The sequence below is a fragment of the Capricornis sumatraensis genome, chromosome 10 (genome assembly GCF_032405125.1).
Source record: "Capricornis sumatraensis isolate serow.1 chromosome 10, serow.2, whole genome shotgun sequence".
Lineage (NCBI taxonomy): Eukaryota > Metazoa > Chordata > Mammalia > Artiodactyla > Bovidae > Capricornis > Capricornis sumatraensis.
The window spans coordinates 18,959,042-19,080,937 of NC_091078.1; the positions used below are offsets into that span (position 1 = coordinate 18,959,042).

General features: G+C 45.7%; 4 protein-coding genes and 1 pseudogene across 11 annotated transcripts; 3 read left to right on the forward strand and 2 right to left on the reverse strand.

The window, feature by feature from the left end:
- Positions 1-19,823: 19,823 nt before the first annotated feature.
- SAR1A (secretion associated Ras related GTPase 1A) lies at positions 19,824-31,811 on the forward strand. The gene is made up of 7 exons (XM_068981871.1): positions 19,824-19,922; positions 23,281-23,354; positions 23,476-23,595; positions 24,009-24,074; positions 26,529-26,632; positions 29,419-29,550; positions 30,598-31,811. Exons 2-7 carry the CDS (start codon positions 23,297-23,299, stop codon positions 30,712-30,714), a joined length of 597 nt encoding a protein of 198 aa, XP_068837972.1. The 5' UTR covers positions 19,824-19,922; positions 23,281-23,296; the 3' UTR covers positions 30,715-31,811.
- Positions 31,812-35,353: 3,542 nt separating this feature from the next.
- TYSND1 (trypsin like peroxisomal matrix peptidase 1) lies at positions 35,354-43,162 on the forward strand. Of its 3 annotated transcripts, none has more exons than XR_011145479.1 (4): positions 35,354-36,572; positions 38,536-38,666; positions 39,812-39,908; positions 42,348-42,364. XR_011145479.1 is itself a non-coding variant. In XM_068982519.1 (4 exons), the coding sequence occupies exons 1-4, from the start codon at positions 35,401-35,403 to the stop codon at positions 42,563-42,565; spliced, it is 1,707 nt and encodes a 568-aa protein (XP_068838620.1). In that variant the 5' UTR covers positions 35,354-35,400; the 3' UTR covers positions 42,566-43,162. The 3 variants fall into 3 exon arrangements, 2 of the variants coding, with proteins under 2 accessions (XP_068838620.1, XP_068838621.1); XM_068982519.1 differs by having other exon boundaries at positions 39,723-39,908; positions 42,348-43,162; XM_068982520.1 differs by lacking the exon at positions 39,812-39,908 and having other exon boundaries at positions 42,348-43,162.
- An 8,883-nt stretch (positions 43,163-52,045) lies between these two features.
- AIFM2 (AIF family member 2) lies at positions 52,046-69,391 on the forward strand. Of its 4 annotated transcripts, none has more exons than XM_068982400.1 (10): positions 52,046-52,112; positions 59,344-59,537; positions 59,895-60,010; positions 61,100-61,219; positions 61,919-62,011; positions 64,178-64,286; positions 65,358-65,510; positions 67,200-67,400; positions 67,713-67,887; positions 69,103-69,391. In XM_068982400.1, the coding sequence occupies exons 2-9, from the start codon at positions 59,360-59,362 to the stop codon at positions 67,862-67,864; spliced, it is 1,122 nt and encodes a 373-aa protein (XP_068838501.1). In that variant the 5' UTR covers positions 52,046-52,112; positions 59,344-59,359; the 3' UTR covers positions 67,865-67,887; positions 69,103-69,391. The 4 variants fall into 4 exon arrangements, with proteins under 4 accessions (XP_068838501.1, XP_068838504.1, XP_068838502.1 ...); XM_068982403.1 differs by having other exon boundaries at positions 69,169-69,391; XM_068982401.1 differs by having other exon boundaries at positions 52,065-52,112; positions 59,347-59,537.
- Positions 69,392-69,840: 449 nt separating this feature from the next.
- Positions 69,841-101,156, reverse strand: MACROH2A2 (macroH2A.2 histone). 3 transcript variants are annotated; one of them, XM_068982161.1, is made up of 8 exons: positions 100,985-101,156; positions 87,150-87,256; positions 85,711-85,881; positions 84,004-84,114; positions 82,521-82,620; positions 78,651-78,740; positions 71,810-71,984; positions 69,841-70,237 (listed from the first exon to the last, which is right to left on the reverse strand). In XM_068982161.1, exons 1-8 carry the CDS (start codon positions 101,154-101,156, stop codon positions 70,072-70,074), a joined length of 1,092 nt encoding a protein of 363 aa, XP_068838262.1. In that variant the 3' UTR covers positions 69,841-70,071. The 3 variants fall into 3 exon arrangements, with proteins under 3 accessions (XP_068838262.1, XP_068838261.1, XP_068838263.1); XM_068982160.1 differs by having other exon boundaries at positions 85,684-85,881; XM_068982162.1 differs by lacking the exons at positions 82,521-82,620; positions 84,004-84,114; positions 85,711-85,881; positions 87,150-87,256 and having other exon boundaries at positions 78,651-78,735; positions 100,980-101,156.
- Positions 96,286-96,680, reverse strand: LOC138087243 (HIG1 domain family member 1A, mitochondrial pseudogene; annotated as a pseudogene).
- Positions 101,157-121,896: the final 20,740 nt, after the last annotated feature.

Consider the following 121,896-nt stretch of genomic DNA (forward strand, 5'->3'; position numbering starts at 1 on the left):
TATATTGTCACCCTGCTTATTTAACTTACATGCAGAGTATATCATGAGAAACGCTGGGCTGGAAGATGCACAAGCTGGAATCAAGATTGCCGGGAGAAATATTAATAACCTCAGATATGCAGACGACACCACTCTTATGGCAGAAAGTGAAGAGGAACTAAAAAGTCTCTTGATGAAAGTGAAAGTGGAGAGTGAAAAAGTTGGCTTAAAGCTCAATATTCAGAAAATGAAGATCATGGCATCTGGTCCCATCACTTCATGGGAAATAGATGGGGAAACAGTGGAATAGTGTCAGACTTTATTTTTAGGGGCTCCAAAATCACTGCAGATAGTGACTGCAGCCATGAAATTAAAAGACGCTTACTCCTTGGAAGAAAAGTTATGACCCACCTAGAGAGCATATTGAAAAGCAGAGACGTTACTTTGTCGACTAAGGTCCGTCTAGTCAAGGCTATGATTTTTCCTGTGGTCATGTATGGATGTGAGAGTTGGACTGCGAAGAAAGCTGAGCACCAAAGAGTTGATGCTTTAGAACTGTGGTGTTGGAGAAGACTTTTGAGAGTCCCTAGGACTGCAAGGAGATCCAAGCAGTCCATTCTGAAGGAGATCAGCCCTGGGATTTCTTAGGAGGGAATGATGCTGAAGCTGAAACTCCAGTACTTTGGCCACCTCATGCGAAGAGTTGACTCATTGGAAAAGACTCTGATGCTGGGAGGGATTGGGGGCAGGAGGAGAAGGGGACGACAGAGGATGAGATGGCTGGATGGCATCACTGACTCGATCGACGTGAGTGAGTGAACTCTGGGAGTTGGTGACGGACAGGGAGGCCTGGCATCCTGTGATTCATGGGGTCGCAAAGAGTCGGACACGACTGAGCGACTGAACTGAACTGAATTGGCAGTCTAGTTGCAGCTTTAAGATGACTGCTTTAAAAGCTTGGTCAAGAGTCATCTCAGTATTGGCATCCATTGACTGTTTTCTCATTCAACTTGTGGTTTTCCTGGTTGTTGGTATGATGTGTGACTGTTAATAATATCTTAGGCATTTTGTCTATTATGTTAGGAGACGCTAGGACCCATTTAAATCTTTTATTTTTAGTAAGCATCACCCTATTTAAAGTTAGCACATGGGTCTTGGCCTTCTTTTGTGGACTGTGTTTTCAGTGGCAGTTTAATTTTCAGCAGCTTTGCAGTGTTATTTTGGTCAGCTTGGTTTATCTGCGGCCAGTAGGGCTTCTCTTGGTTCTTGCTGGTGGTGCCTGAGGAGGCTAAGTATCTACTGGTGAAGGAGCAGAGTCTTAGGCTCCAGGGATAAAGAAGCTTCCTGAACTGGTATACCCATTATGACTGGACTTCTCCCTCTGGCTCAGTCCACCCACCTACCTTGGTAACTCTTGGTAGAAAAGGGGAGTCTCAGGCCTTGTGGGGAAGGAGAGTGCCTCCCTGGTTGTTTATTTCCACCTGGGTTGCCGGTGACCCCCTTGCCAGGTGGTGGCATGCCCACCAGGGGGACCCCCATTCTCTACGGGTGTGGGCGGGGGTGTGAGCCTGTCTGGGCCACCTCTGTTGCGAGGTTGGGGTTTGAGCAGGGCTCTCCCCGTGTTGGGTGGTGGGACTGTATGTGCCTCCTCACTGCTGCTCTCTGGTCCTGGGCTCCCAAACCAGCAAGCCTTCTTAGCATCTTTCAGACGTCTTTGGTTGTGTCTCTCTATCTCCAGGGTTGTTAGGTGTGCTTAGCAGGAGAAGCAGGGAAAAAGAGGTCTATGCCTTCTCGTCTGGACCAGAATCAGAAACATCCACATTCAGACTTTAGTAGTATTTCCCTTATTCTTTTATAAGTTCTGTTGCTAAACGCTGCCTCAGTCATGTGGTTTCTGAAGTGATTTGTTAAGATAAAAACTGTTTTCTAATCAAAGACTGTACAAAGTAGGGGACTTCACAAGTATTGGTCCAATAAATAGGAAATCACCCACCCCAATTTTATGGGAAGGAAGGGACACAAGGGACAGAACATTAGTCGGAAGAAATGTCAACAACAGATCCCCTGTTATGAGTGCCTCTGTAGGATGCTTTCACTCCTCTGTTCAAGTAAGGAAATGTCAAATACCCTTGTACTTCCTTACTGGGGCTGCAATAACCAAGTACCACAAACTGGATGGGCTCAACGACAGAAATGTTTTGTCTTATTGTCTTATACCTGGAAGTCTGAGATCCAGGTATCTGCAGGCCTGGGCTCCCTGGGGAGGAGTTATCCCAGGCCTCTCCTTGCTTTTGGTAGTTCCTAGCTTGTGGCAGCATAACCTTAATCTTGACAAGGAATTCTCCCTCTCTGCTTATTTCCAAATTTCCCCTTCTATAAGAACATCAGGGGACTTCACTGGTGGGCCAGTGGTTAGGACTTGGTGCTTTTGATGCCATGGGCCCAAGTTCAATCCCTACTTGGGGAACTAAGATGCTGTAAGCTGCATGGCACACTAAAAAAAAAAAAAATTAGTCATATTGGGTTAGGTGCCCACTCGACTCCAGTATGACCACATCTGAACTAATTACACCTATCATGATCCTATTTCCAAAACAGGTCACATTCTGAGGACTGAGTGTTAAGAATTTGAAATATGAATTTTTGTGGGACAGAATAACCATAACAACTTCAGGCATCTGTAAAGTTCTTCATCACTGGTGCTGGATAAGGGTTATCTGCATACTAAAGCCTCAAAGAAAGCCTAACCCTTGGTGCCGCGGCCAGCACAAGCAAGAGTTGCACCTGCACAGGGAGAGAACGGAGCGTCCCCGCTAAGAAAAATAAGAGAGAGACAAAAGATGGGGTTGAGAGGATCAGACCACAATTGGCTGATGCCTTTCTTTATTAGGCTATAGTATTTATAGGATAATGTACGTGACTTAAGACATGTACAAGATTATTTTTTAACCTCAGGATACAATCACTAGACCCTTACCATTGTGTACAGAGTATACTAAGTAATCTATCTTCTATGACATGTTGCAAGACATCCTGACCTTAAGGGCTATAAAAATTCTTCAAGGGGGGCGGGACAGGGAGCTTAGGAACGTGCCTAAGGCTCTGCATACCTGCCGAGCAGCTCCCAAGACTTAACCCTTCACGGGCAGTCCCCCGCACCTTGGGACAACAGTCATTCTACAAACATTTCTTGAGCTTTGGTTTTGTGCCAGGCACTGTTTCAGATCCTATGGGGAAAGTGGTAATAAGCAGACTGGTGAGGTTGCGTGCATCGTCTGGATAGGCCCCCTGTGTTTGGCAATAACCAGATCTCAGTGGCTTAAGAAAACAATAGTTCATTCTTCACTCCTTGAAAAGTCGTCTCTGCCTCTGGGCAGCTGTCCTCCCTGTGACAGCTCGGCCATGGCCCACCCTGTTAACGTTTGCTTTCTCCTGATGGTCACCGTCACACACAGAGAGAAAGGGCTGGAGCCTCACACTGCTGATTAAATGCTCTGAAGCGACACACATCATAGATGTTCTTGGTCATTGGCTAATGCAAGCCTCATGGCCATGCCTAACCATGGAATAAAGTGTTACTATTTACATACAGTGGGAATGCAAATACTTTGAAACCTTCTTATACACAGGGGAGTACTCTTTTTTTTTTTTTTTGAGAAAAAAAGAGACTCAGAGAACCTAAGTAACTCACCCAAGGTCACTCAAATGGTATGACTTAATCCAGTTACCTGACTTTGAGATCAGGGGTTTTCCCACTATTTTACACTGTTCCTTGGTTTTCACCGTCGTTATTATGTATACCTATGACTGATTCATGCTAAGGTTTGACAGAAGACAATAAAATTCTATAAAGCAATTATCCGTCAATTAAAAAATAAATTTTTCAAAAAAGAAACAATGTGTACTTATTAATCCATAAGCTGATTATTTCCTTAATCATTTCTCTTTTGTTAAACTTTTTAGCTCTTTGTTATCGGTATCTTTAGGCATAACTTTTTTCCTTTGGGATTATTTTCTAAGGATAAATTTCCAGGGGTAGATTGTAAGCTCATGGAATACAGACATTTTTGTTCCTCTTCTTTTGTTTTCTGCAAGGCTTCTGCCAGTTTTCAATGCAACATATAGTTTCATTTTTCCCCCCATGGGCCTGGAAATCAAAAGGAGCAACTGTATTGCTGTGGCTAAAGGAGTTAGCTTATTTGAGCATTAGTATTCCCATCTCTAACATGGTGATATCACTATCATCACAGGGTGGCAGGAAATAGGTGAAGGACTTAGCCCAGCACCAGGGTCATAGTGGGGGCTTAGTGAAGACTGGTTGTTCATAACTGTACTCTAGAGAAGAGGGTGTGGAGAAAAGGGTATCCACCTACACTACTGGTGGAGCGTTTTTAAACTGGTACAACCACTATGGAAAACAGTATGGAGGTTTCTATAAAAACTAAAAATAGAATTACCATCAGTTCAGTCAGTCAGTTCAGTCGCTCAGTCGTGTCCGACTCTGCAACCCCATGAACCGCAGCACGCCAGGCCTCCCTGTCCATCACCAGCTCCCAGAGTTTACACAAACTCATGTCCATTGAGTCAGTGATGCCATCCAGCCATCTCATCCTCTGTTGCCCCCTTCTCCTCCTGCCCCCAATCCCTCCCAGCATCAGAGTCTTTTCTAATGAGTCAACTCTTCACATGAGGTAGCCAAAGTATTGGATTTTCAGCTTCAGCATCAGTCCTTCCAATGAACACCCAGGACTGATCTCCTTTAGGATGGATTGGTTGGATCTCCTTGCAGTCCAAGGGACTCTCAAGAGTCTTCTCTCAACACCACAGTTCAAAAGCATCAATTCTTCAGCGCTCAGCTTTCTTCACAGTCCAACTCTCACATCCATACATGACCACTGGAAAAACCATAGCCTTGACTAGATGGACCTTTGTGGGAAAGTAATGTTTCTGCTTCTTAATATGCTATCTGCTGCTGCTGCTGCTGCTAAGTCGCTTCAGTTGTGTCCAACTGTGCAACCCCATAGACAGCAGCCCACCAGGCTCCGTCATCCCTGGGATTCACCAGGCAAGAATACTGGAGTGGGTTGCCATTTCCTTCTCCAATGCATGAAAGTGAAAAGTGAAAGTGAAGTCTCTCTGTCTTGTCTGACTCTTTGCGGACCCCATGGACTGCAGCCTACCAGGCTCCTCCATCCGTGGGATTTTCCAGGCAAGAGTACTGGAGTGGGGTGCCGTTGCCTTCTCCAAATATGCTATCTAGGTTGGTCATAACTTTCCTTCCAAGGAGTAAGCGTCTTTTAATTTCATGGCTGCAGTGATTTTGGAGCCCAAAAAATAAAGTCGGACACTGTTACCACTGTTTCCCCATCTATTTGCCATGAAGTGATGGGACTGGATGCCATGATCTTCGTTTTCTGAATGTTGAGCTTTAAGCCAACTTTTTCGCTCTCCTCTTTCACTTTCATCAAGATGCTCTTTAGTTAGTTCTTCACTTTCTGCCATAAGGGTGGTGTCATCTGCATATCTGAAGTCATTGATATTTCTCCCAGCAATCTTGATTCCAGCTTGTGCTTCCTCCAGCCCAGCGTTTCTCATGATGTACTCTGCATATAAGCTAAATAAACAGGGTGACAATATCCAGCCTTGATGTACTCCTTTTCCTATTTGGAACCAGTCTGTCTCAACCATAGAAAAGAAGGAAATAATGTCAGCTGTAGAAACATAGATGGACCTAGAGATGATCATACTTAGTGAAGTAAATCAGACAAAGACAAATATATGATATCACTTACATGTGGAATCTTAAGTGATACAAATGAACTCACTTTAAACAGAAACACACTCTCAGAAAACAAGCTTGTGGTAACCAAAGGGGAAAGGTGAAGAGGAGGGATAAACTAGGAGATTGGGATTATCATGTACCCACTGTGTGTGTGCTTAGTCACTCAGTCGTGTCCGACTCTTTGTGCCCCTTTGGACTGTAACCTGCTAGGCTCCTCAGTCCATGGGATTCTCCAGGCAAGAATACTGGAGTGGACTGCCATGCCTCCTGCAGGGGATCTTCCAAACCCAGGGATCGAAACCATGTCTTTTGTGTCTCCTGCATTCCTGGTGGATTCTTTACCCACTTAGCCACTGGGGAAGCTCGTATACTCACTACTGTATATAAAATTGATAAAATAGATTATTTATATATATTAAACAGATAATCAGAACCTACTGTATAGTACAGGGAACTCTCAGTATTCTATAATAATGTATATGGGAAATCTGAAAAAGAATGGATACATGTATAACTGAATCACTTTGCTGTACATATGAAACACACAACACTGTAAATCAACTGTACTCCAATATAAAATAAAAATTTTGTTAAATATTGTACCCTCAGCAACACTGCATGATCAATGCATTTTTTTTTTCAGGTAAGGTAATCTGAAGCATTGGCCCAGTTAATATAAAGGGGCCAAATGAGACCTCTGATTGGAAATTCAAAGTTCATTTTCACCATCCCTGAGCCCATGCCTGCATACGCTGCACCTGTAATGGCAATTAAGTCCCATCTAATCAGTGTATTTGCTACGCACAGGTTATATTGTGCTTTTGCACAGAATGTTCTTTACATAGAGAACAGCTGCCCTCACTGCTTTTGGGCCAAAGGGAATTTGCCTTTATACTGACAAAGTGAAGGTGAAGTTGCTCAGTCATGTCCGACTGCGACCCCATGAACTGTAGCCTACCAGGCTCCCCAGTCCATGGAATTCTCCAGGCAAGAGTACCGGATTGGGTTGCCATTTCCTTCTCCATACACTGATAAGAAAGCTGTGCAAATTGCTTCATGATAGGAAGCATTTATTGAAGAGTTACTAAGTCGAGTCAACTGCCACAGAGTTTATTGGTCCCTCTGTCTCTGGGATCTTTCCTTTAGTTATTATAAAACCGTTAACAGAAAATATTCACCAGGAATAAGATTAAGCAATAAAAATCACAAGTGTATGTGGCAATCTGAATTTTTTAAAAAAAGCCTGAAAACAATTTGCAGTCTATCAAAATTTTAAATTTGTCTTTACCCTTTGAGTCACCAGTTCTGCTATAAGAATTCATGCTAGTTGACTAAGAATAGCCAATCAGGCATACAGCCTATGGCAGCTTTGTTTATTACAACGAAACCTGGAAAAAATATCCAGCAGTCCAGTTGAGGAATGGCCAAATATTCATGCCACGTAGCAGTCAATGACATCACTGCATGTGCTGATATAGAAAAGGCGTTCAAAAAAATCCAAGTGAAAGGAGAAGGTTGTAGTACTCAACAGCTGCTAGCTATAGCCTGGGGGCCAAATCCAGCCTGCTGGAGGTTTGGTAAAACATTTTACTGGAACACAGGCACACCCGCTCATTTATGAACTGCTGTGACTGACTTCTAGCTACAATGGAGAGAGAATTTAATTGTTGGGATAGAGACCATATGACTTGCAAAGTCAAAAATATTTACTGCTTGACCCTTTACCAAAAACTTTTGCCAATGTTTGCTCTATCCTATGATCTTCTTTGTGTTTTTTTTACATAGAAAGTATTGAGGGGGTGGTGAAAGAGATACGTTAATGGATCTGCTTGTATGGGTATAGACGATTTCTGGGGACAAACAGACAAAAATTAACCACAGCCAACAACTACTCTCTCAGGGAGTAGGCATGAGTTCTGTACGGAAGGAGTCAGGCCCAGGGAATTTCCTTCCACTTTGTAAGCTTCTAGGCTCTTTGGAATGCAAAGAGGCAAAATGGTTGTCTTATAAACAGCTATATAAGGAGGAGACCTTATAAACAGCTATGAAAAAAAGAGAAGCAAAAGGCAAAAGAGAAAAGGAAAGATATATCCATTTGAATGCAGAGTTCCAAAGAATAGCAAGGAGAGATAAAGCCTTCTTCAGAGATCAATGCAAAGAAATAGAGGAAAACAATAGAATGGGAAAGACTAGAGATCTCTTCAAGAAAATTAGAGATACCAAGGGAACTTTTCATGCAAAGATGGGCACAATAAAGGACAGAAATGGTATGGACCTAACAGAAGCAAAAGTTATTAAGAAGAGGTGGCAAGAATACACAGAACGACCATACAAAAAAGATCTTCACGACCCAGATAATCATGATGGTGTGATCACTCACACTCACCTAGAGCCAGACATCCTGGAATGTGAAGTCAAGTGGGCCTTAGGAAGCATCACTACGAACAAAGCTAGTGGAGGTGATAGAATTCCAGTTGAGCCATTTCAAATCCTAAAAGATGATGCTGTGAAAGTGCTGCACTCAGTATGCCAGCAAATTTGGAAAACTCAGCAGTGGCCACAGGACTGGAAAAGGTCAGTTTTCATTCCAATCCCAAAGAAAGGCAATGCCAAAGAATGCTCAAACTACTGCACAAATAATTGCACTCATCTCACATGCTATCAAAGTAATGCTCAAAATTCTCCAAGCCAGGCTTCAACAGTCCGTGAATTGTGAACTCCCAGATGTTCAAGCTGGATTTAGAAAAGGCAGAGGAACCAAGATCAAATTGCCAACATCTGCTGGATTATCGAAAAAGCAAGAGTGTTCCAGAAAAACATCTATTCCTGCTTTATTGACTATGCCAAAGCGTTTGACTGTGTGGATCACAACAAACTGTGAAAAATCCTGAAAGAGATGGGAATACCAGACCACCTGACCTGCCTCTTGAGAAATCTGTATGCAGGTCCAGAAGCAACAGTTAGAACTGGACATGGAACAACAGACTGGTTCCAAATCGGGAAAGGAATATGTCAAAGCTGTATATTGCCACCCTGCTTATTTAACTTATATGCAGAGTACATCATGAGAAATGCTGGACTGGATGAAGTACAAGCTAGAATCAAGATTTCTGGGAGAAATATCAATAAACCCAGATATGCAAATGACATCATCCTTATGGCAGAAAGCAAAAAAGAACTAAAGAGCCTCTTGATGAAAATGAAATCAGATAGTGAAAAAGTTGGCTTAAAGCTCAACATTCAGAAAACGAAGATCATGGCATCAGGTCCCATCACTTCATGGCAAACAGATGGGGAAACAATGGGAAACAGTGAGAGACTTTATTTTCTTGGGCTCCAAAATCACTGCAGATAGTGACTGGAGCCATGAAATTAAAAGATGCTTTCCCCTTGGAAGAAAAGTTATGACCAATCTAGACAGCTTATTAAAAAGCAGAGACATTACTTGGCCAACAAATGTCTGTCTAGTCAAAGCTTTGGTTTTTCCAGTAGTCATGTATGGAGAGGTGGACCATAAAGAAAGCTGAGCACCGAAGAATTGATGCTTTTGAACTGTGGTGTTGGAAAAAACTCTTGAGAGTCCCTTGGACTGCAAGGAGATCCAACCAGTCCATCCTAAAGGAAATCAGTCCTGAATATTCACTGGAAGGACTAATGTTGAAGCTGAAGCTCCAATACTTTGGCCACGTGATGCGAAGAGCTGACTCATTTGAAAAGACCTTGATGCTGGGAAAGATTGAAGGCAGGAGAAGAAGGCGATGACAGAGGATGAGATGTTGGGATGATATCACTGACACAATGGACATGTGTTTAAGTAAATTCCAGGAGTTGGTGATGGACTGGGAGGCCTGGCGTGCTGCAGTCCATGGGGTCACAGAGTCTGACACGACTGAGCGACTGAACTGAACTGAACTGATGCTCTTTGGTTTGTTTTTCTAAAAGCATGGATAAGATTTAATTTAAAGTTTTTTAAGAAAATCAAATAAAGTAGGAGGACACCAATGGACAGTGCTCAGCACAACTAGTGGCAAGGGGCTTCTAGTTATATATATATTAATAATATACATATATATTAATAATATATATATATGTATGTATTTTTCAGTTCAGTTGCTCAGTCGTGTCTGACTCTTTGCGACCCCATGAATCGCCGCAGGCCTCCCTGTCCATCACCATCTCCCGGAGTTCACTCAAACTTATCTCCATTGAGTTGGTGATGCCATTCAGCCATCTCATCCTCTGTCGTCCCCTCTTCCTCCCTCCCCAATCCCTCCCAGCATCAGAGTCTTTTCCAATGAGTCAATTCTTCTCATGAGGTGGCCAAAGTACTGGAGTTTCAGCTTTAGCATCATTCCTTCCAAAGAATACCCAGGGCTGATATCCTTTAGAATGGACTGGTTGGATCTCCTTGCAGTCCAAGGGACTCTCAAGAGTCTTCTCCAACACCACAGTTCTAAAGCATCTGAATAAGGACTGGGAGGGACTAGGCCCCAGAATCTGATTTTTAACCAGTTCCCCCGGTGATTCAAACATACCCCTATGTTTGAAACTAAAGCTCTAGTCATAAGTCTCAGAGATCAGGAAAAATTTCTCAAGGGGTTTTAGATCAGCATGAGATAACCCAGCAAACATCTACCACAGCAACAGCGGCAATGATGATAGCTCCCATTTGTGAACACTTCTTAAGTGTTCCGCCTGAGGCTATAGGCTCTATGTATTCATCTAGTGGGTATCCTTGTCCTGTTCCTGATCTTAGAGGAAATGCCAAATCACAAGTTGGAATCAAGACTGCCGAAAGAAATATCAACAACCTCAGATATGCAGATAATATCATTCTAATGGCAGAAGAGGAACTAAAGATACTCTTGATGAGGGTGAAAGAGGAGAGTGGAAAAGCTGGCTTAAAACTCAGCATTCAAAACCTAAGATCATGGCATCCAGTCCTATCACTTCACAGCAAATAGAAGGGGAAAAAGTGGAAACAGTTGCAGGTTTCATTTTTTTGGGCTCTAATATCACTGTGAACAGTGACTATAGCCATATAAAAGATGCTTGCTCTTTGGAAGGAAAGCTATGACAAAACTAGACAGTGTATTAAAAAGCAGAGATATCACTTTGCTGACAAAAGATCTGTGTAGTCAAAGCTATGGTTTTTCCAGAAGTCATGTACAGATGTGAGAGTTGGACTATAAAGAAGGCTGAATGCTGGAGAATTGATGCTTTTGAATTGTGGTGCTGGAGAAGACTTTTGAGTCCCTTGGACAGCGAGGAGATCAAATCAGTCAATCCTAAAGGAAATCAGTCCTGAATATTCATTGGAAGGACTGATGCTGAAGCTTCACTACTTTGGCCACGATGCGAAGGGCCAACTCATCGGAAGGGACTCTGATGCTGGGAAAGATTGAAGGCAAAAGGAAAAGGGGGTGACAGAGGATGAGATGGTTAGATAGCAACACTGACTCAATGGACGTGAATCTGAGCAAACTCCAGGAGATAATGAACAGGGGAGCCTGGTGTGCTGGTCTATGAGGGGGCAAAGAGTCAGACATGACTTAGTGACTAAAGAACAGTAGCAACTTAGCTTTTCACCATTGAATTTGATGTTGGCTGTAGGTTTACCATATATGGACTTCATTATGTTCAGGTTTGTTCACTCTATACCCATTTTGTTGAGAATTTTTATCATAAGTGGATGTTGACTTTTGTCAAAAGATTTGTCTGCATCTATTAAGATGATATGATTTTCATTCTGTAATTTGTTAATATGGTGTATCACACTGACTGATTTGTGGATATTGAACCATCCTACATCCCAGGGATAAATCCCATTTGATCATGGTGTACAGCCCTTTTAATATACTGTTGAGTTAATGTATTTTTAAATGTATTTTATTTTTTAAATTACACAAAATTTTTTTTCTGTTTATTTATTTTACTTTACAATATTGTATTGGTTTCACCATACATTGACTTGAATCCGCCATGGGTGTACATGTGTTCCCCATCCTGAACCCCCCTCCTACCTCCCTCCCCATCCCATCCCTCTGGGTCATCCCAGTGCACCGGCCCTGAGCACCCTGTATCATGCATCGAACCTGGACTGGCGATTCGTTTCACATGTGATAATATACATGTTTCAATGCCATTCTCCCACATCATCCCACCCTCGCCCTCTCCCACAGAGTCCGAAAGACTATTCCATACATTGTGTCTCTTTTGCTGTCTCACATACAGGGTTATTTACACAAATTTTTATATGTTAAGATTTCAAAAAAATGCAGATAAATTCCTCTATGCTTGCCGTCAATCTCACTCCCTTCTTAACGATTAACCATTATTATCAGTTCAGTATGAATCTTTCTTGATTTTTATGTTTTTACACACATATATCTGAATATAAATATACAATTTAGTATTTTTAAGTATGTATGGGATCATAGTTATTATATACATTTTGAAATTTCATATGATTTATGGATGCTGCTGCTGCTAAATCGCTTCAGTCGTGTCCGACTCTGTGTGATCCCATAGACGGCAGCCCACCAGGCTCCCCCGTCCCTGGGATTCTCCAGGCAAGAATACTGGAGTGGGTTGCCATTTCCTTCTCCATATGGATGCTACCTAATTCTTTTTCTATAATTTATTTACTTTTATTTCTGGTTGCACTGGGTCTTTGTAGTTTCGAGCAGGCTTTCTCTAGTTTCAGAGTGCTGGGACTACCCTCTAGTTGCAGTGTGAGGCTCTTAATTGCAACGTCTTCCCTTGCTGCAGAGCACAGGTTCTAGGTGGACTTCAGTAGTCCATATGAACATGGACTTCGGTAGTTGTGGCACGCAGACTCGGTAGTTGTAGCTCAGGGGCTTTAGAGTGCAGGCTCAATAATTGTGGTGCACAGGTTTAGTTCCTCCACGGCATGTGGAATCTTCCTGGGCCAGGTATCTAACCTAAGTCCCCTGCAGTGATAGGCGGATTCTTATCCAATGTACCACGAGGAAAGTCCTAGATGCTACCTAATTCTTTTAAACTGATGTAAAGGTAATACAGATGTATTGTTGAACACATTCTTAAGCATGCATGGCATGTTTGTGAAATCTAATGTGTTGTAGGTAGCTGGAATGCTGGTTACAAGTTGGAGAATAGAAGAAGGGCAGGCAAGAGAGGTAGGCAAGGACTGGGTAATGAAAGGACTTGCTAGAGACCCTGGACTTTAGGAGAAACTTGAGAGGCACCAACAGTTTTTACAGCTGGAAATGACTATTATCTCTGTAATGGGTACAAAATTCTAGGAATTCTACGAATCCTGGTGATCTGCAGTGCTGTTTGATAATATTTCCCCCTCCCTACCATACCCTTCTCATTAGGAAATGTCCAACCGTATTTACTGAATGCGTAACTCCTCCATAAATACTGACGTGGTCTTGGTATGGTATGTCATTTGGACATGTTCCGCAAGCATTTGCTGGGTGCCCCATGGGAGGCAGTGGAGGGGAGTACCAAGTTGTGTAGTGGTTTCCGAAGCAGGGTCCAAGGCTCTCTGGAGGTGTTCTCCAGTGGGGCCATTCAAAATCTAGGAGGTGATTTCCAAGTGCCACTAGACTCTAAGCCTCATGAGGTCAGGGGCTCTGTCTCTTTTGCTCCCCTCTGTATTTCTAGCACCTAGCACATATCTTTGCATATATCACGTACTTCATAAGTATTGAATGAATTAATCAAAAATATAAATTCTTTCATTGCTTCCTAAAGGGAAATACTTATGTATCAAGACAAGACCATAATTGGGCATTCACAAACTAAAATGTATATTTCTGGAGTTCGCTGAGAACAGTAACTTAATATCTTATTAAACCTAGTCAGTCACCATAGGATAGTTAATTTTTTAAAAAAAGGAAAAAAAGCTTCCATATTCAGGCTTTTTTCTTTTTCTTTTCTGCAGGTATGGAGGTGGTTGGAATTTTTGCAACGTAAGGAAGGAATCTTTATTTTGTTGTATCCTTAATGCTTCTTGGGGACCTCAACTAATGCTTTTTAATTAAAAACTACTATTAATTATTCTACTAATATTAAGATAGTATGTTGTGAGTGTTGAGTTAACTCTGTTAATATGAACAAGAGCAGGATTATCTGCTAAACCGGATCCTCCAAAGACAGAAACCAAGCCTGAAAAGGCCCCTGCAAAGAAGGGAGAAAAGGGACCCAAAAAGAAAGGGGGAAAAGCTGACAGTGGTGAGAAAGGGAAAAACCCTGAAAAAAATGGAAATGCCAAGTCAGACCAGACACAGAAAAGAAAGACGAAGGTGCTCGGGATACCAAGTGAAAGAAAAAAATGTTTTTTAAAATTGTGGTGTGTTGCGTTAGTCACTCAGTCATGCCCGACTCTTTGCGACCCCATGGACTGCAATCCACCAGGTTCCTATGTCCATGAGATTTTCCAGGCAAGGATACTGGAGTGGGTTGCCATTTCCTTCTCCGGGGGATCTTCCCAACCCAGGGATCGAACCTGGGTCTCCTGCACTGCAGGCAAAGTCTTTACTGACTGAGCTACAAGGGAAGCCCACATAACACGCATTTACCATCTTAGCCATTTTTAAGTGTTCTGTATAGTTTACCAGTGCTGAGTACATTCACAGTATTGTACAACAGATCTCCAGCATTCTTTTCATCTTGCAAAACTGAAACTATGTGTGTGCTAAGTCTCATCAGTTGTGTCTGATTCTTTGTGAACTTATGGACTGTAGTCCGCCAGGCTCCTCTGTCCACGGGATTCTTCAGGCAAGAATACTGGAGTGAATTTCCATTCCCTCCTCCAGGGGATCTTCCCGACCCAGGGATGGAACCCATGTCTCATGCATCGGCAGGAGTGCCACCATAACCCTTAAATAATTCCCCATTCTTGCCCCCTCCCAGGCCATGGTAACTACCCTTCTACCTTCTGTCTCTGCAAATCTGAGAATTCTAGTTCTCAGTACCTATGCTAGTACCCAGTATAAATGGAATCATATAGTATCTGTCTTTTTGTGACTGGCTTATTTCACTTAGCATGTCCCCAAAGTCCACTCATGTTGTAGCATTTGTCAGAATTTCCATCCTTTTTAAGGCTGAATAATATGACACTTTGTTTATCCATTTATCCACTGATGGACGCTTGGGCTGCTTCCACCTCTTAGCTGTTGCGAACACTATTGCTGGGAACATCAGTGTACAAATATTTCTTTGAGACTCTGTTTTCAATTTTGTAAGTTATATACTCAGAAGTGGAATGGTGGATCATATGGTAATTGTATTTCCTATATTTGAGCAAATCCCCTGTTGATTTCTACAGGGGCTGCACAATTATACATTCCCTCCAACAGTAAACATATTGGGAACATACAATTAGCTTAAGAATTAAGATTTCTTCCAAATTGTACTCTAGATTATGTTAAAGGGGAAACATTTAGAAATCTTAAGACTTTTACCTCCTCAAATTTTAGATTGATTGCTTTTCAGAATGATTTTTCTAGCATTATATGAACTCCTCTGGCTAATAAAAGGCTAAACATTTACATTTTTCTCAGGAGTTGAATGACTTTTTATGTATTAACACAGACGGTTTTCCAGTTTTTACCATTCTCAATGCTGGAAGGAATCACTAATTTTCATCATCCGTGCCCTTTTGGCTCCCTGGTCTCTCCCCTCCTTCATAGCCACATTTCAAATGGCACTGTCTAGTGTCACTGCCCCCTTTCTTCCCCTCCTGGCCTCCCCTTTGGTCACTCCAGTCCAGCATCCATCCCTGTTACTCCCCTGAAACTGCATGTATCAAGGTCATCTGTGGCCTCCATGCTGACAATTTCAGTAAGTGGTTAATTTTTATGTGTCGACTTGCCTGGACTAAAAAACACCTAGATAACTGGTGAAACATTATTTCTGGGTGTGTCTGTGTTTCTGGAAGACATTAGCATTTGATTCAGTATACAAAGTAAAGAGATGTCCCCTCACCACTGTCAATGGGCATCATCCATCTGCAGAAGGCTCAAATGGAACAGAAACACAAAGGAAGGGCAAAATCTCTCTCACTTCTTGAGCTGGAACATCTACCTTCCTGCTTTTGGGCATCAGAGTTCCTTGTTCCACAGCCTTCAGACTCCAAGACTTACACCAACAGCCCCCTGATTCTCAGGCCTTCACACTCAGACTGAATTATTTCACCAACTTTTTTGACTCTTCAGCCTGCAGACTGTGGGACTTCTTGGCTTCCATCACCAAATGAGCCTGCTCCTTAATAAATCTCCGCTTATACAGATCTATGTACCCTATTGGTTCTTTTTCTCTGGAGACTTCAGACTAACACAGGTGCATTTCAGTTTCTGAGTTCCTGTCGACCTAATGTTGAGCACACGTAGGGGAATAAGACTAGAATGAGGAGAATTACATAAAACTCAACAAAAACCCTCCATCTCCAGATCACTCACAATAAAGGCTAAGTCCTCACAGTGGCCTACAAGGCTCTAAAGGTCTGCCCCTATTGAGAGATAACTCTCCATGAATCTCTCATATTTCTGTACTTCTTGTAGCAGAGGTACTAGACGCCTTTATTTCAACTATCTTTTTTTTCAAAGATGTTTAGATAAAGAACAGCCTTGGAAAAGAGTCTCCATCTGGGCAGGGGATAGGTCTCCCTGCTGGCTAGTGTAATACTGACTCTATCTGGGTCAAAAGTCAGCCAAGTTTGCCTGCAGTCCACTATGAAAGACTGGGGTTCCCTAAGCTCTGGGTTCTTCAGCTGTGATGCAAACCCACTCTATGCTGCTCTGCATCACCCCCAGAGAACTTGGTGGGGGGCAAGTGCAACACATATCAACATGAAGCTCATGCTACTTGCTTTGGTTGAGGTAATAAAATCCTTGGTCTCTGCCCCAGGAGTCTCGTGTTTGCCAGTATCCACGGAAGTGTGCCTGGCTGACTCTTTAGGTGGTCTCAGAACCTTCCCAATTCTTAACCATCTGCCCCGCACTTTTATCACCTCATCTCCTGCTACTATTTCCCTTGACACCCTGCCTGGCTATGCTGGCCTCCCAGCTGTTCCTGGAACCTGCCATGCACACTCCTCTTTGGGGCCTCTGCACATGCTCTGCTGTTAGCCTGGAACATTTCACCCCCAGATGTCTTTCAGGTCCTCTCCAAATGGCATCTTGGTGGGGCCTTCTTTGACAATAGCTTCGCCACCAGTAAACAGGCTGACATTTGCCGACCTTAGTGAAAATGTTATCTCAGTCAGTTCAGTCGCTCAGTCTTGTCTGACTCTGTGACCCCATGGACTGCAGCACACCAGGCTTCCCTGTACATCACCAACTCCCAGAGTTTGTTCAAACTCATGTTCATCGAGTCAGTGATGCCATCCAATCATTTCATCCTCTGTCATCTCCTTCTTCTCCTGCCTTAAATCTTTTCCAGCATCAGGGTCTTTTCCAACGAGTCAGCTCTTTGCATCAGGTGGCCAAAGTATTGGAGCTTCAGCTTCAGCATTAGTCCTTCCAATGAATATTCAGGACTGATTTCCTTTAGGATGGACTGGTTGGATCTCCTTGCAGTCCAAGGGACTCTCAAGAGTCTTCTCCAACACCACAATTCAAAAGCATCCATTCTTCAGCACTCAGCTCTCTTTACGGTCCAACTCTCACATCCATACATGACTACTGGAAAAACCATAGCTTTGACTAGACAGACCTTTGTCAGCAAAGTAATGTTTCTCCTTTTTAAAACACTGTCTGGGTGGGTCATAGCTTTTTTCCCAAGGAGCAATCATCTTTTATTTTTGGCTGCAGCCACCATCTGCAGTGATTTTGGAGCCCAAGAAAATAGTCTCTCACTGTTTCCATTGTTTCTCCATCTATTTGCCATGAAGTGATGGGACTGGATGCCATGATCTTAGTCTTCTGAATGTTGAGTTTTAAGCCAGCTTTTTCACTCTCCTCTTTCACTTTCATCAAGCGGCTCTGTAGTTCCTCTTCATAGTCTGCCATAAGGGTGGTGTCATCTGCATATCTGAAGTTACTGATATTTCTCCCAGCAATCTTGATTCTAGCTTGTGCTTCTTCCAGCCCAACATTTGGTATGATGTACTTTGCATATAAGTTAAATAAATGGCATCTGAGTTTTAAATTTATTAACTTTTATTATTTTCTGTAACCTATATTTTTGTGTTTATTATGATTAACAGCCATTTACATTTCCTTCCCTGATAATCATCTGATTCTCTCCTTACCTATTTTTTTAACAAACCTTTTTCATATAAAATTTTTACTTGCCTATGATGTAATTACAGCTTTCCTGGTGGCTCAGTGGTAAAGAATCCACCTGCCAATGCAGGAGAAGCAGGTTTGATCCCTGGGTGAGGAAGATGCCCTGGAGAAGGAAATGGCAACCTACTCCAATATTCTTGGTGGGTAATACCATGGACAGAGGAGCCTGGCAGGCTATAGTGCCTGGGGTCACAAAAAAGTCAGACATGATTAGGTGACCAACAGTAACAACAACGATGAGATTACACGCATTTTTTTCTCAACTTATTATCAATCTTTTGAGTTTATGGTGTCATCATTACTGCTGTTTTGCCATACAAGGTATTTTAATTTTTCTGTGGTTGAATTTATCAATCTTTTATGGCTTCTGGATTTTCAGTCACAAATAGAAAGACCTTCTCTATTCCAGGAGAGTTGAGACTATAAAGAGTTGAGGCTATAAAGAAAGCTGAGCACAGAAGAATTGATGCTTTTGAACTGCGGTGTTGGAGAAGATTTGAGTGTCCCTTGGACTGCAAGGAGATCCAACCAGTCCATCCTAAAGAAAGTCAGTCCTGAATATTCATTGGAAGGACTGATGCTGAAGCTGAAACTCCAATACTTTGGCCACCTGATGTGAAGTGACTCATTGGAAAAGACCCTGATGCTGGGAAACATTGAAGGCGGGAGGAGAAGGGGATGAGAGAGGATGAGATGGCTGGATGGCATCACAGACGTGATGGACATGAGTTTGAGTAGGCTCCAGGAGTTGGTGATGGACAGGGAGGCCTGGTGTGCTGCAGTCCATGGGGTCACAACTGAACTAAACTGATAATGTTTGAATATCTGAGTGCTAGATTCCCCTCCACGTTCTTTTTCAGAGACTGTTTTCTGACTATTCTTGTTTATTTTTCCATTTGAATTTTAGGAACAGAGTAGTTTAATCTTATTTGTACTTTTATAAGAATTATGTTAAATTTGTAATTTTATTTACAGAAAATTGAGATCGTTATATTGCATCTTCTCATCCAAAGGCATCATTCATCTTTCCATATGACTCAATTTTCTTACCTGTAAGATGAGAGCAATAATACCAATCTCATAGGGCTGTCCTCATAATTAAATGGGGAAATGCAGGTGAATGACAGTGTAACAGGAACCAAAGTTTTGGTTTGGAAGTGCTTTGCCACTTCCTAGGGTATGAACTTGGGTTTGGTTACCAGAGTATTATGAACTTTGATTCTCTCATTTGTAAACTGGGGATAACAAGAGTACCGGCTTCACAGGGCTGTGACGAGGGTCAAATGAGATGAGGCGTGCAAAGTACTCAAGTGAACTGGAACGTTAAGTACTCAATGAGCATTAGCTGTTCTTCTAGAAAACAGGTTATCCCAGGGAACTGTGACATAACGCTGAAGCTTACGGAAATCCATCTTAGGTCGAGGGCTCTCAGGTCAACTCTTCCTTCCGAGAACCTACCTACCCGCTGGTCGCCACTTGTGACTTTCCCCGAGCGTCTAGAAAAACACGCACTCGTATCTGAAGCCGCGAGATTGAGCGCCTAGTTTCGCTGCTAGACTCCAGAACCCTACCCCACCCATTGGGCTGCAGCGTTGCCACGTCTCGCGTATCCCGAGCTCCCTACAAGAGGCTGAGGCCGCCCCCGAGCGACTCGTCACACCGAGGCCCGCCCCTCCGCGGCCCCAGTCGCTGGTAGGGCGGCACCGGATGGCCAAGCGCCGGGACGGTACGAGGGGGTGGGGACGAGCACGCGCCCGGAAGTTCCGGGGGGGGGTGTTACGTATATCCGGCGAGTAGCTGGCGGTCCCGGGTGCTGCTGGACTCTGTGCTCTGAGGGAGGGTCCAAGCCGCCTGCTGCCGCCGGAGGAACCCCTTGGGCCGTGAGTCAGGGGGCCCCGGCGAAGGCGGGAGCTGGGGCCGGAGGCGCGAAGGTGGCGGGCAGGGTGGGTCTGGGTGGAGGGCGGCGCAGGCGAGGTTGGGGGAGGAAGTGACACGCAGGCGGTTCTGTGGGGCCGCGGGGCTTGTTCTGGGCGGGGACGGGCCGGCTTGGCCGGGTCTGCTCGGTTCCCTGCCGGCCTCACGGGTATCGGGTCCATCCGCATTTCTTTCGGGGGTCTTGGCAGCTGTTGGGCAGGATACCAGTTTTCCTGTCTTTACTGTGCGTCCCGGTTTACGAATCGGCTTCACATCCCCTGTCTCGGATGATTCTCAGCCCTCGGTGGGGTGGATTGAAGTCCTTGATAATTATCCTTGTTTTTACAGAGAGTAAGGCCTGTAGAGGCATAGTGAATTGCTCAAGACCCCGCAGATAGCAAGAGTGACCGTTCGAACTAGATTTCTTGGCTCCTAGTCCAGGGCTGTCCCCACCCCCACTTCAGTCGTGTATTATCATTTGCTGTCCTGGGTTGAACCCCGTGTTTTCTTTGGCCTCCCCCCTTTTCCCTCTCTTCAGTGCATGGGAAAAAATCTCGGTTAGTGTTGTCCCTTGTTCTTGTCTTTTCTCTTTTATTTCGGTACATCTGTTTAGGTTGTGATGGGGCTTTACAGAGTTTTGCAGTGGAACTGACCTTTGACATTTACCCTGCCGCTAAGCAGAGTTTCCTAGCCAAAAGCCAGCTGCTTGCTATCCCACATCTGTCTGGAACAGTGTCTTAAAGTTGCTCGGAGCATATATAAATAACGAGTATGTGCAATATAAGTGATGCATAGGTTTTTTATTGACCGATCGTCAGTCCAGTGCTCTTTATTTATTTGAATCATCCATCCTTAAATTTGCAAATTTTAGGTACGTTGGCAGTGCTTTTGTTGGTAGTTAGAGCCCTTAAGCTAATTTGCCATAAGATGCCATAAGGTGGTAAAGTGGGTCAAGGCTAGAAAAGAAATAAAGTGCTAGTTACTTAACTTATGGTTTAAAAGTTGTGATGAGTTATAAGGATGAAAACATTGGATTATCATAGGTGTAATTGGTGGTTTAAAAAAGTTTTTTTTTTTAAGCAGTTTTGTGATTTGCATTGGAATTTTATGTGATATTAAAAGGAAGGACTTTGACTTTGGCATTAAAAGAGGAGGGTTTGAGTCTTTGCATTCTTACCTTTTCAGCTGAGCTCTCTTGGTTAAGCTAACTAATCTGGGACCATCAGCGCCCTCATCTTGTTAAATGAAGCCAGGGATCCCTACCTCCTAGGGTTAGTGTGAGGCTGAAATGAGATGTATGTACAGGCACCTTATAAACTGAAAAACTACTCACTGGAGGGTGCAAAGCCTAAGATCTCAAGGATGGAGGCACCATCAGAGCCATTTCCTCTTTGGGTAGCACTACTGTGAGGTTCTTTGGGTCCAGTAAGGGGTTTTATTATTTTTTAACATCACCTTCGTTTTGGAGGGAAGAATTATAGGATTTTCCAAACGGGGATATCAAGGGAAAATAAACTGGAAAGTTAAAGTAGTTCAGTTAATTATGAAACATTCCTTAAAATGAGATTTTCTGCCATTCTGTCACCTCCAGAGAATTTATCTAGTTGGGAGCACTTCTATAATGATGTGGTAAAACTTTACAAAATGTCTGTAAAGTACTGACTGCAAACCAGTGTAGTACAAATGAATATATGTGTTGGGTTTTAAAGTTGAAATCAGTGGGAGTGACCTTAATGAGACATGTTTTCTAAAGGTGAGACGTGCTTCTTCAAGTGGTAGAGAAAGGAAATAGGGAAGGATGACTGGTTTGGTAGGATTGCTGAGGAGAGGCACGTTGTTCTTTTACTTACCAACAGTGGAAACTTAGGCACAGGAACTTTGTAAGTGTATTTAAATCATTGGACTTCATACTAAATTTGGTTTTCCTACCAAAATATATTTTGATGTTGCTGAAGAAGGCAAAAAAATCCTTATTTAGTATCTTTGTATAAAAGCTTTTCCCTCAGTCTCCACCCCCACCCAAACTCCCAAGCTTCTTTTGACCCACCTATGGTAAGCCATAGCAGATAAGCACTAAGCAGTCCTGAAAGTTTTCAGGTCAGGCCCCAGGCCTGATAAAGAAAACCAAACCAAAAACAGTAATTGGATGAAAAAGAAAATTAACATATGCTGTCTCATTCTTTAAATGAATATAGGTAGGTTTTTGTAGCTAACCCTTTTACAGTAAACCTTTACTTTAAAAAAAAATATAAAACTTCAGGAAATTTGTTTGATAACAGTTGGCCACAACTAGTATAAAACCTTGGCGTTCAGGTGTTCTTGCTGTTGGAGAGCAGTGGAAGTGGGGGATCATTCTTTTTTCTGCACCAAATCTGAGGTGCTGAGGCAAAAATGCAGTGTGATCAGGAAATGCTGACTCTGAGAAAACGAAACACCCACCATTGGCTCTAGATTCTATTACTGTTACATTTAGAGGTCCGCTTGCTTATTCCCAGTATATGTATACCTTTTAGTAGCTTTGGGTCATCTTTTGTTTTGTCTAGCCTTATGGGAAACAGTAGAAAAAGTGATGTTAATATCAGTATTGAGGTATGTACTTGGGTAGGAGCCTACCTCTATGTCCTGAATGAATTTTCTTATTTTAAGAAAGTCCATATTTGTAAAATGGGTTAGGTGGGTCTTAATTATTCACATTATGATTGGACTCTCTTATCTCTTCATGGCTCTCCAACATAGTGCTGTCATCTTTTTCTAACTTGAGACATATCTATAAAAGAGGTTAAACAATACTGTTTAAGAAGAGATAGAATTGGTAAATGGAGCAGTGCAAATTGTGCCAGCTAGTAGGAGTTTAGCGAGGTTGTTTTTTAGAGTTGTTTACAAGAATGGGTTAATATGCTTTTCATTCAGGTTAATATGCCTTTTATTCTTGTTTTCTAGTTAGCACATCAGTGTGACATTTTGATCCAGATTATTGATGAGGGTGGTTTCCTAGAAGTTTTGCTAACTGGCAGACAGCTGTGGTGTATCTAGGGAATGTGAATGAGCAGGTGCCTGGAGAAGTGAATCATACAGTGAAAGGAAAGTGTATCTTTAACGCCTAGTCCTCTGTGTATCATAGATTGGAAACTGATAGAAAATCAGGAGTCTATGCAGATCTGAGTACCCCAGAGACTTCCCTCCAGGGTGCAAAATCCTTTGATTTTTAGATCCAAAAACATGGGGCTGTAACCACACATGAGGGCCAGCAAATGAGAGTTAACGTCTCTAGAAATGTACCAGCATTGAGAAGGCTGATGTCTGCTGCTTTCCTATTTTGTACAGGGAGTAAGCGTTAATAATGTCTTTCATCTTTGAGTGGATCTACAATGGCTTCAGCAGTGTGCTCCAGTTCCTAGGTAAAGCCATTTCCTTGAAATACACATTTCAAATGCTGCGCATTTCCTGAAACAATTTAAATATAGGTAGATTTTGCTGTGTAGAAGCTAATTATGCTATTATTATTATTTTCTTTTTAAGGACTCTACAAGAAATCTGGAAAACTTGTATTCTTGGGTTTGGACAATGCAGGCAAAACCACTCTTCTACACATGCTCAAAGATGACAGACTGGGCCAGCATGTTCCAACATTACATCCAAGTAGGTTTGAAAATACCTTTTGTTATTTGAGGATCAGTGTCAGGGTTGGAGGATGGATCTCCAATTGATGCAGTTCTTTTATTTACTGAAGCCAAAAGACTTGATAAAAAATTCTCTATAGGATACGCTCAAGTCAAATACCCATGAATCTAAAGACCTCTGGAACTTTGTCACTATCTGTTCTTACTAGTCCTGCCATGGGACACATCTCCCATATCTACTTCTAAGGAGTAGCAAACACTTTGGAGAAAAAGAGACTTGGCTTTTTAAAATAATTGAAGGGTATTTTCACCCTTGTATCCTTTTCTTCACAAAGTGAAAGCTTCATTAGGTTTTATGTTTGTATTGGATTATAATTTTGGTAGTTTGGCCTTGTTGGATGGAGAAGTTTATTTCCTTCCTTTATGTTTCAGCATCAGAAGAGCTGACAATTGCTGGAATGACTTTTACAACTTTTGATCTTGGTGGGCATGAACAAGGTAAGAGATGATTCAGTGGAAGGGTGATGGTGGCTTCTGGATCATTATGTTCCCCTTTTTCAAAGCAGAGTCTTTGAAATTGCTTTCTAATAACATGAATATTCCCTTACGTAATCATAATAATTGTCAAACCCAGAAAGTTTTATTTATCTACTCTATAGTGTATACTGCCTTTTTTGGTCATTTGTTCTGGTAAGCTCCTTTAAACATTTTTCCTCTCTTTTAAACAAGATCCAGTACAGTATCACATGTTGAATTTAGTCATGTCTCTTTTTTATCATTTATTCAGTGGAGTGTATGTAGGAAATTATTTGTAATTTTAAGTCATTTTAAATTTGTCAAGAGTTGCAAAGATAGTAGAGTGACTATTTCTGATGACTTTGATCTGAACTGATATTTTGTGTATTCTCCCCATTTGGGGCAGTTGGTGGAACATTTTCTTCTGCCTTGTTGTTCTCCTCAGTGCTTTGTGCCTTACTCAGCCTATGTCCACTTGGTTCCCAGATTCCTATCTGGTGTTTATGCAGAATTTGGGGCATCTTTATCTGATGGATGCCCACTTTATGTTTGGCATGACTTTATAGTCAGTGATTTCATTAACATTACACTTACTTTATTCATGTAATATTTATATCCTACAAAATCATATATGTAAAATCATCAGCACATAAAATACCTATACAGAAGTGATTGAAAGAACATGTACAGAAACATTAGCAATGGCTATGTATTGATGGAGGGCTGGTTTCTTTTTTTCCTATAATAAACTTGTATCGTTTTCATTCGGGTAGAGAACAGAGCATGGTATCTTTTCTGCTGCTTTCAGAAGTATCTGTAACCACTTACAGATTTAAATTCAGAGATAAAATAGTTGTAAGCTGAACTGAGACCATCTGGAGAATGCAGAAGGAGGAGGTGTTTTTAGATACCTGAATTGGGAATTGTATATTATTTGGTGTGATAAATTTAGCTTTCAGGTTTTGATAAGAGTAGAAAAGGAAATTAATTTATGTACAGATGGTCTCCAACTTAACAATGATTTAACTTAAGATTTTTGACTTTACGATAAAACAGCCTTTCGTCATGCTGGGCAGCTCCCTGGTCAGCCATGAGATCCCGAGAGTAAACAACTGATACACTTAAAATCATTCTGTGCCCATGCACCATGCTTTTTTTCATACAGTATTTCATACAATCATACAGTATTCAATGAATTACATGAGAGAGTCAACACATTATAAAATAGGCTTTGTATTAGATGATTTTGCCCAACTGTAAGCTGATATAAGTGTTCTGAGCACTTTTAAGGTAGGCTAGGTTAAGCTATATTTGGAAGGTTTATCAAATACATTTTGACTTAGGAGATTTTCAACTTACAATAGATTTATTGGGATATAACCCCATTATAAAGAAAGATTTGTCCATAGTTTTGTTTGAGGAAAATGTACTTAACAGAAACATTTTTTCCATAATAACCTTGCTACATTTTACACAAATTACTGAGATGCTGTCTATTTGGAGGGTTTTGTTTTGTTTTGTTTTTTGGTATAACTTAAAAATTTAACTTACAAAAGTAGTCCAGGATTAATGTAGCAAATTCAGTATATGATGAGTATACAAATCTGAAAGGTAAAAGTGAAATTTCCCCAACTTCTCCTTCCCAGTCCTGCTCTTCTGAGGTGACCACTGTTAAATGTCTGATGTAGAAGCGCTTCCTTAATCATCCCATAGAAATGAATAGGTTAGAAATTACAATACAGTTAAAGCACTGCTTCCCAGATCATTGTCACATCATGTTATAAACCAAAAATTGAAATTTATAAGGCACACTGGGTTAAATTAGGAGACTGAGGTAATTGGCCTGGAAACGTCAACCACCTGGCAAGCTCTGTCTCCCTGTGGGCTGAGTGGATGAAAGTGTCAGTACGCTTACAAATTGGTTAGTTAGGAACTAACTTGGGACTAGAGTTATATGGATAAATAATCTGCATCCTGATACTCTAACTCAGAAGTTGCAAACTAAAATGGCTCCAGGGTGAGGTAGGTCCTTTAAGTGAGTGAAATTGGAAATGAGACAGTAGGAAGTGGTGGAAACTTTGACAGACTGAAGATCTGAAGCCGCACGTAAAGGGGCAACCACCACTCAGTCCCGCTGATTATTATCCACCCAGTATATGTGGACTGATAGGCATGGGATTGCCAGATGCTGTACTTTTTGAGAAAATCAGGCAGAAAACCCTGATTTTAGTATTTAAATGAATCAGATTTAGTTCACGGACCATCAGTTTATTCGTCCTCTGTTTTGACTTAATACTGGCTAGGACTTGGAGAATCTGTACAGAGTTTAATGCTATTGAAACCTGGCCAGAATTTGCTTACTTCATAGACCAATGGGTTACTCATATTCAGCATGTATGTTTTTAAATTGAGGCAACTGCAAACTTTGTCTTTTAGCACGTCGGGTTTGGAAAAATTACCTCCCAGCAATTAATGGGATTGTCTTTCTGGTGGACTGTGCAGATCATCCTCGACTTATGGAATCCAAAGTTGAGCTTAACGTATGTTTATATTTTCTTTTTCTTTTCTTGGCCTCTGTTTCTTCTAAGAAATACAACTTAGTAGTGCCAGTACTTAATCATTCCAGGTAACATTTGGTAAAAGTCCTAGCTATAGGAAGAAAGTATTTTGAAATAAAAAACATTATTTTTCAATGTTCTGAGGAAACTTGGCTTGAACGCAAGTAAATTAACTTTGCTTAAATTTATCATAGGGTGATTCTATGTGCAGTTTGCTCAGGACATTCCGCAGTTAATGTCTGCTTTCCCAGCATAATTAATGTCTTTCCCTTTCATACATCACATATGTTCACTCTTTATGATGTGTTGGCATAGTGAAACCTTAAAGGAGATATTAGAGTTCTTTGCGTTTTTGAATCTGTGCTCTCAGGTTGTACCTGCCCAGCCTTTGGCACTGAGTGACTTCCCAGACCTTAACAGGCTGTTCTGTCTTCAGTTTTGGTCACATGCATTGTTTGATACTAACTAGGACTCGTGTCGGATTTTTTCCTTTGTCAACATTCCATTTTTCTTGTCTTGTTATTTCTGTACCGCCTTTGTAATCCATACTGTGTCACTCTGCCTCTTCTTTCTCTCTGATTTATAACTCTCTGCATTCTTGTTCCTGGCAGTTTGAACCTCTCTTCTGGTGTAAGTATGTTTGTTGAATCTGAAGCTGTAGTCTTAAGATCCTCCCCTTACTTGACCCCTTGGGACTCGTCATTCTCTCTCTCTGTAAACTCCCCTTTACATTCTTGGTTTTGGTGTTTTCTCTGGCTGATACTTCCCTGACTCTTGGCACAAGCACCCGTTCCCCTGCTTAGCCCTTAAATCTTGGTGCTCCCCAGGATCTGTACTTTTTCCCAGGCTGGTCCAGGCTTCTCTCATTCTTTCATCTGCAACCCATCATGCCAGTGACCCCCAAGTGGGTTTCTGTTATTTGACTGTCTCTTGAGCTCCAACTTCATACATAGTGCTACTTATTAGAAACTCTGCCTACCAGTTCTGTCCTCCCAGAATGGAACTATTCATCTTCCCCATCCTGTACCCGGACATGCAGTGAATTACTATAGATTTCACCACCACCTTGCCACATACTACTTGTCTTTGCCCTCCTTAATATTCTTGAGTAGATCTCTTACCAGTCTGGGGATAAAATCTACAGCTCTTTCGCATAGCACATAAGTTCTTTCATAATCTTTCTTCTGTTTATTTCTCCAGCTTTTCTGTTGCCTACCTTGAACTACATTCCAAACATAGTCAACAACTTGCCCTCTCTTGAATATCCAGAAGTAACTGTCTCTGCCTGGCACCTGACCCTTCCCCGCTTTTGCTCGCAGATTTCTAAATGTCCTTTAAGAGATCCCAGAATTTAGGTATGACTGTTTCTGAGACGCCTTCTTTGACCTCTCAGACTGTTAGACTCTCCAGCTTACCAGCATCTGTTGTTTTTACTGATTTTATTAGGTCTTTCCCACTGGAACTTAGATGTAGGGATCTTGTCTTATTTCTTTGTGAAACCCCCTTATCTAGTAAAGCCTTGGGCATATAATATGTATTTTGTTACTATTTAATGAATGAATAACATCCTTACTCTGATTTTGTATAACATTTATTGGTACTTGAGATGTTCATAGTAGGTTTCCCTTTATCCTTTTAATTCTGCCCTCTTTTCCTAGCTCTTCCTGTCAGTGAAATAGATTCCTAGGCTTGAAATCTTTGCCACCTTCAACTCCTGTGTTGTCTGTCTTATCATTTAGACATCAGTCTCTTCACTTCTTTCTCCAGAATGCTTGCTGCACTATTCAGTGTGTGCTGCTATCTTAGGCTAGATCATCATCCCTTACCTGAGCACCACAGATAGATACTATGAGAATTCATTGTGCTGGAAGTCTAGATTCTATCTAATAATTCCTGGATTCAGGGTCTATTGCAAGCTAACTTCTCAGACTGGCACCATAATATTTGTCATACCATCCCAACTCATTTACTCTGTCAAGACACATCAACATAAATGCTTTAATCCAGCCAGGGGATACTCCATATGGCTTTATGAACTCTTCCTACTGTAAAGCCATTGCTTATCTTCTTCATTGTTTGGGTTCTGCCTATCCAAACCCTGCCCCTCCTTCAGAGTCCAGTTTAGTTTCCACATCTTTGTTAAGACTTTGCTTAAGTCCATGTCACTGTTTTATTTTCCTGAATGTCTTTTAGTATTTGTATTCTCTTCCTATTCATTGTGACAGTTAATCATCCACTTGCCTTGCTTTATTGAGAGATGAGCATAGAGCGAGGATTTCTTGAGCCAGGGATGTGTCTTACCTTTCTTTTGTCTTCCTGTCATTGTTGGGGATAGTATGTTGCACACAGGGGGCATCTAGTGAATACTTGTGGTTTCCTGTAGTCGTCTTTGAGGCTCTGTAGCCAGAGCTTTGTTCTTCCTGGACAGTGCTCAATGGAGAGCTGAGGATGGTCTGTGGCTGAGTGATTTAGCTCAGAGTTAAGGTTCTGCTGCTTTACAGATAGACACAACTTTACATTATAATTGTTTTGAAGCTTTTGGGGAATCTAACTAATGTCAAGGTAATTTTTAGGGGCTTTTCGCCTGAAAATAAGGGTGTTATATAATGTCAGGATTAACTTTTAGTTAATCACTCAAGTGTAAATATGATCAGATTTTCACTCTGCATTTGGTACCTTGTAGACATGTGAAAGGCAAAATTATCTCCATTGTCTGGTGGGCTTTTATAGATTCCTCACCCAGCTCTTTTTTTAAATCTTGGCTTTAGGCTTTAATGACAGATGAGACAATATCCAACGTGCCAATCCTTATCTTGGGTAACAAAATTGACAGAACAGATGCAATCAGTGAAGAAAAACTCCGTGAGATATTTGGGCTTTATGGACAGACCACAGGAAAGGTAAGAGAAAAAATCTTCAGCAGATACATTATAAAGGCAGCTCACAGCTTTTGAAACATTCATGTTTTACAATCTAGATTTTACTTGTCTTTTAAAAGTAACTGGGTTTAACATTTATTTTTCTAGAGGTGATTTGTAGACTGTGAAGGCTGGAGCATGTTCTTTCTTTTCCTGTTTTCTAATGAGAGTTTTTCTCAGGTATTTGACGGAGTCTTTAGCTAGAAATTTTTTTGGACGGGAAATTTTAGGTTATGAAGAGTGCTCATTTATATCATTTTCTAAGCACTGAACTCAGAGTACTGGGTTATTCTCTGTGCTCCTGCTGAGAGAGGTGGGATACCCCCATTTGGAGATGAGGAAACTAAGAGTGATTGGTTCAGGTCTACACAGCAAGTCAGTGATAAAACCAGGAATAGAACCCAAATCTTCCAGATCAGTAGAATCTTGTTGCAGAAAATTATGCTTGTGAGAGAAAAATCCAGATAAGCTCTAGTTTATTGGAATCCTGGTCTCTTCCGCATAAAGTTTGGTATATTTAATTTTTAAAAATTTGCTTTTCTGGAATCTGTAACTTCCTGACTTTTTTTGCATGGTTCCTTAGTCTTGCCTCTTCTTGGTTATATAGTTCTTTCTAGAAATACTTTTTTTCATTAACTTAGTTTTCCATTTTACACACACTTGAATTTTTTATTTTCTTGACATAACCTGCCATTCGTATATATTTCTGAGTGCTTGTATTAATAAGAATGTTCTTATTTCTAAGAAATCCTGGACTTCTTTTGTCCGTAAGAGAACATGCTTTTCTTGGTTTGCTGCCATAGCTTTCCAGATGAACCAGTTGGTGTGTTCAAAGCAAAGGTGCTTCACAGTGAGAGAATCTGGGAGCAGGACTCTACTGAAAGCATGAACCCCAGTGGCCTTGACCACATTTCTGTAATTAATCCCTGCTCAGATTTGCTTCTGACGGATGGAGAAAGTGATTTTTGTCATCACCCTTGCAAGCTTTTCCACATGGAAATGCTAACATCTTGGTTTTGCCTCCCCTAGGGGAATGTGACCCTGAAGGAACTGAATGCCCGCCCCATGGAAGTGTTTATGTGCAGTGTGCTCAAGAGGCAAGGATACGGCGAGGGCTTCCGCTGGCTCTCCCAGTATATTGACTGATGTTTGGACAGTGAAAATAAAAGAGTTTTACTTCTCTGGACTGATCCTATTCACAGCTTCCTCATGAACTTTTCTAATAGAACAAGGAAAGCTCTCCGACCATGTCTGGCGTTGAGAAGCCAAGAGTCTCTGTCTGCTCTCTCATCGCCCAGTGGTGACATGTGCTCTTCTCCACACTGTTGGGAGGTAATGCACCCCGGGACTTGGAGGTGGCAGGATTTGTCGAGTAGAGCTGTGTGCCATCATGGGCCACCTGGAAAGAAAAACACGTCTCACCACTGTGGTTGATTTCAAAAGAAAGTGATTCTATTTTTTAAAGAAAGTGTTGTTAATGTAATTGGTGACCCTCCTCATAACTTTTTTTTTTAAGTTCACAATATACTTGGTCCAGAGTTTTCTTTTCTTTTTTTTTAATCTAGTGAATGGCATTTAAATATTTCATAAACTTATGCACAGATACACGTTGGAGTCCAAAGCTGAGTTAAGTGAACAGCAGGCTGGTGAGAGAGGCTCCCCCGTCTCCCTGACTGCCTTTAGTAGGTGGCACCACCCTGTGTGCAGAGCGCCAGAAAAAAGCAGAACTGCAGCCTCGCAGCCGAGGCTGCTTTCCACTGTGCTGGGCTCCGGTCATGTCTCCTCCCAGTATGGATAACAGATGGGTCACTGTGGAGGAGTTAGTTCTAGCGTGGGTTTTTGTTACTGTCTTTATTCAATAAATTACCAATTTCAGCCAGTCTTTACTTTTATGCAGTTTTAAACTTTCATTTCTTTCTGTAGCACCTTTTTCAGTTTCAGTTGTAAAAAGTGACTTTCGCCTCATGAAAGATTTGAGAACATCTCCCATGTCACACACTACAGGTGTGTCTCAGTCATTTTTGCAAATTCTAGGGGAAATTTTTTTCTCAATAGGAGAGTCACACAGGACAAAGTTACCAGCTTAAGGACTCTTAATTCTGTGAGTTGAGAAATTCGACGTCTGATATTGTAGCATTTGTTTGAATCTAGGAAAGATTTATTCCACTTGCAGAATTTGGTTTCTTTATTGGACTTCGTGAACTCTGTTTTTTTGTATTGGTTATCAATTTTTTTTTTTTTTTTTTTTGGTGTTAAAGGTTATCATCTGTAACTTTTCCAGATTTGGGGGGTGGGTGGGAGGTGTTATGAAATTGTCTTTCTCCAGGCCAGAAATAACCTGGGGAAATTCTAATCCAAGAACTGTGTGTTGAGCTGTTCCTTTTGAGCCAGCGTCACTTGTCAGTTAGCACCGGTATAAAAGCCTCTACGTCCACAGCGGTGTGATGAGGGTTATTTTTATAGCATTCCACTTCTCTAATGCCACGTGTGAAATTGGATTTTCATGATCTTAACCAATGTTTTACCCTTGTAGTAAAGGATGAAGGGATAAGAGATGGTCTTCATGTGGGAGGATATCTTCTTTAATGAAAAATTAGAGATATTTTTCTCAGAACTGAAAATTGTGATGTTGAGGCTTATTTGCAGAGGACTGAACTAAATTCAGTGGATTCTTGTTTTTAATGTGAGAGCATGGAAAGTGTGGATAACATATTCCTGGGGTGAGAGTATTTTTCTTTAGTTGGATTTCGCCTCGTTAGTCTTCAGTACTGACCTGTTGGGAAAGCATACTTTTCACGGCTAGGTACCAAATGCAGAGGCTCAATGAAGCATAAAGCTGGGAAGAGCAAGTCTTCATTTATTAGCAAGCATAGCTGGTTTGGAAAGGGGTTAAAGCCTTAAGTGAACAAATCTAGCTAATGGTGAATGAACTAGGTAGTTAACTTACATACTTTTGATTTCCTTTGGCTAAAGGTAACCCACACTTCTCTATCCAGAGATAGGAGAGGAGTGATTGCTTCAGTGTTAGTTTTCTTCTTCTTTTTTTTTTTTTCTATTTGTCCCTAGTCAATTTTTAGCAAGCTAGAAAACTATGGATTCTACACAGGGCAGCTCTTTGTGAAAGTGGTTTATTTTGGCCACCGGAGAAAGAGCTGGGATTGAAAAATCAAGTGGCGCCTGTCTGTTTCTTGCCCCACAGAAAACACAGTTCCTATGATAAAATAGAGGAAAGAAGCTGCTGTAAGGAGCTCAGCTCCTAACAGGATCAGAGCTTTGTACAGGAACTCCCATGAATTGAGACTTTTCATTCTGTTTTATCAGAGTGCGTATATGTCCTATTTCAGGAAAAATAAAACAGTCATTTACAGAAGAGAGTCAATCTGTATCTTAAGTGTTTTAATAAAAAGTTAAAACAAATTTGCTATCTTGCTCCTTTTTGGCATTGGCTTGTTCTGAGTATGAACATACAACAGATATGAGAGACAAAAATTTTGCTATGAGGGGATGCAGGCTGTGAGTGTGTGGAAAGACCAGGCCAATTTACACATTTCACTACAAGTAATACAAGCCTTGCAACAAATGGTGGTCCCAGGATTGGTTATTTCTGCAACAGGATGGACATGGCAGACTTTTTGTACAAAATCTCATATGTTAACACGCTAGTAGGGGCTGGATTCAGTTTAGCTGTGTTTCATCATTTGATATAAAATTGGAAAGATTCAGTTAAATGTTACATTTTGCAAAATAGGAAAAGTAATGAAACATGCTTGAGCATTTACTAGGCTTGTAGGAAGCTTTGATTTAAAAAAACCCAAATAAGGTTATAAAATTTAAGTACTGGGATAAAATAGAATGGGAAGCAAAATGCAGCAGGTTGTTTTTGACTGAGTATTAAATTACCGGAGACATCTTGAGCTTGAAACATACTGTGAAATGATGGCATGGGTTTTACATTTATATGAATTTATTTGTGCTACTTGAGTCAGATCAGAGCATGAAAATTAAAGGCTGAAGCAATGAGCCCAGCACTCAGGGGGTCAGGACCCTACTGTGATGTGTCGTAAATAGAGAAAAACCTGATGCAAACAGTTCATGCTGGAGGCTTGAGCATCACTCTAGAGAGAAAGAAACACTTTCTTAATTTCTGGGAAGTTGGATAGTCAGATTTTACTGTGATCAAGCCATCTTCTGTGTCACAGAACTAAAAGAAGACAGTACCTGCTATGGGAAAACTGATTTCAGTACTGCTTCATACTATAATGGATCATTTCCCTTTCTCAGGTTTGTGTGACTGGAAATATTGAACATTACCCTGTATTGTGTTGCAGATAAAACCAAGCGGCATTAATTTATTCAAAAATTGACTAGAAAGGTTATGTAATGTAGTAATTGAATGTTTTTCATTAATGCTGACATAAATATCTACTAAAATAATTCATTAAAATTAATGTGTACTTTAGTTGATAGTGTGATAAACAGACCTTCATAAAACGTCTAGCTTGTGGTGTCTGCTTCAGGGACATCCAAAACACACTTGTTCGTATTCCTCTGCCCTCAGGGTGACTTCATTGGAAAAGATCAGGGATGGCAAACTATAGCTTGTGCTCCTGATCTGGCCTGCTGCCTGTTGTATGACCTGTGAGGGGAAAAAAAGTGCAATTTTGTGACATGCTACAATGATAATTTGAACTCTTTGAATTAAATTTTATTGGAACACAGCCATCCCACTCCTTTAGCTTTTGCATGCTACAGCAGCAGAGCTTAGTATTTGAGACAGAGACTATATGGCTCACAAACCATGATCTATTTACACTATATGGCTCACAAACCATGATCTATTTACAAACCATGATCTATTTTACAGAAAAAGGAATCCCTAAACCATATAAATGTCATTATATGAAATGTGTATACTGCCAACTATAGGGTTGTGTAATTTAAAACTTTGACTTCGGCTACTGTTTATCCTGGGATTCCCTGGTGGCTCAGTGGTAAAGAATCTGCCTGCCAACGCAGGAGATGCAAGAGACCTGGGTGGGGAAGTAAAAGAATACCCATTCCAGTATTCTTGCCTGGGAAATCCCATGGAGAGAGGAGCCAAGCGGGCTACAGTCCATGGGTTCACAAAAAGTTGGACACTACTTAGCAGCTAAACAACAACTGTTTATCATAGTTTTGAAGGCCAATTTTATTTTGAGCAAATCCAGTTTCCATGAGATTGGTAGTGTGGCCTTTGGCATAACGAAAGACCCTCAAGTTGTATCTTATGAGCTCTATTATCTCCTAGTGGATTGCTGTAGGGTTTACTTACAAAATTTCAAAGTACAGAACGGCTTCTTTGCCCGTCTTATCGCAGGGATCAGAGGTCAGATGTCTCCTACACCTGGGCAGATACTGACAGGACCCGTTAGGGACTGGGCAAGTCTACGCACGTCAGCACATATTTGTATTCCCTTTCCTGCAGCTCAGTGAACAGAGACGAGACTAGGCTCCGAAAGACCAGCACGCCCTTATCTCCCGGTAAAAGCCATATTCCTGTCACTCTCCCGGGGCTCGTCCTCCGGTCCTACAGCTCCCGCTTACATTGCGCAGGTGACCTGAACGGTCTAGGCGGGGAAAGGCGGGGTCAGCCTCAGCAGCCAATCAGAACTCGGCCCCTTGCCCAGCCAATGGGGTTTAGCCAATCCGGCCTGACGAGGAAGCCCTGGGACAGTGCTTGCGCCTCTTGTTTCCAGCTTTGGGTGGCGCTACGTGGAGTCAGCTGGTTCCGGTCGTGGTCGTTGCTTGCTCGCTCCCTCTTCGGGAAGCCCTCGGTGTGCCGTCCCGGAGGCCATGGGGCGTCAGTGGGGGCCCGCCATGAGGGCAGCTGAGCAGGCGGGCTGCGTGGTGAGCGCCTCCCGGGCAGGGCAGCCCGAGGCAGGCTCGTGGAGCTGCAGCGGGGTGATCCTGAACCGTCGCCCGGGCCTGGTGCTGTGCCATGGGGGCATCTTCACCCCCTTCCTGCGGGCCGGCAGCGGGGCGCTGAGCGCTGCGAGCGCCGCCTTCCTGCCCGGCGACAGTTGCGGCGACGACCTGCGCCTGCACGTGCAGTGGGGCCCAACCGCCGCAAGTCCGGCAGGCCGCGCGGAGCGGGGTCGCCCGGGGTTGTGCACGCCCCATTGCGCCGGCCTGGAAACCGGCCCGCCCGCCCGGCCCCGCGGGCGGCCACTGCAGCCCCCGCGCCCCGCCGAACTTCTGCTGCTATTGAGCTGCCCAGCCTTCCGGAGCCACTTCGCGCACCTCTTCGGCGGCGACGAGGCCGAGCAGTGGCGCTTCGCAAACGCTGCACCGGATGATGAGATGTCGGAGGAGGAGGAGGAGGACCAGCTGAGAGCGTTGGGGTGGTTCGCGCTGCTTCGCGTGCGGCCGGAGACGGAGAAGGAGGCGGAGGAGCTAGGGCCGGTATTGGCCGTGGCGCCTCTCGGGGACGTGCCCAAGGGCGCACCGCTCCTGGCTTGCGGCTCCCCGTTCGGGGCCTTCTGCCCGGACATCTTTCTCAACACGCTCAGCCGCGGCGTGCTCAGCAACTCGGCCGGCCCGCTGCTGCTCACCGATGCCCGCTGCCTGCCAGGCACGGAGGGTGGAGGCGTGTTCGCGTCACGGCCCGCGGGGGCGTTGGTGGCGCTAGTGGCTGCACCCCTCTGCTGGAAGGCCCGCGAGTGGGTGGGCCTCACGCTGCTCTGCGCCGCCGCCCCACTGCTCAGCGTCGCCCGAGCCGCCCTCTACCGCCTTCACCCTGACACTGCCGCCCTGGCTGCCCTCCTACCGCCTGAAATGGGTGCCCCGTGGGGCCTGCCCCTCAGATACCGAGACCCCGGGCCCCCTTGGGCAGCTGCGGCCGTGCTGGTGGAGTGTGGTTCTGTCTGGGGCTCCGGAGTGGCCGTGGCGCCCCGTCTCGTGGTGACCTGCCGGCATGTGGCCCCTCGGGAAACGGCGAGGGTCCTGGTGCGCTCCACCACCTCCAAGTAAGGCCCGCAAGGTTGCCCGCACTCCACTTCCTCACCAGCTGTCAGGTCTAGATCCCAGGCCTCAGGTCATAATCCTGAGGACTATGGAGGCCTTCTGGTCTCCATGCCTTGGTGGTGCACTGTGTGTAGGGACCTGGGACCCTCCTCTCATCCTTGGTACTCAGAACCTCAGAGTAAGGAGTTCTTTGCCTCCTGGCAGAGGGTGAATGGGACTTGGGCAAGATGCCAAGCAACTCTGGAGGTCTGTGGCAGCGTTCAGCATCCCTGGCTAAGCATCACTGAGCTCCCACTCCCAGTCTGAATTCCTTCTGGGCAACTCCTGTCTTAGCCTTGCACCCACACACCAGAGGCCCTTGAATGGAGTCTTCCTAACCCTGTTCTCTTTCCCCTGAATGCCTAGTGAAATCCTGGGGGCCCAGGGTGCCACCCTCCTGGAGTAGGAGAGGAGCCTGTTACTCTTACTTGGTTTATCTCTTAGATCTTAACCAGAACATCCCTTCTGGATCAGAATGACAGATATGGGGTTCCACCTAATAAGAGTATTAGAGTGGGTCCCAGGCAAATAGGTATATTTTGAACAGTTGTGGGGTGGTCTTGGCCGCCAGTTTAGAACTTCAGACAGTCATTTGTCCCCTCTCTGCAAGGAAACCACTCTTGCTGTCATGTACTTTCACTTGCTCTTGACAGTGGAGTCGGCAGCCTTGGCTTCTTGGCTTGATTTTCTAGACTTTTCACTTGCTCTGACAGTGGAGTTGGCAGCCTTGGCTTCTTGGCTTGATTTTCTAATACATGTTCTTGCTGTTTCTTCTGTAATCCCAGGTGCTTTACCTGGGCCAAAGCAAAGCACTATAGCACCTTGGTGTTAATGCTTGTTGTTCTCCTGTACGTGGTCCAACCCAACTTCTCAGCCCAGATCTTCCCAAATGCCTCTACTGAACTTCCAAGGTTAACCCAACCTGGCTTTGCCATAGAAGTCCCCTCTGACAATCAACAGGATGGCCATGACTTTATAGGGAAGACTGATGCTGAGAATTTTCCTCTGTGTGTGGTCCCCAATTCCTCCCCCCTCCCACCATCCCCCACTCCAACATACTCTTGGTCCTAGGGAACCCACCAGGTCTCCTGGAAGCTACTCCTGCAGTGTGTGTAACAGGCAGCCATGCATAATCTTGGGCAATGTGCTTAATCTGTCTAAGCTGCTTTCCCAGGAATTGACATGTAAAGTCTTCTTACTGCCACATAGTAAGAGCTATAGAAGTGCTAGCATCTATATAAACACGGACCCAGAGGATGAAATTGTATCATGTCTGTCCCACTAAATGACAAGACTGTTGGTATCAAATGAGGCAGAAAAGGAAAACCCTGGGAAAATCAGCCCTGGCTCCTCCCGCTAACTGTGTGCTGGTGCTGCTGCTGTTGCTAAGTCGCTTCAGTCGTGTCTGACTCTGTGCGACCCCACAGACGGCAGCGCACCAGGCTCTTCCGTCCGTGGGATTTTTCAGGCAAGAGTACTGCAGTGGGGTGCCATTGCCTTCTCCCACTAACTGTGTGACTGTGAGATGTATTTACTCAATCTCTCTGGGCCTCAAAAGCACCATCTGAAATGGAGATAATACCAGTGTCTAGTTCATGGGACTGCTCTGAGGACTAAATGAACTGATGTCCATAGAACATTAACACCAGGCCTGGCCCACAGTGCTCCCTGGGGGCTGGGTGTCTGTGATCATGATAACGTGCAGGAACCTGTATAGAGAGGTACTCTGCACTTGTAAAGCATGTTTGGAAATTCCACAGAACAGCTAAGTGATGTGCCCAGAGTTGTTTGCGGGTGTGTTCCAGGGCTAACACCAAATCTTTTGAGTCCCAAGTTCATGATTTTTACTGTTACTCATTGTTTTGCTTCCTCCCAGTGCTAAAAGTTGGGAGAGCTAACCTGTCATTTGGTTTCTCTTGTGTCCAGGAGTGCCATAATCTGGGGACGCGTGGTGTTTGCCACCCAGGAGACGTCTCCCTATGACATAGCAGTTGTGAGCGTGGAGGAGGACCTAGATGGTGTCCCTGTCCCTGTGCCTGCTGAGCATTTCCATGAAGGTAATGAACAAAGGGTCCCTTTGGTCAGGAAAGGACCTTGGAAAGTCAGTGTTGGGTACATCAAGCCTACAGATCAGGGGCCAGCTCCTCAGGTCAGCTTCCTCCTCACCCCTGCTGGAGTCAAGCTGGCACCTTGTTGCATCCTGGTTACAGTGCTTTGGCTGGGGTTGCTCTTAGAGGCCTCCTTGCTGTGCTCAGCATGCCTGCTGTGCTCAGCATGCCCGCTGTGTTCAGCATGCCCGCAGTGCTCAGCATGCCCGCAGTGCTGGGGCGGGGCGGGTGAGGGGGGCAGGTGGAATTCTCCACGAAAGGTAAAGCATGTCTTTTTCCTGAGGCCCCGCAGCAGTGTGGTGTGGAGGTGCTGAACCTTGAGGACTCCTTTTAACACTACAGGCTGGTCTGTGAGGCTCCAGTGGCATGATCTGAGTAAAAGGCCTTGTGATGCTGCCACAGAAGTACCAGATGTTTTGGTTTGTGGATGTGATTTGTTATAATGTAACAAGGATTATGAGCTCACTGCTTTGGCATCTCTTCTGCCACTTACTAGGCCTGTATCCTTGGACAGCCAACTTAATATTCTTTGTCTTGGTTTCCACATTTGCAAAATGGGGATAATGCTACTTACTCCTAGGTCTTGTGCGGACTGGCTGAAATATTGCCTGTAAAGCACTTGGTGAAGGAAGGTGGTGCCATTTTGTAGTCATTGTCAGCGTTTTATTTTCACCAATAGACTTTTTAGTCCCAGGAGTTGGGTGTTAATTCCACAAACATGTACTGAGCCCCTGGCTAGATGCTAGGAATCCTAAAAAGTGACTACCCAGTCCAGAAGGGGAATGAGGGCTGAAGAGAAGTGATGGAGCAGTGGAGGTTCTGACCTCTTTCTGTAGGGGCCTGGGGAAAGTTCTCACGGAGGAAACAGGCATCTGAGCAGAAGCTAGAAAGGCAGACAGGGTTTGGAAATTTGGAGAGGACCAGTGGGGAGGGGGCTTGGCGAGTGTATGAGTCCTGCCAGATGGAGGAGGCTCCCCAGCTTAACCCTCCTTCCTTCCCTGGCAGGCGAGGCTGTCAGTGTAGTGGGCTTCGGTGTCTTCGGCCAGGCTTGCGGGCCCTCAGTGACCTCAGGCATCCTGTCGGCTGTGGTGCAGGTGGATGACACACCGGTGATGCTGCAGACCACGTGTGCCGTGCATGGTGGCTCCAGCGGGGGACCTCTCTTCTCTGCCTGCTCCGGGGACCTCCTGGGTAACCAGCTCCTTGGCCCTCTTCCAGCCTTCCCCTGGCCAGAGCCTCAGTCCCACCCACGAGTGCTCAGTGGCCAGCCCTGGGAGCCGCCCTCTGTCTGGAAAGATGATGGGCCTTATGCCCAGGGGTAATTAGCTAAGGTTTTTGGACTGTTGTGCTTCTGAGGTCAGAGAGGATGGATGCTGGGCTTGGAGGGAAGAGATCTGAGTTCTAGTCCTTTCTCTGCCACTAAGGCACTCCACGACCTTAGGTAAGTCACTTAATATCGTTTGATCTGTGAAACTCAGTAGTTGGATGAGTCCAAGGGTCACAAACTCAAAAGCCCAACCTACCAGTTGGGCAGGTAAAGTGAATGAGTGAATGAATGAGTGAGTGAGTGAATATCTTCAGTGAGTGGAGGGCAAAGGAGAAACGGGGTGAACACCACTCAACTCTAGCACATTCTTGCCTCATTACAAAGATATGTGGGCCTAACACTGGCTGACTTTACAGTTTTTCACAAGGAAGTGTGAACTCTTTTTTTTTTTAAATAAATATGTGTTTCTTAAATCTTTCAATTTAAAAATTTTGTTAACTCAAGTTTTTTTTTTTTTTTTAATCTGTTTAAAAAAAAAGCCAACCATGAGTCCATATGGATACCTCCACCTACAGTCCAGCACACAGGGTTGATGCAAGCCTTCCCCTTCCCTTATTTCTGACTGAGAAACATTGCCTTTCTGTGGCTAGCTGCAGTAGATTTATTTATTTCTTCAACTGCAGTGTACAAAAGAAGTACTTTCAAAATTCCTAACCACATCCCTGTGAGAAACAGATTTACCAACTAGAAGACAATATTTGAGTGAGTACCGTTCTTTAGCCTTAAAGTGTCCAGTCAAAAGGCTGTTTTCCAAAGTTTCTTGGATTAGCTCCTTCCCCTTCAGAATGGTTATGTGATTCATTTGAAATACAGTTGGGTACATTCATCCTAGTCTGCATTCCATCTTTCTCCCATATACTGGTTGACCTTCTAAAAGATGTATAGAGATAAGTGGATACAGAGATAAGTATAAATGTGTGTACGCATGAGTTTGCGTGTGTGTATATGTGTATACATATGTCTCTTATCTCGGTCTGCTGAGAGAGGCTCAAAGCCAGTGACATTCCAGTGGCAATGAGCATGCCGCAAGTCCAGATCTTGGTTTCTGAGAGTCATTCTCTAAGAAAAAGAACCAGGAACTGACTGATTCCAGGGCTGCTTTGTGGTGCTGGAAAGGAAGGAAACTCTAAGAAAAACCAAATGATGAGCATGTCAAATGTTGGAAAACCCAAGAGCTGATGTGAAGGAGCTCCTGTGGGAACAATTTGAACCACAAAACAAATAGCAGTAGTATTGCATTGTGACCCAAGAAAAGAATGAATACTCCTGAGTCTATACTAATATAAGTTAATATTGAATGGATTTAAAAATGGAGCCAAAGGATAGCTTTCCCTTATGGAAGAATTTCTGTTAATAAATGTTGGAGAAATGAAGCTCAGTAGTTGTAGCACATGGGCCTAGTTACCCCATAGCATAGGGGATCTTCCCAGACCAGGGATTGAACTGGTGTCCCTTGTATTGTAAGCCAGATTTTTAACCACTGGACTACCAGGCACGCCTATCACCTCAGTCTTAATCGTGAGAAAACATCAGGTCAACCTAAATTGAGGGACATTCTACGGAATAACTGACCTGTACTCTTCAAAGTGTCAAGGCTGTGAAAGATAAAGACTGGAAGTGACTCAGATAGGAGGAGACCTAGGAGACATGATGACTAAATGCCACGTGGGATCCTGGATCAGAAAAAGAGCATTAGTGCAAACCCTGGTCCATCCAAGTGAGTTCTGTACTTTAGTTAATAGCATTTCACGAAGCTTAATTTCTTGGTTTTGATCAATGTGGTGTGTTGACATAAGGAAAAGCTGGGTGCCGAATGTACAGGAACTCTGTACTATTTGGGCAAGACTGCTGTAAGCCTAAAATTTTCTTCAAAAAATTCATACACATGCACTGAGCCAGCCACCCAAAACTTATGTGTGAGTCTGATGCATTTATTCATTCACTCAACAAGTACGTGTGGAGGTCTTGCTATGCCAGGCACTCTTCCAGGTCCTGGGGAGATTATGAATAAAACACAGCAGCCCGGCCCTCATGGAGCTGAAAGATAACAGAAGTTGGAGAGAAAAATAACAAAATAAGTGAGACATAGTGTGTCAGATAGTGTTAGGGAGAAAGTAGCGCCAGGAAGGAGGGCTTGGGCGTGAGGGGCCTATGTCGATACGTGAAGCCTGGTGTCTGTCACTACGAGGAGTATTCAGCACCCCCGCCCCCCACAGGCCTAGGGCCTCCAGGATAGAGGTGGGTCTCCCTCCCTTCCCTGAGTCTTTGCTCATACCCTCTTTTCTTCTCTGTCTTCTGAACAGGCATCGTCGCCAGCAACACCCGGGATAATAACACAGGGGCCACATACCCCCACCTGAACTTCAGCATCCCCATCACGGTGCTCCAGCCGGCCCTGCAGCAGTACAGCCAGACAGGCGACTTGGGTGGCTTCCGCCAGCTAGACCGCGCCTCCGAGCCAGTGAGGGTGGTGTGGCGGCTGCAGCGGTCCCCAGCAGAGGCCCTGCGGAGCAAGCTCTGAAGCTGTGTCACCCCTCTGCGGGGGAGAACAGCCCTTTGATGACGTGGGGAGGGCTGATGCTGGCGGCCTCATGATCCAGACGGGACCCACCAGAGCCCAGTTGCCTCCCCTTGACTACCCACCTTGCTCAGCTCTGGAGTCTGGACCAAACTTCTCTTTAGCCTCTGGGTACCTCTTACTGGGCAGGCCATTTGGAGGTGCTTTCTCTCTCTGCCCCCTGACAGTAGACTCAGCTCTGCTCTTTCCCTTCTGGCGAGGTCAGGACAGCCGTACAACAGCCCTGTCCTGACAGAGATGCTGGCTGTAAGACAGGCCCAGTCCTGGTCTCGAGTCTGTCCCCTGTCATCTGATGATCGCTGGCCACCTGGAACAGCATCTTCCCTGGGGCCTTGGCTCCTCTCTGCCCTTGGTCAGAATGGGGCTGACAGAGCACGGGGGCTTCCTCGGAAAACCTCAGCAGAGGGGCTCTGCTCTGAAGACCAGAGGTGCAAGAAAAAGCATCGTCCTGTTCCGTGGACCAGCAGTGGCATCCCTGGAAGCCAGGACTCCTGGCTTTTCGTATGTCAGGTGCCCTGACCTCTGGGGCACTCAGACACAGTGCCTTAGTTTTCCAGCCTGTGAAATGGGCCTCAGGGATATGGGGTGGGGTGGGTTGGAGGGGTGGAATGTGTCTTGCTGGGCTATCTGGTTGGGGTTCAGGAATAAACAGGACCTCCAAAGGATGGGTCCTTATATGTCAGATTCTTTTTTCTTTCTTTGTTTCAAGAGTTGAATGGGGAATAGGAAAGCTCCAGGCACAGAAGTACACACTTTCTGTCCTGTTGTCTCAGTGGGGTTTGATCTCACAGGACACTCTTGTGTCAGACTCGACCTAGTAGCTGGTTGTAGTGCCAGTCAGCCCTGGGTGGGCTTGTAGGCCTGGGTCAGTAGTGGTCTTGGCCTGGTAGCAGGTGTTTACAAGGTGCCTCACTGTGCCAGGCCTGGGGATGGACAGGAGTTGGGGAGTTCAAAGGTGAACAAGGCCACGGTGGCCCCTAGGAGCTAAGACCAACCCCTGAAGTCAGGAACATGTATTGCATGCCCAGGGCCTTGTGTGCACCAGCCTTCAAGAAATAATTGTTAAATCATTGACAGATTGAATGCAATTTGGGAACAACTGGGACAAGAGTGAAATGGGGTGGGGCTCTAATCTAAGCAGAGAGAATTGCTCTGAGTACTTTGTTTCAATATCTATTTGTTGAGTGCCAGCTCTGGGCAACCACAGAACACTCTGGAGACAGTGATTCTCCTCTGTGTGGATTAGGAAAGGGGCCAGAGGGCAAATGTTTTAATAGCTCGAATGAACGCCTGCAGTGAATTAACGGGTGGCGAAGGAGGGCTGGGGTCTGACTTGGCTGTGAGTGGGAGGGGAGAGGATTCATTCCAGCATGTGTGGGTGCCAAGGAGCTCAGGCTGTGCTGGGGAAACGGGTGTGTGCCCCTCACCCTGCCCCGATTGGTGGAGCAAGCAGGGCCTCTCTGCCCTGTTCAGATGGAAGACCGTGTCCAAGGGCCCCAAGGATGGAGGATCAAGCAAGGATTCATCCACGTGACTCATGAGTTGAACCCTGAAGGGAGACTAAGTGTTTACCAGATGGGCTGGAAACAGGGAGGGTGTCCAGGTTGAAGGCAGCAGGGGCTGGGACAAGGAATTGTGGAACTACACATTTGTCTTGCCAGGTTTAGTGGAGAAAAGATTGGTACGGAGGCTAGAGAACCAGTGACGATGGGCTTGGTGAGGGGAAGACGGCCGAGGCAGGCCTGGTGGGTGTGGAGAAGCTCCAGAGTCACACAGGAAGTGAGCTTGATTGGATGTGGGGCAATGCGGAGAGAGAAGAGGGGTCAAGCGGTGCTGGGTCTCTGGCCAGGATGGTGATGAGCGGCTGGCAAGTGTAGGGACAAGATGTTTCCCTGGGGTGTCTGTGGGACCTCAAGTGGAGAGCAGAGCCGGCTGTTGAGTAAGTCCCATGAGTTAGGATAATGCAGGAAAAGGTCCCCTCTCCCCCAGCTCAGTGGCTAAAGACAATAGAAGTTTGTTCATTGCTCACAGAAAGTCCAAAGTCGTGCACCCGACCAGGAAAGTTGGGGGGGGGGGTGGTGGTGGCTGTCATGCATTCGGGGTTAAGGGACCAGAACTCCTTCCCTTCTACAGCTCTTATCCCTGGGCCTGGGACCTCAGACCCTAGCAGGTCTTCTGTATCCTGCTGTGGGTGGGGCAAGAGAGAGTGGAGAAGATATTATGGCTTCTTTTTGTAAAAAATTATTTTTTATTTTGAAACAGTTTCAGACTTAGAGAAAAGTAGCGAGAATCCCGACACACCCTTCCCCCAGACACCCCTTACCGCCTGTGCCAAACACCTCAGTGATGTTCTCCATGACAAAAAGACCTCATCTGGGACCATGAATGGTACCCACTTGCCCTGGCTCTCTCCCCACCTTGACGTGGAGCAGCTCCTAGTCTTTCCTTGAGTTTGATGCCCTTGACCTTCCTGAAGTCATTCTGTAGAATGTGTCTTAGTGTGGGTTTGTCCATACTTCCACATGATTAGATTCAGGATGTACATCTTTGGGATATTACATTAGTGATGTCTTCTCATCGTCTCCTACTGGGTGTCACACGATCTTTGTCAAATAACAGATGATAATATCGATCCTTTGACGAAGATGATGCCTGCTAGGTTTTTCCACTATAAATTTTCTTTTTTGTTTGTAATTAATAGGTATTTGTGTGGAAATATTTGAAGACTGTGTAAAAATACTGTTCCCCACCCAGTTTCATCTACTATGCTTATCACACACTGATGTCCCTTGACTAAATAACTTTAATGTTTGCCAAATGGTAATCTTTTGTTTTCATTTTTCTTCCTGCATTTATTCATGGGCATTCTGTTGAAGTGAAAGCTTTCCCTTCTCTCTGTTTAACTATGTTTGTGTGGAATCATGGATTTGTATTTTAACCAGTGGATTATAATCTATTATTGTCATTATTTTGATGCTCAAATTGTCCCTATTGGCTGGTGGGAACTCCTTCAAACTAACTTCTGTGTTCTTTTGGCCTCTCCTCCTCATTTTTTTAAAAAATTAATTTAGTTGGCTGTGCCAGGTCTCACTTGTGGCACATGAACACTTAGTTGTGGCATGTGGGATCTAGTTCCCCGACCAGGGATTAATCCTCAGCCCCCTGCTGGGAGCAAGGAGTCTTAACCATTGGACCACCAAGGAAGTCCCCTCCCCGTCATTCTTTGAGAACTTCCTTCAAACCGTACTGTTCTAGACTTACCTTGTACTTTCCCTGGAATCAGTCACTTCTCTGGGGTCCTTTTTCATTAGAGAATGGTATACAGAAACAAATATCTAGGTACTGGGTGTGCTGCTCACTCGGGTGTTGCTGCTTCCAGGCCCTCTCAGCAGACAGAACTTAGACCTGCATTTGTTTCTGTCTCTATATATTGTAAGTCACGGGTTAAGACCGACAGTTGCAGTTTGAAACTACAAGCTCAATACCACAAGGTTCATTCTAGCTGTCCCCTTTTCATATTGGTACCTCCCTCCTTTCAGTGAGAAACACAGCTCCGTTATCCTCAATATATTAACTTGTTTGTTCCACCCCCTGCATGTAGCCAATCTTCTGACCCCATCAGGCTGTCCCTGCCTCTCTGCTCTGATGCTGCTCTTAAACAGGCCTCCATTACTGCTTTGCACAAGCCTGCCTCGTGATTTTTTTACTTCATTAGTAAAAAGGGAAGAAAGTCACCCTTGCTTCTTAACTGCTTCAGCCCAGAAGTGACATTATAATCGTTCCTGCCCACATTCCTTCCATGAGAATCTGGCCCCAGCCAGCAGCGACGTGGTGTGGGGGAGATTGACAGATGCTCCTCGGCAGGCCCCCTGTGCCATGGAAGGGGAGAACGACCTTTGTGGAGAGCTGGCTGGCTCTGCCAAGCTGGGTCTTGTTTCAGTGCTGCTTTAGGAGCAAAGACTCACTCGTATTACCAAAATAAAAGTCAGTTTGCTGTTAGATGCTCCTGCACAGGTGCTGGAAAGTAGCTTGGCCTGGGGAAGCTCTAGGGCCCTCTTGGCATGAGTGATGACTCAGCATCCCTCTCTGCTTTGCTTCCTCTCCTGTGGCCTTCTGGGCACTGAGTCTCTCCTCCTGTGTTAGTACAATTTGGTCTTTCTGGCCCTTCTCTCCATGACCTTTTACCTCTAGATTTCCTTGTCACGTGCCCCATTATCAGATTTCCTCAATAAATGTCCAAGAGAGCAAATATCTGCTTGAGCCCGTCATTTTCTCATGCCTTGCTACATCTGGGAGCAGGTGCAGTGAAGAGCCTGGGGCTGCCAGTGTTTAAGAGCAGGAACCTGCAGGAGCCTGAGAAAGGACAAGCAGTAGCACAGAAGTAAGCCAGGGGGGCTAAGACCTCGGTCAGCAGGGCAGACACCAGGATCTGTTTTCCTCTCTTCTTTCCGCCCATACACTGGACGGCATCTCCTGGCCATCCCCATGGTCAGGTGTGTCCATGAGTTCCAAAGCACAGAAGGGAGGTACCCCACTTCCAGGCCCTGCCTTTTCTGTGCCCTTACCCCCACCCGCTGGGAGTGGAGACATCCCTTAAAAGACACCTTGGCAGCCAGTTGGTGAAGACAGCCCCTTTAGCTGGTCCTTGGATGATGGTGTGGAGTGGGCAGCCGCATTAACTAGTCCACTGGCCTGGTACTGAAGCCCAGGCAAGTAATGCACTTCTGTTGTATTTGAGCCATTAGACTTGGGGGGGGGGGAAGGGGTCTGCTTGTCACAGTAGTAGAATCTAGCTTCATGAATATAGCCTTCCCCTAGCTGTGAGCACTCTGCCAAACCACATTTCAAGAGAGAGAAGAAACTGGAGGATTCCCCCCATTGTTTGAGGGTTGTGAATTTCACTAAAACTCACCAGGTTCTTCAGATAAAGTTAAGAGTTGTCCCTTCCTCAAATGGGAATACCGCTTCTGTTTCTCTGGGCCCTTGAGTTGATCCCAGTACGATGGCGCTCCTCCCAGCCCTGGGAGCTAGCAGTAGAGACACCTGTTGCTGTCATGGAATGTATGCCTTCAGGCCTTCCTGAGAGCCAGCAGTGTGTCCTCCTCTTAGGTTCTGGGATATTAGACAACCTGCCTGATGTTCCTACTATTATTATTATTTTTTTAATTCAAGGTTCCCATCTTTCACTTTTTCTAACTATTTTGCCAGTGCTATGCAACATGCGGGATCTCAGTTCCCGGATCAGGGATTGAATCCGCGTCCGTGGCATTGGGACAATCTTAACCACTGGGCTGCCAGGGAAGTCCCCCTACTAATCATTAAGGTTCCATAGAACTACCGATGTTAGGGCATCTGAATTGTTCTGGCACCTGGAACAATTCTGGCATCTCCGGCACCTGGAAATTCAAAGACAAAAGTCCCTTGTTAGGCAAGGAGCCGCAATTTTCATCGCCAAAGATATGTACACTGTTGAGTGGAAAGAGAGGAGTGATGTGGGGACAAGAAGGTTCCACTGGGACCCCCTCCCCTCTCTTGAATCAAGGTGTTCCCTGGTTGCCAAGAAGGTGTTGAATGACAGTGACACTTTCCCTAGTTTTCCTGGTGTGGGTCAGGTCCTTGGAGACAGGCCATACCAGCTCTGCAAGCCACGCCCCAAGCCCAGCATGGACCACTGCATGCCTCTCTCTCCTCCCTCCCAGCTCCAGGTTTGTGCTGCAATTTTAATAAGTCCTTTCCTTGTACCCTGCCAATTGGAATCCACTTCACCTGTATCGGTCCAGTCCTTCCACGAAACTCTCCTTGACCTTCCCAAGCCCCAGGGCTGTGTCCTTGCCCCGGGCAGGCCGTTTCCCACAGTGCCGGGGTGTGTGCCCAGTGCACTTCTGATACCTGTGTGACTCACCATTGAGTCTCTCCTATGCCTGCTCAGTGACCTCTGGCTCCCTTAGCGATGATGCCCTGGTTTTAAGGTCAAGACCCAGCTCCTCTCCTTTACTAACTGTGTGATTTTGCTGATTTATTAGCTTGAGTTTCAGTTTCCTCATCTGTGAAGTGGAGATGAATAAGACTTACCTTGGAGGACCCACATGTAAAGTAAATTTGAGAAGCTATTCAAAGCATTTAGTTTGTGTTCAACAAATATTAGTTACTATGTTTCTAGGAGTACTGGTAGGGTTGTTTCATCAGATATGAATCATTCTGGTTGTCAGGGGCCAGATGGAGGCAGGAGTGGAGAGGGACTGCTCATTGAGTATGGGGTTTCTTTCTGGAGTGATGCAAATATCCTGGGCTTCCCTGGTGGCTCAGACAGTAAAGAATCCACCTGCAGTGCAGGAGACGTGGGTTCGATCCCTGGGTCAGGAATATCCCCTGGAGAAGGGCATGGCAACCCACTCCAGTATTCTTGCCTGGAGAATCCCATGGACAGCTATGGGTCCTTGGGGTCACAAAGAGTCAGACACGAGTGAGCAACTAACATTTTGGGCTTCCCTTATAGCTCAGTAGGTAAAGAATCTGCCTGTAATGCAGGAGACCCGGGTTTGATTCCTAGGTTTGGAAGATCCCCTGGAGAAGGAAATGGCAACCCACTCCAGTATTCCTGCCTGGAGAATTCCATGGACAGAGGAACCTGGCAGGCCTCAGTCCATGGGGTCACCAGGAGTCAGACATGACTTAGCAACTAAACGATGGAATATCCTGGAGTTAGATAATGGTGAGGATTGCATAGCCTTCACCCCATTGTTTTACCTTTTAAAAGTGAATTTTATGGTATGTGAATTATATCTTAATTAAAAAAAATCATTTAAGCAGGGACTTCCCTGGCAGTCTAGAGGTTAAGAATTTGCCTTGCAATGCAGGGGACTTGGGTTCAATTCCTGGTTGGGGAACTAAGATCCTACATATACCTCAGAGAAACTAAGCCTGTGCACCAGAACTACTGAGCATGAGTTCCATAACTAAAGAGTGTGTGCACCACAGCAAAAGATCCCACAGGCCACAACTAAGCCCTAGTGTAGCCAAATAAAGAAATAATTTTTTAATCATTTAAGCAAACATTAGTGAACTCTGAGGAAACCAAGGGCTGGGGTCAGTGCCAGATGCTGGGGACTCAAAGTCCAGCAAAGCCAGGTCTCTGCCCCAAAGAGCTAGTCAATGGTGGTTGTTATCCTCAGTGTCAGAGTTTAACAAGCCCCACCCCCGGACACCCCACTTTCCTCTAGCTCTTCCCAGGTGGTGCTAGTGGTAAAGAACCTGCCCGCCAATGTAGGAGACACAAGGGACATGGGTTTGATCCCTGGGTCAGGAAGATGCCCTGGAGTAGGAAATGGCAGTCCACTCCAGTATTCTTGCCTGGAGAATCCCCTTGGACAGAGGAGCCTGGCAGGCTACAGTCCATTGGGTTGAAAAGAGTTGGGCATGACTGTGTGCGTGCCTCCCCCAACACACACACATACACACACACACACACACACACCATGTTACTCTAGGGATTTCAGGAGGACTACGAGGAGATACAAGCTATTTGGAAGTTTGCAAAGCCCAGGACATCAAAGCCAACTCGGGGCTCTCTGATGCATCCCTGAGAGGCAGGGGTGGGATAGGCAGGGCTTATGAGCTCTCTGTACCCCACACTCTGGCACAGTTGCTCTTCTGTGACCTCAAGGCCTGAGAGAAGGAGGTGCAGACTCCCATGCCTCTGACTGTGTTCTTTTCTTCAGCTCATGTTCTCACTGGGCAGGGTGCCAGCTGGATGGGAGGAGATGGGAGGATTCCAAAGGACCAGCAGATACAGCCTGGAGGTGTATAGGCTAATGATGAGCATGGGATGTTCATGGCAGGATGCCAGCTCCTCCTCCACCTTGAGATGATTCTGGGTACCAGCATCTTCTAGATGGAATCGCTCACAACACTCCCTACACCAGGGGTATTGAAAACAAGACCTCTGACCACAGCTTTTGGAAAAGGTACAGAAATGCTTACTTCTAGCATAAACAGTCATGAAAACCAAGGCAATAAAGGGCACTATTCAAAAGAGCACCGGGCTGGGAGAGAGGAAGCTGCCAATGTTCTGCGTCATAGCCTTGGGCAACCTAATTTCCTTATATCAAAGAGCTGTAATAAACAGCCGCTCTGTACTCTGCTGCTGCGTGCCAGGCAACATACTAACACACTTCACACAAATGATCTCACTGAACCTTTTCTTTATTTTTTTTTTCCCATCAACTTTTCTACAACGCTTCGTGTTTGTGTTAATATTTGCATTGAATAGATGAAGATGGCTTTGCTGTTCTGCTAAGTTGTGTCTGACTCTTGGCGACCCCGTGGACTGTGGCCTGCCAGGCTCTACTGTCTGTGGGATTCTCCGGGCAGGAACACTGGAGTGGGTTGCCATTTCCTTCTCCAGAAAATGGCTTATCTGTCACCAGATTGGCTTGATCCTACCTCCAGTTTACATCAGTATATTTCTTGACAGAGTCCAACCGCCGCCTTCTTTCCCCTGGACTCTCCTCCTCCTAGTTCCCCGAGTTTCAGGCAGCCCTCCATTCCCCCATCTTTTCACCTTCCAACTTGACTCAGACCTCACTCTTCTGCTTAAAACCCAGCAGTGGGACGTCCCCGGTGGTCCAACGGTTAGGTCTCCACGCTTCCACTGCAGGGGCATGGGTTTGATCCCTGGTTAGGGAACTAACATCCCTCATGCTGTGACCAAAAATAAACCAAAACCAAAACCAAAAAAAAAAAACCCAAACAACAAACCCAACAAACAAACCCAGCAGGGGCTCCCCATTGCCCTGGACAGTCTTCACCAGGGCCTGGAGGCTGGTGCCATCCTGCCACGCTGGGCTGCTCTGTCCCCAGCCTCTCCTGCAATGCCCGCATTGTCAGTTCTTTGCCTCCTCTCTGCCCAGGGCTAACTTATCCTTGGAGAGAGGCCTTGGCACCCTTCTTTTGCCCCCAGTCTTTCTTACTGCAATTAGTTATATATATATATATATTTTTTTTTTTTTTTTTTTCCTGGTAGTGTAGTATCTTTTCCCAGACTATCAACCTCGAGGAAAGCAGAAACCATACCTTGTCTTGTTCTACATTTTACAACCCCTCGCCCCAACCCCGCGAGCCTAGCACAATACCAGACATGGATTAAGTGCTCAGCTTGTTACCTAAGCGAGGGCAGAAGGCTGGTGATCCGCGCCGCCGAGGTCCCACAGCCCGCGTCGGAGCCCCGCGCTCCAAGGAACGGCGACTGGTAGGGGGTCCCGCAGGGGAGCCGGGCCGGCGCAGCGCGGGCGGCTTCGGCCGCAGGGGTCAAGGACACACGGTTGAGGCGGTTGATTCCTGGGCGGCTGCAGTTCCCTGGGGTGCCGCCAGGGGCACAGCCCAGGCTGGAGGGCGGACGCGCCGAGTCACGCCGGCCCGGGCGGGGCCTCGGGCCGGGCGGCGACAACGGGAGCTGCTGGCGGGAGCGGGAGCGGCAAGGGGCCGCTGGCAGGTGAGGGGCACACCGGGCGGGCTCTCCGGGACCCCCGCGGCTGCTGGGCCCCAAGTTGCCCGGAACAGCGTCGGGGGCCGGGGCGCCCGATGTGGCCTTGGGAGGAGAGGGCGATCTGTATGGGAAGCGGGGTTCAGGCCTGCACCGCCCCCCAGGTCCCGCAAAAGTCAAGGAGGAAGTTTGCTCCAGCGAGGATGGAGCAAAGTTGCCTGTCACCTCGTTCACGCCCAACCTTGGAGATCCGTGCTAAGTCTTCCCAAGGAAGACAGACACCTTCCCCCGACCCCCATCCCGGGAGGGCTCCGAGGGTCGCGGCTAGACGGTGGAAGCCGCCGTGGGCGGACTGAAGCCGGTGTCACAAGGCGGGAGCAAAGCCTCAGGGTCAGGAGGAAAATGCGGGGGTTACCCAGGCTCCAGGGTGCACTGGGAGGTCCGCTCCTCCACGGAGCTCCAGCTTTCCCGGAAACTAAGGCCAGAGGTGACTCAAGTAACTCAGGATTTGCCAGCGGGATCCAGAAATTCCTGATCCAGCAGGAGTTGCTTTTGGTGCCTGATGTCTGGGATTTTTTGTTTCAAAGCACCCATGAAATATACCCTGTCTTTCCCCTCTGGTTACACTCTCTCTGCCCCTTGATTGTACCATGACATTGAGAGAGGCAAGGGGCTTGGGAGTTGATGGTGCCACAGCAGGGCAGGCACAGGGCAGAGGTTCAGACTTGGTTTGGGAAGGGGCTTCCACGTGTTCCAGCTCTGCACCTTGTGTTCAAAATATGTAAACGTGTTAAAACATCAAGGAGGCCTCCTTGGGTATGTACGTGCCCCAAGCTCTCAGAGGCCTCCAAGGAGTGCAGTCAGTAACCTGCATTTGGAGGGTCCATTTCAGAGCGGGAGGTGAGACCCAGCTGGATGGGCCTTTGCTCAGGACTATCCATCAGGTAAGTGAGGGGCTGGGCAGAGCAGGTATGCTCCAGGGCCAGCCTGATCTCTATGTCTGGTGGTGAAATGAGGAAGCCAGGGTCCAGGCACAGACTGTGGGGATGTTAGGGGAACCACAAAGTGATTGGCTCCCTGGAGATTGTACAAGTTGTGTGGCCTGGGTTTTGGCACCAGAGGCTATATGACACATGAAGGAACCGGTCTGTCCAAAAATGCCCTCTCCTGGGACATGAAACGACAACCCCTTTTTCAGACTTTGAGTCCCTTTTGGAAACTGGTCTTTTGGGGTTTTGTTCTGCATATGTTTCCTGAGGAGCTGGCTGTGGAGTGCCTACTCTCAGCCCGGGCCCTGGTGTCCAGCGAGGGAGGCCATTCACCCCTTTGCCTTCCCCTGTGGGGAGGGGTATGTTTATGGTGTTTTGAGTCACTCTCTAGGCCCTTTCAGATCTTCCCCGGTGGCTCAGTGGTAAAGAGTCCACCTGCAATGCAGGAGACGCAGGTTCGATCCCTGGGTCAGGATGGTCCCCTGGAGAAGGAAATGGCAACCCACTCCAGTGTTATTGCCTGGAGAACTCCTTGGACAGAGGAGCTTGGCAGGCTATAGTCCATGGAGTCGCAAAGAGTCAGACATGACTTAAGCAACTTAGCATGCATGCACACACGCACGCTAGGCCCTCTCAGGCACGCTCAGCCACTCTGGAAATGGCTGTGGAATCTACCTTGGGCATAACCAGTGAACTCTAGAAAGTGGTAGGTTTTATTTGTAATCTCTATGAAACAATTCTCGGGTGATAGCCACCCTTTGATCAGAGCCCACATGGTCCCCGCTGTATGTCTTCTGAGACGTGACCTCTTCACAGCTTTGGCCTAAATGTAACTTGCTTGTTTTTCAGTTGATTTCTAAAAGCCCTTTGTTTTATTAGAGAAGAGTCCCGTTGGGATCAGGCTGAGTGTCCTTGGCAGAGGAAACAGGATTTACCGAGAAAATCTGAGTGTAAGCCACATTGTGCGTGTGTTTGGGAAGGGGCAAAGATGGCATTACTTAGGAGTTGCTGGACAGTTAGGATTTGTTCTCTTGGACCTTCTTTTATGCTGACATTTCTGCATCTGGGAGGATTCAGTTAAGATCCTCTGTGCTCATTCTCTTGGCTTGATGATCAGTAAAATCAGATGGTGAGTTTGCAGTTCCTCGAAAAGTGAAGTCTAGAGTTACCATGGGACCCAGCAATTCCACTCACAGGTATATACTCAAGAGAATTTTTTTGTTCATGCAAAGAGTTATACATTCATAGCAGCATTATTCACTTTAGCCAAAAGGGGGAAACAACCCAGATGTCCGTCAGTGGACCAAAGGATAAACACGGCGTGCTATCTCCATACAATAGAATATTATTACTCAGCCATAAAAAAAAATGAAATACTGATACAAGTAACAGCTTGGATGAATATTGAAAATATCATGCTAGGCAAAAGAAACCAGAAGCAAAAGGTATGGAGTAGGAACATCTATAGTGACAGAAAGATTAATGATTGCAGGGGTTGGAGGGAGGAAGGAATGAGAAACGAACACTAATGGATATGGAGTCTTTTTTAGGGGAGTAGTGATGAACATGTCCTGGTGGTGATGGTTGTACAACTTTACGAATGTACTAGAATCCACTGGGTTTTACACTCTAAGATAGTGAATTTCATAATATATGAAAAACATCTCACTGCACCGGATGGCTAACGGAATCTTGGTTCCCTGACCAGGGATTGAATCTGGGCCCTCGGCAGTGAAAGTGCAGAGTCCTACCACTGGACTGCTGGAGAAATCCCCCAAATATCTCAATTTAGAAAATTAGGTGGTAGGAGGCCTGCTCTGTCTTTAAAACTTTATTATTTCTGTAAAGTGGCATACTCACTTAAACATATTCAAACAATACCAAAAAAGAGGGGAAAAGCTCAAAGAAGAAAGTAAAAACATCATCTGGCAAGCACTATTAGCATTTAGGTTTAGAGTGCAGATGTCAAACTACTGAGGATTAATCTTGGGCAAATTCCTGAAGTTCTTGCCAAAATGAAGAGGAACCCCCACTACTGAATGCAAAGATGTTGCTGAAAGCTCCGTGGATGCCCGCTGTTGTCATCATTACATGCATGTGTGTAGGTGTAGTTAGGTACCTGTGCTTGGTGGTCCACAAATGAGATCTGGCTCTATGTGCTGTTCTGTTGTCTAACTTTTTCATGGACAAGCCTTTTTTTTTTTTTTTAAGACTTTATGATGTTTTTAGCGTAGTCATAGGTTCACAGAAAAACTGAATGGAAGGCACAGAAATTTTCAATACGCCCTCTGTCCGACACACGCATAGCCTCTTCCATTATTGACATCACTCACCAGAATGCTCCGTTTGTCACATTTGATGAATCTACATTGACATAATCACCCACAGACCATAGTTTATGTTATGGTTCTCTCTTGGTCTTGTATAATCTGTGGGTGCAAATGAATCATGAACAAGCTTTTCATGTAAAAAATCTTCCACTATAAAATTGCCTCCAGAATATTCCACCGTATGGGTGTATAATAACTAGCCTATAATCTCCCATTGGTGGAGGTTTCCACTGATTGATGGAGTTGCCCATTGGTTCAGGCTGTTTGCCCAGCACTGCTACTACGTTAGAACCTACAGTTCAACATCACCAACTGCACACTTGCTTTCTGAGCACCTACAGGGTGTGTGCCTGGGAGTGCAGATCCGTGGCTTAAGCCAAGGGTTTAGGTGTCTGGAGAAGTAGATCACGGCTGATCAGAGGGGAGTCCAGGGCCCAGGTGAGAATTGGCATTGGATGAGCCAAGGGAGAGGAGGGTATCCAAGAGTGTTGGGCAAGGGAGGCTGCCGAGGAGAAAGGGTGGAATGGGCTGGAGCGCCGCCAGGCCCCCTGTCCGCAAGTGGGTGTGTCAGGGGTCAGTGGAGGAGAGAGAAGGGCAGATTCCAGGAGAGGGGCCTCAGGCAGCTTGTGGCTAAGAAATGCCTCCTTTCCCCAACCCGGCTATGGCAGCCCTTCCTGGGCCTGGGTATGTGCTTAGGCCCCACTCTGCACCTGGACAACTAGAGAATCAGTTCAACTAGGGCTGTGCCTAGTTGGGTGAGGCCAGGGTTTGCCCTCTGGGGAACCGGTTAATGATCCCCGGGGCACTGAGGGAGCAGGAGTTCAACTCATTTGACTAACCCACTGCACGTCCAGCCTGTGCTGGGCTCACGGGGCTTTCTTCCCCGTGAGAGCCTCAGGGCAGCCTGTAGGTCCAGACACTGGCCTGACATGACAGTCCTCTGTGCGTGCTGGCCCCTGTCACCTGCTTTCCTGGCTGCCCAAACCTGTTCCTTGAACCCTTCACACCCCCTCCCCTCCTGCCACTGAAGCTATTTCCTCTGTGATGAAGGCCCCTGGCTCCAGCTGTTTTTCAAGGCTCCACCTCAAGCTTCCCTGGGTGGCCCATGGTGGTCCCCTCTCCCCAACAAGCTGGTAGCTTCTTAGTCCTATGACCCCCTGGCTTTGGAAGCGGAGCTCTCTGGGTGGTTCTCTGACCTCTTCACTGGCTGCTGGCCCCAAGGGCAGGCTGGCACAGAGGGGAGCCATGTTGAAGGGGGCAGGTGAAATGTACCCCTTCCATAGCCTGCCTGACCACCTGCCACATTCCCAGGCCCTGTTCAGCTCCTGGTGTCTGCTTCTGTCCCTGGCTGGTCCCTGGGGTCCTCTTGGGTCCTGGCCCAGTTGGCAGATTCAGCCTGATGAACACTCCTGGGGCTATATCTGGACAACCTTTCTGAGGGCCTGGGACCATGAAGGTGACAATACCTATTGGGGGGCTTGTTTTGGTCCCAGCCCTGTCAGTTTCTCACTTGTAAAACTGATTCATGTTGACATATGGCAGAGGCCAATAAAATATTGTAAAGCAACTCAGTTCAGTTCAGTCACTCAGTTGTGTCTGACTCTTTGCAACCCTATGAACTTCAACATGCCAGGCCTCCCTGTCCATCACCAACTCCCGCAGTTTACCCACATTCATGTCCATTGAGTCAGTGATGCCATCCAACCACCTCATCCTCTGTCATCCCCTTCTCCTCCTGCCCTCAATCTTTCCCAGAATCAGGGTCTTTTCAAATGAGTCAGCTCTTTGCATCAGGTGGCCAAAGTATTGGAGTTTCAGCTTTAGCATCAGTCCTTCCAATGAACACCCAGGACTGATCTCCTTTAGGATGGACTGGTTGGATCTCCTTGCAGTCCAAGGGACCCTCAAGAGTCTTCTCCAACACCACAGTTCAAAAGCATCAATTCTTCAGTGCTCAGCTTTCTTCACAGTCCAACTCTCACATCCATACATGACTACTGGAAAAACCATAGCCTTGACTAGATAGATGGACCTTTGTTAGCAAAGTAATGTCTCTGCTTTTTAATATGCTGTCTAGATTAGTCATAACTTTCCTTCCAAGGAGTAAGCGTCTTTTAATTTCATGGCTGCAATCACCATCTGCAGTGATTTTGGAGCCCCCCAAATTAAAGTCAGCCACTGTTTCCACTGTTTCCCCATCTATTTGCCATGAAGTGATGGGACCAGATGCCATGATCTTTGTTTTCTGAATGTTGAGCTTTAAGCCAACTTTTTCACTCTCCTCTTTCACTTTCATCAAGAGGCTCTTTGGTTCTTTGCTTTCTCCCATAAGGGTGGTGTCATCTGCATATCTGAGGTTATTGATATTTCTCTTCCAATAAAAAAGTCATAATTAAAAAGAATGGTAGAATGCATAAGTTTCAACACATTGGGGACCATTTAGTCAATGAAAGGCAAAGTTAAAAATTCCCTCCAATCTCCAATGCCAGATCTGCCCTCCCTCACCCAGGTTTTTACTTCCCCAGAAGAGAAATTAGTGTGTATTTGAATACCAATGGCAACAGTGCCTGGAGGTCCAACCTTAAGCTGCCCCCATAAGTGTGAGAAGATCTGGGGACCACTGTGTCTTGGAAAGCTACTGTTCAAGGACATTGCGGGCTGGCCCCTCCCATTACAGAGCGTAAATGAAGGCCCAGAGAGGGGAGGTGTTGTACCCCAGACCACACTGATGATGCAGGGCAGAGTGGTGGCCTTCCAGTTGCCTGCAGTGCTGCCTGAGGGTACAAGGTGGGCCGGAACGTGCTTCTGCATTGCTTTTTGGCAGCTTGCTGTCTGTCTGCTTCCTCCCCGCTCCTCCTTGCTGTGCTCATGCGTGTGTGTGTGAGCCTGGGCCACACCTGGCCTGCAGACCTGGCCCTCTTTCCTTGTAGATGCTCTCTTTGATTGCAGGTCCCCTTTCCTGGACATCAAGCAGGACCTTGCATCACCTGCCGCTCTCCCTGGAGCCCTCATGATCAGCGCTTCTCCAGCCTCTTTCTCACCTGCAGACTTCCTTCCTGGTCCTTAACCAGCACTGTTTCTTCTCTCAGCAGAGCTTCCTTCTTGCCCCCTCTTTCCTGGGGGATGTCACCCAGCAGTCCCTTTGCACCTCCTCTGCTCCAGCAGCCCCCTCCTCCTGACCCCATTGTCATAGCCTCACACCGCAGCCTATTTTATAGGCTGGTTGTCTTACCGGCTAACTGATCTCCTTAGACCTGGGGCTGAAGCTGGTGGCCTGTGAGCTGGGTGGAATCTGGTCACTGTCTGCTTAGTGCGCTCCTTAAAGAATTCTGTTTGTTCTTTTAACGTGGCCTCTGCTCCCCAGCTCCCCAGAGGCACACCCACTGTTCCTTGGTACTGTGCACCCACCCAGCTTCCCACATCATCATCCACTGGCCCTTTGAGTTTGAAATCCTCCCTTTAAAAGGGCTAAGCCTTATCTTTCTGTCTGTCTCTGACTATGGCATCCACAGCACAGAACACATCAAAGAGCAAGAGGTTCATTAATTTATATTATTGACTGAGTGAATATATTAATGAGTGAAAATAAGTGCAAAATAGTTGTTTAATGTGTGCAAAAAAATAATAATCATGGTTGTAGGTGCACAGAATGTTTCTGGAAAGATTCATATAAACTTGGTAACAGTAGATGCCTTGGAGAAGGGAACTGGGGGGCTGGGGGGATGAGATGGAATTAGAATACCCCTTGTTCCTTTGGAATTTAATTCAAATTTTACAAAAGTTGGAGTTTCATTGAAAGGTGATTGCATGCTTTCAGAAAATCAAGTCTTGGCATTTGAGGCCATTTTTGCTGTGGGCCCACCTCTGCCTTCTCAACCTTGAGCCCCCCTGAATCTGATGTGGTCTTTCCTCCTATCCCAGTAGTGCCTGGTCCGAGATGGGGTCCCAGGTCTCGATGGACGCGGGAGCCGTGCATGTTGTGATTGTGGGCGGGGGCTTTGGTGGCATCGCTGCCGCCAGCCAGCTGCAGGCACTGAACATCCCTTTTGTACTGGTGGACATGAAGGACTCCTTCCACCACAACGTGGCAGCCCTCCGGGCCTCCGTGGAGAGTGGTAAGGGGCCCCTCTCTGGGGCTTTCTTTGTGACAGTGGCCTATTCACCACTGTGGGTCAGAGGGTGGTTTTCTCCCTTTACGGCAAGGTGCCTAAATTCCACCATTGACAAGTTCTGGGGAATCCTAAGTCCCTGCCCTTAAGCAGCTACCACATGAAGGCCCCAGAAGTCAGAGTGTGAGCTTCCTTAAGGACCTAGGGCTCAGACTGGGTACTCTAGGGTGTAGTGGCTACCCAGGGGTCGTTTAACCAGTGGTGTCACTGTTGGCATGCAGCTCAGGACGGGTTCTGAATTATTCTGGCCTCCTGTGGGCAGCCCAGCTTTATACTGCAACCTCCTTTCTATCCATTCCCCAGGGTTTGCCAAAAAGACATTCATTTCCTACTCGGTGACCTTCAAGGAAAACTTCAGGCAGGGCCTGGTGGTCGAGATAGACCTGAAGAATCAGACGGTGCTGCTGGAGGATGGCCAGGTGAGTCCAGTGGGGCTGGCTGTTCTCAGCTGACTTCAGGAGGCCCCAGGGATGTGGCTGCTGGTGGGAGGATACCTGGGCTGGTCTCCTCAGGGACGAGGCGCCCCCATCCCTTCCCTGTGCCTGGAAGATAGCAGATGCCTCCTGAGCCGAGGCCAGACCCCAGCGGCCACAGGAGTGGTGCAGACATTTTTGGAGCCCTCCCTGTATGCCAGGCACTGTCTGAAGCCTCGTGTGTTCTCCTTTAATGCCCACTGTGACCCTGGGAGGGAGGTGCACCCCAACCCTCCACCAGCATGTAGACCCAGTTTTTTTTCGCCCAGCCCAGAGGCCCCCTCGCTGTCTGGAATCAAGGGGTAGGTGCCACGATCCCACATCACCCGGTGGGGGAGGGGTGCAGAGGTCTTCCTCCTGGAATTAGTGCTCCTCAGACCCAGCACCCAGTCTGGCGTAAGTTCAGCGTTTGGTGGATCCCCAAGGGACCAGAAATCTGTCAGTGAGCCGCCACCTGCCCACCCACTGGAGGATCCCCTCCAGCCTGGCCCTCTGCTCTAGTCAAAGCTAAGTGGGGGTTGGACAAAGGGGCTCCAATTCCTGTCTTTAATGAGTGCGTGGTTTCTTGTGAATTAGTCCTCCTTGAATCAATTTTAAGACTATAGAACCTCTGCTTGGCATGATGATAGAAAACGTCCTTATCCTGTAGTTTTGGGTCCCTGAGGGCATCTCAGGCCTCCATGGGGGAGTGGCGAGCTGAGTGGGATACAGATCCTCCATCTCCCTCCCATCAGAGCAGCTCTGCCTTTGTTAATTTTATATCTGTAACATCTTACGGAAAAACCCGAGTGAATGAACTTTTTGGCCAGCCCAAGGGATTTTCTTCTCTTTTTTTTTTTCTTCTTTTGGCCAGGATGGGGGAAGTTTCTTCTAGAATAAATGTAGTAATAGGGAGATTCTAGACTAACTCCACATTGGAAGCTAGAATCCTACTTATTCCCCAGAAATAGTTTTTTGCCTGGTGGAGCCTGGGGTTGGATGCAGAAGGCCAGGCTCTACCCTCACCTTTTTATTTTTTTCCCTTGCTCCTCCCAGGCCCTACCCTTTTCACATCTCATCCTGGCCACGGGCAGCACTGGGCTCTTCCCGGGCAAGTTTAACCAGGTTTCCAGCCAGCAGATGGCCATCCAGGCCTATGAGAACATGGTGACGCAGGTGAGCTGCCCACTGCCAGGGGCGGGGATTGAGGACAGAGCTGGGGTGGGTGCCCATGAGAGTGAAACAGCTGCGGGACACCTGGGGCTGCAGCAGGGAGCTGCCAGGAGGTGTCTGGGGTTGCAGAGATGCAGAGTTCCCAGAAAGAGGCTCCTGGGAGAAGACCTTTGGACCTGTCATGAAGTTTGGACATGGGCATCTAGACCTGCTCATGTAGCTATTGGCTCCTGTTTGTACAGGGCATATGTTTTACAGAGCGGGCTTGGATCCATGCTCTTGGTTCTCATGGGGATCCTGAGAGGTGGGTGGAATGGGTCTGTCCCCACTGAATAGATGAGGCATGGGGACCTGGAGAAGGTCATGCAGCCGTGTGACTGAGGTCAGGCATTTCCTTCTCTGCAAAGCCACTGAGAGGCCTGGGGAACTTCTCACATAGTCATGAGCAGACGTTAGACTTGAAGTTAAGAACCTAGCCTGTGAACTCAGGCAGATCCGCTCATCTGCAAGGTGGGCAGGTAGTGAGAGCTTAGTAAGAAATGCAGGGAGACACCCAGCAAGAGCCTGATCCCCAGGAAGGTTATTTGGACCCTGAGCTTGGGAAGGGTTCTCTATGCTTCCTTGGTCAAGGTACCCACTTCCTAGTCTGGGCCCAGAGGTGGGGTGGACTTGAGGGTGTGCTTACATTTCCTGCTTCTCCAGGTCCAGCGCTCACAGTCCATTGTGGTGGTGGGAGGAGGCTCTGCAGGAGTGGAGATGGCAGCAGAGATTAAAACAGAATACCCCGAGAAAGAGGTAGGCCAGTGACCTTGGGTTTGAACTCCCCACAGTGGGCTTCTTTTTTGTCTAATGAACCTCAGAATTTGCTCAGGGCCTGGGAAGGGAGTCCCATTAACATAAAGTGGGAGCATGTGTTTTCCCATCTTCTGCTCTCTGTACTGGGGCCCCCCTAAAGTCCCATTCTGCTGGGAATTCTTCCTGGAGAGCTAGGGTGTGCCCTCATTCAGTGAGGGGTTCTGCCCTCTAGGCCAACTCGGAGGATCAAGCCCAGGGGAAAAACATTACAAAAGGTTAACTCCTGTGTGCCCTGCAGCAATTTCTCCTTTGTGATAGAAACTTTGATTACCTCTTTTTGCTGACAACCAGCTTGATCAAAGATTCCCTCATTGGTGTCTTGTCTGGGTAAGAGACGAATTTCCCTGGTGGCTCAGATGGTAAAGAATCTGCCTGCAATGCAATGCAGCAGACCTGGGTTTGATCCCTGGGTCAGGAAGATCCCCTGGAGGAGGAAACGGCAACCCACTCCAGTATTCTTGCCTGGAGAATCCCATGGACAGAGGAGACTGGTGGGCTATAGTCCATAGGGTTGCAAAAGAGTGAGACATGACTGAGCGACCAACACTTACACTTTTTCTGGATAAGAGACAGTAGTCTTCTCCCTGGACAGATAGGGGGACCCTGCAGCGCACCCCTCACAGCCCCTGCTGGGGAAGGACTGGCCAGCACTGCTTTCTTGTCTGCGAGAGGGTGGCCCTGCTCCTGTTGGTCTTGCTGGCATCTTGGAGACAAACGGAGCAGGCTATAAACGCTCAGCCTAGGGCTGAGTGATGCTCACCAATTATGGATCCATGAGGCGAGAGCTTGCCTGTAGCTGATGCCAGATCAGCTTCTGGGAGCCACGTGGAGCCTGTGGCTGGTTCTTTTTCCCTAGAGAAAGGCAGGTTGGTTTTGAAAAGAGAGATCAATATAGGCTAATTTAATTATATGGCTATTCTCTGATGATTTATTGGAAATTATTATGAGTGACTGATGTAGAAGTTGATTAATTTTGATTTATGGGGTAGAGACTGGTCTGAAGTAGTAAATAACTCAGTGTAATTCTTGTATGTTTATAATTAGTAGACAGGTAAGAGTAATAGTAGTGACCCTTTATTGAGGAGTCAGTATGTGCTGAGTTGGGGCTTCCCAGGTGGCTCAGCAGTAAAGAACCCACCTGCCAACGCAGGAGATGCGGGTTCAATCCTTGGGTCAGGAAGATCCTTTTGAGGCAGAAATGACAACCTGCTCCAGTGTTCTTGTCTGGGAAATCCCATGGACAGAGGAGCCTGGTGGGCTACAGTCCATAGGGACCCAAAGAGATATGACTTGAGTACGCACGTACATGTACTGAGCTCTGTACTTTCTGCTTAGCCATTTCATCATTACAAAATTCCTCTGAGTGGGACTGTCCACCTTACGAAGTCTTTGGGAGGTGTCTGAGTGGATATCTGAGATGGGATTTCAACCCAGGCAGTCCGATTTCAAAGTCCAAGCTCTGAACATCTCTACAGGCTGCCTTCCACTTCACTGCACTGACCCAGGCAGCAAATAGACATGCCTGGAAGCACCAATTTTAGAACCAGCTTTGGTGTAAATGTCAGCCTGATTTACAGGGTGTCAATGGCTTACATAGACACTGTGTAAGTGTCCAAGGATGCTTGAAAACAATTTTCCACATGTCTCTCGGTGAGGTATGTGTCAAGAAGCATTGGCACATCTGAAAGAATTCTAGTCTGGGAGATATGGGTTCCAGCCCAGCTCACCATTAACTGGTCTGAAAGTGAAAGTGTTAGTCGCTCAGTTGTGTCCAACTCTGTGCGACCCCATGGAATGTAGCCCGCCAGGCTCTTCTGTCCATGGAATTTTCCAGGCAAGAATACTGGACTGGGTAGCCATTTCCTTCTCCAGGGGACCTTCCTGACCCAGAGATCAAACCCGGGTCTCCTGCATAGCAAGCGGATTCTTTACTGTCTTATAACTGATCTGCCAGTGGGCCACTTACTTCTCTGGGGCCTCAGATTCCTCACCTGTAAACTGGAAGTTGGGAGGAGGTGGGGGAGAAGTGCTGCTATGTTTTCGGGCCTCTTTGTGTGAGTGGGAGACTCAGTGTTTTTTCTCTGCCCTGTGGTTCTTTGCCCCCAGGTCACTCTTATTCACTCCCAGATGGCTCTCGCAGACACAGAGCTCCTGCCCTGTGTCCGGCAGGAAGTGAAGGAGATCCTGCTCCGGAAAGGCGTGCAGCTGCTGCTGAGTATGTGCAAGGCCCCTCCTGCCCGGTCCCTCTCCCCGGCAGAGACTTGGTCTCTGCCCACAGTCTGAGTGAGGGTGGCTGCGCTCAGCCCAGGCTCTCTGTTCAGTGCCCATTTAGCCCATTGTTCTCCTGAAGGTGTGTCTGGGCAGGTCCTGACAGACTTCTGTGTTGTGGAGGCAGCACCGTCCTGGATGTTGCTTTGGATGGAGTACAGGTGGGACCCATTTGTTGAATGGTTTAAAAATCACGTAAAATATTCTACCTGAATTATGATATCTCTTTGGTGGAGAGAAGAGGTGTTTTTGGTTTGTATTTTGAGGGTGGTGGGACTTCCCTGTGACTCAGATGGTAAAGAATCTAGACCCCGGTTTAATCCCTGGGTCGGGAAGATCCCCTCGAGAAGGGAACAGCAACCCACTCCAGTATTCTTGCCTGGAGAATTCTATGGACAGAGGAAGTCTGGCCGGCTACAGTCCATGGGGTCGCAAAGAGTCAGACACAACTAAGAGACTAACACTTTCACTTTTTGAGGGTGGTGAAGAGCATGGCTTTTGTCCAGAGCAGGAGGGAAGAGATCTGCCCAGCATATTAGGGTGGGGCTCTTGTTCTGGGGGTGTGATCCCCCCAGTTCCCTCCCTGACCCTCTCACCTTTTGCTGGGAGGGTGAGGTGTCTGCTCCATGAGAGCCCTCCCGGCTCCTGGGCTTCATGGAAGTGGCTGTACAGCCCTCCTCCAGGCAGCAAGGACAGTGGACCCCTCGACTTCCCTTGTCCCTGATAGGGAAAAGCCTGGAGGGCTCGTCCTGCCTGGCTGGGCTAGTGGAGTGCACATTCAGGGAGGTGGTTTCCTCAAATAACCTTTTGGAGAACCTGTTGGGAAACTCAACCTCACTTCCGCAAGTTGCTTCTTGGAACCTGCCTCCCCTTGGGTCCCTTGGGACCAGATGTCCTGCTGTTGCTTCTCAGGGCTGCAGAGCACACTGGTGTCTGGCTGTTAGGCCAGCCCTGGCTTGGGCCTTGGAGACACACCTGCCCAGCACCAGCCTCCTGGTCAATGAGTCTCCCCTGACAGGTGAGCGGGTGAGCAACCTGGAGGCGCTGCCTGTCAATGAGCATTGTGAGTGCATCAAGGTGCAGACAGACAAAGGCACGGAGGTGGACGCCAACCTGGTGATTGTCTGCAACGGTATCAAGATCAACAGTGCGGCCTACCGCAGCGCGTTTGGTAAGTGGGAGGCTGAGTGGAGGGCCCTTCTGCAGGGTACCTCTTCTCTCTCCAGCCCCTGGGGAAGGTCCTGCAGGACTCTGCCTCAGGAATCGGCGCTCTGCCCCCCACCCCCACCCTGTCTCAACAGCTCATTTGGTGTCTTCTGAATGGTGACATCAAACTTCAAGTTTGGGTCCACTCCTGCTGCGCTTCCCTAGGCTGTTTTGATGGTGACTTAGTTCAAGGCGAAGGCAATGGCACCCCACTCCATTACTCTTGCCTGGCAAATCCCATGGGCGGAGCAGCCTGGCAGGCTGCAGTCCATGGGGTCGCTAGGAGTCGGACACGACTGAGCGACTTCACTTTCACTTTTCACTTTCATGCATTGGAGAAGGAAATGGCACCCCACTCCAGTGTTCTTGCCTGGAGAATCCCAGGGATGGGGGAGCCTGGTGGGCTGCCATCTCTGGGGTTGCACAGAGTCGGACTCGACTGAAGCGACTTAGCAGCAGCAGCCCAGTGACCGGACTCTTCCAAAACTGGATCCCGCGCCCCTAGTGGTGAGAGATGGAAACAGGTTTCAGAGAGAAAGATTTGCTGTTACTTTTCCCTGCTTTTTCTACTTTTCTCTGTGCTTCCCTTGTAGCTCAGTCAGTAAAGAATCTACCTGCAGTGCAGGAGACCTGGGCTCGATCCCTGGGTTGAGAAGATCCCCTGGAGAAGGAATGGCAACCCACTCCAGTATCCTTGCCTGGAAAATCTCATGGACAGAGGAGCCTGGTGGGCTGTAGTCCATCGGGTCCCAAAGAGTTGGGCACGACTGAGCGACTAACACTTATTTACTTTTCTCTGCAGATGCAGGGGAAATTCCAGGGTCAGGCCTTTCTCTGTCCATAGGTGCTGCTCTCTCAAAATCCTGACTCAGGCATTTGACCACTTGAGCTTGGAACAATCTTGAGGAACGGGGGCGATAATGAAACCTCTTGTTCTTAAAGCTCAGCGTTGACTTATTGAACTAAAATGGAGATGAGGGAGCTGGACCCATGGCTCCATCTGTGAGCTGGAGACTCAGTGGTTTCTTCTCAGGCTCTACTGTGGGCGTGTCCCCAGGTGCCCATCATATGCTCCCCAGTACCTTTCCTAGATAAGAAGCTCCTGTTGTGTGTCTAGCAGAAAAGAATGATCCAATCCCAGAAAGAAACTAGTCCTGGGTATTTGGGGGTGGGATCAAGGGCTTAAAATGTACAGAGATCCCAGGACTTAACACCTAATGGTCCTAATGTTATATTTCCAAAGGTAAATTGTTTAAAATCCCTTATAAAGAAACAGCTATCATTTATTAAAGCCCTGCAGTTATTTAAAAAATCTGATCCTCATTCAGAAGGAAATCCAAGACTTGCCTAGGTTGTGACTTAATCATCAAGTGAATTCTTGTTAATCGTGGTAACTTATAAAGACTCAAGTGCTTTGTAAGAAGTGACCCTTTCCGATATTTCTGACCAGTTTCCACCCTAGAATTGTAACCTCACCTTTGCATGAAGCATTCTGAGGTGGAGAGGTCAGACAGAAATAAACCAGGAAGGAGACTTGCCTCTTGAGGATGTGCCTTTAGAGGGTGGCTGGACCAGCACCACTGCCAGTCCTCACTGCGGTTCAGGTGGCCATAGCAGCTCAGGATCTTGGTTTCGGGCTGGTTCTTCCTGGCAGGTGATCGGCTGGCCGGCAACGGTGCTCTGAGAGTAAACGAGTACCTCCAGGTGGAAGGTTACAGCCACATCTATGCCATCGGAGACTGCGCCGACGTGAGGGAGCCCAAGATGGCCTATCACGCCGGTCTCCACGCCAACGTCGCCGTGGCCAACATTGTCAACTCCATGAAACAGAGGCCCCTCAAAACCTACAAGCCAGGTCAGGAAGCCCCACATGCGGCACAGTCTTAAGAGAGTTTGGGTTAGATGCGGAGAAGCCTTTGTGGACTTTAGGAAGCCTGAACGCTAGAACGCTCTGAAAGTTAGGGATAGGAACCCGCCCCCACAACCCCAACCCCAACCCCAACCCAGAGCTCTAGGAAGGTATGTTGGGGACTTGGCCACCTTCCTGAAGGCCGTATGCATTTCCCCGCCCCGACACTGAAGGCCCCGGGAAGGGTTTGTGCCCAGGGAGTTGCAGGCCCGTGGACAGGGCAGGATTCTAGATTGGGTGCGTGTTTCTGCTCCACAGGGTCACTGACGTTCCTCCTGGCCATGGGGAGAAATGACGGCGTGGGCCAGATCAGTGGCTTCTATGTGGGGCGGCTTATGGTTCGGCTGGCCAAGAGCCGGGACCTGTTGGTCTCCACGAGCTGGAAAACCATGAAACAGTCTCCACCCTGATGGGGAATCCAGGCGAGAGACAGGTACCACCGCCGCCTGGGGATCAGATTTCTTGACAGATGGTACCCACTTGACAAATGGCTCTTTTCCTGGAGTAAGATGTCAGTGCCGACCAGACACACAATTTATAGAAAACCAGAAACTGGGCTAGGGAGAGGGATGTTAATGTTAAAACAGACACCCCTAAGGGACTCGTTCTGGGTTTGCAAAGGTGTTGCACTCATGCTGGCTGAAGGGTTCACTTGTTCCTGGGAAGGGCATGGCCTGCCTTTACCCCAGCCTCCTCTTGGGTGTGTGTGTATGCGTGCGGTATGTGGCATTCAGAGCTCTGAGTAGGGGAGAGAGCTCCCTCTCCTGGTGGCAGGAAGCATCTCCCTGTCTCTAAGGGCAGGAAAGAGGGCCTGCACAAAACCAGCTAAGGAAAGGGGGCTGGGATAGAGGGATGGCCTGCATCCCAACCTCTCCCATCACATGGGGCCTGGGGAAGCCTGTACATCCTGCAACACTCAGATTAATAGGAGCCTGATTTTTCAACTGTTAGTCCATATCATTTTTATTCTTCATGAAACAAGTATTTCTATTTTTAGATCCTGATTATATACCATAGGTTGTATTTAAGAAGCATTAGATGAAATTTCCCTCCTGGTTAGTCCATTCTACCAGAGAGCGAGTTTTTATAGACCTAAAGGGTTAAGACAGAAGCCTGGTCTGCCAGCCGCTGGGGGTGTTTAAGGAAAGGCAACCAAGCTAATGTGACCATTTTCATGGGTTGCAATCTGGCTAACATTCAGGGAATAGGTTGGGGTTCAGCAGGGGAACCCCTGCATGCTTCCAGGCTAGCATCATGGGCAAATTTGTGACAAATCTCTAGCTGATGCTGGGGTAGGAGTACCCTGTGGGAACCCTGTGGTTTTGTTCCTCTGATTTCCTGACCAACCCCAATGTCACTTATCTGGAGGCTCAGCCTTGTGGCAATAATGCCTGCCACCAATGATGTTAAGATAAAAAAAAATAAAAAGTTGACTCCTCTGTTAGAGAGAGGACTTCTAATCAGGACAAGCCTATTTGGGACCACAAGCCTAAGGCGGAAGTGGCTGATGAGTTCATCTGAATAAATTCAGGCCCTGCCCTGGCCCACCCTGTCTCTCCCTGCCTACTTTTAACGGTAACCTCTGGGTACCTGGCCAGAATTCTTAGGATACCAGCCTCACTGGGGTCTTGTGGTCTATCCTGTCTAGGCTGTGGCCCAAGTCTGTTCCATGCTGTTGCCCATGCCTTAGAGAGACTGTGCCTCTCTCCCAAAGGATGGCCACCCCATGGAGGCTTCACCCAGGCCTCCATTCCTGCAGACCACAACCAACCAGGCTCCCTTCCTGCAAGCGGGACCTGCTGCCTGAGAAACACAAGCCATTGCGTGCCGTCTGCCCTGGGGCCTGGCATGGTGGGAGCCTCTGTCCTGTAGGGACAGGCCCTGTTCTACTTATCACATTCTAGAAGTGTCCATCCACGGGGACACAGTTCTCCAAACTGAGGACAACGTTGCAATAAAAGAATATATTGTAAGAAAGACACTGGATCTTTTATTTTTTTTTTCCTTTCATTTTCTTTAAAAAAAACCAAAACAAAACAAAGCCTGAAGCAAAATCTTTTTAAGAGAAGTTACAGATATTATAGGGTTAAAGGTGGGGGCACTAAAACAGAAAAGAAAAGCACCAGTGAGATGCCTTTCTAATTTTCTTCTCTCCCATCACTGAATACAGACAGCCAACAAAGCCCAAGTCACTTTTTTTTTCCGCCCTCTTCCCTTGCAAAAAAAGGAGAAACAGAAGATTTTAAGAATTTTGAAAGGATTTTGTGTGTGTGTAAAAGTCAATGCTAAAAATCTAAACAAAGTCTGTGTTTTTTTTAAAAAAGTTCTAAAACAACAGGAAGAAAACACATAGAAAGAAAACCCTGGTGGAGACCTGGTTAATTACGGACTGAGGCTCTTTTTTAACGAGAATATAAAATAATGGAAATGCAGAGGGCTCTTCCCGTGGGCAGGGCCTGCTCCTGCAGCTCCTGCTACCCGCTTCCCTTTCAGCTGCCCTCCGCTCCCCTGCCGTCACCCTTCCTCTCTCCTTTTAAAGATAAAACCCCGCTCCTGTGACTCTGATCCTCCTGCTTCCCGTTGGTGAGTGTGGTGGCCGCCTGTGGGCGCAGGGCGGCTACTTGGCATCAAGCTTGGCCATCTCCTGTACGTAGATGCCGATGCTCTCGCTGTCGAAGAGGAGGAAGTAGACGTTCTTCAGCGAGGATGCACTTGAGTCATCAAAGTGGGCCGAGATGGCTTTGAGGGTCACCTGGGCTGCCGTCTGTTTGGGGAAGCAGTTTCTGTGCCAAAGGGAAAGAGGAGCCAATGTCACTTTAGTCCTGGGGCCCATGAAGGAACTCTGCCCTCAGCCTGGGGTGGGGGCAACGTGGTTCCTTCTTATCTTGGCACCAGGCCCTTGTTCCTGTCACTCAAGGTCTTACTGTGTGCAGGGGGGTCCACACACAATCTCTTTTGACCCCAGGAGAGGGACAGCTTGGGAAGGAGATGGGCAAGGTCCTTGTAAAGTCCCCACTTCACAAGTGCCACACTGGCTCAGAGAGGCACCATGGTTTTAGGGCTGGCTGGTGAGGAGCCCCGTGTTTGAATCTATGTGGCCTGACTCAAGTCCGGCTTAGCTTTAAAAAATACCAACTCAGTATTTAAAATACCTGATCTTGCAGAGAGCCTGTATAGTTTTTATTAGCTCACTCAAAACTGGTTTCCATGCTAAACGGATTATTTATTAAAGGGCACAAATGTATGCTCAAAAGAAGCACATCTTCATTAATTCCTGTTTCATGCATTTCACCTTCCTCTCACTAACCCATGTGGATGTGCCAATGTAATTTCAGCAGTGATGATTCTGGGCAGGGCCCCAAGCCCCAGGATGCCACAGGAGAGCTGTCTGCCAGGGACCCAACCATCGTGGTGACACTCTGGCCCCTCTTGGGTGGGTCTGGGATGGGCTGGCCTGATAAGAATTCTTCTTGGTCAGCTGTCATGTCCCAGCCCAGAACATCCTGGCACGTGGTCGCAGTTGTATGCAGAGAATTCCATTCAAAGCGTCTCCAGGCCAGCCTATGGAGACCCAGCACTGCCCACTTAGGTTGGGATAGAATTGTGGCAGGAAGCTAAGCCTCATTCCTTCCCTCTCTGCCTTCTGGTATGACTCAGCCGTCACATCTTCAGACTGTAAATCATCTTCGCTATGGAGGACTCTCAAGAGAGAGGCTGTTCAAAATTAAAGCAATAACTCCCTCTGGCTGTGAGTGGAAGGGGAGAGGCCATGCTACATGTGAGGACAGACAGCCTCATTATTTGCCTGAAATATTGCTCCCGTGCCCAGTTGGGGTCTGTGGCAGAGACAGCAATCATTTCTCCAAACCCTGAAAGCAACCCTTGCTGAGGACCTTTCACTTCTCCAGCCTCAGCCGCAGGGCTTGCCCAACCCCAGAGCAGCATGGGATTCCCCTGGGGACTCTGAGATTTGTATCCTAACTCTGTGGGCTCCGGGCTGCTGGTCGGTGGACCACGCTTTGAGAAGCAAGCGCCTTCGAGCCTGGTGTTTCCCATTCTGTGTTCTAGACAGGGACAGCTGGTGGGCATGTGGCCTTTGAACCCGGCTCTCAAAAAGGAACGCCTCCTGTTCCTCCTGGAGGCTACCTTTCTCTGTGTGTTTCGAACGATGGAAACTGGGTTTCTATACTCTGTCGCCTGGTCAAAGAGCTTGGCTGCCACCAGCACTCCTTGGTTACATCCTCTGGGATGGCCAAGCTGGATGTGACCAAGTGGGGGCGCAGCTGGTTCCCAGGGAGAAGGCTGGATGGACTGACCCAGCATCCCTGCCGCCCGCCCAGAAGAGAACATCTTACCTGCCGCTGGGGAAGGGCGGGAACGCCACCGACTTCAGCTTCTTGTCCTCTGCTGCCGAGAGGCAATTTTTGATGGTCTCTTCAAGCTGCTCTTCGCATTTGTCGGAGCCCCACTGAGGAATGTGACAGTGGATGACAAACTTGGCTGCGAGTCCGCTCGACTGGCTGACGGCAGCTGCGACATGAGAGAGAGATGCTGCAGGTCATTTCTTATGTCTCCACGCTAAGCCAGGGGGTTAGGCTGAACCTCCTGCGTCCTCCTCGGGAGAGGAAGAGCCGTGGCAGAATTGCTTTTGACAGTTGGCACAAGTTTCGGGTACACAGTGGAAACAGATGTGACAGTATGCCGCAGACGTTCACATGGTCTGCCTTCTGGCCTCCTAATCAAAGGTGTGGGGCTTCCCAGGTAGTATGTGTGCAGTGGTAGAGAATCTGCCTGCCAATGCAGGAGACGTGGGTTCGATCCCTAAGTTGGGGAGCTCCTCTGGAGGAGGAAACGGCAACCTACTCCAGTACTCTTGCCTGGAAAATCCCATGGACAGAGGAGCCTGGCGGACTACAGTCCATGGGGCCACAAAGAGTTGTACATGAGTGAGCACACATGTGCACACACACAATCAAAGGTACACAGTGGACTCGTCTCTGACTCCTGGAACCTGTGAATGATAACTTATGTGGAAAAAGCGACTTTGCAGATGTGATTAAGCGAAGGACAGTGAGATGGGAAGGTTATCTTGGACTATCCAGCTGAGCCCTAAATGTATCATACAGGTTCTGATAAGAGGGAGGCAGAGAGGTCAAAGGTAGGCGAAGGCACTGTGACAGAGGAGCAGGGGTGGGAGTGATGTGTCCAGGGGTCAAGGAATGCAGGAGGCCGGAAGCTGGAGCGGGCTTCCCAGGTGGCGAGAGTGGTAAAGAGCCTGCCTGCCAATAAATGCCGGTTCGATTCCTGTGTTAGGTAGATCCCCTGGAGGAGGGCAAGGCAACCCACTCCAGTACTCTTGCCTGGAGAATCCCATGGACAGAGGAGCCTGCCGGGCTACAGTCCATAGAGTCACAAAGAGTCGGACATGACTGAAATAACTTAGCACAAACAGAAGCTGGAACAGGCAAGGAACAGCTGCTTTAAGAAGGAACCAGCCCTGCCAGCACCTTGATTTTAGTTTCTTAAGACTCACTGCGGCCTTCTGATGTCCAGAGCGCTAAGACAATACATTTGTGTTGTTCGATGCTACCAAGTTCGTGCTAATTTGTGCAGGCCTGTGATAGTTTCTAGTGATAGGAGACTAATACAATGGCTTTTAAAAACTGACAAGCCCTCTCGTCTCTCCCCATCTGAGGTCCTGACTTGGTAGGTCTGATGCAGGCCTTGTGCTTGGTGATTTGAGGACCCTCCCTAAGTTGAGACCCACTCTACTAGGTTGTACACCTCCTTGGACAGGGACTGTCTTTTGATCATCCCTGTATACCTGAGAAGCCTGCAGCGAGCAGGTGTTCACAATAGGTTGTGGAGTTAAATCACGGCCGCTTGGTCTCGTAATTTCAGTTCATACTCCCTATTTTTACTTTTTACTCCCCCAAACCTCTTTATTGTCAGAAGCAGAGCTGATAGTGAGGAGTTCTAGGTAAGTCCTTGTGGCCATTGATCTCCAAAGGAGCGGTTGGGTCTGATCCACTGGCCACTCTCTGGCCCCTTGGAGGCGTCGGTGGCTGCAGCCACCTGCTGCTTGCCTCTAAGCCACCCACCTTGTGGAGCTGGGGCTCTGTGCCACTCAAGGAACCAAATTTAGCAGAGGCCCCCCCACCCTCCTGCAGTGGCCAGGCTCTGGGAGACCGGGGGACTTAGAGCAGGTCACGCTGCTATGGCAGCATTTCTTACAAATATATGTCTGCCGCATTCCAGAGCAGCATGTGGGGTTGATTTAAAAGACTTATTTGGAAGGTATGACGCCCACCCAGTACACGAGCTGTGTTTCCTCGTGATGTCCATCCACCGTGCTGAAGAGGCTATACCTGCACAGGCCAGGGTGGGTGGCGACAAATGCAAGGGGCGTCCCCTGCCTGTCGGCTACAGCTGTGAACGCCCTGCCTTCCCAGTGCCCAGGCTGGTGCCAAGCGTCTGATTAGTGACTGAGTGAGTTAAGGAATCGATATAAATACTGAGGCAGCAGTGGGCATGACTGGTTGACTCTCCGACCATGTACATTTGTACACCAGAAGCAGAATGTTCCCACTGGCCTTGTGGTTCAAGGGAACCCAGTATCGTGGGGATTGGCACTGCCTGCTTGGGGCAACTTCCCTGAGGCCCTCACTGTTCTTATACACTGGGGAGATTTCAGCTCCTTACAAACCAGGTTGATTTATTTTATATATGTTTAAAATATGATCATGTTACCAGCTGAATGATACTCTTTTTAATGTTAAAAGTCATTTTAAATAAGAGAAATGTACCCCTAGTGGTAGTGTTAAGTGAAACAAGAAATGTGTTAAGTTAATCAAGAAAAAATGGCGTGCCTTCTCATCCCCTCTGACACTCTCTATTTACACTAGGTTTCTTTTTTTGCTGTTGTTGTTTCTTTCTTTGGTGTTTTTGGTCCATGCTACATGGTATGTGGGATCTTAGTTCCCCCACCAGGGATTGGACCCAGGCTCCCTGCAGTGGGGATCGTCAGGGAAGTCCCTACACTAGATTTTGAAGGAAGTCCATGGTAGCAGGTCAGCCTAAAACAAAGCATTTCCATGGCAACTGGAAATGGAAACCCCCGCTTGTAGTTGTAACGATTTAGTGTTCTCTAGAGGCGCCAAGGTGAAGGTCAAGTGATCTTGGGGCTCGGGACCCTGATATTTGGTAGAAACATCTACTAATACTCTTTATGTGATGTGATGTCCCCTGGTGAGTCACCTTCACTTGGTGGGGACCATGCTCTGAGATGGTAGAGTGGCTGCAAGGAGCCTCTACAACCTTCCTTCAGGGGAGCCCAGCACCTTTTCAGAGTCACCACCGTCAAGTGGACGGCAGGGCGGCCCCTTGTCCTGCTGGGAGGCTGCGGCTGCGGCCGATCCTTGGTCTCCACGGCCCTGTGCAGCAGCCCCTCCTTCTCCTGTCCACCCAGGCCTAGTGTTCTCTCTGCTGCCACTTGGCCCTGGCTCCTACAAACCATTTTTGTCCTCAGTTTTCATCAGCTGCTTACCAGTGACCTTGCTGGAGCCCCAGGTCCAACAGGTGCCCATCAGAGTCATCGCTCGCGCCCAAAGTCAGTTCCCCTTTCTCTGTCTCTGCCGCTGGCACCACCTGTTGGCTTCCTCTGACTTGCCTCACTCCAGGCCCGTCTGCTTCACTTTCACCACCATGTCCCACCCCTCTCCCATCCAGCTTCCCGGCTGGAATCTGGATGCACTTATAATCGCTGTGGGCTTGGACCAAGATGAGTTCTTCCACAGGGAAGTTGCATTTGCTTCTGTGTCATCTGGGGACTCTACCATACCCAGGTCACGTCCCACCAGCCTTCCCAATTGAGGTTTTGGGGCCACAGTGCAAATCCACAGGCGTACCAGCATGTGGTTCAAATTCCCTAGTGAGGCTTTTCCCCATTGGTCTACCCAATGCCAAGGTCAAGACAGGTACTGGCTGCCCTTTCTGCATGGTGGGTCCATGTTTTGCTTTCTGTTAAACTGAAGGTGCCCAGGCTTTGTGTGGGGTCTCCTACTGGACACTCCATCTTGGAAATGTATTCCTTCTTACAATAAGGACATATCTTACAAGTGATGGTGTTTTGAAACTGAATGAAAAAAAAAAAAAAGGTCTAATTTAAACCCTGATGAACTATCTCCCCTTTTGCAGATGCACCCACACAAAATCCTTCTTCCCAGGGAGATAACTGCTGTTTGGCCCCGGGGCATGAATACTTGGCCCTAACAGAGGGATCTGCTTTCTTAGCTCATGCTTGTTTCCTGCAGCTCTCTCAGTCCTTCTGGATTCATTTCTGTTTCTCCCTGTGAGGCTTCTGCGGTCCTTTCAGCAAGAGTCTGTGGACCCCTGACTCTCAACTTTTGCTATCTGAAACTCTGCACCTTTTACCCTCCCTGTTGACTAATAACAAATAACATGTGACCTTCTTAGTGCACAGTCCTCCCCCTTGGTGCTTTGAAGACACTTCTGTCTCCAAGCATCTTTTGTTGCTGACAGGTCTGCTGGCAGGAGAACCATCTTTACAAATGCCCTGCCTTTCCATGGGCTGCTTTTCAGGTTTCTCTGGATTTTTTTTTGGAAAAGCCACCATGATAGGCCAGGTTTTGGATTTATTTTGATTTTTTAAATATACTCAATGTTTTCAACCTGAGGACTCAAGGGTTTCATTCTGGAAAATTCTCAGTCAGGACCTTTTTTAAATTGAGGTATAGCTGATTTATAAAATACTAGTTTCAGGTGTGCAACATAGTCCTTCAGGATTTTTATAGATTATACTTCATTTAACGTTATGATAAAATACTGGCTATATTAGCTGCATTCCCTGTGCTGAACAATATATCCTTGTAGTTTCTTTATTCCACACATAGTAGTTTGTAACTCTTCATCTTTTTATTAATTATTATTATTAATTTTCTAAACTTTTTGGCCCATGATACAAGATCTTAGTTCCCTGACCAGAGACTGAAGCTGTGATCTTGCAGTGGAAGCATGGGGTCTTAACCACTAGACTGCTTGGGAAGTCCCTTCATCCTTTTACGTTCTGCTTCTCTACCTATTTCCTGCCTCTGGAACTCTTTAGCAGCATGTTGGAGGCTCTCGTTTTATGTAGAGAAGCTATTTTTCTCTCCTTCCCATCCTATCAGGCAGTTTGCAGGTGCTTCCCCAAGACCCCCAGTTAGGATCCTCTCTTACACGGACGATTCAGGGCTGTCTCTGGGTTATACAAGAGATGGGGTAGATGCAGGCACTCGGCTGATGGGTGACCTGGCCCTGGGCTTGGGTGAGGGGCCCTCTGCACCCTTCTGCTACTCTAGAAAATGGACTTCACACAAGCCAGAGCCCGAGGTGTCGGTCAGAACCTTGGCTTCCTGTAAGGGCTGAGATTTCATCCAGCCCCTTCTCTCAGCAGGGAACCTGGCTCGCGTCCCTTCCAAGTGTGAGGTGACTCTAGTTCCCTCAGCAGGTGGCCTCCTGATTTCTCTGCGTATTACCAGAACTGCAGCCCAGCTCCCACGTCCCCTCACTGTTGCTGCTTGCAGCTCTCCTATCTCTGTCTACATGGATGCTTATGTTTTATGTCAGCATGCCACTGTCTTAAAATTTTTTTTTAATTTTTATTTATTTTCGGCTGTGCTGGGTCTTCGCTGCTATGTGAGGGCTTTCTCTAGTTGTGGCAAGCAAGGGCTGCTCTTCATTGTGGTGCACGTGACTCTCCTTGCAGTGGCTTCTCTGTTGCAGTGCACAAGCTCAACAGCTATAACACAAGGGCTTAGTTGCTCCACGGCATGTGGGATCCTTCCGGACCAGGGACTGAACCCATGCCTCTTGCACTGAAGGCAGATTCTTAGCCACTGGACTACTAGGGAAGTCCAATGTCTTAAAATTTTAAAAAGGAAATTCTATCTATCATCGTATGATGAGTGGTATGTGCAGACTGTAAAGTGAGGACATGCGTGCTTTCTTGATCAGTAGCCCTGTAAGTTTTCTTGCAATCCAATCTGATCGTGACATTCCCCAGCTTCTATTTTCAAAAGCACCTCTCTTAGTCTATATGGAGTCAAATCCAGATCATTAGCACAGTCCGAGGGCCAGGCCCATCTCCGGCTGCTGTTCATCTCCTCCCTGCCGGCTCCTGACCTTGCCTTCTCACACTGTGTCCCTACTGCCCACAGTGTCCTTGCCCCCACATAGATCTCGCATCCTCACTGGCACTTCCCCAACTCCCCAAGCAGAGTGTGTGGCTCCCTCTCTGTGCCCCACTTATGTGTCTGTCTCACCTTCTTGACTGTCTAGTGCTGGAGGACAGGAGTGGGTTTTCTTTGTCCTTGGAGCCCCCGCCCCAGGGCAGCACTTGGCACCAACTAGATGTCCCTGGAGGCAGGTGTGAACATGGATCTGAAGTCAGACCCACTTGTCAAAAAGTTACCTTTGAAAGTAAGTGTTCAAACAAACAAAAACCTGTGCACAGGTGTTCAGAGGAACTCTATTCACAGAAGTCAAAGGTGGAAATAACCCAAGTGATGAATGGATAAACAAATGAAATAGTATTCAGCCCTAAAAAGGAACGAAGCACTGATACCAGTTACAGTATGGATGAGCCTCCAAACATTTTAAGTGAAAGAAGCCAGACACAAAAGATCACATATTATACGATTCAATTTATATAAAATATCCAGAAGAGGCAAATCTATAGAGGGAGAAAGCAGACTGGTGGATGTCAGGGGCTGGGGGAGGGACGTGACTACTCAACCCATGTGGAGTTGCTACAGAAGGTGGTAAAAAGTTCTGGGAACCAGGTAGCGGTGACAGAGAAGCAGCGCTGAGTATACTTAATGCCACTGCACCGCACAGGTTTAAAGGTCACAATGGTAAACTTTGTCATGCATTTTCTGCACACACAGAAAGTTACCCAGCCATTCTAGACCGGTTTTGGGTGAGCTGATGATGCCAATTGGCCTGAACTATCCAGACACTTTATAGACCCCATGGTGTATGAAATGATCTATGTGGGCCTGCTCAAATTATCTGAGAGATGCTAAAAACACCTTCCTGACTGATTGTGGCCTGTTTTGCTCTGTGAACTGAATGTGTGTGAAGCATGTCCTGCTAGAGGGGAAGGTGGCTGGGGACGTGACCCAATTCCACACTTACCTTCAGCTACTTCCAAAGGGCCCTGGGACTTGCGAAGCTCCTTTACTGTTTCCAAGAACTCCTTGCCCCCAGCCTTTTCCAAGGCCTTACCTGTGAAGGACAATAGCGGAAAGCCATTGTGGTTGCCCTTTTCAAAGCCATTAATTTACACTGGTTAACAGTTTTACTACGTCTTAAAAAAGTGCTTAGAAAGTAGTAATCAACTTTCACAATTAAATCCTGGTTACCGGGCTTCCCTGGTGGTCCAGCACTTAAGAATCTGCCTGCCAAAGCAGGGGACAAGGGTTCAATCCCTGGTCCGGGAAGACCCCACAAGCTGCGTGACAACTAAACCCATGAGCCGCAACTACTGAGCCGGTGCTCCAGAGCTGGTGAGCTGTAACTACTGAAGCCCACGTGTCTGGAACCTGTGCTCTGTGACAAGAGAGACACTGCAGTGAGACCTCTGTGTGCCCCAGCTAGAGCGCAGCCGCCACTCTCTGCAACTAGAGAAAGCAACATGCAGCAACAAAGACCTAGAACAGCCAAAAGTAAATAACCAAACCTCAAAAATTAAAAAATTAAATCCTGGTTGCCAGTGATCACTGGCGGCAGGGGTCCCTGTGCTTCTATCCAACAGTACTTAGATGCTAGCAAACTCTTTTTTTTTTAATAATTATTTAATTTTTTATTTCACTTACTATTGCTTCTAATGTATCATAGGAATTATTTCCCCAAAATGTTAATCACAGCTGGATTGAAAGAATATTTCCAAAATACAGTAATGTTGTTTCCAACTGTACCACACTATAAGTCTCCTGGAGAGTCAAAGGGGTTTGCTTTTGTGGAATGTGAAATGAGCACAAGGAGCAGAAGCTATTGAGGCAGGTCTAGGCCCTTCAGTCAGAATAGGGAAGAGGCAAAGAAGCTGCTCTGAAGATGCAGAATGCCTCGCTCCCAAATTAGAAATTTTAAAAATGGCCCAGAAAGACAACAATAAAAAAGAAGCCTCAGAAGTTTGCGAAGAGGGAATTTCGTGGTGGTCCCGTGGTTAGGGCTTGGCACTTTCACTGCCGGAGCCCGTGGTGTGGCAAAAAAAAAAACAACAAAACAAAAACACAAAACCAAAAGTATTCTGCGAAAACAAAAGTATTTATAACTTTAAGGTTTAGGGTTAGATAAATAAGGTTTTCTTTTTTTTCAACTTATGTCTTTATTTCTTAACTTGATATTTTATTTAGAAGAAGAAGTCTCCACTGTAGAGGAAAAGGATACTGGAGATATAAAAGACTGATCCCTCTTGAGAGCAAAAAGGAAGCATAAGAAAAACCAGGAGAGGCATAAAATGGGAGAAGTTATACTAGTATGAGTGCTATCAGAGTAAGTCAGTGGTACAAGTTATATTGTTGGCTATCGCCACAAACTCTTCAAAGGACCTTTTTAGAGGTTGATTTGTTCATAAAGCAGTCTCAATGACATGAACTCTTAATGATCTTTTTAAAAAATTAAGGACTCAGAACCTCCACTGGGTTTGGGATCTGACCTTGAGTTTTTGTTTCAATTCTAGTGTTTTTTTCTATTCTACTATCACCCACTACTTAAAAATAGAGCTATCTTTATTGTTTTCCTGATATAAAAATGCAAATACTGTAGAAATGAAAAAGAAGGTAAAACTTTAAAAAATAAACTTATTTTATTTGTGAGAAGCTGCTGCTGGTGCTGCTGCTGCTGCCGCCAAGTCGCTTCAGCTGTGTCCGATTCTGTGTGACCCCATAGATGGCAGCCCACCAGGCTCCGCCGTCCCTGGGATTCTCCAGACAAGAACACTGGAGTGGGTTGCCATTTCCTTCTCCAATACATGAAAGTGAAAAGTGAAAGTGAAGTCGCTCAGTCGTGTTCGACTCTTTGTGACCCCATGGACTGCAGCTCACCAGGCTCCTCCATCCATGGGATTTTCCAAGCAAGAATACTGGAGTAGGGTGCCATTGCCTTCTTCGTGTGAGAAACTAGGACACAGTTAAGTGTTAATCGCCCTGTTGTGTCTGATTCTTTGTGACACCATGGACAGTAGCCCACCAGGCTCCTTGGTTCATGGAATTCTCCCGGCAAGAATCTTGGAGTGGGGTTGCCATTTCCTTCTCCAGGGGATCTTCCCGACTCAGGGATCAAACCAGGGTCTCCTGATTGCAGGGAGATTCTTTACCAACTGAGCCACTGCTGCTGCTGCTGCTGCTGCTGCTGCTAAGTCACTTCAGTCGTGTCTGACTCTGTGTGACCCCATAGATGGCAGCCCACCAGGCTCCGCCGTCCCTGGGATTCTCCAGGCAAGAACACTGGAGTGGGTTGCCATTTCCTTCTCCAATGCATGAAAGTGAAAAGTGAAAGTGAAGTCGCTCAGTCGTGTCCTAGGACACACTTAAGGCAGAGCTCCAGATTAAAACCACTAGGGGGAGGCTTTCCAAACGCAGTGAGTTGAGGGCAGTTGGTAGAGCCTGGGCTGGGTTTGAGGCATGGAGGAGTTGTCACCATCTCTATGTGCAAGAGAAACCCTGTTTCTCTGTAATACGAGTTTTTGTTGTTTGTTTTTTGTGTTTTCTCCCACCCAGTGCTATCATATCTCCATTTCAGCAAAGCAAGTGGCCTCTGATGCCAAGGGGGACACACAGGTGAGCCCGGCAGCCTGGGGCCCCTGGTGCTGCCCTTCAGGGCTGAGCTACTAGTATCCACCCCAAATCACCTACCTCAGGAGCAAGTCCTGTATCCCAGGAACAAAACCTTTTCTTTACTCATTTCTGTCTTGTAAAAATGGGTGAGATGGTGACCATTTAGTTGCCATCTTATTATTTCTAGTGTCTGGAAGCTTACCTTCCTAGGTTCCTCCACTAGCCTGGTCCCACTGGTGGGACAGGGGGCAATCCACTGGTGAAATAATTCAGTGTATACCCTTACAGACAGCCTAACTTGTTCCAGATGTCAATTTCCTTTTTACCAGTGGTGTTCTCAATACTGCAGCTTAAAACACATGTACAGGTTTACCCAAAACAAGCACAACAATACTTAGAGTAACACTGCTCATTATAGCCCATGTTGGAACGGCCCCAGTGCCACCAGGGGTACATTGGATCAACAAACTGTTATATTCCTACAACGGAACACTGAACAGAAAGACAATGAATGAACTACAACCAGGCTCAACAACATCCGTAGGTTTCACAAAGCTGAGCTAAAGGCGCCAGACACAAAAGGAGACGTACTGCACGACTTCTATAAAATCTAAAACAGATGAGGCCCCTCTATGCTATTAGAAGACAGGATAGTGGTAGGGACTTCCCTGGTGGCCCAATGGTTGAGACTCTGTGCTTCCACTGTAGGGGGCGTGGGTTCAGTCCCTGGTGGGGGAACTAAGATTCTGCATGCTGTACAGAGCAGCCACAAACAAACAAATAAACAAAAAAACAGGACATCATAGTGGTTACCCTCGGAGAAAATGGTCCTGGGATGAGGGATGAAGGGGCCTTGTGGGGTGCTGGCAAGGTTCTGCTTCATGATCATGATGCTGGTCACACAGTTTTATTCATCAAGCTGTGCACTAATGATCTGTTTTTGTATGACACTTCAATAAAAATTTCAAAAATATATGCATATTAAAAAAATTAGTTTTTTGATCCCTGGGTCAAACCTGGGTCTCCTGCATTGCAGGCAGGTTCTTTACTATCTGAGGCCCCAGGGAAGTCCCAATACTTCAATGCTGTTCAGTTAAACACAACGGCAGAGTTTGATTGACAGGGTCCACCAAGCAGAGGCTCTCCAGCTGACAGAGACCAGCCTCACGAGAACTTGCCAGAACAGTAGCTATTCTAAGGCACTTCTCCTGAAGTCTCGGAACCTTACCTATATCTTCCTTGAGGTCAATTTCGGCTGTGGTCGGGTGGACGATGCCCTCCACTCTCATGGAGCCAATATGGCTGATGTCACTCTGGGTCAAGGACAGCTGCATTGGGAAGAGAAGATGGAGAATTGGGCGAGGTAAGTCCTACGGAAGACCTTCACATCTGTGCGTTCTTTCACTGACTGCCAACAGAAACGGCTCTACGTGGAACAACCATCTCAAGTTTCCCTGGTGTGTGGTTTTCAGTAGGCTCTTTTGAGCTCAATGGATTTGATATTCACCCTGAGGTTAGCAACACACAACAAATCTGCCTCCTCTTCCAGGAACAGGAATGGGATCTCCCTTCCTTTTCTTCTCCCTATAAATTATGTCCTCATTTCTCTTCTGGGTGGTCTTGGTGTTTGACGTTGTAGTTTCTGAGTAGCTTCAGTTCCCAGCATTCTTTTCAGAGCAGCACAGACCTCTGGGGACAGGGACGCAAAGCCAACCACTTCTGCGGGAGGGAAGTGATGGGTTCCGGGATTCTGACCTGCCTGTGTATGGCCACCTTGTCTTTTGGGGACCCTGGAACCACACTTGTGAAATGCTGCCCTAGGGGCGTGAACTGAGTGGAATGGAAACCATTCTCCATCATCTTCCCACCTGAGCAAGAACTTCTTGCTCCCCTATTTAAGTGAGAGAAAGTGAATCATCTCATAACCACGGACAGCCCCTAGAGCGGACATAACTTCCACTCTTTGCTCCCCTGCTTTCATCAGTGATAAATTAGTAACCTGCCACTTTGATGCGCTTCTCAAAACATGCTCTTGCCAATGGCTTCAAAAGAGGTTCTACCACTGTCAGGCTGCAAACATTCGCTACCTGAGATATGATTAACTGACTCTTTCCACACGTGTCTTATTGCAGCCCCAGTTGACTTAGTAGATAAATTGTCTGTTATGCTTGTGGGAATGAATTATCTGCATGTTTGGCGGGGGCTGCTGTTGTGCTGCTGAAAACTGTTGAAATGTATAACCCAGTTTGTTTTCTTTCTGAAGCCTAGAAAGGCAAGCAGACTGAATTATTGGCAAATAATTCACTTCTAACACCAGGGATATTCAGGGAACATATCTTTCTATTTTCTTTTCATGATAAATTACATCACACCATGTAAAGCAGGCCTTCCAAAGGCTGGTTGAGAAAGTTAGCCCTGGATTTGTTTCTGGTGAGCACAGGAATAGCTGGGACATGGGAAGCAGAAAGATACTAACCAGAAAGATCCACTGGCTGACCAACGTCAGCATAAACAATTCTCAGCACGAAAGAGCTTGTTTATCCTCAAAATGAAGACACTGCCATAGCTTTTTAATTTAAAAATGAATACAAGACCAGAGTGAAAGTTATATCAGGGAAGGAATGGATGAAGGTGGCATCATTGCCTGTAAGCAGTAGGTTATAAAAATGCAGTAGTGCTTTATGGCAGCACATTACAACTTTCTTTATTACCTTCTGCCCTAGCACAAGGCTCTTAGAAGACAGGATAGTGAATCCATCCCCTGGCCCGTCTTCAGAGGTGGAATTTGAAGTCCCTTCTTTATCGCTGTCCTTTGGTTTGGACTGTTGGTAGAAACCAGAAGGACAGATGAGAAATCATCCAGAAAAAGCCCAAAGTGGCTTTTAAGTCTTTCCCTTGGCAACCACCCCGTTGGATATAAAAGGAAGTGGTCAGGTGTTAGGTTCTACTGTTTTTGATGGAGGGAAGCAAGGGATACCAATCTGGGGGAAAAAGGATACTACAAAAAATAAAGTGTATTTAAGGGATTCTTCAGAGAAGGCAATGGCACCCCACTCCAGTACTCTTGCCTGGAAAATCCCATGGATGGAGGAGCCTGGTGGGCTGCAGTCCATGGAGTCTCAAAGAGTCAGACATGACTGAGTGAATTCACTTTCACTTTTCACTTTCATGCATTGGAGAAGGAAATGGCACCCACTCCAGTGTTCTTGCCTGGAGAATCCCAGGGACGGCGGAGCCTGGTGGGCTGCCATCTATGGGGTCGCACAGAGTCGGACATGACTGAAGCGACTTAGCAGCAGCAGCAGCAAGGGATTCTTACGCACCCACAGTCCTTACTCAAACCTGGACACAGGTATGTTATTCTTGCTCTTTTCAACACCTGCACCTTATGGAGGCTGGGGTCATTCATAGTACACTGTCCAATTTCCCTTCTCCCCAGGACTCCCTGGGACACAGCGGCCGAGAAATGAACTCTTTTGTCATCTTTTTAGTCATCACAGAGGTCTGAGGAATGAAAACTTGAAACCCCCAGAGCAGTGCTGTCCAACAGAACTTCCTTCCCTCGTGGAAATGTTCGACCTTTGTGCTGCTTGGTACTGTCAAGCATGTGAATTGCGGCTGGAGGAACTGAGTTTTATTTCATTTTAATTAATTTAAATTCAAATTTAAATAGCCAAATGTCGCTAGTAGTTGCTGTACTGGGCAGCATATGAAAAATATGACTCCACAAATGGCATCTCTGAGTTAAAGCTACGTAGCATATCAGGTTATCCAAACACCTGAAATGCCAGTGGCTGAACTTGGATGACTCTCTGTGGAAGGCTAGAGCTGTGTCAGCATGCCACATGGGGGGAGGTGGGAGGTAGCGTTCCAGGCCAGCATCTCTCACCGAAGATTTTGGTGGGGGCAGTGAAAGGGGTCCGGAAACGTGAAAACCACCATGTTTTGGGGTTGGAAATCTCTAGTAGACCCTGCATGATTATCTGAGCTGGTCTCAAAGACTCTTTATTTATTTATTTATTTTAAAGATTTTTTGGATGCAGCTAATTTTTAAATTCTTTATTGAATTTGTCACAGTATTGCTTCTGCTTTTATGGTTTGATTTTTTGGCTTCCAGGCATGTGGGATCTTAGCTTCCCGGCCAGGGATGGGTCGAACCCACAGGCCCCTGCAGTGGAAGGCGAAGTCCTAACCACTGGGCTGCCAAGAAGTCCCCTCTTTATTCTTTTTCGCAGACATTCCTATCATTTCCTCCCCCCACCCACCCACGGTACCAAACTGAGGCAAGTCCCCAGTCCTTTGGAGATGCTGGCAACATCCTCCTCTTTGGATGGTTCAACTTCCCTCCTGTTCTGTGAGTGTCTGGGGCTCACAGGTGCCACTAGGCTTACCTTTTTGGATGTCCGTGGTTTGGCAGCCTTCGATTTCTTTCCCCCCTTCTTTCCTGACGTGGCCTTCCTTCCTCTTTTCTCTGGGGGAGGGGAGAGGATGGTTTCTGACTTGCCTTTGGTCCCTCGCTTTTTGGCCAGCAGTTCAGGGTGGATTCTGGGCAGGACGCCTCCGCTGGCGATGGTGACTCCTTTTAGCAGCTGAAGAGAGACGATGTGTGAGCTCAGACAGCAAAGAGCATGTTGGTTCTGGATTAAAAATGATTCTAACTGTTGGCAAAGAAAGTGTTAAATCTGGTCTCTGCTTTCCAAAGAAACTGCAGGATACACGAGATTTAACTGGTTTTCCCTGTCTCACGGGTAGGGCTTTTCTCTGTAGGTATCAAGGCAATCCACAATTTGGCATAGAAAAAAAAAAACAAGCAAAGTGAAATGAAAGCGTAGACAGGGTGGAACCAGGGATGTTGCCCAGAGCTCAGAAATTCCAGACATAACAGAGGATAAAGAGCTTCAGATGTAGGAGCACAGCTTGACAAAGTGGGGTTCAAAGGTTAATGCAAGGGCTAGACTCAGTTAACAACCTTCCTCACTCCTTTGATCATGCATTCCATCAGTAAAATATGTTTGGCCATGCACCTCCCAATGGATATCTGTTTACTCTAACTAATCGACATGAACTGCTACACTAATACATTTTGCACATTCTATAGCAGTGCCACTCCAAGTGTGGTCTGCAACCAGGGCCCGTCCATAAGCTATTATTACCCATCTGTGGCAAAGGCGGTACAGAAATCACGAGGAAGCGTCTAATAAGTTGATAGAGTTATTGTTTATCTACTGGATCTAGTAACAACAAAATTGTAGCTGGTAGTTTGTATATTTTTGTCTTTTGATTTTTCTAGTAATTACTTTTTATTTTATTTTTGGAAATTATCAGTTCATGTTGGATTGGAAATAGGAACTGATTCTTAGCCACAAACAGGTTGAAAAAACAAGACCAGAAAACAAATATAAATGAAAGTTCTTATACTATCTACCTGCTACCTCGCACATCTTCTGTGGGGGGAATGAAGGCGGGAATTTACTTGATTTTGGAAACAGTTTTAAAGTATAAAGGGTTAGTTTTGATAACAGAAAGAAGGACACTTCTGCCCTCATCAGAATAAATCATCAACAAAGACTGGGTGAGGAAACTGTAAAGAGAAGAACACGTGTGTACCGCACCTCCCCCAGCAACACACAGAGCTTGGTTTTACAGAGGAAGCGAAGCTCTGGCAAGATTCAGAATATATAATGGAGTCTATTCCAGAGACAATTTTATTTTGGATCTCAGTCCTATACTATCTGAATGTTTCAGTGTAGATGTAACTGGGCACTACAGCAGGAAGTCTTTCTAACCAGCTGGGTCCACAAGCAGTAATGTGTTTGGCAAATCCATTTGGTGGCTGGTGTCAATGCTTCAGACGTACCTGGTTGAGCTCCTCGTCATTGGCAACAGCCAGCAGGATGTGTCTTGGGGCTATCCGGGCCTTCTTGTTGTCCCTTGCTGCATTCCCAGCCAATTCTAGAATTTCCGCTGAAATTTCAAGGGAGTGTTAATAGGCAATCACAGAATGGGGTCTGAGCTTTCCAAAGCTTTTCTTTGGAAATGGTCTTTGAGTTTGATCACTTTTACTCATTTGCGGTTTTTATGTCGGGGGCTGGAAAGAAATCCAGAAAACTGAAAAGTACTCAGGTCACAGACATGTAAGGTATTTTAGAAAGACCTGATATATGATCCGGTGGCAAAGTCTTCTAGCTGTCCCTTGACATTAATTCTCCCCCATCTTTCTTAGCGGTAGACCTCTGATTTTTTGCTGAGCCCATAATCACAGGAATGAAGACAGTATTCCCCAGTCTCCCTTGTTGATAAATGTGGTCATGTGACAAAGATCTGGTCGTGTTGCATGGTACTTCTGGGAAGTATCTGTCAATGAAAGGACAGTGCTCTTCTTCCCTCTTCACCGGCAGACTAAGGACACGATGGCTGGAATTTGAGCAGCCACCTTTGTCCAAGAGTAAGAAGTGGATTACAGAGCAACAAGATAGAAGGAACCAGAATCTCTTATGACCGTGGAGCCTCCTTGTCTTCTATAGACTTCTTTTGTATGAGAGAAAAAGAAACTGTCTTGTTAAAGCCACATTCAGCAGAAAGAGGGTGAAGTTGCTCAGTCGTGTCCGACTCTTTGCTACCCCGTGGAGTATAGCCTACCAGGTTCCTCTCCATGGGATTTTCCAGGCAAGAATACTGGAGTGGGTTGCCATTTCCTTCATCCAAGGGATCTTTCCAACCCAGGGATCGAACCCAGCTCTCCCGCATTGCAGGCAGATGCTTTAACCTCTGAGCTACCAGGGAAGCCCACACTGAGCAGAAGTTAACCCTTATTAAAACATAACCCTAATATAAAACCCGAGTTTCTTTCACTGTGCAGCCATTTCTGAGGAGAGCTGAGACCCCTTTCAGAATCTCCTTCCTCTTCACTTGATGCCCCTGGTCCCTTATGTCCTAAAGGAAAGTGGATAGAAAGAACTGATTTATACTCGGGGGTGAGGAACTACTTAACCTAAAAGGTGAACTCCTAATGGGAATACCTTCGAGACCTAGGAAGGGAGCTTTGTTGGGCCCCAGGGGTTTTTCACATATCCTTCAGGACCTAACCATGGCTCTGACTTCAGCAAACGTATCATTTGATAAATGTGAAAAAGTTTAAAGAAAAGAATATTCCTAAAAGTATTTCACATACTATCAAAATTTTGGAGTCAAAATTAAAAAAAATCCATAGAATTGGTTTATACTCCTGAATGCTTTCTCCTTCCACCTTTATTTATTTATTTATTCTTTCTCAATTTTAGAAGAATGTTTTGCTAAATCAAATTTGTCTGCCTTCAAAAGTATGAATGAGCCTGTAAAAAAATTCCTTCCCTAGAAAGAATTCCTTCCCTAGCGAAAAAGGCAAAGTGCCAATGTGTTATATGTGGGGCCGGGGGGAATTGTATGTGCATGAATGTGTTGTAATGTATGTATGTGTCCAGGTGTGTGTGTACGTGTGTGTGTTGAGGGGATTTGCTTGTACAATGGCATATATACTAAGCCCTAAAATTAAGACAGTTTTGCATGAGTCTATACAATCAACCCAATTTCAAATAAAACAACATATGCAATTGCCATCATTCATAAAATCTATGGCAATAAAATAAAAAGTTGGCATAAATATGCCATATTAACTAAGCAAATGTGATTAACAAAAAATTAGAATAAAATAAGCATTAGAGTTAAATATTTATATGGCATTTCCATAATGAAAAGCACTAAATCACTGCAAATTCATTCTCACATCTTTTCCAGGTTATTAAGCAAGGAATATGGTGTTTACCCACAATTCATTTACACAGTCACGGCGTTTTCTGAATTAAAGATTGAGGCACCATGGTTTGAAAAATATGAGCAGGCTTGTTGGGAATGGAACACAGGAGCATTTGAAATGAATGCCATATTAGATATCTAACATGGTTTGCTGCCTTCGGATTGTTGCCCAACTTTTCTTTCTTTTCAAAAGGGTGCCCAATGGGGCTTCCCTGGTGGCTCAGTGGTAAAGAATCTTTCTGCCAGTGCAGGAGACTCTAGTTCGAACCCTGGTCAGGGAAGATTCCACATGCCGCGGAGCAACTAAGCCTGTGCACCACAACTCTTAAGCCTGGCGTCTAGATCCCAAGAACCACAACTATTGAGCTCATGTGCTACAACTACTGAAGCTCGAGTGCCCTAACGCCTGTGCTCCAAAACAAGAGAAGCCACCACAATAAGAAGCTGTGCATTGCAAAAGAAGAGTAGCTCCTGCTCACCACAACTAGAGAAAAGCCCACTCAGAAGACTCAGCACAGCCAAAGAAATCAATCAATCAAATTATACAAAAGGGAACCCATCAAAGGAGGTGTCATTGTAAAGTCTTCACAAATAGCTTGTGTTCTGACTCTAGGCTGAAATGTATAGCACCCCACTGAGCACAATTAAAAGGACTTTCCTATACCTGCTGATCCCAGGGGCCCCAAACCTGGGAGGAAGGAGCGCTCCACTCACCTCTTTGTCTAGATGGTGGAAATGGGCCTCTGAGTTTTAAGCTTCTGAACAGGTGAATTTCTTTGAGCATCACGGACCGTAACTGTCCTGCCTCTGTCACCAGCATTTAGAGGAAGCAGTTAAGGATCCTCTCCAGGGTTCATCAAATTAACCATCAGTATGAGAGGCAGGGCTAATGGGAAGCTTGCAGCCCATGCTTGCAGCCTTCAGGAAGCCCCTAAAGGTCAGGTTATTTTCAGCTTGACAGACAGATGCAAAGACTGGATTCTCAAAGGGAAAATCTGCCCTCATCGCACACGGCCACAGGAAGAGGCTAAAGGCAGCAATTTGTTAGAAGGCGCAATGCAGGCCCACGGGTGAGGCTGGCCCGTGTGCAGCTGGGCTCTTGGACTAACTCTTCCGAAATAATTTATAGGGAGGAACAGCTTGATCGTGTGCTCGAGTGCGAAGCAGAGGTAGAACTTTTTCTCTTTAAAGAGGAAAAAAAAGAATACACAGCAGAAAATCTAGACCTAGAAGCTCTTTTCTCTGTTGGATGTTTAGCCTAAGCATTCCTTGGGGCAGATTTCACCATTTAAATGTTTGAAATAACGTTAATCATTATTAATATTTTCGAATGTTGTTATGACAAATATATTCATGTCACCTATAAAAGTTTGCTACACTCCTGAGTGATTTTACTGATTTTGGGAAAACGAGTATCCTTGTGCGAACTGGCAATCGATAGAAAAACTGAATTTATATGGCACACAATGTTTCACTGCAAATTTTGTGGGAAGATCATAATTTGTTAAGTGGTGGAGACTTCCATGGAAATCTGGAAATTTCTACAGCAAACCGCTCACTTCTCACAAGTCACACTTCCAGTCACAGTAACCATCTGGAATACAACTGATAGTAAAAAGAATGATTTCTTAGCCAAAAAGGATGCAGGAAAGCTCATCACGCACATTATTCTTGGAAGAGCCCGTGTCCTCTCATTCTGGACACAATCTAACCCAACAATGGACAGCTCAGCTCACAGGAGATGGGAAATAGCAGAGCGCGGGACCATCTCCTGCCCTCGCCTCTGCACGTTTATCCACCCGCCCACTAGGTGGCGGTGTCCCTGGTTTGGGTGCTCTGCTCTGCTCTGCTCAGGCTGCGCAGTCTTCTGGGGAAATCTCTCAGTCACAGTGCCCGCTTCCATCCTCCTTCCCATGTCACCAGATCTGTCCCTCCAGCCCTGCCATGATGTCACCTGGGTGTTCTGCAGGTAAATCAAATTCACCACATCCCCAAATCTAAATCATTCCCAGAAACAGGTTCTTCCCATGACCCCTGGGACTGGCAGTTCCATCCACACACAGACCTGGAGTCATTCTCTATCCCTACCTCACTTTCTCCCTCTCTTCACTTGGCCTCATCAGTCTTACACATCTTTTTTTCTCTTCTCCAAACTTATTGCCATTACCTGAGTTAAACCTCTCTTCTCCTCCAGCCCAGATAATTGTGGTGGCTGCCTAAGTGGTTTTCCTGTCCCCGGTTTTGTCTTCCTCTAGACGCATGCCAAAAAGGCCAGCACTGGCCGATGGCATCTTTGTACAAATTAGAAAAAGATGCCCCTTCCTCAAGATGCTGGACTGCCCTGCTTTTGTTAGGACAAGACGCTTTACCGCCATCTGCTGGAAGTGTTCATAAGTTACAGTTCTTTGAGGTCTGTGATGTGAATGTTACTACCTTAAATGTATGTCCTTGGGCAGTGTACAACCTGTGCAACCACAGGTGTGATCCTGGCTGCCAAAGTGATCTTTTCAAAACCCAAATGTAAAAACTAAAAAATCAATAGATTAAAAAAAAGTTTGGTGTTAAATCAGTTTGGTTCAGTTCAGTCACTCAGTTGTGTCCGACTCTCTGCAACCCCATGGACTGCAGCATGCCAGGCTTTCCTGTCCATCAGCAACTCCCGGAGCTTGTGCAAACTCATGTCCATTGAGTCGGTGATACCATCCAACCATTTCATCCTCTGTCGTTCCCTTCTCCTGCTGCCTTCGGTGTTTTCCATTATCAGGGTCTTTTCTAATGAGTCAGTTCTTCATATCAGGTGGCCAAAGTATCAGTCCTTTCAGTGAATATTCAGGACTGATTTCCTTTAGGATGAACTGGTTGGATCTCCTTTCAGTCCAAGGGACTCTCAAGTCTTCTCCAACACCACAGTTCAAAAGCATCAATTCTTTGGTGCTCATCTTTCTTTATAGAATGACTCACATTCATACATGACTACTGGAAAAACCATAGCTTTGACTAGATGGACCTTTGCTGGCAAAGTAATGTCTCTCCTTTTTAATAAGCTGTCTAGGTTGGTCATAGCTTTTCTTCCAAGGAGCAAGCATCTTTTAATTTCATGGCTGCAGTCACCATCTGCAGTGATTTTGGAGCCCAAAACAATAAAGTCTCTCACTGTTTCCATTGTTCCCTATCTATTTGCCATGAAGTGATGGGACCGGATGCCATGATCTTCATTTTTTAAATGTTGAATTTTAAGCCAGCTGTTTCACTCTCCTCTTTCACTTTCATCAAGAGACTCTTCAGTCCTTCGCTTTCTGCCATAAGGGTGGTGTCACCTGTGTATCTGAGGTGATATGTCTCAGATATTTCTCCCAGCAATCTTGATTTCAGCTTGTGTTTCATCCAGCTCAGCATTTCGCATGATGTACTCTGCATATAAGTTAAATAAGCAGGGTGACAATATACAGCTTTGACGTACTCCTTTCCCGATTTGGAACCAGTCTGTTGTTCCATGTCTGCATACACATTTCTCAGGAGGCAGGTAAGGTGGTCTGGTATTCCCATCTCTTGAAGAATTTTCCAGTTTGTTGTGATCCACACAGTCAAAGGCTTTGGTGTAGTCAATAAAGATGTTTTTCTTGAATTCTCTTGCTTTTTCTATGATCCAACGGATGTTGGAAATTTGATCTCCGGCTCCTCTGCCGTTTCTAAATCCAGCTTGAACATCTGGAAGTTCTCGATTCATGTACTGTTGAAGCCTGACTTGGGAGAATTTTGAGCATCACTGCTAGTGTGTGAGATGAGTGCAATCGTGCGGTAGTTTGAACATTCTTTGGCATTGCCTTTCTTTTGGATTGGGTTGATTGCCATTCTTTCCCAGTCCTGTGGCCACTGCTGAGTTTTCCAAAGTTGCTGGCATATTGAGTTCAGCACTTTAACAGCATCATTGTTTAGGATTGAAATAGTTCAACTGTGAGCGATTTCATCACCTCCACTAGCTTTGTTCATAGTGATGTTTCCTGAGGCCCACTTGACTTCGCATTCCAGTATGGCTGGCTCCAGGTGAGTGATCACGCCATCGTGGTTATCTGGTCATTAAGATCTTTTTTGTATAGTTCTTCCATGTATTCTTCCCTGGTGGCTCAGAGGTTAAAGCGTCTGCCTGCAACATGGGAGACCCGGGTTCGATCCCTGGGTCGGGAAGATCCCCTGGAGAAGGAAATGGCAACCCACTGCAGTACGCTTGCCTGGAAAATTTCATGGACAGAGGAGCCTTGTAGGCTATAGTCCAAGGGGTTGCAGAGAGTCAGACACGACTGAGCGACTTCACTCACTTCACTCACTCCATGTATTCTTAGCACCTTCTGCCTCTGTTAGGTCCATACCATTTCTGTCCTTTATTGTGCTCATCTTTGCATGAAATGTTCCCTTGGTATCTCAGATTTACTTGAAGAGATCTCTAGTCTTTCCCATTCTATTGTTATCCTCTATTTCTTTGCATTGATCACTGAGGAAGGCTTTCTTATCTCTCCTGCTATGAATTAAATTTACCCATTGGTGTTAAATGGATAGACCCAATTGTCTGGAAATGATGTGTAAATGATAGGTTTCTCGGTTACATGAAGATTTCATGAAGTGCTCTCAAATTCAACCTTGTTTTTTTTTTTTTTTTCCTTTGTCCACGCTGAGTGGCATGTGGGATTTTAGTTCTCCAACCTGGGATCGAACCCATGCTCTCTCAGTGGAAGCATGAAGTTGTAACTACTGAACTGCCAGGGAAGCCACTCAACCCTGTTTTAAGGTCTATTTGTCCAGTCAATTAAAAATAATTACAGAACATTTTCTCACCATAAAATGATTATAAATATCTTGATATCAATATCATGATATTTATTGCTGATGGATACAAAATTCTTTTCCAGAATCTGGGCTTGCTTTTTCAGTCCATTTCCCTCACTTACATCAGAGATGTAAACTGGGCCAGCATGTAAACTGAACTATGAATGTGATGTCCATTCTCGGAGGCTGGTGGATGTTTCTAGATGAGCAGTCCAACAGGTACTTGAGGCGGAGTGTGCAACCTCCCCCATAGGTTTGGACCAGAAATGGCCTATGGCTCTAAAGTCATAATGACGTGTGAACCTGGGGTCAGCCAGGCAGCCAGTCTAGAGAAGTCCAGTAGTTGGGCAAGGCCAACTACTATTTCTCCCCAAGCGCCTGAAAGTTTGTGCGACCTTTTTTTTTGGCTAAGTAGCACCCACTCTTTTGTTTTTTTCCATTTGGTGTAGATTTCATTTTTATTTGTTAAATATTTAAATTTTTAATAGATTTTATGAAATTGGGGGATCTGCTCCAGGAAAAATTAAAATGGACTTTAAAGTATGGATAATTTCTTGGTACAGGTTTACTTAATAGAAAGAATGGTTCATGAATTTCAAAGATTTGTGAAATATGACTTTGCATTTTTACATGCTATTTTAAAACAATTTATTTACTTTTAATTGGAGGATAATTGCTTTGCAATGTTATGTTAGTTTTTGCCATACAACAACATGAATCAGTCATGGGTATACATGTCCCTTCCCTCTTGAACCTCCCTCACACCCACCCACCGGCCCCCATCCTATCCATCTATGTTGTCCCAGAGCACCAGGCTGAGTTCCCTGCGCTAACAGCAACTTCCCATTTGTGTCTATTTCACACATGGTAATGTATGTATGTCAGTTCCACTCTTTCAGTTCATCCCACCCTCTCCTTCCCTTGCTGTGTCCAAAGTCTGTTCTCTAAGCCTGTGTCTCTATTCCTGCTCTGCAGATAGGTTCATCAGCACCCTTTTCTAGATTCCATATATATGTGTTAATATACAATATTTGTTTTTCTCTTTCTAACTTACTTCACTCTGTATAACAGTCTCTGGGGTCATCTGCCTCACTAGAACTGACTCAAATGTGTTTCTTTTTATGGCCAAGTAATATTCCATTATATATATGTACCACAACTTCTATATCCACTCATCTGTCAATGGACATCTAGGTTGCTTCCATGTCCTGGCTATTGTAAATAGTACTGCATTGAACACTGGGGTACATGTGTGTTTTTCAATTATAGTTTTTCCAGGGTATATGCCCAGTAGTGGGATTGCTGGGTCATATGGTAGTTTTATTACTAGTTTTTTAAGTATCTTCATACTGTTCTTCATAGTGGCTGTATCAATTTGCATTCCCACCAATTTACACGCTATTTTTAAAATCCTTTTCTTTTTCTTAAAAAAAATTTTTTATTGACGTATAGTTGATTTACAATGTTGTGTTAATTACTGCTGTACAGCAGAGACTCAGTTACACATACGTATATGTACATTCTTTTTTTGTATGTGTGTTCATTTACTTTAATAACACTACATTTATCATGTTATCACCATGGAATGTAAATTCAAGTTAGACAAGAAAATTTCACAAGTACAGCAAAGCATTCTGTGATATACCAAAGTTTGTATAATGTCTGACGAAACCAGCTTGCTCATCAATCACTTCCATTATAGGCATTTTATTTAGTTGATGATTCTTTTGGAGAGAATAAACATACTGCACACATTTAAAAAGTGTTTTCCATTTACCTTTGCATTAGCACTTAAAATACACATTTGTTTCAAAATAACAGTTAATATTATTCTAATATAACAGCAGCAAAATATAATTCTGCAACTACAGAAGAGCTAAAAGGGATCTACAATTTAAGTTATTCTCATGTTTACAACTACGATTCTAAAATAAATACTATTCCAAAGTGGCTCTGTTACCAGCTTTTTAGGTTTGGTTTAAAAACACACACAGACTTGCAGGGAGGTTTATAACGTTGTATTCCACGCACTGTTCTGAAAGGGTTCCTCAAAAGCCAACCAGTCCTTAAAACAGAACTCAGTCCACTAGGCAGTCAGAAAGTTAAATTAACTGGGGTAAATAGGATTCCTACATTACATCAAAAGCATATGATATTCTGCAGCAACTGGGAGCATTTTCAGGATTGGCATGTTGTCTTCTTTGGAACTAATTTCAACGGAAGAGTTTAAGAAGGTGGACAGGTACCGCTATCAAGTGTATTTAAAAGTGACATGTTTTTTTTTGTGCTGATCTGACTCCCCTGAATGACCTAGCTAGCGAACTAGTCACCAGTAACTTGGTCACCACGCAAATCAAGCCTGCAAGAAAGGAAGCCCATATTCAAATTACCATGTTCTTGTCTGACCCAAACAATGTATTTTCAATATAAACATATGAGCTCAATATGAGATGTCTAACTAAAGCAAGCACCACCAACAAGACCAAGACGGCATCTCCTCTTCTAAGGTTTAGTTTTGCCCAGAATTCCTGATACAGGGAATAGCCCATACCAAGAATCGTTGCTCCCACAACAAAGCCTTGGGCTGCCACACGCATGTGGGTCAGGTGAACATTCATTTTAGTGTTTTCCCTGCTTTTCAATCTATATAATCCATATGCAACAATTGCTGCCACACCTGCCATTCCAATGGGGACAAACAGTGAGCTTTTAGGGTAAGTTTAGATCCGTGATCTTCATCAAATGAAGAAAGAGAAACATCTGTGTTGCTTGACATAGTGACTGAATAATCTTCAGACAACTACAAGACGTTTCAGGTTCCTACTGGCTTCTTGTACATTCTTTTTCATGTTCTTTTCTATTATGGATATTGAAGGGCCCCAGTATGCCACTTCCTGCCTTCAATGCCTTCCCCTGGCACGAGTGTGCAAAATGTGCACATTCTCATGTGGCCCTCAAAGCCATGTCCCCTGTTCCCCCATCTCATCTCTCACCCTTCCATTCCCTAGCTCTGCTCCACGTACACAGAAATGCTTCCAGGTCCTGCAGGGGGCCACATACTTCTCTAAACTTTGATCTTCACTCTTTGTTTCTCCGCAACCTGACAATTAACCCATCTGAGTCTATCCAGCTCCTGCTAATTACTCATCATGGCTGCCCATCAGAATCTTTTGGGGAAATTTAAAAAAATCCTGATGCCCAGGGATTATCCCAGAATCTTTGGGAGTAAGATCCAGGCATCAGGATTTTAAATCAATCAATTTGTTAAAAAACCAGGATTGAGAACCTGATTTAGATCTTTATAGCCCTTGCTTGATATTGGGCAGCCTCCCCCTGCTTCCCAAAGCTCCTCTAGCTTCCCTGCCCACAGGCATGCCATCTTATTGTGTTGTTTTTTGTTTTTTAGCTGCACCAGGTTTTAATTGTAGTATGCGGGATCTTTAGTTGAGGCATGTGGGATCTAGTTGCCTGACTAGGAACTGAACTCGAGTCCTCTGCATTGGGAGTGTAGAGTCTTAACCACTGGCCCACGAGAGAAGTCCCTTTTCTGTTGTGTTCAATGTTCTTTGGTCCTGCTAGAATGTAAACCCAGGACCACATCTGTCTGTCTTCCTTTGTATTTTCAAGGCCTGATCCAAAGGAGAAACTCAAGTCAATATTGTCATGAATGTTGAAGGTCATTTCAAGGGTGACGGGAGACTTTCACACTTTCAACTCCTTTCCCTAAACAAAGTCAATTCATGCCCCTCTCCCAAACAAAACAAAACAACAGCTAACAGAAATCCTCCTTTTACTTATTCACCAATGGCCTGCAGCAATGATTCATTCTTTTGGCTTAAACTCCTCGTCTCATTAAAATGCAATACAGCCCCCAAATAAACCACCCTTATGGAATTAGTCATTACACTTTACCCTGAATGATTTCATCAGCTCTTCATAGAAGAGAAAGGAGAAGGATAAGCATTTATTGAGTGCATCCTATGCACCAGACATTTTACATACATTGTGGCTCATTAACAAAGTTAAATGAGCTTAGCTCTGAAAATACTCAAAGATCAGAGAGGTTAAGGAATTAGTCCAAGGTAATGGAGCTGGTAAATTGAGAAACCCGATTTAAACTGACATCTAAACCCCTGCTCTCAACTCCAGCCTGAGTTTGGAGAGGAGGAGAAAGCACAAATGGAAGGGGTGGAAAGGACACACAGAAGCCAGAAGCCCCGCTGCATCTTCTCCATTTGACCCAGGACAGCTGGAGGCTGGCCCTGGGAAGGAGTGTTGTTGGAAACACCACCCTTCCGGGTGCTCCTCCTCCTGTCTCTCACACTTCATGTCCAACCTGTCAGCAGATCCTGTTGACTCTGCCTTCAAAATCCCTCAGTACTCTGATCCCTCCTCAGAAGCTTCACTGGCCTCTGCCCAGCCTCACATCTCTAACCTGGGTCTCTGCAACTAACTAACTCCCTTCCATTTCCCTGCTTCGGCCTTGTGTCCCTCTGCCTGCAAGGCCAGGTTGCTCTGCCTCTGCTCCAACCCTTCAGGACAAGCTCTCCTTCCCCGATCAGCCACCGGCCCTCGGGCCTCCTTTACACTTTGAGCCCCTCCCTCACCCCCAGCCTTCCAGCCCCACTGCTGCTTCTCAGGCACTCCCGGCACCTGCTTCCCTCTGCCCCGAGGGCCCCCCCACATGCCCCTTCCTGGCCTCCTTCAGGTGCCAGCCCCTCACTGGGCCTCCCTTCAGCTCCCAGCCTCTGGGAACAGCCTCACTCCTTTCCTGCTTTATTCATCTTGAAGCACGTGTCACCATCTGACACAGCACATACACCCCACTCATTTCTTGACTCCTCTGCTCACTCCTTTCTCTCTCCAGAATGCACTCTGCTCCAAGGCAGGGACTCCTGTCTGCCTTGGTCTCTGCTGGATCCTCAGCATCTAAAACCACACCTGGCATATAGTAGGTGCTCAATAAATGTCTGTTGAGTGAATGAAGGACTATGAGAAAATGAGTGACGTCCTACTTTGAGAGACACCATCAGCCTTCACGGATGTGCTGTCTCAAAGTCCAGAGTGTGACATTCAGGCTATAATATGCATTGCTAGGACGTCTCGTGGAAGTAAGCCAAAATAAATGAAAAATCATATAAACAGCCCAATGCTATTACCAGGAAAAAGTCTAAGGACTTACTGTGTGCACTGACAGGTAGAGGCTTGGCCAATATTTGTTGAATGAGTGGAGAGGAAAACATAAGCTTTCTCATCAAACACGTGTGAACCAAAGAAGAGAGTCTCTGGTGACTGAAAAGGCCAAATTTTGTTTTATTATGCACAGTTTAGGCTTTGGCTAAGTGGAGGCACAGGAAGTACTAATTATTTTGATTATACAAACATTGTAATGGGGCAGTGTACTGAAGTAGAAATTGCATGGCTTGGGATTGAAGAACCTCAGGGAACCCTGGCTCCCTGCTTGTAGGCTATGGCATCTCTGGGTTACTCAGGATCTTCTTGCATCAGTGGGTGATATGGACCTGATAGGTTGTTTTAAAGCTTCTGTCATCAAAGTCCCTCCTCTCCCTCTAAGTCAAATTCCTGGGTCCCACTCCAGACCCAATGAATCAGACCCCGGGGGATACAGTCTGTGCAGCCAGGAACCTGCATTTTAAAGAAGCATTCATGCTGCTGAAAGGCTGGCTAAAATCTCACTCCTCTGAGTGGTCCCTGGACCAGCAGCATCAGCATCATTGTAGCATGTTAGAAATGCAGAGTCTCAGGCCTTACCCCTGACCTTGTCCACAGGATTCCCAGAGCGACCCCCACTTTGAAAAGCACTGCTGTATCACACTTGATTGATTTGCCTTTCAGATCCCTCCTGCCCTTCTCGCCAACCTCCTAAAGGATCCTCCCAAAAAACTTCTAGCTCAGGAACCAGCATTTCATTTCACGAGAAGATAAAGACTCAAGATGCCAAGGTCTGCCTGATGGAAGCTCTAGCGGGAGGAGGTTTCCATGGGTGGATCACAGCAAACCTCCTGCCAGTAAGTGTTGCTTGGTGAGCGATGGGGGACCAAGAGGGCAGAACAGGACTGAATAGATAAAGAGAAGGAAGAGGCCGCTCTTGAAGGAGAGGCAAGAGGGAAAAAGGGACCTGGTGACAGAAGCAGGGTCATGTTGCCGCTGCAGGGAGCTCAGCTTCCTGCGTAGACAGTTTGGGGAGTTATCTCATGGACTTAACTGGGATTTAACCCTGGTATCTGGAGAATTTGTTAACCTTGGGCAAAGTCAGGGATATTGTTGCTGATGGCTAAAATGACCTCTCAAGGAACTAATCACATTTCTTCCTATGTATTTTTATACTTATATATTTTATATATGTATGTATATATGTTTTGATAGTGTGAAGTTTGATTTCTGTTTAAGACATAAGAGAGCCATAACAAAAAGTTAAAGTCCTCAAATAGACAGAGACCACACACAACAAAATGTCATCTTTCAGTAAAAAAAAAAAAAAATTTAGCAACCAATATAGGAAACTATTTCCAATATATCTGTAGACAGAGGACAACCTCTGTAATGGAGAGTAAAATTAAAATATTGTTGGCATTTTAGAACCAACTGAAGATGCTTTCAGTGCCAGAGTCAACATTACTTCTGGACACTGAGTCCATTATTTATGGACATCGAGTTCAGTACAGCAGGAGTACTGAAGTGAGGACCCTGGAGTAAAAGTCAACAACTCTCCTGCAAAATGAATAGCAAGTCCTATCTTCCCTGTAGCTTGTCTTCTGCGGGAGCCTAGAAATTTATGTATTACATTTGTATACAGCAAGACACACCTCTCGTGGGGTGGTCTAGAAGAGTCCCTTTGTTTCTCTTCCCTTCACGTTGATCCTTGGTCCTCTTCCCTAAAGCCAGCAGGAGTCAGTTTTAGTCAATCAGGCAACCCGAAACCCCAATACCCCCCACAGTGACCCTGAGACAGCCACAGGGCGAATCAAGGCTCCCCTGCCCAGCCTGGATGTAGGGGTCGGCGGGGAGGGAGGGGAGGGTTACCTGGGAGGGGTTACCTGACCCGCGTGTTCACATTACCTGCCAGGTACTCGATGACTGCGGCCATGTAGACGGGAGCACCCACGCTGATCCGGTACTTGAACGTCCCTTTCTTCAGGTACCGCATCAGCCTGCCCACCGGGAAGATGACCCCGGCCCTGGCTGAACGCGACAGCTTCGACATTTTCTTCTTCCCGCTCCGGCCCGACATTTTTGCCTTCGTTTCCCTCGCAGCTTGCTTTACAGGGTGGCCTCCGGGCACTGACTCAATGCTGGAAAGGAAAGATGGCAGGGTGAGGAAGGGCGACTGGCCGACGGCTTGAGAACCGCAGTGCAGCCCCAGCGCACCTGCGACCCACCTGATAGCCCCGGGGAGGTGGCTGAGACCTGGCTGCCACTGCAGGGTGTTGCAGATGGGGAGCTGGGTGTAGGCACGCCCACCCACAAACAACTCCCCATCCCACCCAGCCAGCCCAGCCTCTGTAGGAGGCGCCACAGAAACTCAGGAGAGGGATACCCGGTGGTCAGTCTCCAATGAAATCCCCTTCATCATCTCCGGAACCTGTGAATTGGCTACTCAAGCATGTTATCTGCTGATACTTTTTAAGTTGACCTGTCTTTATACTCAGAAATGTCTTTTCATAGTAGGCTTCCCTGGTGGCTCAGATGGTAAAGAATCTGCCTGCAATGTAGGAGACATGTGTTCTATCCCTGGGTCGGGAAGATCCCCTGGAGAAGGAATTAGCAACCCACTCCAGTATTCTTGCCTGGAGAATCCCATGGATGGAGGAGCTTAGCGGGTTACAGTCCATGGGGTTGCAAAGAGGTGGACACGACTGAGCGACTCTCACTCACTCATGTGGCCAAAGACACTTTGGAGGTGTGATTAAGTGGGAGAGATTATCCTGGATTATCTGGGTGCGTCTAATGTAATTGCAAGGGTCTTTCTAAGAAGGGAGGGAGATGAGAGGACTGACAGGATGACAGCAGGAAATGGGATTCTCCCCTCAGAGCATCCCAAAGGAACCAGCCCTGCTGACATCTTCATTTTAGCCCGCTGGAAATGATTTTGGGACTCCCCTGGTGGCCCACTGGATAAGAATCCACCTGTCAGTGCAGAGGCTACAGGTTCGCTCCCTGGTCTGGGAAGATCCCACATGCAGAGGAGCTCCTAAGCCCATGGGTCACAACTACTGAGCCCACGTGCCTAGAACTAGCTTTGAAACCCGAGAGGCCACAGCAATGAGAAGCCCGCTCACTCAAACTACAGAGTAGCCCCTGCTCACCGCAACTAGAGAAAGCCCATGTGCAGCAATGAAGCCCCAGCATAGCCAAAGAAATAATAAAATTAAGTTTAAAAAAGAAAATGATTTTGGACTTCTGACTTCTAGAACTGTAAGAGAATAAATTTGTATTGTTCAAAGCCACTAAATTTGGGGGAATGCTTGTTACAGCGGCAACAAGAAAACCAATATGGTTCCTCGTTGCCTTGATTTGCTTCTGCCTCTTGTTAATAAAGAGTACAAAGTTAATATGGCCATGCTTATCATAATGGTTAGCTTTGACCCACAACTCAGAGCTGATGTGCACCTTTTAGATGGAAACACTTCTCTAAATTCTCTAGTAATGTAGCATCCTTGCAAACAGAAATATGCCAGAAGAGGCAGTTTTATTGAATATGCTAATGCAGAGTAACACAGCAAACGAAAAACCATAGTGCAACTCAGACTCTTGCTCTTTGGAATGGGGAACCCAGGGTGATTTGGGGGAGGAACTTCAGAATCAGCACAAAGGGGTGACTTCAGTACAATGCATGGAGAGATACATATATGATTCATTGTTATTTCAGGAAGCTATCTTTAGTGCAAAGATGAAAAATAATTACATACTTCAGAGGAAACCTTTGTAAGGCTAAAACTAATTCAGAGAATTGTAATAGAGCTTAACCTGTTAGTGGAGAGAGTATTATAACCAAAAAAAGAAATATAAGCTAGAATAAGTAAAAGCAAATTACAAACAAGAAGGATCAAAGAAAAGGAAACAAAAGTTTTCTAGGAAAAATGTTAGTGAATCAAACCTCTCTGGCCCAAAGGCAACATTATTTTCAGTGGCCATTTTCTTTGGGGATGGAAAATGAGGAGAAGGTCAAAAATAAAATTGGTTCTACCTGTTGAAGCAACACAAATTTTGGCTCGGTCGGTTTGCCAACAGCCAAGATGTCATGAAAGTAAAAAAAAAAAAAAGAAGATAGAAGAAAGTGCTAGATAAATAAACTCATGACTAATATGAAAGATACAGAACTGGGATTTAATCCAGATGGAAGACCGAACATGGAGTTCAAATTTCTAAAGTATCTGATTACTCTGTATGACTGAGGATTTTTATATAAAAACTATGGAATTAGCAACAAACCCCATTCTCAGCACCCTCTTATCTCAGAGGTAAATGATGTAAGTTAGAGGCATTTTTAACTACATACTTTACATACATGCTTTTTGTATGTTCTTATGCACTTACTGCCCTCCTATTTTATGTCATTTTGCCACCGAGAGATGTAGGTATTCATCAAAGTTAAGTACGAGAAAGATGAGCAAAGAGCCTAAGAACTTTATCTCTTTCCCAGTAAGGCACAAGGATAAGACAGCATCAATGTTTTTAGAACTTCCACATTTTTGTGCGTTTGCTGCAAACTCTCACAAATCCACTTAGAGCTGTCCTCTCTGTGATGGAGCAAGTAGCTGCGTATTAGGACTATGACCATCAACTCATATTAAAGAAACTGGTCAGGCATTAGTAAGTGTATGAAGTACCTACTGGTCAGTACTGTCCTGGGGGACAGGGAACACTCCAAACAATGTTAAACAGTTGCTGTTCTCAGGGACAGCTTCACGGCACATGCTGGCTAGCCACTGGTGACATTCAGAATGGGGGTGGCCTCTGGTGTAGTGGAAAGAGCCTGGAACCAGGCAGGAGTCCCTGGGTGTGGTCCCACTTCTTCATGACCAGCTATGGGAGCTCTGTGTGTCATTCGTGTGGGCCTCTGTAAAACAGGGAGGTGACTAATTGATCCTGAAGGTCTCTCTGATCTTAAACATTCCAATCTTTGGAAATGCACTTTCCAGCGGCTCTGGAAAAGGAGCTTAGTCTCTTTAAGAAATGAATTCTGAAGAGTTAAAAGCCTGTGCAGGTACATAAAGATGCGTTAGTGTTGGTAACTCCACTAAACCAATTATGTGCTCTTTCCAGTTACCAGTAAGTTGGGGGAGGGGGAAGATTAGTAGGTGTGGTTGCCAAGGAAACCACCCGAGAAGCCCATCACAGGATGGATATACTCTATGGCAACAGTGCGACATGCTGGATAGTCATAATCTCTCTGACAGAGAGCAAAACCCACAGAGCACAAAGGCCACAAGGGCAGGACCCCTTCATCCCCCTCATGCCCAGGACATTTTCTCAAATGAAAACAGACAAGGAATGACTAGGTGTGCAGGATAAAGCCACCAGGGACTCTCCCAGAATTAGCCAAGTGGAGTCACAAATTGCCCTACAAGTTGGAAATGAGGACTGGCAGTAGAAGAGAAATAGGGGACTTTAGGGAATTGATGCCTAACACATTCATGAAGATAAAAGAGCCAAGAAAGGAAAACAAGGGTTAGATCAAACAAAGTAACGTACAAGCTGAACAATATAAAATGTAGGGATCACCCCAAACATTGCACTTTGTATCGAGAATTTCTTCCTTTGACTTCCAGACATGGCAACCCACTCCAGTATTCTTGCCTGAAGAACCTCATGGACAGAGAAGCCTGGTGGCTACAGTCCATGGGGTCGCGAAAGAGGACATAACTTGGCGACTAAACAACAAAAGGGCCTTAGAGCTAGGGGTGCAGCGCTATTTGAAGTCTAAATGTGAGGTGGACTGTTGCGCGTGCTTTAGGACAGCAGAGTCTTTGTGTCTGCGGACCTGTGTTTTTGATAGGAAACCAGTGACCACAACCAGTCGCTGTGGCCAGGCACAAGAATAATCATTTGCATGAACTACAAGTCTCACTACAGGAGGTCCTGATCAGGAGAGTGATATATTCTGCCAACCTCCCAGAAACCCTCACGGCGGAACCCATCTTGGCTGAGAGATGCCCGGGCCACTAGGAAGAACCCTAAGTCAGGCCAAGTATGGGCACAGGCAAGATGACTGGCCAGAGTCAACCCAAAAACTAACCCCACCACCACCATAAACCCTGAGACAGTGAGCCATGTACAGAGCGGTTCTCCTGGGTTCCCTTACCCTGCTGCTCTCCACCCCCTTGCCAATAAAGTCTTTTGTTTTGTCAGTAGGTGTGTCTTCTTGGACAATTCATTTCCAAGTGTTAGACAAGAGCCCACTCTTGGGCCCTGGAAGGGGTCTCCCTCTGGTTGCATGTGCAGCCACTGTGCTGAGTTTAAGCAGCCAGGTGCCTAACTCCTGGCCTCGAGGGCTGGGAGGCCCCTGCACGTTGAAAGAATCAGATCACGTCCAGGAATCCTTCAGGGAAGCAGACAGCAGGCTCATGGGAGCTAATAGGTCACACCTGCCAGAACCCATAGATGGAAGGAAGGGTAGAACCTCCTCGGCCCACTTGAGAGAAGACCCTACTTTCCAAATCCCCCCTTGCCCACTAGCCTGCTCTGGACTCTGCTTGGAGTGGTGAGAAAAGATAACCTTTAACTTCCTTCTTTTCCAGACCACCCCTGACTCTATGCAGGCTTGGTAATAGAGGAGTTAAAAAACTTGAACGCAGGTTTCCCTCCTCTTGTGAATATCAATCTCTGTGGAGGGCCACTCTTGGAAAGGGAAAAGAACTACGGCAACATGAAACTTGTTTCACTACACTAATAATTAAATGTTTACATTTACTTACCTTCTCCTCGAAAACAAGCTCTGTTCTAATTAGGCAGAGCTGAAGGACTACAGTGTGATGTTTGTTTATAGGACTGAAGAAGGAAGATGGCTGGATGAAGCTCTTCCAGTGGTTACACACACTACATGGGGGACGGGAGGAATGGGAGAGCAGACCAGATACAAGCCGGATCCGCATCATACCTGTCCTTCCACATCTGGAAGACTAAGGTACGACTACTGTAGAAAGTCTCATAATGACTTGCAAGGTGAACAGAAGAATTGTAAGCATGTTAAGTTGAGGGAGGGCAGGAAAATAAAACTCAGGGAAGAGGCAGGGAAAATGAGTGTGGCCTGGTCACTGCCTTTCACCTCTGGGAGCACAGTGGTTGGGAGGACACCACTGGTTTTGTGTGTGCTGGGGAAGAGGGCATATCAGACTCTGTTGTTTTAGGATTTATTTTTATGTTTGGGTTTTAAGTCCATAAGAACGCTGATGGGTTAGACTTTACAGGTATCACAAGGGTTAATATTAAATTGCAACACTGACTCAGACCTGGGCAATAAAATCACACCAGTCTATTTAAATTACTATTGTATTTCATTGATTTTATGATGCACTTAAATGTTTTTTTTTAATCTCTAGAAATCAGTATGGATCTTACAATCTATGAGATCATAGATTCAATGAAAGTATTTATGGAGCACTTATTATTGAACAAGAAACTACATTAGATACTGTAAAATATACATGGCCTTTGTCCTCAAATATTTTCCAATGAAGTTGCATGACAGATCACAATAAAGTTTTAAAGATGCTAGAGCCATGGTTCCCAAACTGTGTGCCAAGGGGCCCTGGGACAAAACAGTGAAAGTTTAAGCTTTCCAGTGGACTACGGTGATAGTCAACCTCTGGTTGCCTCTACACCTACCAGCTTATGTGGTTTCACTGGTGGTTCAGGGTAGATTGTACTATCTTCCTTTTGGTGATTCCATATCTTTGCAAAGCTGAGTTATTGGCTGTTGTGATTAAAAGCAAGTGCGGGGTGAAAATGAATGTGAATGAGAATGGGGTGTTCAATCTGATTCCAAGGTGGGAGAAATCATGTACTGTCCAATAGGTGTACACCCCCTCTTTCTAACTCATCCCTGGTTATTTAAGACTGGGATGCAATTGTTCTCCTAATTCATGTCTTATTATTTTTTCAAATGGCTACTAAATTGTTAGGACAGAAATACTTATTAAGTTGTTGAGATCAAACCACTTAATGGAATGGAAGGCTTTTCTTCTGGGTTCTGTGGAAAAAAATGGCCAAGACCCTACATTCTCTTGTGAGGTTATATAAGCTGAAACATATAATTAGGACCAGCTCAAGGTCTCCCTAAAGCTGGAAAAACGAGAAACTTAAAGAAGTTATTTAAAATTTTTGAATTTATCTTTAAATTTAATACTTGCACACAACAGTAAAATAAACTGAAAAGGTGAAGAAGTTTATCATTTTATTTCAACCATTGATTGCATTGAAAACTTTAAATAATATGTTTCAATTCCCATTACTGACTCCATCAACTTCAGGTCTTCCCTGACAGCTCAGCTGGTAAAGAAACGGCCTGCAATGCAGGAGAGACTCCAGTTTGATTCCTGTGTTGGAAGATCTGCTGCAGAAGGGATAGGGTACCCATTCCAGTATTGCCGGGCTTCCCTTGTGGCTCAGCTGGTAAAGAATCCGCCTGCAATGTGGGAGACCTGGGTTTAATCCCTGGGTTGAAAGATCCCCTGGGGAAGGGAAAGGTTACCGACTCCAGTATTCTGGCCTGCAGAATTCCATGGACTGTATAGTCCATGGGGTCACAAAGAGTTGAACACGACTGAGCAACTTTCACACACACAACTTTAGGTACTGATTCCTGAGCCTTCGCCATGTAAAATGAGGATGTGCGAGCCCCAATCTTTCCTTGGCCCTCACCTCCTGACTTTATTTCCCTATTTCCACCTCTCCTGTATTTTCCACTATCCCGAATTACAACATTTCTATTTTGTTCTGTAATCACAATTTTGTCCCTAGGTGAAATTTTAAAAATAAATGCCGATGAAGAGCATTAACATGACGAAGGCTTTGTAAATATCGTTCCCGTCAGACCTGAGTCGGATGCTAGCATCACACTTCTTTCTCTGTGGTCCAACGCTAGCACATTCCACACACACACCCAAGTTACTACAGGCATACCTCAGAGATATTGTAGGTGTAGCTCCAGCATAACCCCATAAAGTGAGCCACACAAATTTTTTGGCTTCCTAGCACATATAAAAGTTATGTTTTCATGTCACTATGGTCTATTAAGCATGCAATAGCAGTATGTCTTGGGCTTCCCTGTTGGCTCAGACAGTAAAAAATCATCTGCCTGCAATGTGGGAGACCTGGGTTCAATCCCTGGGTTGGGAAGATCCCCTGGAGGAGGGCATGGCAACCCACTCCAGTATTCCCTGGAGCATCCCCATGGACAGAGGAGCCTGGCGGGCTACAGTCCATAGGGTCACAAAGAGTCGGACCCAACAGAGCAACCAAGCACACAGCACAGCAGCATGTCTAAAAAAAAGTACAGACCTTAATTAAAAAATAATTCACTGCTAAAAGGATGCTGAAACAGCTACAACAGAAACATCCAAGATCACTGATCACAAATCACCGCAACAAAAATAATCATCACGAAAACGTTGGGAATACTGTGAGAATTACCACAATGTGACAGAAACACCAAGTGAGTCAATGCTGCTGGAAAAACGGCTCCGGTAGACTTGTTCAAGGCAGGGTTGCCACAAAATTTCAATTTGTGAAAAACTGCAATGTTTGCGAAGCACAATAAAATGAGGTATTTGTGTAATTACAGTTGATCCTGGTTATGTGCAGTAGTTTTTTAAAAAAACAAAACAAAACAAAACTTTATTTTATATTGAGTATAGCCAGTTAACAAAGTTGTGATTGTTTCAGGTGGACAGCAAAGGGACTCAGCCATACATACACCTGTACCCCTCCTCCCCCAAACTCCCCTCCCATCCAGGCTGCCACTTAACATTGAGCAGAGTTCCATGCGCTACAACGTGTTCTATAAAGTAGGTAGGACACTGCATTAGTGAGTGGTGAACAGCTGTTCTGGGGAAACAGGGTTGGGTTGCTGTGAGCCTCTGATCACAACATTTTCATCAACGGATCAATACACAACCTTGTCTGATGTATGTTTCTGTTCAAAGACACCTTATGTAATATGAATTGTTGATTCACTAACACTGAACTCATGGCTACCATCAATAACTCTTGCTTGAACAGAGCTTATCTAACACACATACTTTCTACATAAGGCACATCTCAGCCTCCATGCCCTTAGGAACACTAGACTTCACTTCAAGACCACACTTGGGGGTCATTTTGAACAGTGAGGTTACTAACAGAAAGCACAAAACTGAAAAACACGGCACTAAATAGACCATGATGAAGACTCACGTACAACGTGGAAGATGAAACAAGCGGGCAGAGTGTGGCCTTGTTTGATCTCAGCTGGGAAGGTATGCAGTGGATGGGTCAGCTTTATCTGCTCTGTGCATGTCTTTGAATGACTGCAAAAGTGCCCCAAGTATTGATTTTTGGGTTACCAATAAATCTCAGTGAGTGGGCAAGTTAGCATATATGGAATCCATGAATAATGAGGGTTGACCGTACTTATCTTTGCTCTTGTTGACAGAAGAGAAATGTGCCTTGGGAGTTCCCTGGTGGCCTAGTGGTTAGGACTCTGGCCTTTCACTGCAATTGACTAGTGCTCTCATGCTCAGCCGTGTCTGACTCTTTGTGATCCTACAGACTGTGGCCCACCAGGCTCCTCTGTCCATGGGAGTTTCCAGGCAAGAATACTGGAGTGGGTTGCCATTTCCTCCTCCAGGGGATCGTCCCGACCCAGGGATTGAACCTGCATCCCCTGCATTGCAGATGGATTCTTTACTGCTGAGCCCTTGGGGAAGACTTCACTGTAAGGTTTGGGTTTGATCCCTGGTTGGGCATCACCCAGCTTCTAGGTCACACTGTTGTTTGCAGGGGGCACTTTTCCCCCCGAGACATTGTTCCTGGAGCCCTCTGCCCTGGGCTCCAGTGTGGGGTGGTTGTTCTACCCAGTAGTCATCCTGGGGCTGTCTTCCCAGCTCAACCTGGATGCCACGACTTCCTCCTTATTGGCATTCTCGTTTTCCTTTTATCTGCCTCATGTTGCTCTTCCGGGACAGTGCTGAGAGGTGAACTTTTTCTTACACAAATGAAATTGTCCTTATTGAATGATCTTTGGATTATTATTTGGTGGAGTTTCTAGCATCAAAGTCATTTTGCTTCAACGTTTTGAAGCCATTGAGCCATCATTTTTGACATTCAGTTTTATAGAGAAGTTTGGTAGACCCCATTCCCCAAACTTTTAAATTTTCTCTGTGTGTTCTAAAATTTTACAAGGATGTGTCTAGGTGTCAGCACTTGATGATAAGCCTGTTCAATCTGAAAATTTTTCAAAACTTCTAGAATTTTTTCCTGTTATGTATTTGATTATTTCCCCCACCTCTTTTATTTCTCCCCCTTCCCCCTTTAACTGTCTCTTAATGGGATGTCTGTGAACCAGGTCTTGGATCTCCCAGATTGCTCCCCCAAGTCTCAACCTTTTCCTTCTGATTCTCAGGCTTTTAAATTTCTCTCCCCACTCCTTTTCTTCCCATGCAGGATCTTAGTTCCCTCCAGGGATCGAACCCATGTCCCCTGCAGGAAGTGTGGAGTCCTAACCACTGGGTTGCCTTGGAAGTCCCATCTTTTTAATTTTGGTAATCATATTGCTAATTTCTGAGCGTTCTTTCTTGTTCTTTGATTGTTCCTGTTTCATAGCATCTTTTTTTTTTTTTTTTAATGAATGCACCATGTCTTCCAATATCCCTGAAACTAGCTGGGGTGTGTTTACATCATCTTCTTTCTCTAAATTATTTTATTGACTCAGTTCAGTTCAGTTGCTCAGTTGTGTCCGATTCTTTGCGACCCTATAGACTGCAGCACGCCAGGCTTTCCTGTCCATCACCAACTCCTGGAGTTTACCCAAACTCACGTCCATTGAGTCGGTGATGCCATCCAACCATCTCATCCTCTGTCTTCCCCTTCTCCTCATGCATTCAATCTTTCCCAGCATCATGGTCTTTTCAAATGAGTCAGCTCTTCGTATCAGGTGGCCAAAGTATTGGAGCTTCAGCTTCAGCATCAGTCCTTCCAATGAATATTCAGCACTGATCTCCTTTAGGATGGACTGGTTGGATCTCCTTGCAGTCCAAGGGACTCTCAAGAGAATTCTCCAAAACCACAGTTCAAAACCATCAATTCTTCGGCACTCAGCTTTCTTTATAGTCCAACTCTCACATCCATACATGACTACTGGAAAAACCATAGCCTTGACTAGACAGACCTTTGTTAGCAAAGTAATGTCTCTGCTTTTTAATATGCTGTCTAGGTTGGTCATAACTTTCCTTCCAAGGAGTAAGTGTCTTTTAATTTCATGGCTGTAATCACCATCTGCAGTGATTTTGGAGCCCCCCAAAATAAAGTCTGACACTGTTTCCATGTTTCCCCATCTATTTGCAATGAAGTGATGAGACTGGATGCTATGATCTTCGTTTTCTGAACGTTGAGCTTTAAGCCAACTTTTTCACTCTCCTCTTTCTTTCATCAAGAGACTCTTTGGTTCTTCTTCACTTTCTGCCATAAGAGTGGTGTCATCTGCATACCTGAGGTTTTTGACTCAGTTGCCCCATTTATTTCTTTTCATCTTTCTTGTTCATGTTGGGTTTCCTACCATGTCTGGTGATGTTTGGGGATGCATTCATATTTATGAATAAAAGACACAGTTGCTTACTACAGGCAGACAGAAAAGCTTTCCACAGCTATTGTTTGGTAGGCATCGTTCCTGTTTGGGACCTCAGGGTACATGCATGGGGCATGCCAATTAGCAGGCATCATCTTAGGATGCTTGGTTAGGAACTGAGAGCCCTCAAATAGCAGAATGAGAGTTTTACTTGGTAGAGCCATACCCATCCTCCAGATTCTAGATCTCCTCTGTAGTTGTTCAGTTTCTTTAGAGAAGAAACCTCAGATTGTCAGTTTGGAGGATAAATGCCAGGTTGACAGAAGCCCGACTAGGAGTAGGGGCGGGAGAGAGACCCATTCACCTAGCTGTTCTGGAGACAGACCTTCAATGACTTTCCATTTTTCATCCTGCCCAACTTCAGGGCAGCTCCCTCCTGCTTTTATTCTTAGCTGTGGCTCTTTCAGTGATGCCATTTACATTTCTATGTGCTTTCAGTCACAGAAGGAAATTTGCTGACATCTCCCTCCCATTTGCTGATTACCATCAGCAGCCCCCACTGCTTGGTTGTGAAGGGCTTATTTTCTCTGTACGTCTTTTACCATTATTTCTGTGGGCTCCAGAGGAAAAGCTCATGTGCTCTAGGAAAGCGCAGGTGCTCAGAGTCCATCACTTAGGACCGGAAATCAAAAGTGTCATTTTAATTTAACATCTTAACATCACTTGGGAATTAGTCTAGATATGCGTATACCAGTAAAGAGAAAAAGCTCAAGAGTTTTGTGATTGAATAAGAATGGCATATTGAAAAATTCCGATTTACTTTCATCACCAGGTGAGTCAGTGGAAACTAACTGGTCCTGAGACAACTGAGGAATACAAAATTTCTTATCAAGACATTGTAGGAGACTGGGACTTCCCCAGCAGTCCAGTGGTTAAGACTTTGCTTTCTGTCGCAAGGAGCTTGGGTTTGATCCCTGGTCAGGGAGCTCAGATCCCACATGCCTCTCGGCCAAAACCTCAAAACATAAAACAGAAGCAATATTGTAATAAATTCAGTGTGCTAAGTCACTTCAGTCACATTCGACGTTTTTGACCCCATGGATTGTAGTCCACCAGGCTGCTCTGTCCATGGGATGCTCCAGGCAAGAATACTGGAGTGGGTTGCCATGCCCTCCTCCGGAGGATCTTCCCAACCCAGGGATTGAATCCATGTCTCATGTCTCCTGCACAGGTACACAGGTTCTTTATCACTAGGGCCACCTGGGAAGCCCAGTAAATTCAGTAAAGATTTTAAAAACGGTCCACATCAAAAAGAAAGATTGTATAAGACTCACTAGTAGAATTAGATTCAGTGTGTCTGTATTTGCATAATTATAGCATATGGAATTCCTATAAACAATATTTAAAACTATACTGTAATCCCAGATGGGAGGAGTGGAAGGAAAGAAAACATCCTAAGCAAGCATTTGCCCTTATTGAATCAATTGCTCTTGGTGAGAAACAGCAAACTTTACTTAATACACTGCCTTCATGAAAAGATGAAATAATCTGGTTTCTTTACAACAATGTGTGTGTTGTGTGCTTATTCACTCAGTTGTGTCCGACTCTTTGCAACCCTCTGTCCATGGGGATTCTCCAGGTAAGAATACTACAGTGGGTTGCCATGCCCTCCTTCAGGGGATCTTCCCAACCCAGGGATGGAATTCAGATCTCCCGCATTGCAGGGGGATTCTTTACCAGCTGAGCTACCAGGGAAGTTCTTTTTAGACCAGTATCTTTGTTTAATTTAAATAAGTTCTTTCTCAAGCATAAATAGCTGATCGAGAATAAACTAAGTTTCATGCCCTAACTTCTTGAAGTTTTTATTATATACAAACTGATGGGGAACAAGACAAAGTAGCCAACTGGCAAGATGGTCTGTTAGCAGCCAGCAGCAATTCTGATTTAAATGACAACTTTTTCCGCCTCTGAGCTTCAGCAAACCATCTTTTAAAAAGAGATAGCAGTCAGCATTTGAGATTGGCAGCAATAATTACAGGCCAGTGTGTCACAGGCGTAGTTTGATTGGGCTGATGCGCCACCTTGACGAAGGATCTAGACTATCAAGATAGTTTATTTTAAATACTCTTTTGAGGGCATTCCCTTCAGAAGTATATAAATCAAAATGCTTTTATACATACATTATGTTAAATCTAGAACTAAGAGGTCTTCTCGCTTTTGAATGATAGAAATAAATTTAAAAACAAACTTCTGTAATGTTTATAATCAAGAAATTCATAGTGTCATCCCCTAATGGATTCGTTTTAAAATTGCTAAAATTTATTCAATTTATTCATCTTCAGTTCCCATGATATTTCCCTAATCTGTCGTACTATGCTTCAGAATATTTTCTATTGTAAATATTTATGAAAAAAAACCAAAGTAGATCCTGCAATAAGCATCTTTACTTTGTCATTTCAAAACTATCCTTTGGGAGAATAAAATGAGATGAAATAAAATTAGGTAGGACATAAGGGAATTCAATGTAAATACATTAACTGTATGTAGAAATATGTTTTTAAAGGGCAGAAAAAAAAAATTCCAGTCTCATACCTGATAAAATTCTAACATATTTCAGTGTGTTACTATAAGTACTGTATTAAAATAATAGTTTATTAGTATTATTTTGTAGCTGCAAAAACCATTTCCAGTAGCGCTAGCTAAATCACTTGCTCTATTACACTTCCATTTATGAACTCCAAGGGCAAATCATTATTGCACAAGTAATACTTTCCAAACCATTTTCTTCCAAGGCCACCTTTAAGTGAATGAGAAGAGTCAATAATTTTATTGTCATATATGTTAAAGCGCATTAACAATTTATAATGTAAAGAGCTATATCAAATGCAATTTCATCAAGATGACATGGATCAAATTAACTAAATTAACCAACCACGAACGTTAGAACCAAGCATTAACCCAATTTATTTAAATTGTACTATTGGATTACAAATCAGTCCCGTTCAAAAAAGCATTTCAACTCATGTCCTGGAATAATCTGGCGGGAAAATCAACTGCCAGCACATTCTTTATAATTCAGAGGCAGAAGATATGCGGCTGTCTGAGACATTTTAGAAGGGATGGAGGGCAGAGCGTGGGATGGAGCCGATGTGGAGTGGACTTAGGCTATCTGCTGCTACTATAGTATATGGTGACTTTTTAAGATTTTTTTTTTGATGTGGACCAGTTTTAAAGTAAAAATCTGTTACAACATTGTTTGTGACTTTTTGGTCATGAAGCATGTGGGATCCTAGCTCCTTAACCAGGGATGGAACCTGCACCCCCTGCATTGGAAGGCAAAATTTTAACCACTGGACCACCAGGAAGCCCCGAGTCTTGTACCATCTCTGGATAAGAAATTTTATATTCCTCAATTATCTCTGGTGACTCTTAAAACATTTTGTCTTCATTGAACCAGAGTTAAGGATTTTTTTTTCTTCTTTGTTATTAGCCTTCTGTTGCTTTCTAATATATTTGGCCACCTATGGTATTAATTAGATGAGAAATGAGTATACAGGAATGAATAAAAATACTTTGAATTCTCTTTGATTCTGAGTTAGTAACACATCCCAGAAGAAAATGAACCAGTTTGCCTTCCTGAATCTATTTATTCACGGAAAACACAATAAAAGAAAACCCTTCACTGAGTCCAGCCTGGTTTTGTCTTTTTGCTCTTTTGAGAATTAACAAATCAGAACAGTGGGCATGCTATCCTGTTTCCTTAAAATCAAATAGCTTCAGATTAATAGTGAGGTGTATTGTTATAACAGTGACCGGTCCTTGCAGGGGACTAGCTTTGAACCCAGATGAGCTGCTCAGTGGGAGGGAAGGGGATGTAGCCTCCTTTGGTGATGACTGGACCAGTCCATCAGTGAGTGGGCTGCAGCCCCTTGTGCTGCCTGACCTACCAGGGGCTTCCAGAGACATTCAATACTGCTGGGCAACTGAGGATACAGGTGGCGCCACTTGCGGGCTCTCACAGCTACAGCAGACTGTATGCTGAGCAGAGGCAGCTGTCCTGGAGCCCCTCCTCCTCCATCCCTCCCCCTGCCTGCCTCTCCCCACCTTGTGTTCCTTACGGTCAGTCCTCAGGCAGTGGCTACCTTGTGGGCAACAGTGGCTAGGGGGCTGTTGCTTCGGTTCTATGTTGGTGACAGGCAGTGTTGCTCCCTGGTCAAAGTGGTGAGTGTCCCCCATAGTCTGGGGCCCTGGCAGGTTATATCACCTGCAATAGTAAGGAGATTGCCAGCCATATGGTGCCATTCCATCTGTGGGTGGAACAAGCTAGACCTCACAGTGTGCATAATGGTGGGGCAATGGGAGGATTCCAGGTCTGCAACACCCAGCTGTGGCCCTCGAGCAAATCAGTTGATTTTTCAGAACCTCTCTTTTGCTCAAAGGAAACACCTTTCAGAATATATATAACACGCAGAAAGAGGGGGAGTTATGCGGATTGGAATGGGGAAGGCCTTGGAAGCTTGATGGCTTGGTCCCCACCCTTTATTGTCTTGGGCCTCCAAGGAACTCTGGGCCTGTGGTACTCCACTGGAGAACCATGGCGCTAGCGGACCTCTGAGGTCCTTTCTGACCTAAAAGTTTCTGCTACTCTAGGAAGATGCTTAAAATGTCACTCCTTCTGACCCTCCACCCCCATCTGTTACTTTATTCCTAGAAATGGAACAATCGGGTAGAATTAAATCATATGCTGGTGATCTTTCCTTTGAAGTCACTATTCCATCACTCATGATAACCACAGAAAAGAAAAAGCGACCCGAAAAACTTTACTGAGGTTATGGCTTGTTTCTTTTCCACCCCAAGACAATGATCTATATTGTTTACTAAAGAATAGCCAGGGGTGAAAATCCAGTTTAGAAGCAGGGGGCAGTGCTTGAGTGGACGACCACCTTACTGGAATTCTGGAAGACTGGTCGATTTGGAAGTTGAGCACTCTGGTGGGGAACCCAGTGAATTATCGTCTGATCCAAAAGTTTATGCTGTATATGGTATAAGCTACTGGAACTTACCTTTTTGTATTCTTCCACCACTATGAGCTGTTATGGTTTTGTTGAGCAGTGAAGGCAGCAAAACTACAAGTTACGCAGTTCTGTGTATGAACCATTACTGAGGCCAGATCAGTGAACACCGCGTCTGGGTTTTCCCAGAAAGTCTGATTTCATTGTTAGATTTTTATCCTGTTGTCATGGAAATAACCACATTTAGGCATCGAAACTGTATCATCAGGACTACTTCTCATATCCAGAAATGACCTTCAAATCCTTGGTCAGACCATGTGTTGCAATTTTGACCTAAACTATACTATTGCTGTACTTAATTTTTGTGGCATCACAGAATCAGCTGAAATAAACATCCCTGTACGAGGCTGGTGGTCCTATGCCTGTTTCCATACACGTTCTGTCAAAGCATGGGAATTTTGACTTGAATTACTTACTCCATTCCAAGTTGAAATTGGCAATGCCAGTCAAATAAATCGGGCAAAGTATGATGGATGGTGAGATGGATAAATGAACAGTAAGGGCTTCAGAGAAACCACCAAATTTATCTTATTTAATACTTCATGACAAAGACAGTTTAAAGTACAGTGTGAGGTGGTTCAATCTGATGCTCTTTATCTTTTATTGATATAGTCAGGTAAAATAGTGACATGAAGAGTTTCAACAGAAAATTTGCATACAATAGTGTTAAAAAACTTTAAAAAGAACATAATCTGAGAATCAGTGGAATGCTGGTATCTCCTGTTCTCTCTGCGCACACAGGAGGATATGGCTGGTGGAGTGAGACTGCCTGCTTGGGAGTCCTAAGTCTACCACCAACCAGTTGTGCGGTGACCTTGGATACATTTTAACCTCTCCTTTCTTTTCTGCAAGATGGGTATAACAACAGTACCTGTCTTTACGGCTGTCATAAGAATGAAACTCATCGATACATATAAAATGCTTGGAACAGTACCTGGCAGGCAGGAAGGCATTTAATAAACATTAGCTATTATGACTTATTTCCACAAAAGAAAGTTTTAGAGACTATTTTTATAGAATGCAGGCTAACATTTTAATTCAAAAGCGACTTTTATAATAGTACAGTGCTGGATGTGTGTATAACATGAGGCTTAAAACTCAGTGATGTCTTTCTGCTTCTCTCATTCCTCTTAGGAGGCAATGTGAAGGGGTGGAAAAGAAACGTTAGTCCTGGGAGGACACCAAGAGCCACATGCTCTGCGGGAATGCTTTTGTTTCCCTCAAGGCCTGGCACCTTGGGTCTGTCTCGTTCTAATCTCATATTCCCATCTTCCATCTGCCTGGGAATTCACAATCATCACAATGTGAGACCCATAAGATCTCACAACATCATAACTTAAGACTGAAAAGGACCTGAGTGATCAGTCATTTAGACCCCCTCCCCAATTTCTGCCACAATAAAATGAGGGGTGGTGGTCACTGAACGACTTGTCCATGTCTACACAGTCTGAGACCAGACCAAGTCCCCTCCCCCCCACTTCTGGAACCCTGGTCTGGGGCTGTTTCTCATACCCTTTGTTGTATGTTTCATCCACACTCGCACCTTGCATAGTATTATCTACACATTTGACATTCAAAAAAATATTCCTTCAATGAGAGAGTGAAACCAACCTTAACGATTTGTTTTCAAAGTATTTTGGGGTCCCTTTTGTAATATTTGGGGAGAGGGAATGGATCACCTTCTCAAACACTTTTCCCTCCAACCTACTTCCCAGTTCATATCTCATTGAGTATCCAGAGGAAAACCAATCCCCATCCTCGTTTCCACCACATTCCTTTCCATTTTTATTTAAAGTTTTTTTTTTTTTTTTGACGTGGGCCATTTTTTTAAAGTCTTTATTGAATTTGTTACAATTTTGCTTCTGTTTTATTTTGGTGTTTTTTGCCCTGAGGCATGTGGGATCTTAGCTCCCAGACCAGGGATCGAACACACACCCCCTGCATTGGAAGGCGAAGTCTTAACCACTGGACTGCCAGGGAAGTCCCCCCTACATTCCTTTTCAAAGTGCCATTTTCCAATACCACTGTTAAGACTCATGTCCTCATTTTTTCCTTCCACATCTAACTTAAGGTATTCCTAGAATCATAGCGATGAAAGCAACTGTGACCTGTTCATTTAGTTCACTCCCCAGCCTGAACCTGGGCAGGCAAGACAGGCCAGGATTCAGTCTGTGAGGGAATGTACATCATCACGCAGAAGAAAGACGAGGTGCACAGAGCCTGGCATCTCCATTAGGCTTCCTTCTCCTGCCTTGTCTCCCCTCCCTCTTTCCCTCCAATCCTGCTACATTCCCTGTGAAGCCTTGCCCAAATCCTCCCTTCCAGCTTAGAATTCTTTTCTCCCTTTAAAAACTGTTGTAGCATTTTAATTATGGCTTTTATTACATATTATCAATCACTTTGAAATTAATTGTGTTTAGCTATCCAAGCAACATACAAATTAATCCAAGTTGTAAAATTTCAAATATTATAACAATGGTTATGGATGGGTATGATTAATATGACTAAACTCCTCCACAATGCCTTTAATTCTTGTCTCTTTTAGAGGGTGTCTCATTCTACACCTTTCCTATCTGTTTATGTATGCATTTTTACTTATACAAGTTCATGGTTTTATTTTGTTTTTATGAAAGTGGTACCATTCGATATATATTGTTTTGCAATTTGCTTTTTTCATTAGTAATAAGTCTCAATGACCTTGCTGTCTCAGTATACATAGGTATACTTCATTCTTTTTAACCATTTCCTACTTTCCAAGATGTACAGAGTTTATTCAGCCATTCTCTACTGATGGCCATTAGGTTTTTTCAATTTCAAAATTACCAAAACTCTGCCATGGAAGGGAATAACATAATATGTGTACACGCCTGCCTGCTTCTCTACGATATATACTGAGAAATGGAATTGCTGGGTCATAGAATGTGCACATTATTAACACTGCCAAACTGCCCTCCAAATAGGCTATATCAATTTACACACCTGTCAGCAGTATATAAAAGTACCCATTTCCCCATTAGTTTGCCAATCTTAATCTCCTTTCCCCTTCCTTTACCTTCATATATAGTTTATTTCCTAGGTTTGGGGGTGTAAGCACTCTGAAAGCAGGGTCTAGGATCTCCTCATATTTGGAATTCTTCCCCCATCCAGTGGGGTTTAATAACTGGTACTTCACAAATGCTTGTCGAATGCTCTCTAACCATAAGTTTTCTGTTCACCTCTGGTTAATACACACTTTTCAAAAGCATTTAGCAAGATAGCATCTAACTTTGAGAATGAAAACAATTCTAAGAAAGTTGGTTGTTGTTGTTGTTGTTGTTTTTGCACATACCTCCTTCCTGAACAAGTTACAGATATCTTTCATTTAAAGTTGTTTAAGACAGGATTCTCTTCTGCCTCTCTGGCAGGAAGCAGTGAAAACAGACCTGGTTATCTCAGACAATAGCTAGCAGGGTGTCCCACCCGCTGGGAAACAGGAGACCAAAGGCGCCTCAAAACCCCAGGGAACTAGACAAGACGGAATGGTGAGGGAGCAGGGTCACAATCTGTGGAACATTCTGGAGCCAAGAAGGTAAATTCTTTTATAGGGTTTTGAAATAGAGGAAACCATTAATAATGTCCAAAGTATGGCAGTAAATGGATCTGGGTGAGGAGGAACTGTGACGGGGTAGGAAAAACCAGAGTGAGAACTGGGCATATTTTTAAAGGAAATGTGGATACAGGAAATAAGGGTTTTAAAGGTGTGAATTACGTGATTCAAGAGAAACTTCCCTCCAAGCAGTGCCTATATTTATTTATATGATAATCTTGAGCTAAAGCAATTCTAAAAATCGACTAGTGAAGTTCCAAATCTTGCTGTTTTGAACATTAATTTGAAAATAAGAAGAATTTTACAAAGGGGTAAGAGATAGCTTTCAGCTAAACGTGAACTCATTGAGAATTACATGTAACTTGGTTTGTGTTTCACAAAGGAACTGTTCCTAAATAAGAAATAACATAAAGGAAGACACATGTTCGCTCTTTAACAGTGTTTCTTTTTCTCTCACCTAATGAACCGTTTCATTAGCAACTGCGCAGCCCAGTGAGGGTACAATTGCATTTCGACACAAAAACAAATAAAAAAAATGAGGAAGTTGTTTGCTGTGCTGGACCGATTGGGGAATGGGCCTCTGAGGTCTCAGGGGGCTTAGACCGAGGCCAGGTTTTGAATTCCCCTGGGCTGGAGAAAGGCTAGAAAGGCTAATACTTTATTTCATTAGCGCTGTTGGAAAACCCAAACTGCCTTTAGCTTACCATCAGGGGTTCGGGGCTGTGGTCCCTGAGGCACCCCCTTAAAATACACAGGAACCCGCGCTGTGGTTTCTCAGCCTATCCTCGTCCCTTTCATCCCTTCGCCCACCCTGGGGCCATTGCCAATAAACCCAGCAGTGACCAGGCTTAACGCAAGTCCGCGGCGGCCCATTTCAGGCCAGGAAAAATCAGGGTCTGGAAACAACTGGAACAGGAGGCTCGTTTGGCCCTTGAGAGGCTCAGTGCCCTGGCCGTTGTTGTGTGGAACAAAGAGGGCAGGAGCGGAGGGCGCCCCCAGGAGGAAAGGTGGGGAAGGACACCCGCGGGCGGATTTCTGGGGTGCTCCTGGAGAGCGGGCTGGGCGCCCGGGGAGGCAGGGCTGGTCCCCGCCCCGCGCGCGATTCGCTCCGCATCTGGCGCCCGGCGCAGCCCTTTCCTGAGTCGTAGACACTTTACTTTTATTCCTTTCCACCCTAATTATTATTATTATTTTCCCGCGCAAAGCAGGAACCTGGGACTGCCCAAGCTAGCGGCGGAGGGGCCGCCATTTCCCGGGGAAAGCGCAGCGCGCGCGTCGGCACCGGGCGCCCCGGAAAGGAAACCAGAGGGGAGTGCCCGGCCCCGAACCCTCCTCCGCACCGGCCCGGGGCTCACAGCCGCCCGCGGCGCCCCGCTCACCGCGCGGCAGCCCCAGACCTTAGCCCCCGGGGCCCGCTTCCCCGGCCTGACCTTCTCCGGTGCGGCCCGCCCCCGGACCCCGGTCTCTTCCCTCCACCCGGCGCCTCCGCGCCCCTTCCATTGTCAGCCCGGAGCAGCCGGCGCCCGACCTGGGCACCCTCGGAGGCCCC

Bases quoted from the DNA above. Each gene is read 5' to 3' on its own strand.
- SAR1A (XM_068981871.1), top strand. From the start codon at position 23,297: ATGTCTTTCATCTTTGAGTGGATCTACAATGGCTTCAGCAGTGTGCTC. The intron at 23,355-23,475 runs GTAAAGCCATTT...TTTCTTTTTAAG, and splicing joins CAGTGTGCTCCAGTTCCTAG to GACTCTACAAGAAATCTGGA. The intron at 29,551-30,597 runs GTAAGAGAAAAA...TGCCTCCCCTAG, and splicing joins ATGGACAGACCACAGGAAAG to GGGAATGTGACCCTGAAGGA.
- TYSND1 (XM_068982519.1), top strand. From the start codon at position 35,401: ATGGGGCGTCAGTGGGGGCCCGCCATGAGGGCAGCTGAGCAGGCGGGC. The intron at 38,667-39,722 runs GTAATGAACAAA...CTTCCCTGGCAG, and splicing joins TGCTGAGCATTTCCATGAAG to GCGAGGCTGTCAGTGTAGTG. The intron at 39,909-42,347 runs GTAACCAGCTCC...TCTTCTGAACAG, and splicing joins CTGCTCCGGGGACCTCCTGG to GCATCGTCGCCAGCAACACC.
- AIFM2 (XM_068982400.1), top strand. From the start codon at position 59,360: ATGGGGTCCCAGGTCTCGATGGACGCGGGAGCCGTGCATGTTGTGATT. The intron at 59,538-59,894 runs GTAAGGGGCCCC...TCCATTCCCCAG, and splicing joins CCGGGCCTCCGTGGAGAGTG to GGTTTGCCAAAAAGACATTC. The intron at 64,287-65,357 runs GTATGTGCAAGG...CTCCCCTGACAG, and splicing joins AGGCGTGCAGCTGCTGCTGA to GTGAGCGGGTGAGCAACCTG.
- MACROH2A2 (XM_068982160.1), bottom strand. From the start codon at position 101,156: ATGTCGGGCCGGAGCGGGAAGAAGAAAATGTCGAAGCTGTCGCGTTCA. The intron at 87,257-100,984 runs GTAATGTGAACA...TTGAAATTTCAG, and splicing joins AGTCATCGAGTACCTGGCAG to CGGAAATTCTAGAATTGGCT. The intron at 78,741-82,520 runs GTAAGGTTCCGA...TGTCCTTCACAG, and splicing joins TGACCTCAAGGAAGATATAG to GTAAGGCCTTGGAAAAGGCT.